The 135,643-nt window shown below is 43.0% G+C and overlaps 3 protein-coding genes across 4 annotated transcripts; 2 read left to right on the top strand and 1 right to left on the bottom strand.

Annotated features, from left to right (window-relative positions):
* The first annotated feature begins 4,596 nt into the window (after window positions 1-4,596).
* On the top strand, window positions 4,597-24,961 carry DDX18 (DEAD-box helicase 18). Its single transcript, XM_077320282.1, has 14 exons — window positions 4,597-4,813; window positions 6,625-6,813; window positions 7,509-7,655; window positions 8,398-8,533; window positions 9,511-9,611; window positions 9,712-9,911; window positions 10,003-10,117; window positions 11,182-11,321; window positions 12,149-12,310; window positions 19,532-19,684; window positions 20,257-20,370; window positions 21,538-21,594; window positions 23,499-23,676; window positions 24,303-24,961. Exons 1-14 carry the CDS (start codon window positions 4,684-4,686, stop codon window positions 24,446-24,448), a joined length of 1,968 nt encoding a protein of 655 aa, XP_077176397.1. The 5' UTR covers window positions 4,597-4,683; the 3' UTR covers window positions 24,449-24,961.
* Window positions 24,962-39,963: 15,002 nt separating this feature from the next.
* Window positions 39,964-51,388, top strand: LOC143829425 (5-hydroxytryptamine receptor 5B-like). Its single transcript, XM_077320285.1, has 2 exons — window positions 39,964-40,798; window positions 49,005-51,388. Exons 1-2 carry the CDS (start codon window positions 40,088-40,090, stop codon window positions 49,335-49,337), a joined length of 1,044 nt encoding a protein of 347 aa, XP_077176400.1. The 5' UTR covers window positions 39,964-40,087; the 3' UTR covers window positions 49,338-51,388.
* A 155-nt stretch (window positions 51,389-51,543) lies between these two features.
* CCDC93 (CCC complex scaffolding subunit CCDC93) lies at window positions 51,544-101,681 on the bottom strand. Of its 2 annotated transcripts, XM_077320283.1 has the most exons (24): window positions 101,344-101,681; window positions 96,470-96,583; window positions 92,325-92,419; window positions 91,599-91,710; window positions 88,354-88,452; window positions 86,279-86,335; window positions 83,643-83,743; window positions 81,129-81,146; window positions 77,961-77,997; window positions 75,939-76,031; window positions 74,901-74,951; window positions 73,486-73,572; window positions 69,802-69,918; window positions 64,185-64,247; window positions 63,136-63,209; window positions 62,202-62,283; window positions 60,431-60,502; window positions 59,488-59,559; window positions 59,106-59,214; window positions 55,141-55,223; window positions 53,605-53,642; window positions 53,304-53,388; window positions 52,389-52,502; window positions 51,544-51,887 (listed from the first exon to the last, which is right to left on the bottom strand). In XM_077320283.1, the coding sequence occupies exons 1-24, from the start codon at window positions 101,383-101,385 to the stop codon at window positions 51,834-51,836; spliced, it is 1,869 nt and encodes a 622-aa protein (XP_077176398.1). In that variant the 5' UTR covers window positions 101,386-101,681; the 3' UTR covers window positions 51,544-51,833. The 2 variants fall into 2 exon arrangements, with proteins under 2 accessions (XP_077176398.1, XP_077176399.1); XM_077320284.1 differs by lacking the exon at window positions 81,129-81,146 and having other exon boundaries at window positions 101,344-101,675.
* Window positions 101,682-135,643: the final 33,962 nt, after the last annotated feature.

The raw sequence follows: 135,643 nt of genomic DNA on the forward strand, positions 1-135,643 counted from the left end.
TCAACATGCTTTGTCTTCTTGCATGCATGGTCACTGCATCAACACAAGAACACACACACACACACACTCTTGGGTGATTTGATTACCATGGGAACTGAGGGATTGGGGGGTGCAATTTTTAATTTTTTCTTTATTTCGGTTGTGTTACAGTACATGCATGTTATTGCTTCCACACTCACTTTTATCTCTCTTGCCATTTCTCCAGTTCCGTGGGGCAGGCATGTTGGTGAGTGTGTCCCTCCAGTGCATCTGGACGCATTGATTTTTCGCACCTGTTCACCTGGTGGGCTTCTTTATTTTGATTGCATTATGGCACAAGTGCGTTATTGTGCATGCTCAGCCCAAAATAAAGGGAGGAGGTAGGATGGGAGGCAGAACTACTCACTCTCCCAGCAGAACTGCAAAACACATGCTGCAAATGGTGTCCTGACCAGTGACAGGAGAAAATCACAGATGCAGAATAGCAGGCACAAATTCAGAGTCTGACTTTACCATCAGATGAGGTGAGAATGCGCCAGCAAATCTCAACTGTAGAATCAGTCTCACAGTCAAAAGCATATACCAGGGGTAGTAAAACTGCGGCCCTCCAGATGTCCATGGACTACAATTCTCATGAGCCCCTGCCAGCAAATGCTGGCAGGGGCTCATGGGAATTGTAGTCCATGGACATCTGGAGGGATGCAGTTTGACTACCCCTGGCATATACGTGGATTCAGTGCATGAATGCAGACTAAACATTGTTCATCCTGATATTAAGCATATTACTATAGCTAGAGACCCAGCTTGGTGTAATGACTAAGGAGTCAGATCAGGATTTTGGGATCCATGGCTGCAAATTGCCATTCTGTGAAGTTCACAAGGTGATATTGCGACAGTCACTCTCTCCCCATGTACCCTGTTTCACAGAGTTTTTTGTAAGGAAGGAATAACTATGTATGCCACTCTGAGGTCCCTGGGGTAACTATGGGATAAAAATATGCTAAACAAAGACCATTTTAATTATTTATTTATTTTCATTTTTATTAACTGGCACTCCAGGACCCTGCTGGCTTGTGGCAGTTTATAATGAAATTTTAAAACCCACATAAAATACATAACAATACAATGTAATACAATACATTGTCCACGTGTGCACAAATTTCAGTTTTAAAATCCACTGGCTCATAGAAATCTGTGGACCTTACACCCACATCTTTATATCCTTACAAACAAAATCTCAGCACTACTCTTATCAATCCATGAGTTAGCACAAATGCCTACACCATTTGGGTTTTTTTGGGGGGTTGGGTTTTTTAAAGTGCCAGAATTAAGTTTTGAAGAACTCAACTTGGCAAAGAGGATTTTTTTCCTGCACACTGTGCTAGATTCAGCAGCAAGGAAGAAATATTAAGTTGCTAGCAGAACTATGGAATCCTGAGGCATTGTCGGTAAAGGTAGCTATCTTTTCTGGGGTGTCAGTGAAAACTGACAGCATGCCTACGCAGATAAGATTACAGGCAATGACAGAAGGCACTTTGGGGCTAGCTAGCAGCATCTCTCTCAAACCTGGTGGTTTCAAACACTGTAGTTACCACAAGAATTTTAATGAGGTAAGATTCAGAGTACCTTTATTGGCATAAAATGAGGTAAGTAAACGGATAAGCGTCAACTCAAAGAAGGGTTGGCTTTTATACCCTGCTTTTCACTACCAGAAGGCGTCTCAAAGCAGCTTACAATCACTTTTGGTTCCTCTCCCCACAACAGACACCCTGTGAGGTAGGTGGGGCTGAGAGAGCCCTGACTGGACTGCTCAGTCAGTACAGCTCTAACAGGATTATGACTAGGCCAAGATCACCCAGCTGGCTGCATGTGGAGGACTGGGGAATCAAACCTGACTCACCAGATTAGAAACTGCTACTCTTAATCACTACACCAAGGGGTAGGAAATACCTGGTTCCAAAGGTGACTTTTAACAAGGCCTTTTGTACTTTCTGGTTAAGTAGTATGAGCTTACTGTTTCCAGGGCAAAGTCTGCACTTACTTTCTTTATTCCATTGTCAATCCTGTTGAGTTCAGATTGCTTTGAACCCCCCCCCCCCCATTGAAACAGGAAAGTCTTCTGCATGTGGTTAGGGAGGCTCAGAAGGTGGGGGGGAGCCAAGCCTCTTTCTTTCTTTTCTTGAAGGGGGGGGAGAGGAGCCAGGCAGGGAGCCTCTTTCTTTTCTTGGAGGGGTGGGGGAGAGGATCGAAAAAGGCAGAGGAGGGAGGAAAAATCCAGGACCGACAGAAGTTGAGAGAAATTAGGGGCTTTTCCTTTAAGGCAAGCGTGTCACATGACCAGGTGTGGCCTATCAGAGGTTCTCTACAGCTTTCTTTCCCAAATGAATATTGAGGATTTTCAGCACTCTGAGATATGACACAATAAAGGCAGAGTCACTCCGAATCAATCCTTCTTGCTGCAGAAGGAAAATTTAAATCGCCCAAAATCCAAACAGAAATCGCATTCTGTGTAGAGGGCAGGGACTGAATCGATCTGGGGCTGGAATAAAAGCTCCGTGCAGTTTACACCTAGGTCCTTCTTTCCAGGGCTGTCATGATACAGTCAGTGTTAAACAAAGTCCATACCTAGAGTTTCAAGCTTACAAGAAAAATTGCCATCTTCCAGGTGGAACCTGGAGATCTCCCAATATTACCAATGTTCTCCAGATGAGGAGGCTGAAATCAGTTCCCAGTTCATAATTTGTGAATCAAATCACAAATACTGAGGACAGTATGAAAGCTCTGAATCCCACATTAAGGTTTGGACCACCATAAATCATTCACCTCAACATTCAGGGGTGCCCTTTGGATAATCGTACAGGCAGACACTGGGGGCAGGTGGCACCTGAGAACAATATTTCAGAAAATAAGAAGTATAACTCTCACATCTTTATTAAACTGTTCTGGGTCAAAACACCTCTTGAATGCATGTGTCTGTAACGTATCCCACTGTTTTTTGTTTTGTTGGGTTTTTTGGCATTCTTATACAAAGCCTGTTCCAGCCTGATCTGGGCTGTTCCAGCTTTCACACTCTATAACAGTGGTTCCCAACATTTTTTTGTTTGCTGCTTCCTTGGCTCCCAGGCTACATCCTAGATTCCCCCCCCACACACACACACACATATGAATACACACCTCTTTCCTGGTGTTAGGTCTACTGCAAGTTCTCTTGGCCTTCCAAGGTCAGCAGCTCTCCAGGGTCTCAGACAGAGGTCTTTCATACCACCTACTGCATGGTGACCTAAAAGGTTAGTGAGACAAGTTTACACTTGGCAAGATTGTTACTGAGATAGAAATAGGAGCATTCTATTTTTCCTGTACTTGGGATGAGCTACCATTTATGGCAATAGTTAGCCAAACTTTGAGGTCTCCAAGTTCAACTTCCATCTTGCTACACAGTCCCTGCACAGGCCAGCCACAGAGAACTCTTCCATAGTAAAGCTCTGGTAGAGGGTGCCCGCCCACCTGTCTGCACATGTGTGAATTTTCCCACCAGTCAGTCACATGACCTGGGGTGGAGCACCCTCCCTCTTCAGTTCCCTTTTCACCGCCACAACTTGTGGACGTCTTCAGACTTGCTCCAGCTTGTTTATGTTTTCTCTTTGCAATCAGTTTTTCTCTGGGCTTTGGCCCACTTATTTGAGCTCCTTATGGCCATAAAGGCAATTTTCAAAAAATGTGGCCATTATGGCATGAAGATGACCACGACTGATGAACATGACCATTGCCTTCAGTGTTTGGGAGAAGGGCACGTTGTAGGCACATGTAATGTTTGCCAACAATTCACCCCCAAATCCCACTCTGATAAGAGTTTCCAGGCTAAAAGCAGCATTGTGAGAGAAGGCACTTTCAATTAGCCCCCCCTTCAGCCTCAGTGCCTACACAGTTGAAATCGACTCCCAGGACCCCTCCAGTTCCAAGATCAGGCCCTCCCTCTGTCCGCTCGATGGCCTCAGTGCCATTACAGAGTAAGCCTCATAAGTGACATGCTTTGTCAGTGTCTGAGGTTCAGCACTCGCCCTCAGGCCACCACGTCAGGCCACGCGGCTGCCGGGGGCTACCTTGCCTAGTGCCCGCTGTATTTATTTTACATCGGGCTTGATCACCAGTTTTAGATATTGTTTGAACTGAATAGGTTAAACTAGCAGTTTTTTAATGTATACATAAAGGCGGAGTAGAATGTGTCTGCTAGCATAAGAGTGCCAGGCACCCTTCTGGTTTAATTTTACTGCCACAAACGAACAGGTCGCCCCTGGTGGAATTATGGAGACCCAACCGTGGCCTGCTCAGCGCTGATCCACAACTCTACTCCGCGCGCCAAGCCGGCTCTTCTTATGTCTGCGCATGACAACTTCGGCCCACGCAATCCACCCCCCCCCCCCCCCGCTTCCTCTGCATTCTTTTCCATTCCTTGGCCACAAGCAGGCGCGGGCGTGGCTGAGGAGCCAACCGGAAGAGCCCTTCCCTTCAGCCGGCTCCAGAGCTGTTTCCTCCCATCCTCAAGAGGGCGCTGCAACTGAGCCGTCGCCCGCGGGAGGAGGCGGGGAAGGCAGATCCGGGTCGGGCCGCTTCCGCTTCCGTTCCTTCCTCCGGTTGCCCTGTGGCCTTCCTCCTTCCGCGCACGTGTGCCTGAGCGGTGGCGCTGCGGACTGACCGGGAGCGGCGATGGCGGCGACAGGCGGGAGTCTTCCGATGCGGCTGCTGCGCAAGAAGATCCACAAGCGCAACCTCAAGCTGCGTCGGCGCCATTTGGCTCTGCAAGCCGCGGCCGGGGCAGAGGCCGCCGGGAAAGCAGGTGCGGGGGTGGCGAGGGGCTCCGGGGAGGGAGGGAAGGAGCGAGCAGCGCGTTCTTCGGGAGCCCGTGCCCCAGGGACTCCGTGCGCTGAGAAAAGGATGCCCTTGTTCATGCGTGCGCAGTGCTGGTCTTAGCTATAAAAGGTGTTCTCCAAAACATCTCCCAAAAGGAGCGGGGGGCGAAGGGTATTACGAATAAATACACCATTGTAAGGGTTGCGTTGAGTACGCCTTCAGATTCTTCTTGCAGTGAATGGGAAATGAAACCTCCCTCTTTGCATGCTAATAAAAAGAGATGACAGCGGGCAGTCAGCTGTGTGCCCCTCCATCCATTCCGAGGTTGTGGCAGATGTCTACTCCTGGTCATCCTTCTAAAAGCCTTGGCTGGCCCGCATCCTTGGTAGTTTTTGAAGTCTTCCTTCCTCCTTTGTGGTACTTGGCACGTGCTGTGAATAGCCCAAAGAAAGAGAAGCTGTTAAGAAGCTAGAATGCAGAGGAAAAGAACTTGTGCTGAAAATTTCCCATTGTACTTTGTTTTTAGTTTTGAAAGAGCAGGCACCAGTTATTAAAAACTATGATGTTTGAAAGCAGATGAGTTAGGGCAGAAGCTTGTGTGGGTGGTGAGAGTAGGGCTGGCTGAATCCCGACAGCCGTGTGGCAGTGAGGTGGCCTGGATTCAAAGGAGGCAGGGTGAACATGAGGAGGTAGCCTGAATAAGTAGAAAGATGTAGCTCCTTGGAAGCCCTACATTAGCTTGTGTCACAGCATCTTCATATTGTCTTCAGAGAGTCATTCATATTACTGCGTTTTTAAGCATAATTCATTCTCAACTTTATATGTCCACCTTGTTGTTAGGTGCGAAGTCGTGTCCGACCCATCTATAGGATAGAAAAGATTTGAGGCGGGGGGGGGGGTGCTGGTTAAATCTTAGTGCGCATACTTAAAACTACAACTGATGTTGAACTTTGCATCAAAACTTTTGTGTACATTTCACAGTGTAGACGGGAGAAAAACAGAAAAACCATTCCTTGATGCTTACATCTGCAGTAAAGGCAGTGCTTTTTCCACATACGACTGGGTAGAAGTAGTTGTGTACGAAATAATGTTCTTGTATTTGTTTCTGTGGTAACTTACAAAACCATCCTCAGTAAAGGAAAATGGCGTGCATTAAATGTTCCAAATGCAATACTAAATCACTGTGCATACATGGATCATTTTCCTTCATAGAATACTGAGCATTTGAGGTGAAGATTGGGTTGTTCCAAGTATATCTGTAGCATTGGATAAGCAAGGGATACACATAAAGCCCTAATGTGCCACAAGAAGGGAGTGGCAGAGAATACAGCTACTGTGAAATGCCATATGAATGGTACGATGTCCAGTTGCACGTTCAGCTTAAGGGTAATCCTGCTTGCCTTGTAGGCACACTGGTGCCCTAGGAGCCAGTGTGTAGTCATTAGAGTGCTGGACCGGAAGACCAGATTCCAATACCCACACTACCATGGACGTTTGCTGAGTGGCTGTGGGCTAGTCACATACTCTCAATGTAAACTAGAGCAGGAGTAGTCAACCTGTGGTCCTCTAGATGTTCATGGACTACAGTTCACATGAGCCCCTGCCAGCAAATGCAAAAGGATTGTTGCAAGATAAAATGGAGTAGAGTAGAACAATGTAAACTGCTTTTGTCTTCTCATTAGGAGAAAGATGGGATATAAGTGAAAGTAATAAAAACTGCATATATAGAAAGTGATCTGGTCCTTTGAATCTATGCTTCTTTTCTCCTTATGGATTTGTCACTGTCTGATTTATTAGGAGCAGTAACTGCAGACATCTCAGAAGATGGTTCCAGCATCCCAGAGCCAGCAGTGGAAGAACATAAAGCAAAGGATGTAGAGCAGGCTGGCACAGTGCTCCATGCTGAAGAAGCCGGAGACACAAAGCCTCCTGAATTGAAGAAGAAGAAGAAAAAGAAAAGGAAAATTGTGATTGATACAGAAAATGGTAATAAGTATATTGCCTACTTTTGAAGGGGGTATTTTCTTCAAATGTTGAAGAAGGGGGTAATTGTTCACATTCTGCTGCTACAGTGATGCTTAAAGAGTTTAGGGTATATGCAGGAGGATGCTTAATTTTGATGAACATCTGCACATAGTTCTACATGGCATAGAATAAATGTTCATGAGCTACATTAGGTGAACATTTGAGCCTTTGAGAACATTTGAGAGACAGTTTGGTGTAGTGGTTAGGAGTGCGGACTTCTAATCTGGCATGCCGGCTTCTATTCTGCTCTCCCCTACATGCAGCCACCTGGTTGACCTTGGGCTCGCCACGGCACTGATAAAACTGTTCTGACTGAGCAGGAATATCAGGGCTCTCTCAGCCTCACCCACCCCACAGGGTTTCTGTTGTGGGGAGAGGAATGGGAAGGCAACTGTAAGCCGCTTTGAGCCTCCTTCGGGTAGAGAAAAGCGACATATAAGAACCAACTCTTCTTCTTTTTCAGCACTGTAACTGAAATTACTGCCATCATCCCAGTTCTCTGGAGGGGCTATAGCTGTCCACCTGTTTAAAATGTTTACTATATGGGAACGAGGTGCATTTCACTTGAATCTAGGAACTGCAGCAGTCAATATGGAGGTATGTCAAATATTTTACTGATCTAACTAAATTAATTTCTCTTTGCTATATGTGTCTAGAAACCAAAAAAGCAAAACTGGAAGAGAATGCTGAAGTAGAAAATGGGGTCTGCGATGCAGAGCCCAAAGAAGGAAACATGGAAAGTCCCGATGAGGAGGAAATGGATGAGAATGCTGGTGAATCAGGCTTACCTTTTGGACTAACAGGCAAGGTTTTTTTTTACATATCGTTAGAGTACACTGAGTTTTTCCCTTTAAAACAAGTGAATTTTGATTATTTTTGGATTTTTAGCGCATGTCTGAGGAAATGGCACTAAATTTGGTTAGGATTTCTTTCCAGACACACCTGAACAAGGTTGGACTGTAAAGCTCATATTGAAACCTGGCTCATCTTGGGAATCAAATTATCCTTTGTGTACTTCAAACACACTAATTTGTACATGACAATTTACCGCATGGTAAAAATCTTTACTATCAGTTGTTAACAGTGGTTTGATTTCTATGGTTTAAAGGTCAGTAGAAATCTGTAATCCCCTCTTTTCATTGAGAAAATTTATATGTGGTAGCCAGAAAATTACATTTCAGTGGCTAGTTTTGAAGCTTGTTTATGTACTCTGCTGGCTGCTTAGGAGCCTTTTAATCTATGAGTATGTTCCACTTAGCTATGACAATGTTCAGATAACACAGTCTCATGGGTCTCTTCCATGGAAGCAACACCACTTGGGACAGTAAGTACTGGTACGCATCTGTGATAATTTGTGATTAAGCTGCTTCTTCCCTTATATGGCCTGACCTGTCAGATTTGGTCTTAAAAGATCAGATGGTCTGGATTTAGCCACTTATGTTCCGATTTTATTTTTTTATTTTTATTTTTTTATCTGATTTCTATACCGCCCTGTTTTTGACAGACCTCTTTTAAGGAAAACGCACTAATAGTTTCTCTCCTCAGGTGCTTTTGAAGATACATCATTTGCTTCTCTTGCTGGGCTTGTCAGTGAGAACACTTTGAAAGGAATAGCTGACATGGCTTTCACACACATGACAGAAATTCAGCATAAGAGTATTAAAGCACTTCTAGAGGGCAGGTAAGATTACAATTTCAGACGTGTGCCGTTTGAGTTCTTAGCTTTTCTCTGCTGATGGAAGACCGCAGACGGAAGGAGCAGATGACACTCCTTGGAGAAAGGCCCCCCAAAAGGCTGCCTCCCAAGTTGCCGCCCACCTAATCTCAGAAGGCAAGGGCACCTGAAGCAGGGCCTCTGCAGATAACCATAGGATTTATAAGGAAAGACTAAGGTCTTTCAGGTACATTAGTCACAAACCATATAGCGTTTCGAAGCTTGAGACTAGCAGGTTGAATTGTGGCCAGAAAAGAAAAAGAAAGCCAGTGTAGTTGGGGGCAGGACTGGAGTGATATGTTCATACAACCCATTCAAGTCAACTTGTGCCTTTTGAGGAAAAAAATTATCTTAACAAAGAACAGTTGCGGACATGTGTTTTGCATTGTTATAGTTTGTACCTGTGTTACAGTTTAATATTAATATTATTACTGTTGTATGAAAGTTGTAATGAAAACTAAGTTCTATGTACCATTTCTCCATTTTATGTAAACTACCCTCAGGGGAGGGCGGTATATAAATACAATTAAATAAATTTCTGAGTTACGCATGAGCAGTATATAACATGAGGCATGAAGGAGGCAGAATTAGGAAGTTGCCCTCCATCATGTCTGACCTATTTATGGACTTTGCTGTAGCCTGGGAGTTCCTTCCTGCTGCCAATAAGAATTTAGGGGGCAGGTTCAAAGTTTTACTGTCCACCGCCAGGTGAGAGCCCTCCTTCTGGCTGGTAGCAACCACTGCTGAGTCCTTCAGAGAGAGGGAGAACAAATACCTGCTAAGTGTCTCTCGTTGGCCAACAATTTACCAGCTTTTGAGTTCTGTGTAAGCCACTTTTGATCACTTTTGATTGCTGGCATCAGTATATTCACAAAGTTGGCCTTCCTTGCTTGCAGTCTTTTCCATCTACCTTCTCCCACTCTAATCCCATTTTCCAATTGCAGAGATATTCTGGCAGCTGCAAAAACTGGCAGTGGGAAAACCCTTGCATTTCTTATTCCGGCAATAGAACTCATCTACAAGTTGAAATTCATGCCTAGAAATGGTAAGGTTTTCTTGGGGGGTTTGCCTGGAAGTTTCAAAAGAGGATGGGGTAACCGTTTGGCTTTGCTTTTAATGTATGTCTTCCCCTCCCTACCTCTCAGGAACGGGAGTCATCATCCTTTCACCTACCCGTGAGCTTGCCATGCAAACCTACGGGGTTCTCAAAGAACTGATGACTTACCATGTCCACACCTATGGCTTGGTAATGGGAGGCAGCAACAGATCGGCAGAAGCACAGAAACTCGGAAACGGCATAAACATCATTGTGGCAACGCCGGGCAGACTTCTTGACCACATGCAGGTGGGGAGAGTAATGCCAAGCAGAACATCCAGCTTTACTCCATGTGTGCTTTCGTGACTGGCAGCGCTTTTCTCCATTCCGTGTCTTGCAGAATACTCCAGGATTTATGTATAAGAACTTGCAGTGTCTCGTCATCGATGAGGCTGATAGGATTTTAGAGGTGGGCTTTGAGGAAGAAATGAAGCAGATCATAAAACTTCTGCCTAGTAAGTCATCTCTTTTGATTTTTTTTATTCAGTCAAACTTGAAGTGATGGTGGGAGCTGCAGGGCCCTGTGTACTTCAGCTATTCTAACTCCTGTTCATGGCTTGGGTTGTGAGTCATTTATTTGAAGCGCAGTGGGCATAACACTGAATTACTTTGAGCTGGATAAGGGCAGACACCTTTTAAAAGACCTGCCAGAACTCAATCTGATAGGAAATTATTTGACGGTTAAATGCAAAGAAAGTTTTTTGCTTGTTTGTTCGTTTAAATATTTGCTTCCCGCTGTCTCTGAAGAGGCCCAAATTGTCATAAGAACAGATTCATTATGAATTAACCAACCAACAAAAATAAAACAAAAAACTGGGTTTCAGTGTATGGCTGATTTGAAGGTGCTGGCTGCATCCTACCGGCTCAGAGCCAGAGGTGACCTTTGATTCCTGCTCACTGGCCACGGCCATGCTTTTAGTTGCAAGGAAATGAAAACAAAGCTGAGATATTGTGCAGCTGGCAAGTTCAGCAGCCTCCTTATCCTGTTATAAAAGCCCTTAGCCTTGCTGACCACTTAACACTTGCAGGCATATGGTGCTTCTGAAAACAGCAGCTTGTGAACTCCTGGTGTGAGCTTGGTGTAGTGGTTAGGAGTGCGGAGTTCTAATGTAGCGAGCTGGGTTAGATTCCTCACTCCCCCACATGTGGTCAGCTGGGTGACCTTTTTCTTGCCACAGCACTGAGAAAGCTGTTCTGACCAAGCAGTAATATCAGGGCTTTCTCAGCCTCACCCACTTCACAGGGTGTCTGTTGTGGGGAGAGGAAAGGGAATGTGATTGTAAGCCGCTTTGAGACTCCTTCAGGTAGAGAAAAGCGGCATATAAGACCCAACTCTTCTTGATTCTGTGACTCCAGTGGTTTTTGCTCTGGGGAAATGCACAACTGCTTGCAGAATGACATTGTAAAGTCTTGCCCATCTATTACAATTCCTGGGTGTTTCTGAAGAATGCGTTACTTTTTTCATACTTGCTAGCTGACCGCCTTCAATTGAGGCTGCTCATAATTACTTCTCTCTCAGAACGTAGGCAGACCATGCTGTTCTCTGCCACACAAACCCGGAAGGTTGAAGACCTAGCAAAGATATCTCTTAAGAAGGAGCCATTGTACGTTGGAGTGGACGATAATAAAGAGGTGGCCACTGTAGATGGCCTCGAGCAGGTAACTGTTGAGCAGAAAGGCATCCACTGCTTAGTTCAGGTCATGCTAACACCTAACAATTCTGTTCCTCTGCTGCTTTTGGGTTCCATTTCTCTGCCCCTGGTATCCTCATACCCAGACTTGGATCAGCTTTACAGATATGCATTTTTCATTGTGCTCCTCTTTTCCGTTTGGATTGTCATTTTCAAATATTCATGAGTCCTTTCCCCAAAATAACTGTAGCATTGACTCTGACCTGATTACACATGAATTGCACTGACCTGGCTGTTGCTAAAAATTGCTTTGTTATGGCAGAGGCTTAATGTTTCTGTGTAAATGCATGAATGGTTTAGTATCTTCACATGGAATGTTCCCCTGGCAAGTACAAGAGGTTTTTCAGATTAAAAAAAAAATCATATATTTCTATTAGAGAAAAAAAATTAAATGTGCAAATGCTTGTTATAATCCTAGTTTGTAATGTACTAAATAATGTACGAAATTTTAGAAACATTATACTAACCTAACATGTAAATCCCAGTTTTCTTTAAATTTTCACGTAATTTGATATATCCTGGATGGAGCTGTAAAAGATATGTCTTGTTTGTAGATATTTACCTAAGTTTTTGAAAATATTGGAAATATGTTCTTTAATTTATGATTAATTTAGAAGATTTTTTAGCTCCTAGTGAAAATTGTAGAATGTTTGAAGTTTAAAAAAAACAAACAAACAAACAAACTTCCAGTAGCCCATTCTTTTATCTACATTTAATTGAACGTTTTAGAGTAATCTAAAAATAAAAGTATTCAGGAATTTGTGTGAATAACTTCAACTTTCAAACAATGTTTAGGGTTACGTAGTCTGTCCTTCAGAAAAGAGGTTTCTACTGCTGTTCACATTCCTCAAGAAGAACCGGAAGAAGAAGCTGATGGTTTTCTTTTCTTCGTGTATGTCTGTGAAGTACCATTATGAACTTCTGAACTACATTGACCTGCCAGTCCTGGCCATTCATGTAAGTGTGTGGTTTGTGCTCATAACCTGCTTTGAAAGTCGCCAATCCAACCCCAAATCTATCTAAATACTTTTAGCTGTGACTGCTAGAACATGAGAGAAGCCATGTTGAATCAGGGTGATGGCCCTTCCAGTCCAACACTCTGTATCACATGGTGGCCAAAACCCAAGTACCGTCAGGAGGTCCACTAGCGGAGACAGAATTCCAAAAGCCTTCCCACTGTTGCTTCCCAAGGACCAAGTATACAGGCATCACTGCTTCAAACTGTTCTATTTGTACTTTTTAACTAATAGCCACTGATAAACCCCTGTTATCCAGTCCCCTCTTGAAGTTGTCTGTACCTGTACCCGTCACCACTTCTTGCAGCAGTGAATTCCATGTGTTAATTATTCTTTGGGTGAAGAAGTACTTCATTTCATCGTTTCTACTAAGCTTAATGCTCATTACTTCTATTAAGTGCCCATAAGTTCTTGCATTGTGAGAAAAGAAGACATGCTTCTTTTTCTACCTTCTCTATCCCATGCATAATTTTGTAAGCCACTTATGTCATCCCTCTATCATCAGTTCTTCAAGCTAAAGAGCCCTGACTTCTTTCATTGTTCTTCACAGGGAAAGTATTCCATCCCCTTGATTATTTTAGTTGCCCTTTTTGGACTTTTCCCATCATTATATCCCTTTTGAGGTGTGTTGGCCAGAACGGTGTGCAATATTCCCAGTGAGGCTGCGCCATAGATTTATACAGGGCATTACAATACTGGCTGATTGGTTTTCAATCTCTTCCTAATAATCCCTAGCATAGCATTTGTTTCTTCTATTGCAGTTGCACATTGAGTTGACATTTTCAGTGAGTTAATCTGCCACAACTCCACGTTCTCTCTTGAGAGGAAGAGGACAATCTGATATGCTTGGGTTCGTCTTCCCACAATTATCGGAGGCAGGAAATTGATTGCATTTTTCATCTTTTGGGGAGGAGGACCCCATCCTTAGTCTTTTCCCTGCCTCTTCTTGAGATGAAAGAGCAGTGGATTTAAAGAGCTCCTAAGATTTTCCTTCAAGGAGCTCCATTGGTTGCATTTTGTTTTTCCATATGTGCTCCTTTTCCTTTGTTTAAAAAACAAGCAAACTTTCCTTGTTGTTCTGGCCTCATCTTCCTTGAGTCTGTTTGCCTTTTGCCCATTGCTTCAGTCATGTTGATGTCTGCAGCTATGGTCTCTGACCATCAGACCTCCAGAGTTGGAGAGAGCCATAGCATGAATCGCTTGGCTTGAATCATAAGGCAGTAGGTTTGATTGTTGGTGCCAAAACCATGCCCTCTACTGATAAGCCTGTATTGGATCATGAGGCCTGATCAATTTAGCCTTCTCTGAACATCGGAGGGATGTCAAAGAGAGTGAGGAGAACCTCTTATTTATTCCATCAACCTCCCAGAACTGGCTAGAACAACAGAGAAAGAAAAAAAAAGAGCTTTACCCTCTCAGAAAAGATGGTGTGAGATGTCCTTTGCCCTGCCTCCAGTCAAACACCTTCAAAAACTAACAGCTTCAAAGCCTCTAGGCTAGAGAAGTGCCAGGGCTCCTCTTGGCCAACAAAGGCTGTCTGCAAAAGCACCTTCCTCATTAGGAGCAAATTTTCAAATTTCTTAGGATTCTGTTACAGATCTAAATAAAGAGGAATTCCAGTTGTCTAAGGACGAAATATCTTTTTTCTCACAAGGAGCTTTCCGATCTCTTACATAAAGCATTAAAATATATGGCTTGTTGCAAGCTTGCTTCTCAAAGGACTCCATATCCATCCTTAACCTTAACAAGCTCTATGAGATCACCCTCACAAGAGCAAGCACTCATGGACATTTAGGACACTACTCAGTGCCTCTCCAGTAATGGCTTTCAAATCACCCTCCAGAAGAGCCAGCTAACACCTTCCTGTCATCACACATTTGGGGCCAGTATTCAATACAGAAAAAAAGTGTTTCTTCCATTAAACAGACCAGTGAAGATACTCAGGTTGTAGGCGTTTGCTCTGTGAAATCAGTGAACTTGATGATCCTGGCATGTCTGTTAGATTACATGATTGCAGCTATCGAGACAGTCCCTTGGGCCCGGGAACATTCTTTGTTACTTTAGTGAACTCTATTACCATATCAGAGGCTCACAGCCTTCCAATAGCACATCAGAATCAGCATCAGTCAGCATCTCAGGATGACCTCCTTTGATGGGTAACCAAGAAACACTTGTAAGCAAACCCTTCCAAGTGACCAGAGACCTACAGAAATCAAATAAATACAGATCACAGCAGATACCAGCTTATGGGTTGAGGAGCCCATTATGACTGGACTACGTCCGGAAGACCCAGTCCTTTTAAGAAGATTCTGTCAGCATCAGTCTTTGGGTATGATGTGCAATTCGCCTGGCACTTCTCCACTTTCAAGACCATCTATTTCACTTGAACATATATGAATATATGGACAGGTAACACAAGGCACACATGAACTGCCAGGAGGGCACCAAAGCCAAGAAGCTACAGCAGGAGTCAATTATCCTCATGTCCTGGACAGAACATCTGGCCTCTTTCAGAGCAGAACAAATCAGTAGAATAGCAGATGTTCAAGCAGATTGACTCAGCCATACCAGACTGGACCAAGGGGAGTGGTCCCTCAACCAGGAAACATTCCAGTCCTTGGTTCTACATTTCAGCCCTAGATTTCTTTGCCTCCTTCACCAATGCTAAGACACCCAGATTATTCTCAAGACACTGGTGTCAATCAGCACAATGAATCTAAGACATCCATCAGAAATGGCATATAAATCTTCCATAAAGTCACAGTGTGCACATTCCCAAAGTCACCACACCTTTTCACAACTCACAAAAGAAATATTTGCTGTCCTTCTGCCCAAAGCTGTTTTATGCTATGGAGAAGAATTGGCACTTGTTTGACTTTTGCACAGCACTTCACATTCATATCAGAAGGACCAAGCCATTTGAGAAGTGAGATTCCCTTTTTGTGGCATTTTATTCAGCAGTCAAGAGGAAAGGGACTTCTAAAGCGACATTAAACAGGTGCCTAAAGAACTGCATCTTGTTGGCATATGAATCCCAGGCCTTTAAGTCCCAGAGGGGATCATACCTCATTCAACAAGAAGTGCTTCTATGTCAGCGGTGTTCAACACAAATGCATCTGTTGCAGATATCTGCAAGGCTTCAGTGTCTCTAGATGGAAGGTGGGCTTCTTCCCCTGGAGATGGAAAGTTCAATAAATGTCCTGCGCCTGCATATCAGAGTGCCCTTCTCAACCTCAAATATGGTGTGTCCAGTGTTCTGATTTCTCTTCTGGCCAGTTTTCATCACTTTGGATCCCATCAGCACTTGCCTACATTGAACCTCATTTGCCACATCAGATGAGCTTAAATGTTAAGAAAAATGGGGAAAAGTCTGCTACTAGAGAGTCCCAGGCCATGAACAATAGTATCCATTTGCCGCAACGATGCCCATTTGCCCAGCCTTGACAGATCCATCTGGAGCACCTCATAGTCCTCTCTGATTCTTACCACTCTGAACGTCTTCATATCCTCAGACTTAGCCCCTTCACTGCCTACTCCCTACTCCAAATTATTGATGAACATGTTAAAAAGCTTTAGGTGTGAGGTGTGAGTTTGCATTTGTAGGTTCATCAGCTAGTGGCTGATTTTGCCAAAGATCAAACAGTGGACTTGCTTTATCACAAGGCATAACCATTTTCAGAAGAAGGCTCTGTAGTCGACTAAATGTGCATATGTGAATCAGCTCTAATTCATCACCAGGAAATAGTTGACCTCCATCATGAAATGTGGATTGTAAACTGGGACATATTTAGGTTTTCTGTTGTACTTAATCGCAGAAAATGGATTGTGTCCGAATCCTTCAGCCTTCTAAAATGTTACTTCCCAGATGGTCATTTCTGAAGAAAGTCAATTAAATGTTTAATAATCGGTTGAAACTATTTCTTGATAGGGTTAATATGATCTTCGATAGTAGATTATATGATTTAGCTGTGGCATGCTACCTTAGCTGAGGCGGTCATTCTTCAGGGTTCTTGTCCTTCAGAGTCCAGCATTTATGGGAGCAAAAATAGATGCATATGCACACAGTGGCCTCCTAATGCATATGCACACAGTGGCCTCCTAATTCTCTTGCTGTATTGCACCTGGTTAAGCCTGTATATGCAATATTTCCATGCAATAGTACATACAAGGTTAAGCCTGTACATGCAATAGTTGCAACTAGTATCTGTTTTCTTATTGTCTGTGCATGTTACCTTATTACTTGGATCAAAACATTCCTGTGCAGCAGTGGAAGACACTGCTGTGAGAGGACACTGAGGAGGTGTTGGTGAACTTCCCTGGCTCCCACTCCAACTCTGGAAAGCCTTTTTTAGGAGCTATGGGGAGTATTCAGCAGTTTCTCTGTGTCTGTAGAAGTGCTTTCTGCTCATGCATGGAATGTTTGGGATCCAGATTATACTTGGTTGTTTTTTCTAGTTCAAGCATGTAAACCTATTCTTAGGGGGAGGGGAATCTTTCTGTGATGTGAAACATTGCAGGTTCTTTTTTCTAACTGATCTGAAGCTTTTATCATTCACATTGTGCCTTGTCACTGTCAGTAAACATTAACCCCATTGACCAGTCAATTTAGCAATCATGTTTTCATTAGGCAAACACCCAGACTTAGGCAAGGAATAATGCTCAGCTTCTGGAATCCCAAGGCCAGTGTTGATCTAGTAGCACAGAGCCCCTTTTTGCCAGGCAGTGTGTGGCAGAACAATTATCAAGGGACTAATTTTTTGAAAATGCAGCCAGGTGTCGAGTTGACTTTGAGGCTTGAATAATACATGCTGCTTTGAAGTATATTGCAAATTGCAGGTGCCTTTTTATGGAGGCTGGGGGTGCATAACAAGAATGTCAGCAACTCAGCAAGATTTCAGCAGTGGAGCCATAAATTAACCTTTAAATGCCATCAGGGAAGCCTTTCCCTTAAATCTGTCTTCAAAATGCTTTTGTGAGGAACAGGGTTCTGTCAGCAAGGTTGAAGCTGTTTGTTAGAATGATGTTTGCTGTCAGTTAACCATCTTAACTGGATCTGGGTCGGTGCACTGAAGTTGTTTTCCCAATTTCCATGGCGAACAAAAGATGGACTACCCTTTGCTTTTGCATATATCAACAGGAAAAGCAGCACTGATCGGATAGAATATGTAAGCAAACTGAAAAGGGGGGGGGGGACATTTAAGCATATTGCAGAAATTGGACTTTTATTGAAACTTGGGTCCTGGAAGCTGAACTCTCAACAAAAGCCCTTACCCTTGAGTATCATTTTGTGTGTATAGCTTGAGAAATGCAAATATCAGGACTTTCTGACAATATCCTGCCTCTGAATCTTCTTGAATATTTTCTCAACCAGGGTTTCATGAAACTGTATGATTGCTTGATGGCCCTAGAAGTGTTAACAGAATAGGTGGGAGTTAATTAATTTATTATTTATATACTAGTATCAAAGCCAATTTTAAACATGGATTTTGAAAGGGGCGGCAGGAAGGAGGGCATGAGAGGGTGGTCGCAGCTCCCTTTGGCCTGTAAAGCGGGCAGCGTTGCCGCGGGAGGCTCCTTTTGGCCTGGCAAGCACTCTCTCCGTGGCAAGAGCGCTTCCCGGGCTGAAGGGAGTGAGAAGTTCCCCCACCCCGGCGGCAGCGACAGGGCTTTGTGACCCGTGGGGAGGCTCCAAACCCCCCCCCAGCTCCCCCCCAGCAGGAGTTTACCTGCGGGCCGCAAAGTCCTGTCGCTGCCTCTCTCCTCGTGGGCGACAATGGAGACCGCAGCCACAAGGTTTTTAGCAGGCAAGGAGGGAGGGTGGGAGCTGCTGAGGGAGGGCCAATCAGAGTGGACCTGGACCTCCCCAAATAAGGGAGCGAAATAGTGTTAAGGATTTTTTAAATTGTTAAGCATTTATTGGGTGATGTGACCTTGTATAATCACATTGACCTGTGCATCTCCCCCTCCCAAAATGGCCAGTGATGGGCCTGGAGGGGGTGGAGAGGGGCCCTGGGTGGGCATGTGCACAGCTATGCCTTCCTACCATATTCTCAAAAGGGTTTATCAAAGCCTAAAGAATGTTTCAGGGTACTCCCAATGGTAAAACAGTTGAGAAAGCTGTGTTATGGTAACAGATTGTTTTACAGCAGCCACTTTGTCAGGCGTGTTTGTAGAAACATCTGGAACATGGATTTTCTTTCTGTGATGCTGGGACTCTGTTCTACATCTGGCTGTATTCAGAGTTGATCATCACAAGTGGTGTGTGAGTACAGTCAGACTGATGGATTCACCATAGATCCCTAACTTCAGGTCAATTTGTGAGGAGAAAGAAATGTTGGATTAGGCCTTAAGTATGGTACGTATTTTCCCCCATTCTTTAGAAAGTAAACAGGAGAATATTGCAGGGCCATCTTTTATAATTCAAATGAAACAGTGGTGACGGATATTGATCAGTCATGAGCAGCTGCCACTTGTGTTTCCTGCTTCCCTTTCACTAGGCTGGTGTTTTCTGAAGTTCTTATTTTGAGCACTTCTGTAGTGGCTGAAGAGAGCTGGGAAATTCCCGACTGAACTCCTGCTTCAGCAGTAAGCTGAACAGGGCTTATTCCTGTCAAAGTATTGCTAGGGTTGTATGTAGAACTAGCCTGAGGTCAGATGTTCCTCAGACCATGGGCAAGTCACTTTGACCAAACTCTTGCAAGGATTAATGAGGCCCACACAAAGTATTTTAGAATGCTAACTAGGGTTATTTGGTTACACACTTCCTTCTTTCCCTATAGCTTCGTAGAGACATCAGTTATGCTTGCTTTCACACACATGCATCAGTTTTATTTTGGCTTTGTTCTGTAAGCTACGTAAGTAGTTAAAATTGCAGGTTGTTTAGGAGTTTGCTAGATAATTGCCTGTTCCCTGGCTAAGGGAATGTTTGTAGCTCACTGGCCAGGCACACGTTTTGCACACAGCAGGTCTCAGGGTCAGTCCCTGGCATCTCCAGTTGAAGTGTCTTGGGTTTTCTTAGCCTGAAGCCCCAGAGCAGAAAATACTGACCTAAGGGGATAATAATGTACAATTTGGTTACAAGGTAGCTTCATATGATCCCATCTGTGAACAGAATCTAGTGGTCTATTGGTTACCTTAATCTTGCACATTTGTTTTCTCCTAGGGCAAGCAGAAACAGACCAAGCGTACAACCACTTTTTTCCAGTTCTGCAATGCGGACTCTGGGATCCTGCTGTGCACAGATGTTGCTGCCCGTGGGCTGGATATTCCTGAGGTTGACTGGATAGTTCAGTATGACCCACCAGATGACCCAAAGGTAGTTATGTTTTCTTGAAGTATGGCTTCAGGTAGTATATTCTTGATACCAGTGTGTTTGTGTGTGTTTCCATTGGTCCTGGATCTCCCCAGTCGTAACGATGAAACTACACTCGCGCTCTCATATGGTTTTGCATGTTTGTTACCGGCTTGCAGAATGGCTGGCCGTAGCATAGCAGCAGCATGACATCTGAGATATCACCACCTTTGAAGCTACCTGCCTCTTGGAACGGCATTACAGCTAGTGACTGACCCGTTTAAAACATGTGAGGCTAGCTACAACTTTATAATGGTGGCTCAGATAAGCCATGTAAATAAGCTATAGGGAATGGAGCAGCCATTGGATTTTCTGAAGTCTCTCTGCTGTTAAACGGGAGGCGGGTTGGTTAATATTTGGGTTGCCAAAGGTTTAAATCCATTCTTTGTGCAACGGTTCTGCTTGGGGACTAGGAAGTTTTAAGTGAGCATGCTTGTGTGTACGTATACAATATATGCATATGAATCCCTTTGCAATGCTAAGATTTTCACTTTAAAAATACCCGTTTTCATAGACATAATTGTTTCTTTCCAAAGGAATACATTCATCGTGTTGGTAGAACTGCCCGTGGAATCAACGGGAGAGGGCACGCTCTGCTTATTTTACGACCTGAAGAACTGGGTTTCCTGCGCTACCTAAAGCAAGCTAGGGTATGTCAGTGTAGAGCGCTCCATTTGAGTAGTTGTAATGATTAATCAGCTGTTTTGGTGTTCCACTTGTCTAATTGCCCGGAGAACATTGAGTGAAACCAACTTAGTAGCAGTGCAAAGCGGCTGGCACAAATGAAATTGCATGCATGGGATATACTTTCAACCATTGGACCGTGAAATCTCAAGGAATGCAGCGAATGAAACACTATGTGCTTTGGTGGAAATCTTGGTACTAATTTTGTATGGGTTGGTTTGAGATTCGCCGTGGTTATGCCAGCACTGGCGCTATTAGCTTCTCATTCCCACAGTATGGGAAATGACCGTTAAACTCTTGTAGGAGGGAAGGGAAATAAAAGTGGTAATGGCACATAGGAGAGCTTTAGCAGGATTACTGCACGTATTTTGTGGGGGGAGGGTTTAGGGGCATTTCTACAAGCTGTTTCCTAACTTGACTCTCACAGAAATTGTTTGTGGGAAGGGTGCAAAGATGGAAAGTTCCGTGACGCATTTGGAGAGAAATCCACCACAGCAATGGTCCCATGACAGGCTTAACATGGGAAATGTCCTTCCTTACTTGAAGGTGCTTCGAAAAAGTAGTTGCAGCACTGCCTGTGTTGTATGTCTGAAAATACCAGTAACTTATCTGAAACAGAGGATTCAGTCCAAGCTCTGGCTTTTGCTTCTAAGCTGAATTGTGAACATGACGTTGGCTCGGATTGATGGGACTGAGGGAATAATTTTACTCCAGAGATGACATGGGACTGGGCATAGTTGTGGTCTGGCTTCTAACTACTTTTTTGTTTCTTTCCATCTTAGTACACAAATCTCATTAGCCAGTGGCAACTAATGGAGGATGTGACAAAGGTTTATAATATTATGCTTGAGATAGAGAACAGTTTCTCCTCAGACTAAAAGACTAAAAAAATCAGTTGCTAAGGGAGATCAACAGAGGCAGGGTTTGGTCTTGGTTCCCTGCTTGCAAGCTTATGGGAGGTTTCTGTTGGGCCACTGTGGGAAACAGCATGTTGCATTATGTGGGTGATTGGTCTGATCCAGCATAGTGATTCTTGTGTTATTGAATGTTTTAAATTATTACTGCCTGTTGGTATTTTCAGCATCTAAAGTAATTCCCCATTCTCTATCTGTTTCTAAAAATAATTCTTTTAGGTACCATTAAATGAATTTGAATTTTCTTGGTCCAAAATTTCAGACATCCAGTCTCAGGTAAAGCTAGATGTTGTACTGCTAGCATTCTTTACTGATTGTATATGTGTTATGTGCTCCGGTTGCCACAAGCCCTCATACCCCTAAGAGCTGATCTCAAAGCCTGGTCCATCTTCTGAGGGGGCTTTTCAGGATGCTTCCATCAGAAGCAGGGGAGCAGAAAAGCCACTATGAGTAGCAGCAGTGTGCTATTCAGAATCTGAGCTGTGGTCTCCTACCCTGTACCCTCCACGTCACATTGGATTTTAGCTCTAGGCTGCAGCTCCTTCTGGGTTGGATGGTCTCCTCTGAAAGCAAGAGAAAGGGAAAGAAATGATCCTCAGAAAGGAACTGGCTTATAAGCATGTATATTGACTACGGTTTTGGCTTTAACCTTTAATGCCCTAAGTGGTCTGGGACCATTGTATCTGTGTGACCGCTTCTCCCATTACATCCCCAAGAGCACTCAGATGCAGTGATCAGAATCTGCTCAGAAATCAACCTGGCCTTGACCAGGGCCTGGTGGAACACTCTTCCTGGTGAGCTCAGGGCCTTGCAGGATCTTAAGCAGTTCCACAGGGCTTGTAAAATGGAGTTGTTCTGCCAAGCTGATGGTTGAAACCTGGGATACCTCTGATTTCAGCTGGCCTGATTTCCTGCCTGATTTCCATCCAGATCCCATCAAGTCACAGATAACATGCATACTGACCTCCTGTCTCCCCAGAAAGGAGGCAGAATTGGGCAAATCATATTGCAATTGTATTTAATTATGAATTTTACCATTTTTGTAACTTATTTTATAATTAACTTAATGTTGAGGTCTTAAATGTTTAATTGTATGTCTATTTTTTGTAACCTGCCCTGAGCCCCTGGGAAGGGTGGGCTAAAAGTTTGAAAGTAAAATAAATATTCAGCATAGCATGTCAGATAAATATTGTGTGTACATCCTTGCTCTCTCATTAGCATGACATAACTAGTGCCTGTTAAGAACATTCATTATTTCTGTATGTGTTAATATAATTTCATTGTTGGTGGAGGAGACTTTCAGTCCTGATATTTTAAGTGATTATACCCCATATTTTCTTTGAGCTGAGGCTAAACCAATAGCTCAGCACTGTGTCTTACATGCATGGCTTCTCCAGTCTAACTCCCCCAAAATGAAAGAGTCAAGAGGAGGTTGACATGATCTGACCTGCTTGCAGAAGGTTCAAGTCTGGGAGAAAAGGGCAGGTTGGATTTTAAAAGTCGTCCATGATCTTGTTTGTGGGCCATCTAGTGAGCATTCTGCAGAACTTATTCTTTATTATTTTGACTTACTGCCCGCCACTCCCATAACTGGCTTGTGGCGGTTACAGTTGTCCCATGTTAAAAGCCCCACTAAAACAATTCTGGACATTCATCCATATACAAACAGACTCCTAAAACATTTAACCATGGCGGTCTACAACCCACGACCCCCCCCCCATCTAGTACAGGAGGAGGAGGAGGGTGTGCAGATCACATAGCGAGTGCTTATGCTCTTAACCCTCGCCACACCGGCCTCAACCATAGACCTGGCAGAAGAGCTCCATTTTTGCAGGCCCTGCAGAATGCTGAAAGCTCCCGCAGGGCCCGCAGCCACTTGGGGGTGGGCCTGTGCTGTATCTTAATAGTCAGGAAGATACATTTCCTATCTAAAGCTTAGGAAAGAGTTTCTTATACCTTTTTACACTAATGAAGAAGTGCCAAATAAACTCAATCTTATGTCCATTAAACTCTCTTTAAAATATATATATTTATATATACGTTGTCAAATACATAAGTGTTCACACATTCACAGTTGAATTGCTTGAGTCTTGCAAATAATGTCAGTTGCCTTATTTTTTCAATTGTTCCTTCATTGCTTATCCTTCAATGCATCTCATGACTTTTTTTTTTTTTGGCAGTTGGAGAAGTTGATAGAGAAAAACTACTTCCTTCATAAGTCTGCCCAAGAAGCCTACAAAGCCTATGTAAGAGCCTATGATTCCCATTCACTCAAGCAGATCTACAGTGTCAATAACTTGGATCTGAACAAGGTTGCCTTGTCTTTTGGCTTCAAGGTCCCGCCGTTTGTAGATCTCAGTATCCTTTTATTGCAAGGTATTAACACCTGTCTCTTGTAACAAATAGGTAAGAGTGAATTGCTTGTTAACAGGTAGACTTAATTTTTTGTAGAATTAAGAAATACCTCCTTCAGTTGCCCAATGGCACGCAAGCTGAAATTTCAGCATCCCTAGTGCCTAGGTGGTTCAACATCCCTTATGTAACTGGAATGGAAGTAAACAATTCATACTGACCATGACATGAGGTGACTACTGCAGGTAGGTAATGCCAGGCTAAATATTTAGGCTTTCTTGTATTTTTCTGTCATTGTGCAGAATTGTAAATACTGTTTCTGCATTCAGTGCACTTTAATGGAATGGTTGTATGGCCTTTGGAACCAACCATCGGTTTCAAATCTAACATATCAGTGATCTTACTCGGCATCTCAGTTTAACACTGCAAGAAAATAAATAGAAAGCTCAGACCACAAGCCAAGTATCTAGAGAAGCTTCCTTCATTCGTGCCAAAGTTACAAGTTTATTCTGAGAAATGTTTTGTGTTTTGTAACTTCTTTTTTAACCTCTGAACTGTCCCCTGTCCTTAACATTCCAGCACTTAGGTAGCAAATGTTTGTGAATGTACATTCCTTAACACACCATTTTCAGATGTCAACAGCAGCCATGGGAGAAGACTACAGAAAAGAGGTGGTGGTGGAGGTTTTGGCTATCAGAAGTCAAAGAATGTTCAGAAATGCAGAATCTTCAAGCAGATTAACAAGAAGAAAACAGACAACAGACAATTTTGTCGCTGATGCACATAATCAGTATTCTTTGAAAGGGTTTTCAGAAGAGAATTTCTTCATGGCAAAGAATTATCCCACTAAAGAGGAGTGAGGAGAGGAATCCTTTATTTGGAATGTATCTCCTACGAACTCTTAATGTAAGCGAGTGAACGAAGATCTTTGCAGCATCTTTGGAAATGCAACTATATATAACCATTACACACAACAGTATAGTTCTTTTTAGTAAAAGAATTTTCTTTTTATGCTTAAAAAAACCTTTCTCTTTATTCATATTTCACTATGTTTGTGTGCTTTCAGAGCTTGTTAGAGAGGAGCTTGCTTGGTCTAAGGCCTGTGTAAGGTAATACCTAGAAAATCTTAAAAGGATTTTGGAGCTATTACCTTATGAAATGGGCTGAGTAGTTCAGACTGAAAGATCAAATCTAATGGTCCCATGGTGATGTAATAGAAGTGAGTTCTTTTTATAGCAGTCATTTCCCACCATGGTACCCATTTCTTTAATGAAGCAAAGAACAAATCCTAGTTTTTTCTGTATTTCATTGGATTAGGAGGTGCTTCAGAATAGCCCCATAGGGAACACCATAAATGGCTAGCTCCATCATAGGAGGGTGCTGGGCCTAGCATCTTCCTACATTCAATGGAATCTTCCAGCTTTCTTTGAGTGGTCTCTCCTGTCAAAATTCCAGTTGTGTCTAGAGGTTCAAGATTTTGGAGCTGGAGCTGGAGCATCACCTCTTTACCAGGGGGTCTGGCCAACATATAATTTCCTCTGCCATCCTTTGAGAAGCTTCAAAGCCTACTGTGAATGCAAATCATTCTGGATATATACCTAGTTTGTCACTGTCACTTATATGAATTCCCCCTTTGCCACTGCAGTAGCCTCACCAGAAGCACCGGCACCAGCTGATTGGGCTATAATAACATTCAAAGGCAGACTTCCTGCTAATGAGGTACTTATACACAAAGTACTGTGGGGCAAACAAGGAGAGCTTGGAAGGTGTCCTAATTGCAAATTCTGTACTCTTACTTGGCGTATCATTTTCTACAAGGTCAGATAAGGGAATGAGAATAGAGTATTGCACTGCATGCCTGCACCCAGATCTAGTCGGAGGAAGGCAGTCATTCCTTTTAATTAAATCTGCAGATACAGCCAAAGTCTTGTAATAGATAACCTCTGGAGACTTGAAACTTTATATATTTGCCTGTTGAATAGTTCTGTTTCAGAAAGCCAAAGAAACGAAAGGAGATTTTGCCACTTTACATTTGGAACGAACCAGTGCAGGGTAATTGGTGGAAAATGCAAATCTGAGCACAGATCAAGTGTGAAAAAATATTGGAACAGCCAAGGAAAGGGAGAGTGCTTTAATGTTACAGGCAGAGATCCAAGAGGACTGTTTGGACTCTTACAAGAGTTTATGGTTAATCCAATATACATTTCTTGCCTTGAATTCATACAGATGGGGAGCTTCACTAACAGAATGAGTATTTTTTCCACCTCCTCTTCTTCACTTTTATACACAAATCAAGGATCACTCCTCTTTTCTAAAAGCTACTTCACTTTGGGGCTTGAACAAGGATTCTCCTCAATCTTCTCTCTCTCTCTCTCTCTCTCTCTCTCTCTCTCTCTCAGCCACCTTCCCAGTCCAAGTTTCCAAGGCCATAACCCTTGACAGTCCACCACACCTATCTTCTAGGGTGGTTGTACAAATAACCTGGTGAGCAACGCAAGCTGTTTTGGGTATCCATGGTCAAGTAAACTAATAGTATTCCCGTTTATAAAACAGGCCCTGAAAGAATGATGTTGCAAAGATTACTGCTTCCTTGTGGATGCACAAAAAACAAATGCAATCTTGCACAGTTATTAATTGCTCACCTGCTTTTGCATAGGATGTACAGAATTGGTTCCATGTGCACAAGGGGGGTTAAAACACTTCTCCCCCACCCCTAAAAAGTCTCCTTGATTTCATCCCAAAATGCTCCTGAAATGGGAACTGGCAATGCAAGGGGGGGGGGGGTTATATGGTATGACTGGCAAAGGGGAAAAACATCCCCTGAGCTAGCTAGGCCTCATGGACTGAAACAGTTATTTGGAGTCCAGCCATTATCTACACTAGCTGACAAGTAGCATGGTGGCTTAGCCTTCCTGGCTCTTAGTATTACAGGAAGCTGTAAAAGACTGCCATAAAAATGAACTGGAAGCCTTAAGGTTTCCTGAGCACTTTCCCTGTGATCAATCTTTCAGATATTTAATAGACCTCAGCCATCACACAGTCAAGGCTTGTCTCATAAAGATGACTGATGCCTTAAGGACTAATGCTGTGTTTCTTGAGGAATTGCCTCCCACTCAGAGAACCTTGATGAGGAAATTGGACTTTGTAAGCCGGTTAAAGAGAGGCAATCAAAACGATTGTGTGGCGGGGGTGTTAAAAAACAATCCCAATGTAGGCCCATCAAGGAGAAGCCTGTTGCTCCGCTGCCACTCCAAAATGGAACAATGAATAAGCTGGGCATGTCTTCGAATACTGTCACAGTGCCATGCTGCTTGGTGCAAGGATGAGGTTAAACAGTGAAATGTTATCAAATGCTACCATGATAAACTGGTCTAGCAGGTGGAAATTGGAGGGATTATTGATGATGCAGTTAAGTGCATAAGATAGGCCTTCCTTTGCTTTTTCCTCATAGAAACTGGGAAGGCGAAGAAAGAATAGAGACCAGTTAGGATTAACTTTGCAATAGCCTCACAGCGGAATGGTTTGGGATGGGCACAAACCAGCTCATGAACAAAGGTTCATGAATCTGGACTGGTTCATGGTTCGCAAAGATGCACTGGCAACTGGCAACTTCATTGCCCCCCCCCCCTGTCAGGAGCACAGATCGGGGGTGGATGAGATGCACCAGGCCAAGTACTCCCCCATGTGAGTGCAGGAAGAGGTGGGACAACCTGCCACGACTAAAACTCCAGCCTGCAACCCGGCATGAAACCTCCAGTGCGTAAACAGTCAAAGTGAAGCTTGTGATGTGCCTGAACTTCCCATGAGCTTTCAAGCTGTTCATTGCAGTCATTCAATTGGATGCATTTCCAGAAAGACAGCCTTTGCTCAATTAAAATATTTACAAAACTTCAAAGCAAAGGGGGTGGAATTCTCCAGCCTTGGAAACACCAGTAAGGATCCTACAAAGCTTAACAGGCACAACTGGTGGACAATACTAGTTCCTATTCTGCTCTATGGGATCAGAACACTATATATACCATCAGTTCAGTTCTGCAGCTTCTGTTGACAGAGAGGCAGGGAATTTGTTAAAAGCAGAGCACATTAATTTATTCCTGGTGGTGAATTCCTTGCCCCTGCTGGGGTTTGGGTGGTAGGTGAACTCGAGTTTTCTGAGCTCATGCCAAGCAGAGGGGCTTAGCTACTGAGTGCCTTGGCTAGGGACCCACATTTTAGCCCCTCCTGATTTGCGTACCTTTACCAAGGTTTGCTCCTTAGAAGGCCAGATCCTGAAGATGAAACTCAAATACTTTGGCCACCTCATGAGAAGGAAGGACTCCTTGGAGAAGAGCCTAATGCTGGGAGCGATCGAGGGCAAAAGAAGAAGGGGACGACAGAGAATGAGGTGGCTGGATGGAGTCACTGAAGCAGTAGGTGCAAACTTAAATGGACTCCGGGGAATGGTAGAGGACAGGAAGGCCTGAAGGATCATTGTCCATGGGGTCGCGATGGGTCGGACACGACTTTGCACCTAACAACAACAACAACACTAAAATGTAGAACTTTTCATTTGTCCCCATTGAACTTCATTTTATTCAGTTTAGCCCACTACTCAAGCCTATCAAGATCATCCTGGATTCTAATTCTGTCTTTGGTTGTGTTTGCTACCCCTCCCAGTTTAGTATCATCAGCAAATTTAATAAGTATTCCCTCTAAGCCCTCATCCAAATCATTTATACATATGTTGAACAACTCAGGCCCCAGGACAGATCCCTGGGGAACTCCACTTGTCACTGTTCTCCAAGAGGATTCTGAACCTATTAACAAGTACCTTTTGGATATGATCTGTCAACCAGTTATTGATCCACCTGACAGAATTAGGATCCATACCACATTTTACAAGTTAGCCATGGAAGATGTCAGGTGGCCAGGCTGCTGCCCACCTGTTCCGTCAGGCATCTCTGTATCACAGCAACAATGTTTTCTCCCGTGTGGTCTGCATCCATCCCTACGCATGAAGTAGAACAACTTTGTAGGCAAGTGTCAGAACTGTCCCCTTCTGGAACCTGGGGAGTGCCCTGATAGTCCTGCCAGCTGCTCCAGGAGTCTGCTGTGAAGTGTATGGTTCTGTCCTGTGCTCTGGAGAGCTTAGCCTCCACCATCTCTACCACAGCCAGCAAAAGGCTACATCTTCCATGAGAGAAGGATTGGCTACCCAAAGGAATCATCTTGTCAACAAGGCGAGTGGCTGCTTCTTGGGCCCTCCACTTAGCCCTGTAGACTTCGTGGAGAGGGGGCTGCCTTGATGTTGCACCCAAGGCATACCAAGTGCAGGGAGTCTTTTGCAGGGGTTTCCTGCTCATCCTCCACTTCTCCCTGCTGTAAGACATGGCACTCATCCTCCTATTGGCCACCACTCTTTCCTCCAGCAGCAACCTAGTTGAGCGCATCCTTTGCAGGTGCCTGCAGGAAATGAAGAAGGACAAGTATTGGAGGCTTGTGCCCTTCCATCCATGGGTGTGGCACCCCTAGTATTCAGCTATACAGGGATTGCTGAAGAGGAGGCAGAAATGTTTCCAAACCTGGTAAGAAACGGGGCCTGGGACTGGAGAAGGTGGGAGGCACTGCTGCTTTCTGGCAGACTAGCTGGGAGGGTGTACTCAAGGGAAGTGAAGCAACAGGGAGTTGGGATGTAAAAGGGGAGGATGCTCTCCCCCTTCCCCCAATCACTGCTGTCGGAGTCCTCCTCTCCAAAGAGTGTTAGCAACCACTGGTGTCTCTGGCTGGTGCGTACAACCCTTTTGTTTCTGAGACATTCCCCAGGAACAAAGCAGGGAAAGGAGGTGTTGTAGTGTGCATGAGTCAAACGATCTGTAGTGTGCATGAGTCAAAAGGATATGAGGAATATCCTACAGGGTGCATTGGAGTAGACATGTATTTAGTATCTCTAGAATAGGAAATTCCTGACATTTTAAAATTATCTCCTCATTGGCTCCTTTGGAGACTTCCTGCTCCTTTGAGCACACTTTCCTTCTTGCTAGCCCCCAGAACAGACTGAATGCAGAACAGGAGGGTTAGTTAGGTCCCTCTCCTCTTTCTATACAAAGTTTGTTTCTCTTCATAAGAAAACTACTTTATTCTTTAAGCAACTTAGTGCTTTGCACTGGTTTGCATAATTCATAGAATCACAGAGTTGAAAGGGACCTCCAGAGTCTAATCTGCCAACAGGAGGCTACCTTGTGATGTTCTTCTAGGTCCAGGCTTTGGTGGGCTGGGTGGATGGGTTTGGTGCCTGTGGTACACAGGAGATGGAGTTCTTTTCCTCACGACAAGCATCCATTTTTACCCTCATGGCACGGAGAGGTGTTCACACTCAGGAAATATGGGAGGGTATAACTGTGGGAGACTAGGGTTTTTTTTGGGGGGGGGAGGGGAGGTCTGTAAATGGAATCCCAGAAATATAATCCATATCCAATTTGGAGAGATTGTAGAAGGGCAAACAGCAGGATGAAGTTCCCTGTGCACTTGCTGTGTGTAGCTTGCAGTGGATGCATTCTATATACTTTTGAATCTCTGCCTGAAATTTTCCCCAATAACACTTTCCTAGGAGCATCTTCTTTGAGGGGGATAACTTGAACCCCCTACATCCAATCCCCAGGGGCATCAGGGGGAGTTTATGAGTTTGATGCCTCTAGTTGGCATAGGGTTCATTCTATACACTGTCATTTCCCCAGAAAGCACTTTGCTAGAGGCACCTTTTTTGGGGGTGGGGGGAATAGCTCGGACCCTGTAAATACAACCCCCCCCCTTAAAATCATGGGGGGGGGGCAGGTGGAAGCAAGTGTGCTGGAGATTCCTGGTGAGTTTCATACCTCTGAAATATGGTGGAGAGCCTCCTGCATCACAAACTCCATAAACCAAACCAGTTTGTGATAGTTTGCATTTTGCGAACTGGGCAGGCCATGAACTAAAAGCCAAACTACTATAGCTGTACTTAGGCAAAAACAACCTTTTTCACTTTCTTATGTTCTTCTGAAATCACTCCTACTTAAGAGCCACAACCTTTGAAATTTCAGTAAACTGATTCCCCAGTCTGCATCATATTCATAGTTTTGGTTGATAGGAAGGACAGCAAAATCCTAATGTGACAAATTGAAGATGCATTATTTCCTTCAGAAAACACTAGGAAAGAATGTGCAGGGAGGAGTGGGGGGGTAGAATGAAACATCTAGGAGGATCATGAAAGAGGAAAGTAGAACCAGTAGTCCTTTCCTGAGTGAAATAGCTCTTAGGAAAGGGGTGTACAGGATCCCTATCATGTTAAAGATGTTAAATTGGAGCCCATGTGCATATTCCTGCCTCCCCAGACTTTAACATTCTGTTAACGAAGCTTCTGTCTTTTTATTTAAGTAATGACAGCAGCATTATCTCTCTCAACAGTTACAAACACCTGTTTGTAGAACAAAACAGCTGCATTTGTTCAATAGACAGTTTGTCACAAAAATGTAGCTGTTTTGTTCTACAAACAGGTTATAGTTATACAAAACTTCCCTCATTCCTGTTGCCTTTTCATCTGCCCAATTTTAACACTGATACTTTCCTGACATTTTGACATAAACATTTCCCTTTGAGAGTGAAATAAAAGTTTATGGGTTATGAATTCATATCAGCTCCATGAGTGTTGTATTCAGACATATACCAATGAAGGGTTTAAAATTCTTCCACAACCTAGGCTGGTCAGAATAAACTTATATGCATGTTAATATCTGTGCACTAGAGAGAGAGAGAGAGAAGTGAAAGGGGGGAGCATCATAACTAGGTTCAAGAATTATGTTATTTTTATATTATATTACCTTTTAGCCTGGCATAGCAATTCTGTGAAGGAGTTTGTTCCTTTCTTGCTTTCTTGGGTTCTGTGGCCTCTTGAAGGAAATCAAACTACACACAGAGAAGAGTGCATGCCCTCAAAAAATTTTGGGTCCCAAGTGGCCCGTGTCTTCCATAGCATTTATGTTCAGATCTAGGCACAATGATGTTTGATATGTACACTGATTTACCCTGGAACAAGGAATCATTTCAGGAAGCACAAAATTAGCACCAATCTATTCCACTTTCCTAATCTGAGCAGTATCAGGCTTATGTCAGCTTGGAATTGTGTGGAAGCAATAAAGGCTGTGGGTTACTCTTATGCCTTCTCTGTAAATACACGAAAACTGTAGCAAGGCACACCAATAGGAATGAACAAAACAATTTGGAACGTACAAGTGAATTCATTAGACATTATGTTACTATGACAAAATTTGTTTAAAAAACTTAGCTTGTTTTTCCATAGGTTGCTATCCCAGCTAAATCCTAATCAAAGAGAGCCAGCTTTGTGTAGTGGTTGGTGTAGCGCCAATTTCTAATCTGGCAAGCTGGGTTTGATTCCCCATTTCCACATGCAGCCAGCTGGGTGACCTTGGGCTGTCCACAGCACTGATAAAGCCGTTCTGATTGAGCAGTAATATCAGGGCTCTCTCAGCCTCACCTACCTCACAGGGTGTCAGTTGTGGGGAGAAGAAAGTGAAGGGGATTATAAGCCATTTTGAGACTCCTTCTGTTAGAGAAAAGCAGCATATAAGAACCAACATTTATTCTTAATTCAGAAGATCTGTAAATTATTAGTAAAAAGAAGACAACAGATTCATAGGGAAGATACAGATTCTTAAAGCTGAAATGCAGAGGTATATATCCAGGTTGACTAATTGCATGCTTTTATCACAGCATGATCTAAAGTATTTTCTCAGAAGTTTCAGCTTCTTTCACTAATTGATATGTGAGGGTTTTGCTTTCGCACAAAAAGGTGAAAGGTGAGCCAGCAAGAATGACAACTGATCTCTCCAGTTTGTAAACTAAGTGGTAAATACCAGTGTTTCAGATTACCTTTTTTCACACCAATATAACTTTTAATCAGTTTAGTTGATATGGGAAAGAGCTCATGATTTTGACCTTAATCTTTCTAATACAGCACATAATTTTAATGCCTGATATTTCCCTCGCTTTGACCCTTCTGCCATGTGCTCAGTCTCTGTTACAAACTAAAATAAGAGTTCTGCAAGAAGACGCCAGTTTTTCAAGTATTTGGGCATTGATGCTATTAGTATCAAAGCTTTTCTCTTTATCCTGGGAAGCATGGGTTCCAGAGGGAATGCTTATGTTCTGCACACACTGAACCTCCTTGCATTTTTTGCCTTGTAACCAAAGAAATGATAAAAGGCAATGAAAAAAGCAGATGATATCAGTTACCAAGGCACTACGCTTCTAAGAGGAGACAGGAAATTGAAGTGAGGTTATACCACAGAGATTATGGCTTCAGAAGCCATGAAGAAAAAGTACATTCAAGACACAATCCTACCATAATAAATACAGTACTTTATGAGGTGGTAATTGCACATGTAATGACGGGGAATGCTTAAGCAAAAAAACAACCCTAACCATTGTTGTGTAGAAGCAAGGACTACCTGCTTTGTATTTCCCCTCTATTTTCATCTAGTAGAGCAATTGCTTTCCCATTACTTATAATTTATGAAAATCTGAAGGCTCTTTACTTTTTCATCTAAACCTATCTTTTCTTTTTCAGAACTGCAGTATTGCTCTAGAGGTAAGGGGTTACCATAGCAACATGTAGAATAATTATCAAATATGATAAAGGCAACTTTCTCAAAAATGTTGGAACAAGAGAGCCAGTTGGTATAGTGGTTAAGGAGCAGCAACCACTAATCTAGAGAACCGGGTTTTGATTCCCCATTTTTACAACTGCAGCCAGCTGGGCCAGTCACAGTTCTCTCAGAGTGTCTCTGCCTCACCTATCTGTTTTGGAGAGAGAAAGGGTAAGCGACTGTAAGCCACTTTGAGACTCCTTCAGGTAGTAAAAAGCTGGGTACAAAAAAACCCAGCTCTTCTTTATGAGGGGGAAATAACAGTAATTTAAGGAGAGATGGCCTCTCATACAGAAAACCAGTCCGATGAGAAGGGGGAGAAAGAGAACATGGCAATTCCCCTATAAAGACAATTACTTCATCCCATTCATATCTAGCCTGCTAAATGCAAAGAACTAACACTCTCTGCTAGGCCACCTTTAACCTTCTCCATGTACTACTGCTGATACATTCTCAAGAGACGCTGCTGTTATATCCCATAAATACTTTTTGATTAAAAGATGAAAAAATGAAAATTAACATACACTGTAACCATGTAGCTTAGAGGAAAATACCAAATAAAAACAGATAGCACACATTTACCCGAAGTGCAAAAAACATTTTGCCAATCAAGGGAGATCCTGGACTATCCAGAATAAACCACTAGTAACACCAGGAAATCTTCTGTGATGGTCACTTATCCCTTCAACAGAACCCAGGACATTTACGCTCCTGTCAAAAGCATTGATTATTGATGATGTACATGTTCTTTCCGACTATCTGCCTGTTTCTTGGAGGTTAACCAACGGTCAATGAAAATGGACCCTCTGTGCCCTCACTGCAGGTAAAAGACTGGAAAGATCAATGCCCACCGCCAGTAAATCAATGGGCTGAGGATCTTAGATCTCTATCAAAAAGGAAATTTGTTTAAAAGTTCCTGTCAAAATCAGCACAGAAGGACTGGAGAGCTGAACGGGGAGCCAGAACTTCTGTATACAAAAGAGCTATACGGATTCTGTAATGCATGTACATGAGGCACATGTTTTAACAAGCCTTTATTCCTGAGGCTTCACAGAATTCTTTAATCAGGAAACAAGTGATAGCTACCAAAATAATAAATAGAAAATATTCATTTAAGGGATTTCTCTGTAATACTTTGTGAAATTGTGGCACCGCTATAATGATTATGGCCTGCTTCAAACAAACAGCAAACAAAATTGGAAAATTTTGTTCGGGATGTTCCATTAAAAACTGTAGCTGTGATTTAATGTTCTTTCCTATATAAAGATCTTTGAATGAAAAAGAAATAAAAAAAGAAAAGGGTCATGGCTCAGTGGCAAAGCATCTGTTTTTCATGCAGGTCCCAGGTTAGGTTCCTAGAATCTCTCTGTAAAGATTAAGTGACATAAAAAATCTCTACTTGTGTTCCTGCAGAGCCACTGGCAGTCAGACTAAATACTGACTCAGACAGACCAATTCTTCTAATTCATTTTGAGGCAGTTTCATGTGGCATCTTGATGTAGTGGTTAGGAGCACTGACTTCTAATCTGGTGAACCGTATTTGATTCCCTGCTCCTCCTCCACATGGGGAACAGTCTTTCGACTAAACTTCCCCGTACCTGTGAGCCAGAGGCCATATATATATTATTTAAATTCTGCCAAGAAGAATTGATCCTATTGAAGGACTTCACTAGCAAACATTAAGTTGAAAAACAACCACTGATGAAAACTCACTTGAAAACGGTTTTAATCTGGAGGCCGTTTTGGTTGTTCTATTAAAAGAAGAGATGAGACACTTTTAGTTACATTTATTGTGAAAGTGTTTATTATAGCCTAGGGTAGGTTCTTTCTTCTGTTATTATCCTCCTCCACATGCAGCCAGCTGGGTGACCTTGGGCTCAGCACAGCACTGATAAAGCTGTTCTGACCGAGCAGTGATATCAGGACTCTCTCAGCCTCACCCACCTCACAGGGCGAGGAAAGGGAAGGCAAATATAAGCCGTTTTGAGACTCCTTTGGGTAGAGAAAAGCGGCATATAAGAACCAACTCTTCTTCTTCATCATCATCTTTGACTGGGTTACTTACCTTGCTTGGTCTTATAGAACTGAGGACAAAGGGAAAAGTGAAAGCCCAGCAGAAGAGCTGTGGTTTAGCTGTAGAGCTTTGTGTGCATATAACCCTCAATTTAATCCCTAGCAACTCCCGTTAAGGATAAATTGGGTGATATTAAGGACCTCTCCTGTAGACCATGGAGAGGTACAAATCTGTATTAGGCAGCTTCTGGTATTCTAGCCCTCTTCCTGACATACCTACAGCCAGTAAATTGTGCAGTCTAGTCACAGATTTGCCACTACTATTTGTACAAATTAGGCCAATGAATGTTAGTGAGTTGGAAAGATCTTGATGCAATTCTCATCCTAGATATGAACTCACCAGATTGTTTTAGGCAAAACTGCTTCAGCTCTTCCCTCATAATACTGCTTCCCTCATAATAAGTTATCTGCCCATCACTGTCTGGATTTAAGACAGACAGAGTGAAGCAGAAACTGAGGAATGACTCAGCAGATATATGTGACATGGATGTTTTTTCAATCACTTCACCTGTAAACTCTTTCAAAGTGCTATTTAGATTGGCTTAGAAGGAAGGATTTGATTCCATATAAGTACAGGATCTCCTCTTTGTAGGCTATTCTGTTGTCTTCCAGGGACCCAACTATATGTCACGCTGTCCTGGCCATTGTACCTGAATTTGCCACATGGCTCTTATATCAGATATGTGTTGTAAGTTCCATGTGGGGACTGCAGTAGCCAGACAGAGACCACGAGGTGCAGGAAGAGGAGACTTTACCCTTTTCTTCTGTGCCTTTTTCCTGACCTGAAAAAGCCCCCAAAGGTCACTGCTCCACTGGAGAAGCCTACATGTGCTTTATTAGGTCAAGCAGTGGCTCACTGGGGCCATTTCAGGTCAGGAAACTGGTGTGTGTGAGGTAAAGGGGGGATGGTTTTCTTAAGCTTCCCCTCCCTACAATATTTTTATTATTGCAATCCAAGATCAGCTGCTGAGAATATCAACAAATAATATACACTGAATCTATAAAATATTCTGAACAGAAAATGAACAATAGTAATAAAATTAATAAAATATTAGGTCATGTTCTTCTCCCTTGTTGAGCATGCCTGGGTACAGTATCTTGCTACCTTAAGGGTAGTTTTATTAAAATGGTCAACAAGGAGAAACATAAAAATCATTTGTTTTACCTGAATTTTTGGACAGACCTAGAATAATGTACATGTTCTGAATGTCTTGGTAAAATTGTCTATATAAGAGAAAATGTTCAATTGTTTCTACCATTCCAGATTGACACGGGCAGAGACATTTTACATATGGAAATATGTGTATGTCTCCCTTCAAGAAGGGCAGATGGGAGAACATTAAAACTAACCAGAGTGAAAGCTCTGCAGTGTTTGGGGAATTGTGATGTACAAAGGTAATTCGATGGAACAGAATTTTTGTGACACTTCCCTGCTGCTGGAGCAGAAAGGCCCTGTGATCTGTCGACCTGAAGAGCAGACCCCTCCCTACACATTGCAGGCCTAATCTGAATTGCCCCCCTATGTGGGAGACTTGCAGTATATGTGCTCCAAAGACCTTTTGGCAAAATGGGACATGATACAAGGACTATATAATGTGGAGCTAGGGTACATCTGCCAGGCACAGAGGCAAATACAATGACATTTCATACAATGACAGCTAGGTAGGTAGTGCTGCAGAGTTGGAAAATTTAAAAGAAATAACAGCCTTGCTTCTCCTCACCAGCAGCAATGCATTTCCTTCGAATTCTGCACTGCGCACATGGCTTACCACAACACGTCAAACAGGAGAAAGATGTTTGTTTTATAATTCACATTTTCAAGCACAGAAATAGCTTGCTTTGCTAACAGAAAGTCCCTGGTTCATTTTTTGGCTCCTTAAAATAAATGATCTCAGGTAACAGGTACTGGGGAAAAAATCTTTATTTACCTCAAACGTTGGAGAGCAGAATGTCATTTGGTTAGGGTTGCCAACCTCCAGGTGGTAGCTGGAGAGTTCCTGCTATTATAACTGATCTCCGGGTGACAGAGATCTGTTCACCTGGAGAAAATGACCCCTTTGAAAAGTAGACTCTCTGGCATTAAAGCCCCAAGGCATTGAAGGCCTTCACCTCCCCAAATCCCACCCTCCTCATGTTCCACCCCCCAAAATCTCCAGGTATTTCCCAATCCAGAGCTGGCAACCCTATTTTTTTGTATCTGTGTAATTCATACACAGGTAGCCAGAAAAAGGCAAATGTTTTGTTTGCACATGCTGGTAAAGTGTCAGGTAGTACTGCTGGTGGTGGATAAATATAACTCCAGCAATGTGTAACATTTTTCATGCTGTTTTACTCTATGTATGATGTTAAGATTATCTGAGAATAGAGCAGGGGCCACTGTCAGAGTGACAGGGGAGACGTAGTTGTGATTTCCTGCACTGTGCAGGGGAGAGGACTAGATGATCCTTGAGCTCTCTTCTAGCTCTGTGTTTCTATATCTATGTTTAAATGCTTAAGGATATGATGATAGTAAAAGATGAGAGATCATGTGTGCACATCGGAAGAAGGAGTAAGAGTTGGTTTTTATATACCGCTTTTCTCTACCAGAGGGAGTCTCAAAGCAACGTACAATCACCTTCACTTTTCTCTCCCAACAGAAACCCTGTGAGGTAGGTGGGGCTGAGAGAGCTCTGACAAGACTGCTCTGTGAGAACAGCTTTATCAGTGCTGTGGCGAGCCCAAGGTCACACAGCCGGCTGCATGTGGAGGACTGGGGAATCAAACTTGGCTCATCAGATTAGAAGCTGCCACCCTTAACCACTACACCAAGCTGGCTTTAGCAAGTATATCAGCAGTCATGTAGTAAAATAAATTCAGACCTTATATTGAAAAACTAAAACAGGGTCTCTGTTTGCAAACTGAACCCCCAACATAATTTAACTACAGTATACTTATAAGGGACCAGGACTGTGTCTTCTTCACACCAGATTTTTTTTAAAAGATTGGAAACTGTTACTAAATTCAGATTGCAGCACTAGTTTCTACTCACATCTCCACTAGTAGCCAAGTATTTCATGATTAATTCTGATCCAAGTTACGAGAAATAAGAAAATGTGGAAATAAAAGGCACTATGGAGTGATAATGAATGAAGTGTTACTAGTTAGGATAACCATGAGTCCTTGACTCTTACATAGTCTATTATCACAGGTCTCCAACCTCTTTGAGCCTGTGGGCACCTCTGGAATTCTGACACAGGGTTAGTGGCATAACTACAAAATGGCTGCCACAGAAAGTGGAGCCAATCTTAATATGACTGCCACAGAAGGAGAAGCCAAGCACACACTCAGAGGAAGTTCAGGTGTAAGTGTAGTAATATAAAGAATATATACTGAGGTGGGGGGGCAGGCAGGGGAGAGTGCACAGCCAATGGTCACCAAAGGCAAAGCAGAAGTCATGCTAGGCTACAGCCCTCTCTGGCCCCAGCCACTTTCTGAAAATACTTGCTGGGCACCAGGTAGGTTTGCCAGCCTCAAGGAGTTCAGAGTGGTACACAGGGTTCTAGCTGCTCTCCAGTTTGTCATCACAACAATCCTATAAAATAGGTTAGGGTGAAAGAGAGGGATTGGCCCAAAGTCACCATACAAAGTTAATGGCAGAATTGAGATTTTATTCCACACTTTTCAAATCCTGCAGTGTAATCCTCAACAGAGGTCCAGTCTTCAAACCCACTGATTCCAATGGTTTTAGGAGAACATAACTCTGTTTAGGTTTGCACTACTGCGCTGCATAGTGATTTTTTTCTTCCTTTCAAAAGAGGTTTTTACTTTTGAGTCAAAAGCTCACCCAAGATCAACGGCTGGTAGATCTAAAAGTTTGATCAAGTATGCATGGTGTGGAAGAAGTCAGCACCTTTAGATTTACAGTAATATGTCAATTGTCATAGTCAGGTATTTGACTGGGCGATGGTGTTCTGCAATGTGAGAGCTAGCCAAGCTATTAGGAATTGCAGGTGTATCTTTGCAGGATTCTCCATGTTCCAAACAACACTGTCTTTGCTCAATGCCCAGAATGTCCGAGTGTGGTTATCATTCCTGAACATTAGCATGGGTGTGTCTGTGTATGGCAGAGGATTTAGGACAGACGCGCGGGGGGGGGAGGGGGCGGAATCGCTTGATTTTCATCTCCAATTCTCGCCTTTATTTTTTCTTCTTCGGTGTGAAATCCAGTCGACGCAGTTTTCCTACCCGGGCATCTCTGTGCCCGCACAAGTTGCTTCTGCACCGGAGCACGGCCACACCAACACCGACCAGCGGGTCCAGTACTAGCCACAAGGAAACACTCAACTCCTGCAGCGCTTCGTCTCTTTCTCCGGCAGTGAGCGTTGAACAAACGGCAAGGCGGCGCGAAGAGGCGGACGGGAGCCCGCGCAGACACGCGGCAAGCGAACCAGGGCCGCCCCAAGGCGAGCGCACAAGCGCACGTGGCGACGGAGGGCGCGACTTCCCGAGGCCAGATCGGGCCGAGCAAAGTTTGGGGGCCGCTCGCGAGGCAGCGGTCTCCGTGGGCCCGCCCCGTGGAAGCGAGGCTCCCCCGCAAGTCATTGGCTGCCGCCGCCGCCCCCCGGGTTGGACGGCGGCGCGGCCAGAGCTTGAAGCGCGCGCGGGCTGGGGAAGCGCCTGGTCGCGCCATGCCTGTGAACGGCTCGTCCTCGGGCCCGGCGGCGGGCAACCGCACCTCCTCGTCGGGCGGCGAGCCCTTGTCTTTCTTCAGCCTGCTGGTGCTGAGCTTGCTGGCGCTGCTGACGGCGGCCACCTTCGTGTGGAACCTGCTGGTGCTGGCGACCATCCTGCGGGTGAAGGCTTTCCACCGGGTGCCCCACAACCTGGTGGCCTCCACGGCCGTGGCCGACGTGCTGGTGGCGGCGCTGGTGATGCCGCTGAGCCTGGCCAAGGAGCTGTCGGCCGGGCGGCGCTGGCGCCTGGGCCGCGAGCTGTGCCGCGTGTGGGTGGCCTGCGATGTGCTCTGCTGCACGGCCAGCATCTGGAGCGTCACCGCCATCGCCCTCGACCGCTACTGGTCCATCACGCGGCACCTGGAGTACACCCTCCGCACCCGCCGCCGCGCCTCCAACGTCATGATCGGCCTGGCCTGGGCGCTGTCGGCGCTCATCTCCCTGGCGCCGCTGCTGGGCTGGGGCGAGACCTACTACAGCGCCGAGCAGGAGCGCTGCCAGGTCAGCCAGGAGCCCTCCTACACCGTCTTCTCCACCTGCGGCGCCTTCTACCTGCCCCTCTGCGTCGTGCTCTTCGTCTACTGGAAGATCTACAAGGCGGCCAAGTTTCGCATCGGCGGCCGGAGCAGGAGGAACGCCGTCTTGCCCCTCCCGGAACTGGGCCAGGTAACCCGCGGGGTGGGTGCCAGGGGGAGGCTCCCCACTGAGTTGCGGCTCAGGGACTGGAGGCCCTGATCCACAAGGCCCCTCGGATGTGCAGGTGTGGTTGCTGGGAGGGCCAAATGAGGGAGCCCTCCAAGGTGAGGAACAGTTGGACAAAGTTTGATTGGAGCCAGGCTTAGCCCAGCAACTGCGGCTCTTAGACATGTGGTGTAATAATGCGGAGTGCTTGAAAAAAAATCTCTGCCTGGGACAGCCGCTGCCAGTCCGAGCAGACAATACTGACCTTGTTAGACCAATGGTCCAACTAGTGCTGGACAGCTTTAGGTCTTCACATGTAGGCTGTTTTCCCCAAATGCCCTTTATCCAGGGCTTCAGTTGAATCAAAGCCTAGACCAGAAATGTTTTCAATGTCCCAGAATAGAGTGATCCTCAGCATGCACACAGGACATTTTACTCTGTTGTCAGGTCCCCCAACTTGCTCCTGTGAAGTTTCCAGGCAGTGTTTTCTACAGACACCATTCCCGTTAGAAACGCAGAATGTTGAGGCACAGATAGCTGGGAGGAAGCCAGAGACACAGGGAATTGGACAGGCAGCATGACTTAATTTTGTAAAATAGAAGGTGTGGAACTGTTTGGAACTTGTACCTTTTGAATGCGGGAACCCTCACCTCTCATCCCAGAGCTGTGTTGGCTGAATGAAATGACTCCATGATGGGGTTTATTGATTCACATATTCTTGGTATGACTGAGATCCTAGGATTTGGTATCTTCTTTTAGAAATAAGCTGGAAAGAAAACAGGTCTGAATATCTGGAATAAAGACAGAACAATCAGCCAATATTTAGGGTAGCTGGATAGCTGCAGGGTGAAGGGAGGAGGCTTAAACAGAAAGACAGTAGAAATGCAGACACTAGAACGCTGGTGTGACAGGGTGAATGCAAAGCCCTCCTTCCCCTGAGCTTTTTGAGCTTTTATTTTTGGAAGCTACCCAAAATAAAGTAAAATATAATGATTTTCCAACTTTTTTTTTGTTTTGCCACAAAAAGTCAAGTACACCATGTTTTTTTCTCCTTTTGCTAATCTTATGGTAAGCTACTTTGAGATCTCTTGTCCATTTGATGGCCAAGAGTTCAGAATAAATAAACAGTACACATTTTGACTGTGTAGCCTATTATACCTTTCCCCCTTCTGCATTCTGTTTGCAGCCTGCTTGACCTTGGCCTGAATTGCTGTGTCAAATGCAGGTGTTTGTGTGAGCTGGTCTGGAAGACTGATCATTTTGATGTAAAGAAAAGAACCTTTCAGTTATATTGTAAGGTCCACAGCTGGACTGATTCACTAGCAGATATGTAAATCTTCTCATAAGAATATGGAACTGAGGAATAATGAGACAGTGGTGTACAGGAGTAATTTGATAAGTCACCAGAAACATAACAGCCTTGCTGGATCAGGACTGAGGCCATTTAATTCAGTCTCTTGTCTTCATCTGCGGCTATTAGATGCCCCCTGCAAGAAAACAAGCGGAGATTCAACCCCTTTGGTGTGTCGCCTCTTCTAAGTACTATGAAGATATCGTGGCTAATAGCTTCTGCTAGACTTACCTGTGCCACCCTTTCTTATAATGGCCACAGTCACAGTGATGAAGAGCGTCATCCCAAGGACACTTTTTTGGAAGTGAGCACCATTCACAGGCCTGAGTAGACCCACTTAGGAAGCTATGAGAAACTGTCAATGATAGTAATTGATCTGTTTCTTGTCATCTCAGTAAAGGATGCACATATTCCAATGGACCCGCTTTGCACAGAGGTGCATAACTTGTGAGTCTGTGTGGCAGATTACAGGTTTTTAAATCATTATTGCACATTCTGTGCATCTGCCTCATATCTCAGATTGACTTGTTTCTTATCACATTGTCATACACTTTTCTCAGCTTCCTGCTCTTGGTCCCTTACATTCCTGAAATTTCAGTCTTCAGAATGTCTTTGTGCCTCTCCTGCTGTTTGTTTTGACCTGCAGTAGACAAAGCAGAATGTGCTTCTCCATGCCTTCCTGACTCTGCCTACTTTGGATGGCTCCAAACAGGTCCCTTCAGCTGCATGCTGCAGCCATGGAGAAAACTGACCTTGTGACTTTTCCTCATCCTTACACCATTGGTCCATTCTAATGCCTGTATAATGCAGGAAATACTTTGTGTCTTGCAGGAGGGGTGTTATGCAGATTACGAAACCAGGCTTGCAAAAGGTAGTGTTCAGTTCTGTCTCCTGTACAAGAAATGCTTGGCTGTCCTCAAAGGAATGATAAACTCTAAAGCTGAAGTTGGGTGCTCACAACGCCTTGCAACTAGTTGGATTTCATTGAGAGAAGAAAGAATCAGAGACTGAATGCTGCTCCCTAGAGACCTTTTTATCAACGTAAGAGCCTTGCTGCATCAGAGCCAATTTATTCTCAATTCCTTTCTCAATAATCTAACATAGAGTGTGCCTTTTTCACTGCTGTAGCAGACTGGGTTGACACTTCCATGGAGTTATCTAGTACAACCCCCAAATATTTCCCCCTCCCAGTCTTGGCAAGTTCAGACGTCTATCCTCGAAGCTGGGATTCCCCACCCCCCAGACACTCACCTTGTGTATCACTTTACATTTACCAGCGTTGACCTTTATTTGCCACATCGTCACCTCCTCACACCATTTGTGGAGGTTGTCTTGGAGCTCTTCACAATCAGCCTTGGTTTTCACCATCTTGAATTTCTTTTTTTGTCATTTCCAAACTTGGCTATTACACTTGCCCTAGTTCCAGATTATATATGAAATTAAATCAAATAGTTCCAGCCCCAATACCGATCCTTGTGGCATCACAGTGCTTATTTCCCTCCATGGTGAGACATGCCTCCTGATTCCTCCTCTATGCTTCCTGTCATTTAATCAGTTTTTAATCTGTAAGTGCACCTGTCCTTTGACTGCTAAGTTTGCTCAGGAGTCTTTGATGAGGTACCTTGGCAAAAGCCTTTTGAAAGTACTAGTATATAGTGACTACTGAGTCACCATTGTCTACATGCTTGTTCACTTTCTCAGAGAACTTGTAAACGTGAATGACCTGTTGACATCTCACAGAGGTGCCTGTAAGATCAGAACTCAAGATTATGGCCTGAGAACCCTCCCATCTAGTCTTCTTAAACACTGTAATATCAAGTCTGATGATGAAGAGCTTTGGTGAGTTGGAAAGTTTGCACAGGGTTATCTCCTCATCTGCTTGGTTGAGTAAATGGTATTGCATGGATTTTGAACCCAGTGGGATATGCATGTTCAGCCTTTTGGTAACAACTACACCACACAGCCGTAAAAATTTTGTTCTAATAGTTCCATTTCTTCTTGTTTCACTAGCATAATTATTTTCAGGTTTAAAATTGTTTTATTGGTAAGAAAAGGGTGTGACAGTGTATGGATACAAATGCAAAAAAACTTCAGTAAAGTGCATCTAATACTAAGATACAGATATACTTGTTAGTTAAAAAGTTACTAAAGTTTTGTTATCAAATTAATATTTCTTAAATTAAAATTTCCCTAATTTTCACTGATGAAACTTTTACAAAACAATAGCCATTGCCTGTTTACAGAAGTTTACAGAAATGTGGTCATTATTTACAATGGAAACAAAAGATTCATAAGGCATCTGAGAATGTAGCAAGTTTTTCAGATAGGTGATAGAAGTGCATTTGATTTAAAAACTCTTCATAAAATATTACTCTGTAAAGAGAAAAAAAATGAAAAGAACAGTAGTTTACCAAAAGGTGAAATGCATAAAAGGGAATGAACTAATTAAAACAGGGACGGAATAATTTCATTGCTCATCAATGTAATGGTTGTGCCTTGGAACTGGCTATGTTGAGCTCTGTGCAGACTAGTCCTGAGTGAATTTTTTACCCTTTGTGAAAAATAGGTGGTAGTGTAAGGGCATCTGACAAAGGTGAGCTTTGACTCAGGAAAGCTCACGTAACAGCATAATTCTTACACTTTAGGATACCATGAGATTCTTTATTCTTTTGTGCCAGGCAGCTGCTGTTCTAGAGTTCAACTAAAAATAATTTAATAAACACTGCTAATATATACTCCTTGTTGCTGATAAGCTAAATAATTTTCAGTTTCCATTCAAATACACAATTATTGTGCTGTAATTTAATCTACTTTATTGGCATGGTCGATTCATCAAGGCAATTTGAATCATCAAGGAATAAAGACTGACAGATCATTGATTTAAATCAATATTTTCCATTACTTAGATTTTTGCTGATTGAATGCTAATTAGCATAACCTAATCTAGTAAATATCTAATCTAGCATGTACTATTGGTCACTATAGGAACATACAGCTTTTAAATCAAATAATGCCTCTATACAGCTTCAGAGGGCACATTGCAAGTTGATTCAGTATTTAATTTGACCATTTTCTATAATAGTAAAAACCTTTGACTATACATTGATTATTTTCAGAGAATTCATGACACCAGACCAGGTAGGCAGGTAGGTGTTTTCTAACTCTGGAAACACTAAGCAGAATCTCAGCATGGCAGAGCTGTCCCCCCAAGTCCCCTCTCTGCTGTTTTGTATTTTATAATTTACAGCCATGTCAGATTTTTGTAGTCAGGTGTTGCTTGAAATGAGCAGTCTTTCCAGGTTTTTTTTTTCTTTTGTCTTCTCTTCTCTTTTGTCTTACAATACCTGCAATACTCACACCATAAATTAAATAATCTCAGCATGAAGCAATAATAGTTATTGAGTAAATCAGGTATATAAAGTCACCCATTTGTGGGCAGCTGTGGTGGGGGCATGTCAGATCACGGTCCACACTATCAAGCCACAGTTGTACATAAGCTATTGCATTGTGTTGTATCTCTAAATGACAGCCTTCACCCATTTGCTTATTCCTTGGAGCATCACTTCTGTAGTACGAAGAGCCAATTCTGCTCCTTTCATTGATGTAACAGGTATTTCAATGAGGCCCGGGGGGCATCCATTTAGAAATATCTACTTCCACTGTAGAAGACTGTTGCTTTAGAATTGTCCAACATTATATGATATGACCTATACCCCATGGCATGTTTTATGGTTGTACCATTCATTGCAGTAATTCTGTTGTGGTTTCCAGTTTCTTCCCAAAATTCTGTAAGGTATCCAGGTACTACAACTTTGGGACTTCAGATTATATACTGTATACTTATGGGCAAAGATATTTTGCTTGAAGTTCTTTTCTAATGTTTTACTTGATCCATTAAGTAACCATGCAGGTGAAGGATGAGTGGATTCCATTCTGTTTGCAAACGAGACTGTGGCTTGCAGTCTTTTATTTGCTTCTGTATACTTTCTCTGCATACTTTTTGTTTGTACATTCAAAAGTCATGACTTCTGTCTTGTGAAGACAGCATGGATCATTGTGACGCATTATACTTGCCTTTTTGCTCACAATTAGACCCCCTGAGTCAGAAGAGGTTTCTCCTTAAGATCAAAAGAGCGGTTGCGTACACTTTGGATGTCTCATAAGATCCCATGCAATTCTGTGCAAGGTCACAAATTGTAAACGCAGTAGTTAGGAAAACCTGCAGCTAAAGCACTGGAAGGCAGATGCTCGAAGTCAAATTTATCTGCAGAAAGTTTCTGGCATATTATTTGTTGAGGAAAGAGGCTTGGACAAGGTCCTGGTAGAAAGAAAAGAAAAAGATGATGCCCTCCATTTCTTCTGGTAAAGAAAAGAACTCAAAAGGGAAACCCACATGGAATTTTAGCACCTTGGCCAGGCGAGGCTGGCAGTCCCCTGGGCTGTCTAGCCACAGTGATCAATGCAACAGTCACCTCTAGGCTGAATTTTTGTAACTCGTTCTATCCAGGCCTACCCTTGTCCTTGATCTGAAAACTCCTGCTGGTGCAGAATGCAGCTGCTAGGGTCCTCACCTTGGAAGGCCCATATCCAGCCGGCGCTGAGGCCTGGCATTATTTGCCAGTTCTGGCTCGGATCAGATTTAAGGTTTTGGTGTTAACCTTTAAGGCCATTCACAGCTTGGACTCTGCCTATCTGAGGATCCACTTGTCTCCTTATACTCTCCTCCCACAGTGCACTTTGCTCTGCTGGTGCTAATCTACTGGAGGTCCCTGGTCCCAAAGAAGCCCTCCTGGCCTAGATCCGGCCCGGGCCTTTTTGGTCCTGACCCAAACCTGGTGGAATGAATTCCCAAGGGAGCTGAGCACCGTAACAGAGCTGTCAGAGTTTCGCAGGGCCTGCAAAACAGAGCTCTTCCACCAGATCTTTGATTGAGTTCAGAGCCATGAACACCGGGGGACCCTCCTCAGGCTATGCAGTAACACTCAGCATACCCCAACCCTGGGAGATGGATGGTTGCAGGGATGGGGGAGGGATTATACCGCCAATCTTATTTTATCCTTTTTAAAACTATGTTTTGTTGTTTTATTATGGGAAGGGATTTTATGGGGTTTTTATATTGTACCCTGCCACGAGTCTTCAGAGAAGACAGTGGGCTAAAAATCAATCAAGACCGCTAGTAGGGCGTTAAATCTCCTCAAACCACAGGGAGGTCATGGGTTGAGACCAAACACTCTAAAAAGGCAGGTAGCAGTCCTCACGGTAACCCTGGGACACAGGGGACTGAGTAATATTTCTACCAGTAAATGTCAGGTTTTTGAAAGAAACACTAATTCTCATCTTATATGTGGAACTGGTGCTGTACTGTAAATTGAGCACTGTACCTTCTATCTTAAGAGCCTCTTGTGGCACAGGGTGGTAAGGCAGCAGAAATGCTGTCTGAAGCTGTCTGCCCATGAGGCTGGGAGTTCAATCCCAGCAGCCGGCTCAAGGTTGACTCAGCCTTCCATCCTTCCGAGGTCAGTAAAATGAGTACCCAGCTTGCTGGGGGGTAAACGGTAATGACTGGGGAAGGCACTGGCAAACCACCCCGTATTGAGTCTGCCATGAAAATGCTAGAGGGCGTCACCCCAAGGGTCAGACATGACCCGGTGCTTGCACAGGGGATACCTTTACCTTCTATCTTGGCAGTTCCATCCCAATCTTCCTTTTACACTGCTCCCGAGGCTCTGGTGACAGGGGAAGTGAACTGACAGATGAGGGCTGAGGAGCCATTGTAGTGGTAACTGGCTATGGATCTATATCCGGCTCCCAGAAACCGCCTCCTCTTGCAATGTCTTCTCAGAGACTGCCTCCTTCTGCAGTGCAGGGTTTGGATCTGCTCTGCCAATTGCCTCTTCCTCAGAGGAGTCCTCTGAACCACATTGCTGGAGCTGGCTAGTCTATGACATGCAACATGGCTGCACCTCTAGACTGATACAAATGTGGGGTAAGGTATAATCACCCCATAGAGCTTGAAATTTTCATATCCTCTTCTAAATGAAGATTATTAAAGTAACTGAAGTAGCTACTTGCATTTGAGTTCACTGCCATATATTTTTTTTAAATTCTATAAACATAGTATGTTGTATCACTTAATTATCTCACTGTAATCTAGGGAAGCTGCATTGATTCTCTGTGTTGGGGAAAACAAACTTTGGTCAGGGGGATAGTATTTCTGAGTCAGGATATGAAACAGTTTTTTATCTCTAACTTTTTGCCCAGTTCAATCACTATCTATAATGAAAATCACATTATTGTCTGTAGAAACCCGTTTCCGTGTACTTAAATGTGTTACAGACTGCAAGGAGAAAATATTCTGCAAATTTTGCCTTGTTGCTGATCTGAGCTCTATACCAACTGCTATTCTTGAATGTTCTTCAGCAGAAAAGGATACCATTAAGGGAGTGTACATGAAAAGCCCTCTTGCGGAATCAGACAGGAAGCTATTTTATACTGAATCGGACCCTTGGTCCATCTAAGTCCATATTGTCTGTGACTGGCTGTGGCTCTCAGGCAAAGGTGTTTCACATTACCTCCTACCTGATCTTTTAAACTGGAGATGTTGGGAACACTGCTTTTGGATCCGTCTAGGTGTATGGGTGGTGCATTAGTATAATCTGAAATATTTGTAGTACGCAAGATTGGCCATGGCAATTCCCCCATCTTTATTTATATAACTTCCCATCTCTCCCAGGCAAGTCTTTACAGGTTCAAGTCAGGAATTTGAGTTCATCCACAGAATTTCAGTTGTCTTAAAAAAACCCTTAAACAGTAAAAATTCCTTTTTGCTTTTGTGTTGAGGTGAAAGAAGCTTCTCATCAGCCCCAGATGGTGTTTACAGCTCGTCACGCGACTGTCACTTTCCAGACAGATGGAGAAACATGGAGGGAACAGAAAGAGAAGAAAGCAGCTATGATGGTTGGCATTTTAATTGGCGTGTTTGTACTTTGTTGGATTCCCTTCTTTGTCACGGAACTAATAAGCCCCCTCTGTTCTTGCACCATTGCACCTGTCTGGAAAAGCATCTTTCTCTGGCTTGGCTACTCAAATTCTTTCTTCAATCCTCTCATATATACAGCTTTTAACAAAAATTACAACAATGCATTCAAGAACCTTTTTGTGAAACCCAGATAAAGCACTGTCAGAAAGGAGAATGCTCACATTTTGTATTATACCATCCTGATTTAGCTCACACATTTTGCATCGAGTGAAATGCACAAGAGAATATGGCCCATGTGCTGGAATTAAGCAATAATAAAGACCACTACAGAGGCAGCACAGAGATGCAGCTCATTAGAATCTTCCACTGTCAAACAGAGGCAGCGATCTGGACCATGGCCTCTATCTCCAGCATTTGTAAAAGAATAAATTTTGGGTCCGGTGGCACCTGTAAGACCAACAGTTTTATTCAAGTTGTAAGAGCCTCTTGTGGCGCAGAGTGGTAAGGCAGCAGACATGCAGCCTGAAAGCTCTGCCCATGAGGCTGGGAGTTTGATCCCAGCAGCCGGCTCAATGTTGACTCAGCCTTCCATCCTTCCAAGGTCAGTAAAATGAGTACCCAGCTTGCTGGGGGGGGGGGGGTAAACGGTCATGACTGGGGAAGGCACTGGCAAGGCCACCCTGTATTGAGTCTGCCATGAAAATGCTGGAGGGCGTCACCCCAAGGGTCAGACATGACCCAGTGCTTGCACAGGGGATACCTTTACCTTTAAGTTTTCATGTGCATAGCACACTTCATCAGACAGTGAAATCATATGAAAGCTTATAACTTGAATAAAACTGTGTGGGTCTTAAAGGTGCCACTGGACTCAATATTTATTCTGCTGCTTCAGACCAACAGGCGACCTACCGGAAAGTATTATGTAAGGCTGAAAAAAATCTGTCACATGTAAAAGCCTTTGCAGTGTTATATACATGTTAGCAAAGGGAGGACTATATTAGCAGTTTTGCCATTAATTTGCTAGGATGCTGCTATCATGAGTAGGAGTTTTGTTTTCAGTACATCAGAAATACTGTAGAACACCAAACATTCTAAGGTAAGTAAGAGTGTCATATACAAATAAAAAACAATTTTAAAATAAAACCAGAGTTCTTGCTTCATGCTGGCAGGTTATTGTTTAGATAAAAGTTTTCCTCAGGATTTTTGAAGAGTATGGGTTTGAAGGTGCTGAGCGATAGAAAATATCTGGCTTGGAACAGTCTGATGAACTTATGATTCGACCAGTACAATGTTCAAGATCGCTTGTTCCCCGTTTATAATAAGGAAGTTCTAACATGTGTTCACTTTACAAATGAAATCAGTATCTGGATAAATGGGTTTAATAAACACGTTCAGCTATATTTGCACTAAATATAAATGAGAATAATTCCGCACTTTAAAAAAAGCAGTGATTATATCTTAGAAGTTACAGTGAACACTCTTGCCCACGGATCCACCTTTTCTAAAATCCACTGATATTCAGTCATTTGACTCTGTACACAACTTGCACAAGGTCCAGTGAAAAAAACTTGGGTGACTTATTCTTTTTTAAAGTGTTTGTAAACCATGGCATAAACGTCTTTCTGTGGCATTGTAAATAGAGGCTGTGGTTTAGAGGTAACTTTAAACTGTTACTGGGTTTGCTCACAGATTCCGGGTGCAGAGATGGACAGAAAAATTCAGATTTAGCCACAGAAGGTAAACAGTTGCTTGGCATCTATCTGAAAGGACCACACCTATAATGGCACTTAGCTCCTTCCCACTATGCTGACCTGAAAAAGCTCCTCTTAATGTGCTGTAATGTGCATGGCTGAAGTGTGCAGCAGGGATACCTTTCCTCCTGGAAGGCACTGTTTTATTTGGCATTAGAGTGGAATATGACCATTTTCTTTCTTTAACAGTGAAATAGTGGATAAAAGCTGATTATTGCTGTTTATACACAGTATAGCTGCTATCATGATTTCTTCACTGCTTATTTCAGTTGTGAAGGCAGATGGATTTCGCCAAGGTATTTGCATTCCCTAAATTATTGCAGACATATAGAGGGCAAGAACTTTTTTCCAGGCTCATGCTCACAGATGAGTTATTTCCAAAATGAATAGAGAAATAATTTACATTCAGAAGAAATACCTGATTATGCAGTTTGTGCTGCAGTAGTTTCTATGCAGATATAGGCTCCTGCCCTATAATACTACTGGGAATTCGTCAAACCACCATTCCTGTTTTAATCACAGCTAGCCACCAGCTTCAGATTTTTATCAGCAGTGCATTTTATATTATCTAAACATGCTTAGCTTGTTATGAAATAGAGGGAAAAATGTTCTTCATCAAGGTAACATTAGTCACATAAATTCAGTACTCTTGTTTACTGCTTGTCTGTTTATTCTTCCTTGGTTAAAACAGTATACAATTTTGTAATGCATGTAGATTTTTCTTGAAATGCTGACTAGTGCAAAGATAGATCAAAATAAGAAAGAATGCCATTCTTAAGTCTTTGTAATCTTTCTGCATAAGAAACAAACAAGGCAATATTCCCTTTTGCTCTATTGTATTACATCTTTACAGGTTAATTGTATAATTTTAGCCACCATTGGTCAAAAAGACAAAACATGCAGCATACAGATCACATAAATGTCACTGGCAGGAGTTCTTCAAGACATGTTGACTTTCAATTTGGACAAAAGCATTTCATTTCTGCGGCATTCCTGCGGATACAAACAGATGGGGAGTTTTCATCATTAAACAAAGAGACATCTAGGGTAAACAGTATGAGAACAATCAGCTGCTTCTCTCCCCACAAATTGTTTGAGAATGTCATAACTAGAAAATAAAACAAAAGCAAACGGCCGATAGACTGTTTAGATTGCCCAGTTCACTGGGGCATATGCTGCAAAACAAGTGGAATTAGATCTCACCTTAAAAATAAAGTGAATATCTGAAAAGGAGCCCTATCTATTTTTTCTTCAACTTCAATTACAACAGTTCAGTCTGTTGCAATTCAACAACACACAACAATTTAAAGTCCTCCCAAACCATGTTATTGTGCATGGCAAATCACTAGTAATTCAACCCTGTAAAGTACATCAATATTATCATCCACATACTGCAAATGGGGACTGAAAATGAGTCAGGATAGCCTAAAACTCACCAAGACTGTGGTTGAGTTGAACTAACATCCTAACATACTACTCTAGTTAACCTTTTACCTCTTTAAATTCTTTCACTGTTTTGAAGTAAAGTCTTTGTTTCTCTAGCAGCTCCAGGTATTCATCATTTAACTGGTCTCGTCTCATTTTGTTTTCTTGTTTCTTCTTCTCCATCTGTTAATAATGATGGTAAAGGACTTAAGGTACCATGTAGTGTAGGACATCTAAACAAGGTCTTCTGGACACTAAGTAGCATCTTTTGAAAAATTGCCACAGATAGAAGAAATATGGAAGTACCAGCTTCTGCTGTGTTAAGGGGATGAGGCTCAGTTGTGTGTAAAGCTAGCTTGTTCTTCGAATATAAGCACTCCTGCCCCAATTTTTCTTTTGGCCAGGATATGCCAGGACAACTTATTTTCAAATGGAACATACACTTTAATATAGCAGGCTCAAGAGACAGCAAGAACAGATTTGTAGGAGTCTTAACAGACACTTCAAGGTAGCAAGTGGCTCTCACATTTCTTTGTTTGTAATGTGCTGTCAACTGAAGCAGCAATTAATTATAGCTCAAGATTTACTTTAAGCAAGAGGCAAATTTGTGTTTGGATACAATACTCTGGGCAGAGCAGAAACAAGCATCCCTCAATAGGGTCGCTGCCATGTTTGCTGTTAATGTCTGGGAAGACCTTGTGGAGAATCCAAACGACACTGCCAACCCACCACACCCCAGAGTTTATTGTGCACTCATGTGTTTCCAAATTATTTTTGATTATTTAAATTGTTTTTGTTTGTTACATCATTGCAGTCAGCCTGTCAAATTGCACTACTGGAATTCTTAAGGCTATTGTCCCTTTAAATATTGCTACAAGAGATGCAATGGAAAAATATACCTGTTGTTCAGTTAATTTGCACTGCCTAACTAGTACCAAAGTTTCCAAAAAATACCAAGATTCTGCAGAGGGAAAATAATCTGACCTTCATTCGATTCTGCTTAATTCCTTCTACAATCTGTTCCATCTGCCGCAAAAACTGCTCCCGAGCACTGGAAGATGCCATGGCTCTGAAAAATAAATGGGCAGCAACTGGACAGGCTAGGTAATGTTGCACTCTCTATGCTATAGGCTGCATGGATGAATTTCAAAATGTATCCTGCAAAGAAGGCTGGACCTTCCAACGGCATTTTACCTTCACAGAGGACATGAAGCGGTTACATAGTGCTACAGACAAATCAGTACTTAAGAATTTTTTTTCTTGAAGGAAAAGGAGGACTACTTACTGTTGGAAATTGTCATGAATTGAATTCAGCAAGTTAACCTGGTGAAGACAAAATGATGGCAAAGCGTTCATGTCAGAAGTTTCCTTAAAATCTAGGGAATGCAAGATTGTATACATTTCTCATCACTAGACTGTTTTGCACTTGACAACTGGCCACTGAATGTGAAAAGTTCTGTGTGTGAAACCATACTGGGTTATGGGAAACTTGGTCTTGTGATGTCAGATCTCTTGACAGCTTGTTCACACATGAATATTCTCTCTTGCTGGTGCTTTCAGTTACCATCCGACCATTATGTGTCTGTAAGAGATGCACTCCCTAACACCACCTGCATATTCACAGCATTGTGCAAAATGGGCGGGCAAGTATTTTGGCACCATTCACATAAGAAGTCAAGACATTCGGAACATCCTTTTGAAACCGACTCAGAGAAGTACTGTGTAGCTCTACTTGTGAAGCACTGGCTAAATTTATAAATAAATGATTTGCATCCTATTCAATTATGTACCCGTTAAATTCTTTTTCCTTTGCCATAGAATGCATGTGTATGTTTGGATCATTATAATTATTAAGAGGTGTTCTCTCATTTAGTGCAGTGCCTTGGAACAAATCAAGGTAACGGCAATAAAAATTCCAAATTAATGGGAGTGCTCCTTATATGTAGCCTTGCCATTTGCACACTTCAGGTGGGAAATCCCCTGCTGGTCCTGTCCCTCCCATTTGCACATGTGCCCAAGTTGGCAGGAGAAATGACACAGCATGACACGCTGACATAACATCTGGATTTTTGCCTGGACACAATGTCAATGCATCAGGTGACATCATGTACAACCCGCGCCCTGCCCCCAAAGCTCATGCACCACCACTTAATTCTGTAAGGACGAATTCACAGGGCTTTCATAACTTCTCAACAAAAGGAAAAAAACCATGCATATGCAAGAGGACTACAATTACAAAAATAATTGTTCTCTCACCAAATAACATGCTCATGTTTATAGCTGGCATTGTTCTCATCCCATGTAGCAAGAGGGATACATAATTACACCCACAAAAACTCACGTATGGAGAGAAACTATGGTCTCCAAGCTAAATTGTCACCTGACTAATCTATGGCACATGAGAGTTTTGTTCTTCAAAGACCTTGCAAGCATGTGAGGTAGCTGCAGAGTCCCAGGAACTTTAGTGCAGGGGTAGTCAACCTGTGGTCCTCCAGATGTCCATGGACTTCAAATCCCATGAGCCCCTGCCAGCAAATGCATTGTAGTCCATGATGAATTGTAGTCCATGAACATCTGGAGGACCACAGGTTGACTACCCCTGCTCTAGTGGGTTCACTGCTGCTGACACCAACATTAACATCCTTCACCTGCATGTTATAGCCACAAGAGCTAAAGCCAATGTTTAAAAAAAACATGCTACAAAGCTAGTACTAAAAGAAAAAGCACATATTCTCAAATTACAAAACAAGAAAACAAGATGTCATAAAGCAAGTTACGTGAGAACGATGCACATTTTGGCCAGACAAAACCTGCAGCTTACCTCTTTTTCTAAATACACCTTCTTGTCATCCAGTGTGTTATACAGAGTAAAGAACTGCTTGGTTTCTTTGTGGGTTGCAGATACTGCAAACAAAAAGTCTTAATAAAACTACAAGAGAACAAATCATGATAAAGAGGACCAAATGAGCTTTGAACATGATTAATACAAACCTCTCTAACTACACTTAGTTGAATAAAGTGGGTTTTTTCAGGATGTCTAGCTAAAATTAAAATATTGGGAGATCTAGCGATGGATCTCGCTGTAAGTAAAATCTAGCTAGGGTGAAGGGTTAAGCCCCAGGCTCTACTGCCACTCTGCCACTCAAATTTACAGCCATGCATTATATGTTCTTTTAATGCAAATTGTGTGAGTTTTAAGGGTGCCTTTGGATCCCTAATTAGGGCAGAATCAGCACGATTCTATTGAGTCCAAATTGAGTCCATATGAATGTATGAGCACGGAATGTATCCCACTGGTCCATTTTGCTCAACAGTATCAATTCCAGCAGGTCTCCAGGATATCAGGAAGAAAAGGTCTTCCCCAGCTCCAGCACACACAAGCACCTTCAAACTGAAGACGTCCAGGAAATGAATTTAGGAAATTTGGCTTGCAAAACATGTTCTGCCAGAGAGCAGCAGCCCCAAACACACTCCAAGTACTCTCGGCTAACCTACAAGAGCCGGGCAATATATCTTTAATGCAAGACCAACATGCTGTGAATTGTGGTTCACATAATTTTACTGGAAATGACAGAATCTCTGCTTGTAAAGCAAAAGTGGTTATTCTAAGTGATTTGCAATGGTCGTTTAGCTTAGATCAAACAGACAAAAAAGTAAAGCTCTCCTAAATCATCTGTTCATTACATTAAACGCTGCTGAGGTGGTAAGACAATGACAGTCACTCTATCTAAGGAAGATAATGCAGTTCTTGACACACAACCCTCTTTATAGCCATTAAGAATACTCAGCAGTCTAAACAGTAGAGCATGATCTATTTGCTTTGGCTGCTAATAAAGCATCTCCGTGTAATTCTGTGAACACAAAAATGGCATGGTTTTATTTCCAAATCCAAAACATGTTTACCTTATATGTTTAACACTTTTGATCCTCTTAATATTTGGGCAACAGCCTCTTGGGCAGAGACTGTCTGGGGCCTGTCTGTACTGTGCTTCCAGCCCTGGGAGACAATCAGACGGCCCCCTCAGACCTACTCCTCAAAAACCCAGTGACGCCAGTGGCCACTGGACTTCGCCAGGAACAGAGATGAGTGTGAGGGGGTTGCCTGGCATGGCCCGCCCACGCCTGCGGAGAAGGAGCCCACCAACTGGGTGGCTGGGGCTTGCCCGAAGGGAACGCATGGCGGCTGCCGCTGCTGCTGCTGTGTTATAGAAGAGTACAGCGCGGACTGTGCTGGCTGGCCTGCTCTACCGGGATGAGGAGAAGAGCCAGCACCCAGCTGCCCCAGGAGGGATGAGCAGGAGCACGGCGTCTCCCGGGATCGGCTCGCGCCCGCCTCCCTACCACTTCACTCATTACTTCTCACTGTGTGGCCTAGACACTCACAGCAGCCTGGAGCCCAATGAGCTCCCAGGAGAGCAAGCTGAGATGAAGGCGGGAAGGCAGGCAGACCAGTCTTGCACCGCCCACCCGCCTTCCCTGGTTGCTCTTTCCCCCTCCCCCCAGCAACACCTCCTGCCATTTGGACCTGCTTCCTAGTGCTTGGCCTTAGAGCACCTGGCATGTGCTTTGCCCCCCTTATATAGCCCTGCCCCTTGCACTACCTCTGTGCCTGCCTAGTTGCTCACAGCGGTGGGAGGCCGTCGCTGGTTCTGGCCCCTTTGGACTTGGCCTGGCTGCTAAGCCTGCACAGCCAATCGGCAAGGTTCCCTGGTCATGACGCAGATCTGCACCTTTATGCTTGGTGCTTTGCTGCTCCCTCCCTGCCCCAGCTGTGGCTCCAGCCCCAGTGAACAGACCGGTTGCTGCTGAAGGGAAGGAAGGAAAACTCCCCCTTTACTTTGCTGCTTTCCACTCCCCTTTTTGCTAAAGTTGCTACATGCCCAGTGGGCCTCCCCGTTTCAGTGGACCATGCAGGGACGAATAACAAGCCTTGCCATGCTTTCTCTTTCCTTTTGCCATCGGAGGGGAGGGAAGGGGGCTGCTGTGGCCCACTGAAGCCTCAGAGGCTTTGGCGGCCTGCCCCAGACTTCTACCAACCGGGGGGGGGGAGGGCACTAGCTCCTTGCCACCCCCTCCCTCCCTTCCTATTTTTCCATTTCCTCCCTCCCTTCTTCCCTTCCTCCCTCCTTTCCCCCTTCCCTGACTACCTTCCTTCACTCCTTTTCAACGGGCTTTCATTCTAGAATCATAGAATCATAGAGTTGGAAGGGGCCATACAGGCCATCTAGTCCAACCCCCTGCTCAACGCAGGATCAGCCCAAAGCATCCTAAAGCATCCAAGAAAAGTGTGTATCGAACCTTTGCTTGAAGACTGCCAGTGAGGGGGAGCTCACCACCTCCTTAGGCAGCCTATTCCACTGCTGAACTACTCTGACTATGACAAACTTTTTCCTGATATCTAGCCTATATCGTTGTACTTGAAGTTTAAACCCATTACTGCGTGTCCTCTCCTCTGCAGCCAGCAGAAACAGCATCCTGCCCTCCTCCAAGTGACAACCTTTCAAATACTTAAAGAGGGCTATCATGTCCCCTCTCAACCTCCTTTTCTCCAGGCTGAACATTCCCAAGTCCCTCAACCTATCTTCATAGGGCTTGGTCCCTTGGCCCCAGATCATCTTCGTCGCTCTCCTCTGTACCCTTTCAATTTTATCGACGTCCTTCTTGAAGTGAGGCCTCGAGAACTGCACACAGTACTCCAGGTGTGGTCTGACCAGTGCCGTATACAATGGGACTATGACATCTTGTGATTTTGATATGATGCCTCTGTTGATACAGCCCAAAATGGCATTCGCCTTTTTTACCGCTGCATCACACTGCCTGCTCATGTTTAGTTTACAATCCACAAGTACCCCAAGGTCTCGTTCACACACAGTGCTACCTAGAAGCGTATCCCCCATCCAGTAGGCATGCTTTTCATTTTTCTGACCCAGATGCAGAACTTTACACTTATCTTTATTAAATTGCATCTTGTTCTCATTTGCCCATTTTTCCATTGTGTTCAGATCTCGTTGAACTCTGTCTCTATCTTCCGGAGTATTTGCCAGTCCTCCCAATTTGGTGTCATCTGCAAACTTGATGAGTAGTCCCTCCACCCCCTCATCCAGATCATTAACAAATATGTTAAAAAGTACCGGGCCGAGCACCGAGCCCTGAGATACCCCGGTACTCACCTCCCTCCAGTCTGATGAAACACCCTTGACAACAACTCTTTGAGTGCGGTTCTCTAACCAATTCCCTATCCACCTAACTATCTGAAAATCCAGATTCTAGTTAGTAATAAAATCCCACCAATTATAGCAACAGTAATGAAAGCAATTTGTTCAAAAAATGTTGCCACTACATAATTGCCCCCCCCCAAATACACCCCTCTAGGATCTGAATGAGAACTTGGGTTCTGTCCAACAGTGCAATGGGGGAGCCATGAGAGCTGCAACAGAAGGCTATATGGAAAATGAAAATGGACAGAAATCAGTACAGCATAATAGTATAATCTTGAAGAGTTATACACACCCATCTGTGGGAGACGATATATTGAGGAGGGTGCAGCACTGTTCATGGTGACACTAGAAGAGGTCTAAGAGAGGCAAGCATCAAATCTCCAGCCTCAGGAGACTTTTTAAAGGCTTTCTGAAAATCCTTACAAGTAGGGGCACATGATGCGAATGTCAAAAACCCATCAATACAACAATATTAGCAAGGCTCTGGTTATGCTCTGTGGGTTTATAGCACAATCACTCATTTCCACTGCTTAGCTGTGAGGAATATACTTCTGTTTGATATACATACCCTGACCGTAAAGTTCAATAAATCTCTTCTGGTACTGGGTTAATTCAGCTCTGCTGGGTACCTCATCAATTTTGCGTTGTAAAATGGCAATTTCTCTATTTCGCCGGGCCTGAGGGAAGTTTTAAAAAAGAAAACTAGATTTCTTTTAACAGACTGACATTCAGGAGCAACCTGACAGTAGACTCAAAACCTCTTCCCTCCCCTCCCACACAAGCGTTCAGCTCTCTATTGCAGAAGGTAACATTTTCATATGATTACCTGGAGAATGGCATTTACGCTCCAAATAGTTCATCACAAACACTGGCACATCAGAAATCCAACTGACAGAGCAGGTCTACTTTTACAACACATATTTCCAATGAGTTATGTTTGGAAAACTTACCAGAAGAAGTCGAATCTTCTGTAGTTTCTCTCTCTCCATTTTGTATTGCTGGTCTATAATTTTAGTAGGTTCCTAACAGGTGAAAGAAAAACAATTCTTAATGTATTTTAAGCAAAAAACAATTATCATGATAATGAGAAATCAAATTTTGATTAATGCATACACGAGATTTAGTACCTAGCTCTGGGTATTTGACTACAGCTAATTAAGTTAAAACAATATAACAAAATGTCATACAATGAAACACGTCAAAGTTAATAAGTGAAGCCAACAAAGATCCATATGTTAGAGCACGGGAAAACATCACAGTATTTGCTTGGTGCTTATAAAAGGATAATATAAGTGCCAGGAAAATTTTAGTGGAGTGGGGGTTCCATAACCAAGGAAAAATTATAAGACCCCCCCTCTCTGTGGTACTAGTTCCTGCCTACAGGATGCCTACAGGATATGGAAGACTGCATCAGTAGATTATTTTGACAGAAGGGCAAGCTCATACTGGGAGTAAGCTATGTCTAGGATACCTTGGTTCCAAGCCATCTAGGGCTTTAGTGTTCAGTAGTATGAAATACATGTACAAACACATAAATTACAAAAACTACATCCTGTGTGATTCAGTGCTTGCCTCCCTAAAATAAGTAGGACCATCCACCAGAAAAGAAAGGTTCTCACCCATGACCCCAGGTATTTTACAAGCAAATGTACTGTAAACAAGACATCATCTATTCAGAATGGATGTGGCATGTGGGTAGTTTGTACCTGTGCCAATATCCAAATGGTCCTTATGTGAGAAGCAGCCCTTAATGCACACACAGAATACAATTAAGTTAGTGGGACACTCTGAAATGGAACAAGGGGTGAATGCATGTTTTAAAATTCCAATTAATAAGGGGAGAAAGATTTTACAATCTTGCTTAATCCAAATGCTCTAATCTCAGCCATGTACCTTCTCTTCTCCATTTTCAGCTGCTTCTGCTTTCAAACTTTCAATGTTTTGCTGGAGGCGTGCCATCTCTTCCTTTAAAGAACAAGAAAATAATATATATATTTTAAAAAGCGTCGCTTTTCATCAGCATGCCTTGTTGCTCTTTATGGAAACAGAAGTCAGAGCCTTATCCCTTTAATAAATTATGCATTAGAAAGAAGCCCAAGACATTGGCAAGGGGGGGGGGGGGACATAACCTCCAATAACAAATTGTGACATTCTGTGCTTAGGGCAGCAGAGGCGAAGAAGATTCTTCATTATGTTAAGTAGCATGCCCTTATTGCCAAAGGCCTCATACTGGGGGAATCTATTTCTTATGCAAATGAATGTGGAACAGAGGCTGAAGGAAGAGCATCAAGTTCTGAAATGCCTGGAAAAATAAATACTGACATCGACACACAGCAGCCAAAAGCCAAACAACACATTTGCACAACCTTCAGTTCATTCCATAAGGTGCTTTGGGGGAAGTCATGCTTGGGTTCATTGCTCTCGAAGTTTAGAATAAAAACTAATACAGTAGGCACCCCCAGTCCCCAAATGTTAATTACAGGGGTTGAAAATTTACTGTGTATTTTTGCTTTGTTCACAGTGAGACATTTCCTGTTTCTCCTCCTGCCTCTAATGTCCTTTCAGAGAAAGATAATTATCATATTTGATATTCATCACGTTTTCAAGGTGCCTAGCATGCCATCTGCACAACAGGAACCCACTAATTAAGATTTAAGCCCGATGTACACATTACCTTGGCAACTCAGTGCTTGGGGCATCGCACTGCACTGATAACAGAGGAACGTGTCAGTCATTGCATGGTTAGCAGACTTCTGCATCAGGCCATTGCCATGGGAACTAACCATGTGGCATATGCGGCCCATGTAGATTTTAATATTATTTATATCCCACATTATGACTGACCACCATGTTTTCAAAGTGGGTTGCATTTGCTACTGTGAGAACATATTTTTCCTCCAGCTATCCTGTTACCGTGATCTGTATGTATGGACTCTATGGACTGGCACTAGCTCTCCAGGCTTTCAAATCATTAGTGCCCAGTCCTTTTAACTGTAGGTACCAGGAATCAAACTTGAAACCTTTTGCACAGAAAGCAGATGCCCTACCACTGAGGTATGGCCCTTTTCTAAGGAAGTTAGGGCTGGATCCAATGCAACAGTTCCATAGGTGGAACAGTCTTCTACCTGCAATTTCACCTCCCTTGGCTTTCCATCTACCATAGCCTGAAATGCCACCTGAAATCCTGTTCTTCTAGGTGCCAGCAGGACCTGAGAAAGTCACAATGCATCAATGGAAGTCCTTGGCCTGTGGAAATTATGTCCAGGATCCAATGAGCTTCAGAGCTAAGTGGGAATTTCATACTCAGTCGCCCTGTCCCTAGTCCAAGACTACCCCGGCACAGTATGAGTTGCATCCCATGTAAATTCCATGCATGGAAGCACAACTTCTTATTCCAAAACAGCCCAAATGGTCCCCAAAATGCTGTTCCTGTGGAACAGGAGACCTCTGGGAGTATTGGGGTGGGAGGGAGTTTGGAGAGAAGCACCTTCTCTTGCTCATGCAAATCTTTTGGATGGGATCCAATTCAATGTCTTACCAGCATATCTGTGGAACATATGTTCATATGAGAGTCTGTACTATGAATCAGTAAGCACAGGAGTCTTTGTGGCTAAAAGAAAACAGAGTGTGCAGGGACCACAAGGAATAACTTTTGAAAACTTACCCTACAATGTGATCGGAATTCTTGTTCTTGGCCTTTGAGGCTCTCATTCATTGCCACCAATGCTCGAAGCTTCTGCAGTACACTAATAAAAATATTATTTTAGGGTCTTAGGCACTGTTGTTCTAAGAAAAAAAAAAAGACAACTTTGGGGAAGCTAACATTTATTTTAAACAAACTACCTAGAAGCTGAACGCAAAGCATAGGATGGCAACGGAGCTGAATAACATGAGAATTTAGAACTTCATGAAGGGCTCTTGGTCCTTTGCTTGGCTAGAGAGTGCCCAGTATATATATATATATATATATATATATATGTATTTAAAGGGCAGCAATAAAGGAATACACGTGAACTAGCTTGATATCAGATGTCTTTGGCCCTAATCTCATTTTAAGCCACTACATCACTGTCTGGCCTCAGGCAAGACATTATTACCAATTCCTTTCTAATTTGTATCTGTCTTTGAGGCTTAGGATCCTGCTCAACAGGAGAAGTGCAATATTATTTGCAATGCTAAATATTCAATAATCATTAGAGACACACACTGTGAAATCCTATAGGTTTGAACCCATTCCACAGCCAGTCAGCTAAATTTGAATTCATTTTTACTTTGCTTGCGTCATTTACCGTCTACTTTCCTCAATGAGACTCAAGACACATTACACAGCATAAGCCAACCGTGAAATAATATAGCCTCACGTTTTAAACGAGGGACTGAGAAACAATCAACCGGTACGACTGTACTGTGTCAAAAGTAAATGTGAAAACACAGCCCGTACTCTCTTTGCCCAAGCATTTAAAAGTTCTCCTGTAACTTTGCCACCTCATAAGCACTATACGCTAGAACACAAGTGAACTCATGGCATTATCAAACTTTACTGAAATACCCAATTCATACACAGTTAGAGGGAGATGGGGCAGGGGAAGAACACATACTTAGAATCTGCTTGGGATTCCACTGCTTCCAAGGCTGCCACCTCCTTGCCCAATTTTTCAGTATAATTCTTAACCTAAAAAGTTGGAATTTGCAACACTGGGTAAGACACTGATTGGCTGAGTTTCTCCCTCAGTAAAGATTATACAACAAACTGAAAATAAACCCCCTCAGGTTTCTCAGGCTCAGTTTACTTGGACCCAATCCTTCCGTAAGTGGAGTTAGTTTGAGGAAGGAATCCTTGCCACCTTCCCCCAGCCTCTGCAATGGCTGTGTGTCTCTGTGTTTGTGTGGGATGGGAATTCTCCCTTTTTGCTTCAAGACAGAATCCTACCCTGTCTTAGATGCTGGGTACGCTGAAGAAAGCAAAACAACTGATTCCAACAACCCAGGAAACTTCTACAGTTTAAAATGAGGTATCACATGCTAAATTATTAAAAGAACTGTGAGACTCCCATTCCTTCAAAAACAAGTATTTCCTCTAATTTAGATGTAGAATTGACTAGAAATACAAAAGGACTCAAATCCTAATGCCAAAAAGAAACACAACTAACAGGACAATTGTATGCAGTTTCTCTAGTCTAAGATCACTGAAATCAATGGGACTTCAGAATAAACAAGGCCAGGATAGAGCTGCCTGTCACATTTAATAGGAGGCCGGAGAAAAATATCAGAACCTAAACTTTAGGATTATGAAATCATCTTTTTAAATGGAAAAATGTGTTGAATTTGGGATGTTCAATTAACTAGGTAGATCAAGGAATAATCTGCAACAAGCACAAATTACTAAAAAGGCATATGAGAAAAGAACGCAGTTGTAGAGGTTCTACAAATTTGTGAAACTATGAAAACAGCAATAATGTCTTTGGGGTTGGTCTTAATAAAGGATATTATACAACTTCTTTCTTTTTTTTACTGTAAATAATATATACCTATAGGCTGAACAAGGTTACTTTTACTAGTCATGTACGTGGTGGGCATGATCACACCATTTTAAAATTGGCCCAATTAATTTTTTCCAAGAGACAGAGGATAGTTTAAGACAGATTACCTCATTCAGCGTCTTCTTTGCCTCATTACAACCTGCTTGTAGGTCAACACATTTAGCTTGCAACTGTTAATCAAGAGACATTAAAAAAAGCAAGTCCGATTGTTACATATACAGTTGGATCTTCAATCAGAATATGCAATGTTTCTGGTTAATAACAATTATGAACATAAGAAATTGCACACAGGCCTTTACCTAACTACACATTCCAAAAACTGAAGGGCACAACTTTTCTTAAGAGCGTGTGATAATTTCTACTAATATTTCCCACTTCTGTATCCTATGGGTTTTGTTTTTTTCCTATAGATCAGGGGTAGTCAAACTGCGGCCCTCCAGATGTCCATGGACTACAATTCCCAGAAGCCCCTGCCAGCAAATGCTGGCAGGGGCTTCTGGGAATTGTAGTCCATGGACATCTGGAGGGCCGCAGTTTGACTACCCCTGCTATAGATGTTCAAGAAAAGCACAGGAGGACAAAGCAGATGTTTAGTGAATGGGGGGGGGGTGGAGGCTAAAATTTCAATCACATATTATTTATCATCTTGTTTGATCTAGCGAGACCATAGCTTTATACCATATTTCTCTAATATCTTAACCAACCACATATATGCTTGTGGAAATCACCCCTACATGCTAAGATGTCACACACATAATACTAAATGTGGTGATGGTTTGGCCCCAACTAGCAGTAATACTTCTGGATTTCTCTGCAGGCAAATTAGATGTTCTATCATTGACCTACAGCAGTTCTCGACATGGAAGACAGAGCAATAATTATTCTGTAGGAACATAGTATAGTATGTTGCACTGGGCCTAGTGTACTCATTATTTATCAAATAAAACAATCCAAAAAAACAGAATCGTGTTTCAAAGAAAAACATATTTTGTGCTATTGTGGTGGTTTAATTTACTTCATACCTCACTTTTCTCTCCAGCGGGGACAACAAAGTAGCTTGCAACATTTAATCCTTCTCCACTTTATTCTCACAACAACCCTTTTGAGGTAGGTTAGTCTTCAAATGTATGACATTCTATGGCAGAGAAGGGGTAGGGACCTAGACATCCCAGATCCTAGTCTGACACTAGCCACTATACCACATTGCCTTAGAGTGTGTGGGTGATAAAAGTAGACTTCCAATTATCAATCAGAAGAATTCAGCACTTCTGTTTCAAATTAGACTTTTTATTCATTGTGTGCATAGAAGGAAACACAGAGAGCATGTTCACATATGCAAAAGAGATAAAAGATGTTGGCCTAATGAAACAAAAATCAGAATAACACGATGAAGCATAATGTGCAATACTGATCCTCAAAGAAGGATTGATTCTGGCAAATTATATTCTGCTGTGCTTCAAGAAATACAAACAAAAAAAATAGCAGATGGGACATGACAGACGGTGAGGAAGCTGTGAAACCGCATTGATTTTGACAGGCAAAACAATTATTTCAGCAATGGCCAACTGAGATCTAATGCAACATTTATAGAAACTGTAGTGAGAAGTCATATGAGGCCTCTTTGAGTATTTGGGGGGGGGGGACCAGTACACTTTGAACATGTTTCTACAAATTAGAAAATTCTATGCGGATGTAAGGAATTTATCTTGTGAATGGACTAGTAGAATGAAAACATAACCTTCCATAGTGTGTGTGCATAAATATGTTCAATGGTTTTCATTATAGGTGTTTGACAGCTAGTAAGGTTCTTTTTGGGGGAAATCAATGCTGAAGATTTGTTGTTCATATGAACAAAAAGCAAATGGCCCTAGGCACTCAGAAAGGAAAACCCTATAGCTACACACATATGGAGTACACACTTGTCTATTTTTCATAAAGAAGTTAATATTCAGTGATATAAACTGCTCAGGAGGATTCTAGAAACACTGTTTACTATATGCATTGTCGTACTCTTACTGCTTTCTAATTTCTGTACATCAGGTTTTACACAGTTTGAACTGCAGTGTTTTGCCTCCAACTTTGTGAACCAATCTTATTACACTATCTATATGTCTTGCACTGTTGCTATTCCTTTAAAATCTGCTATTCCTTTAAAATCTAAAAAAATGCTATTCCTTTAAAACCTTTAAAATCTTTATAATTACAATCTGCCTAGAGTCTCGATAAAAAAAGGCAGACCACAAATCATCATAATCACTAAACATAATAAAGCTCAAGTTGACAACTCACTCCCTACCTAATTGGCCCTCCCTAGGGTTATGCCACCAATAGAAAGACAGCCAATGAGGGCCAATCAGTTCAAATTGCACTCTGCCAATGAGGGCTAATCACTAAACATAATAAAGCTCAACTTGACAACTCACTCCCTACCTGATCGGCCTTCTCTGGGGGTGTGTTGCTAATAGGGGGAGAGCAGTCTTTCAATGAGCACAAATCAGTTCAAATTGCACTCTGTCAATAAGAGCCAATCAGCTCAAATTTCATAAAAACAACTAATTTCCCCCTGGAAATACCCCCCCCCCATAGTTTAGCCCCAATCAGGAGGGAGACCTCGACCAGGAAGGACTAATAAGGGACCAACTCTCTGCCTCCAATTTCTTGGCAATTTCCAAAGTTTGCTGAGTGGAAGAGGAGGCAGCCTCAGAGCATGCCATGCTGCCAGTAAGTTGCCCTGGCCTCTTTCAACTCAGAGGACATTTTTTATACTTCAATTTTTACCCCGATTTTTACCCAATCTTGGCAAATGTTGTCTTGTGGTGGCTTACAGTATAAAATTAAAAAATCACAATATACTCATAATCCCTCTTAAAACATTAAAACAATAGCAATAATTTCAGTATCAAAATATTGAAAATATCAAGATGGCAGTGTAACTTCTCTAATAAATCCAAACCCCAACTCAGCCAAGGCCAATAATGTGGCCCTAAATGATGTAGCATGAGGATTCTGTTCATCAATGCTTAACAAAGAGCACTCAGCATAGGGCAGGACCCACAATTCGCAACTCTGGTCACCCCCCCCTTCCGGCCTCGACCAAATGCCTGGCAAAAGAGCATCTGGACAGGAGCTGTCATTACAGGGAATCCCCAAGTCCCACCTGGCATTCCAGATCCTCCCTGGGGCACAGTGCTACAGAGTCCTTCCCACCCAAACAGCCCTTTCCTCCAGGGGAACTGATCTCTACAGTCTGGAGAGGAGCTTTCATTCTGGAGGCTGGCATCCCTAAACAATGGCAGGGATACTAGCCTCTAGCTGGGACCTGGATATCCTGCTTCCGGGGTTTCTCAAAGCCTGAAAAATATTTCAGGAGTTTCTCAATGGTAAAAAAAGTTGAGAAAAACTGGCAAAGAGGCAGTAATAGGGAAACCCACTGTATGTTCTTCACTAAGTGATGTTTTCATGTTTGATTGTAACATAAAGCTGTTTCTGATTTACTTTGATGTTGAACTGAACTGATGTTGAACTGTTGAGTCTGAATGTACAGACTCAAAGGATTTTTAGTTCTTCATGCAAATTTTCCTATCAATTAAATATTTTCATTGAAGGAAGAAACTATGACAAGTTTATGAATCATTTGATGATGTTTATTGTTATTAGCAATTACTGCCACACTGCATTTATTTTTGTTTCCCACCTGGAGCTTGGCATCCTTGTACCTTCACGGGATCCAAAGCCAGAGAATCTCCCCACTCAAGTATCCCTTTTCTCCAGGTGGACTGATCTTTGTGGCCTGGAAATAACCTGCAATTCCTGCAGATTCCCAGGTCCCAACTGGAGATTGGCATCCTGAAACCTCTTTGAGGCCCAGTGCCACAGAGTCCCCCCCCCCCCCCCAAGCAAGCCCTTTCTTCTGCAGGAGCCTGGAGACAAGTTGTCATTGCAGAGTCCCCCCTCCAAAGCAGCCATTTTCCCCAGGGGAGCTGATCTCTATTGTCTGCAGGTGACCTCCAAGCCCAGGAAATTTCCAGACCATACCTCGAGGTTAGTGACCCCTGGGTCCGGAACGTTCCTTGAGGTTTGGAGGTAGGGCTTGAAGCATCCAGGGATGGGCAGGAGCTTTTGCCATTTAGCCAGCCCCCAGGAAAGCCACAATGGAGGTGTGCATGCTAGCACCCGTTTCCCTGGGCACAATGGGCTTTGCCTCTAGTATAAAGTAAATAAATTCTCATGGTTCCGAGAGTCTACTTGTTCTGCCTTCTACATCATCTCTGCATGAAAGCGGTGAGGTTCCATACATATATAAATTCATGATTTAAAAATAGAGATAGATTCTTCTGTTTCTTCAAATGCCCATACTGCTCATGTTCCCCTCTCTCTGCTCAATGGAAATTTGGTTCATTTGATGTGCTTGCTTAAGTATAAATTCATTTCAGAATCATATAAAGGAGTGTGGCAGGCAGAAATCCAACAGAATTTTTTCTAGGCAGTACCCATAGAACTGTTTCCTGTTGAAATCTTTTAGAAGCACAATGCCTCTGTCAGGAAAATCCAGCACATGTTTCCATGCTATTATTTTCTTGCTTTAATGTTACTGCTCTGTAAACTCTAGCCACATCCATGAAAGCAAGACTGTAGATGTGTGACTGACTACCATCAGAGTAACAGAATTAATACATTCCCTGCAAGGACCAGAGATGAGAGGCCATTGGCATTGTGCTACCACACGGTTAACTGCTGATGTACTACTGGACAAAGCACAAGCACTGCAATAATCTGGGGGGAGGGGAGAGAAAATTTGAATACTAGCAAGCTATCTTGCTATCAGCCCTGGGAGGGTGGTGTATAAATAATAACAATAACAACAACAACAATAATATCATCATCATCATCTGTTAAATAAACCAGAACTGAATTATAAATTACACCATAACAATGCAAAAACTGCAAATCAAGCCAGCCAGCCAGCCATTCAAAGTAGACTCCCCCTCCTCACAACAACTTTCCAGGAGCACCAAGGAAAAAATATCCAAACGGGTAACATCTTTAAATTGTTAAAAGTATCAACTCCAGGCCTATACAAGCTACAAAGCAGGCCACCAGACGGGCTGCCAAGTGTTCAACAACCTCCTTCCCCAAGGCCGGCTGCAAAACAAAATGCCTAGTAGGCCACTCTCAGAGTTGATGGTTTTTCTCTGGCTTTGTGGATCTGGTCTTTGTGGGCAATGCCAGTATGGTCTTCAGCCAGTCTGACAACAGGGCAAGTGCAAGTAAGACTGTAACCCTCATTAGTTCTTTAGTCAGTATAAAACAGGCTGTCAGAAAACACAATTTCCTTTAGAAAGCTCCCTCTTCGAAGCAGCCCATCAGGCCTACCTGAGTCACCTTGACAGCGGCATCTGCCCTCTTCAACTCACAGAGAGCCAAGGAGCAAGAGGAAATGTGAGCATTTGTATATACAATTCACGCTACTGGGAGTGCCATTGTGGAATTTAAACAGGAGGGGGAAAAATCAGGAAACTCTTCCTAGCCACACACACATCCACAACTGTACCATCATCTTCAAATTCAATGCACGGAAAGCCTTTTAGTGCGTCTTTTCTTGCCACCTCTTTCCCCCATTTCTTTCGCTTCTGAAGCTATCTGCTAAAATTCCCCATAAGTACAGAGTGGCGAACTGGTTAAGCTACACTTAAATAAATAGAGAAGTAATATTCAAAGGCATACCTCTTCCAGTAGTTTTGTCTTCTGCAATATCTGCTTGTTTAGTGATGCCAGCTTCCTTCTGTGCTGCTGGACAGCTCCAAGTCTTTCTGGACGTTCCTCTGCAGAAAGCTCTGATTGCTGGGGTGGGGGTGGGGGAGCAAGAAAGGCACACGAAAAATGGATTACTGTTCAAATCCTTTTGTGATTCATAAAGGCATAAATGGCTCTAGCCTTCATATAGGGTTGTTTTCACCAAGTTAAGATTGCTTTTGAAAACAATTATGTACAAATGATAAGCATATTATTACTAAGAAGATGTATAAAATGTTATTGAAATTTGAGACAGCAGGAATCTGTGAAAGAACGCATGGTAAAAATGGGCAAAAAGGTTTGGGCCGAGATATACAAACGGAACAAAGGAAAAAGAGGTTATCAAAAGTGGACATTTTCCCCATCTTTGTAAGGAGGCAAACAAAAAAGTGGATCCAAAAACATACTTTAATCCAGAAGATACTTACAACTGATATACAAATGAAACCAGAAATATTCCTTTTAGGATTAATGGGAAAAGAATTTGAAAAAAAATTCTGTAAATGATTATAGCAGTGAGGCTGTTATTTGCTCAAAAATGGAAAAGCATCTGACAAATGATTAAGATGGCAGAATCAGCTGAAATGGCCAAACTAAGTGCTTTAATTAAACAAAGGACAACTCAAATATTTGTAGATATTTGGAACCCTTTTATGGACTTTCTGTATGATATGAACAAAAATGAAACAATGGTTCATGGATTTGAGGACTAAGAGGGGAAAATATGAAAAAGAGTGGCTTTACAATCCTTTCAGAGATGGCCAAACTGTGGCTCTCCAGATGTCCATGGATACAACTCCCATGAGCACATACTGGCAGGGGATCATGGGAAATGTACTCCATGGACATCTGGAGAGCCACAGTTTGGCCACCCCATATACTATCAGAGTGTAACAGACAACAACTAGATTTAGAACTGTCATAGATAAAATCAGAAGCCTCTTCATTTCTTTGTTCTTTTTAATTTTTTTACTTATTTGGTAATTTGTATTTTTCCTTTTTCTTATCTATGTTGCATCTTAAATATAAGTGTTATAAAGAAAAGAAAAGAAAAAAAGAAGCCAGGAATCCTGAATTCCATTCCCAGCAAGAGAGAAAGAGTAATGCTTGCCTGTGGGCATGGCAACAAGCCACAGTTGTGCACTGTCTGTATCTGAAATATTTATAAGCACACCTTTCTCCTGAGCTTCTTCAGATTCTTGCCTTAACTGGAGCTTGTTGTGATGTATGAATGCAGCCAAAAGATTCTATGTAAGTAAAGCATCTTTGCTGTTCCTTAGAATTCTACGGTTTCTACTTAGTACATTGTTTTTAAAATTGGGAGTGGTTTCAGATTGGGAGTGGTTTCAAGCAAGACACTTCAGTGCATTCAAGCCCCTCCCCCAAAGATTGCAGCCGTTTCAACAAAAATGAGAACTGTGCACCCCTCTCTCTTACACTTACACACAAACGAAGAAACACTGTGCATCGTTGGATGGCAAAACCAAGAGATAATTATTCAACTTAATTCCCCAATATAGATAGCAGCCTTGTTCTCAAATACATAATGAAGTTACTCACACATGCCCTGACCTGAATAGCCCAGGGTAGCCCAATATCGTCAGATCTCAGAAGCTTAAATAGTCTTGGTCTGGGTTAGTATTCGGATAGGAAACCATCAAGGAATTCCAGGGTTGCTATGCAGAGACAGGCAGTGGCAAATCACCTCTGAACATCTCTTGCCTTGAAACCTCCAGTCAATTGAGACTTGACAGCAAAACACACACACACAAATCAAGTTCACTTGAAATTGCTATTTAATTGTAGTCTGAGTGGACAACCACCGGAGCCATGAAATGGCAAAAAAACAAAACAAAACAAAAAATCAAAAAAACTGTCACTACCTCAGAGGATGAAAATAAGCTTTATAGCACGTTCCCCCAGAAATTCTAACTTAAGTGGCACATTTAAACTTTCACCCCATTCATAAGCAGTTTATCATTCGGGGGGGGGGGGAAAGAACAACCTTTGCAACTAAACATTCTTTTAAGAAACATTCTGAAGCGCAGAACTTGGAAATTATGCTGTTCAACCACTGCAGTTTCATTCCCTCACTGATGGCTGTACATGTGTCAGCCAGGAAAATAGGTTTCCACACCGAGGCCAATTCCACACAGGCAGAAAAGGCTGGGAGGGCACTCAAATGGAAGCAGGGCTAATCCCCGCTTCCACGTGATTTCACTTCCACGGCCTGGTGTGTGTTAGGCTGCCGTTGTCCGGCTTAAAGGGAATGTGGATATTTTCTGCGTTCCCTTAAGTGCTCTGGGGGTCAATGGGGCCTAGCCCAGAGGAGGCCTGTGTGGAAAGGAAGCACATCCTATGGAGGCCCATAGGGAGCAAAAAATGCCCCACTCCATTCCATGGTGCTTCATAGAGCCACAAGGCCAAATGGGGCTTTTTTCTTTTTTTTTTAGGAAGGTGGAATTGCTTTCTTCCATTATCCCACCTTCCTGCAACAACCCCCCCCAACCGCCCCCCGTGCAGTGGAACCTTTCCCCCGTGGCTGCATCCCTTACGTGGACACATTTCAGTGGCGGATTGGGTCTGCTGCTGAAATTTGTTCCCCACAAGGATGCAGAAAGCGGTGGACTAGCTGCTCCGCCTCAACAGAAAAGCGGCGCCCTGGAATGTAGCCACTGGTGTGAAATTAGCCCACAAGAACCACCAGCCTGCATAGTTTCTAGATTCATTCAGGGGAGAAAACTTAATGGTGGTTGTTTACATTTGTATGCAAAGGCATCTTTTAGAATGTGGGTGCAAAGATAGACATCTTCCTTCTAGATATGAATGAGCAAAAAGCCTCACAGTGAACTCATCAACCCAGCCTGACAGTTTCTAGCTGTGAAACTACACACAGCATTGGCAGACCCATTTATAGACACAAGTCTGTCCCAATCATGTTGGAAGCAGGTGGATGGCAGTCTAAATTCTAATAGGAGCATGCAGGCTAGGTGTCTGTCAAATCCTTGTTCTACCCACTGTTTTTTGCCTTGCAGCTTATTGTTTTTTCTCCTTCCAAGCTGAGCGAACGTCTAGTATCAGAATCCAGCAAGGAGAAAATACTTAGAGATAGAATGGGAGGAGGTATTTGGACTAGGAAAACTGAACTCTCCCCTGTCCCATGAGCATGGTTATCACCTCTTACCCATCCAACTTTGCGCATGAATGGAGCAGGCATGTGTTTAAAGGCATCAGTCTCCCACCACTAGCTATCGTTCTGTCATCATTTAGGTGCTTCACTAGGGCCAGACGAGAAGCCGAATCCATGTATTTGTTTACTGTGATCCTTTTGAACAGGCTGGAAATTCAATATCACGTTCTATGATGTCAAGTGCTGCTTTTATGTACCTCATTCAAATTACATACGCGCACAAATCCAACTGACTCCAAGTGTCAAGTGCGCCCTCAAAAAGATACTTGTGAGAACTGAGACCACACTGACAGCACCATTCATGTGTAAAGTGGGTGTTTTTAAAAAATAGAACAAAGGGACTTATAGCCCTCAGATGGGGTGGGGGAGGTCGATGGCCAATGGCTCAAGTATCATTTACTACAACCACCAGATAGATAACCTACCTTTTCAGCATATTCTGACACGATCTGCTTGATCTCATCAGACTGAAGGCCAACGATCTGGCCTATGGTGCTTGCAGTCAGTCGGCTCTACAAGAATAACACAGGTCTCATGAAGGTATTGGCAGCTATAAGCAGACAATTCTTTGGAACTCAAAGCTGCCTTTGCCAAACAAGGATCAATTGCCAGCACCGCCTGACATCTATGAAAGTGGAGTGGCTATAAAGAGGCACAGGACTAAACCATGGTTTAAATGGTAGTTAACCCTTTTGCCAACTAGAACTGGAAGAAACAATTTTTGCTGTGCACCACCTTTGCAATGCATACATGGAAATGGCTAAGTTAAATTATGGCATCGAGAAGATTCTGCTTCCCTTCTTACTACTGAACATCTGTGAAATTTGTTACCTAGTTAATGGAAGGGTGGCACATGCAGATCAATGAGTGAAGGGTACAAAGGGGAGGACGTTCATGAGATCTCCGACTGTGATGTGATATGGAGGCGCTGAGGCTACATGCTTACATGGAAGGAATATGTATTTGCTAACTGCTGAGGAATTTATGTGTTGGCAGAAAGTGAACCCCGCTGGGGGCCCTATGTGAGCGGCTCTTGGAGTGTTTGAAATTTTTCAGTCCTTAAGCACTTATACCGTTTTAAGCCTTTTAGAAGGGTATAACTCTTCTTAGGATTTCACAAACACAAAAACCTTTACTATCGCAAAAAAGCCCTCCTGATCAGACCAGGGGAGCATCTAATCCATTCTCCTGAGCCAAACAGTGGTCAACAGGTCACCTTCCCCTGATGTTGCCTTCTAGCATTAGTGTTATGTGAACAAGCAGCTTTGTGTAAACAATAGTAGGCCTTTTTAGAGACCCAATGGATAACTCAGAGCTTCAAGCCTAGTCTTTTTGATTGTGTTATTTTATACTGTTGTCTAGGGCTCAAGCAGCCTCACCCCATCCTGGTTAACCCTAATTTGGCTGTGACAGCTTTCAAGTCAATCTGCAATGACCTAGCTTAATAATACAAACCTTGGATCTAGAATAATGTTACTGCAGTCACAAGGACTTCTGCCTGTGCAGTGTCTTTTTCTGCCTTCTTCCTGATGTAGCAGCCTAAAATCCCCACCCCATTCCCTTTTCCTGGGTGAGAAGTCATGCTCTGCAGACAAAAGTCCGAGTGCTGAAATGTTAGAGCACATCTAGTCTGCTGAGAATGACTGGACAATGATGTTCATGACTTTTACTTCTGAGTAATACGTCAGGGATCACACCTATTCTAACCCCCACAAAGAAACTTTCTGATATCAGAGGTCTCCATGAGTCACATGACCCTTCAAAAACCAGTATGCAGTTTGGTGTATGGTATTTAAAAATTTAAAGAAAACTATTGACTGACTAAATCAAGGCCACTCACCTCTTCTGTTCCCATTGCAGACATTTCGGTCATCAATGTTTTAATGCGAAGCTGATGAAAAATGACAAACTTTTAAAAACTGGCCTTTAATCATGAAGTTGGCATTTGTTAGACTGGATTGCTTTTGAGACAATCTGGGAAGGCTAGCCAAGTAAGAACAGGCTAAGTACGTTTTCATCAGATTCTAAATCCAATCCAAGGCAGAAGTTCTGCATCAAACTGAATTCAAATCTAAACTGACCAAGCAATCTTAACTCAGCCTGGTATCTCATTTACTTTCCCATGCCATAGTAACCATTCCCAGAAACTGAGCCAACAGGGGCATTTGAAAGAGTTGTGGTATGGGCTTCTCCCTCAGGGGACCCATGTCTGTTTATGCTATTCCGGCAGGAAAGGAAGGAGCCACGCTACAGGAAGGCTGTGCATATACGGTATCAGAGGCGGCCATGCTCAAGCAGCTGTGACCCAAGGCAGACCCCAGTGCCACTGCCTAATGAGCTGCCTCTGTCCATCATCTCCTTTGGGAAGAAGGTAAAAACCAACATGCTTGCCATCCTGCTGCACATTCTCTCCCACCCTTTCCATGGGGGATGGGAGGACAGCCTGGGCCAGGGCTAGCCTTTATTTTTTCCAGTCCTTCCTGAGCATATAAACAAAACTACCCACAAGCTACAGCCCAGAGGGTGAGAAAGCAGCTGCTGCTCACCACAGTGAAGAAACAGCTTTGGCTTTATTTTTTATTACTGTTATTTGATTTATAAACTGCTCCTCTCTACATGTGGGCTCAAGGCAATTTACATCAATAGATAAAAATCATTCATAAACAGATTAAAACATTCTAAAAATTGAAAACTACCAGACAAAGCCCCATTTCCCACCCCAGCTATCTTTAGTTTGACCTGCAGGAATTGGCTGTAGGTCAGATGCCCAGCCTCAAAGAAGGGGGGGGGGTAAAGAAACCCTGAGGAGAGAAAGGAGGCCCCCATGATCTTAGACCACCAAGGCCGTCAAATAGCAGTATATTACACTTCAGTGCACCTCTTCTACAGCTTGAAGATCATCTTCACTGTAGGCATCATTCTTCCCTGTTGATGCAAGTCCTGTAGGAAGTACCATTTTCTTGTCTTCAGCCTGTTTAACAAACATGCAGACCAGAATACGATCAGGCTTAGATGCAAAACGGAAGAGAAGCATTGATGTGGCCATCAACACAACGGTTTTTCTCAACATGAACTTTGTCCTGTTCTCTTCTGAGAATACCGGTCTAACAAATTGACTGAGCAAGGATGCAGCAATGGCCACCGGTGCGGCTTTAAAAGGGGATGAGACAGATTCATGGAGGATAAGTGTACCAGTGGCTACTAGCTATGGTGACTAACTTCCACGTTCAGAGTCACTAATCAGAGGCAATATCAGGGGAAGACCTTGGCCTCAATGCCCAGCTCCTGGACGTCCAGAGGAACTAGTTGGCCCCTGTGTGAGGACGCTGGACTAGGTGGGCCATTGGTCTGATTTTCCTCACATACAACAGCAGTGACATCTGGCTCTGCCATCGTTCACCACCTCTGAATTGCTTAAGATGACTGATTTTATTGAACTATCTATATCCTGCCTTTACCCTTGGCTTTTCTATCAGGCTGAACTTGACCTACCTTTCTGACTATAGCACTTCTGCTGCATGTGCTGTTTTGAGATGCAGTGAATTAGTCTATATATGGCCAATTAAAAAGAAATGCCTGAGTTAATAACTCAGTCCGAAGAAAGCTTTAAATGTTAAGAAGGCAGGCGGCAGCATTCATTTATGGATCCAATGAGTATTTGTGGACTTTTGGAAGAGGCACGAGGATAAACAGAGGATGTTCATGAGACATTTCAGAAGGGTCAGACATAGTGGCTGTAGAAGAGGCAAGTCCCCGGTCTATACGATATGACCATACTTTAAAGATGTATTGAAGGGGCATTTGTGTGGCTTGAAACAATATTTCTATAGAATAACTCTAGAGTTCTTTCCACAAATATCACAATATCTGTACATTCTAGAGATGTTGCCTATAAAAGATAATGCCCATCTTATTTTTATCTGGGCAGAATAATATTGAAAGAATAAAAGCCATTATTATCAAATATATTCCTTTCAATTACTTAACCTTTAAACGGTGCAATGCTCTTTATTCTTGGGTGCTGGTTTAACTGATAATTGAAGTTCATTTCTTCAAACAGGATAGCCCAAAGGGGAAAATGTCTTAATGGTCATTTACCATACTGGTCATTCATAAACTAAATTCTGCAAATGATTTATAAGGCCAGAACAACATTGAGATAAGAAAATGCCAAAAGGTCCTTTGCAGAAAGAACTATAACATATTAAAAATTCAAATACTAAATTGGTTCTGAATTGAGAGCATTCTGACTGACCCCAAGAAATCTAAATGTTACAGAGCATGAGTAAGCATAACAGTAGCTCTCTTTTCCACAGCACATCCAATTCCGACATGTGGGAACTCGGGGGAAAAAATCTCCTTTGTGATTAGTGTAATGCTAGAAAGTGTGGTGATGTGCAAAAAACCCAGTGAAACAATAGAAACATGTATTATGATAAGGCTTAAGAACTCCTGTATTACATCTCCTTCCCCCCGTGTCCCCATAGCACTGTTTGTTGTATGTAAAGGTAAAGGTAAAGGTATCCCCTGTGCAAGCACCGGGTCATGTCTGACCCTTGGGGTGATGCCCTCTAGCGTTTTCATGGCAGACTCAATACGTGGTGGTTTGCCATTCCCTTCCCCAGTCATTACCGTTTACCCCCCAGCAAGCTTGGGTACTCATTTTACCGACCTCGGAAGGATGGAAGGCTGAGTCAACCTTGAGCCGGCTGCTGGGATCGAACTCCCAGCCTCATGGGCAGAGCTTTCAGACTGCATGTCTGCTGCCTTACCACTCTGCGCTACAAGAGACTCTTGTTGTATGTACATTTACTTATATTAATAATCCACCTTTCTCACTCAGATTCTCCCCTGGAAGATATTATTTGCACTAGATTGTTTCTTGATCAAAGAATCTCACCTTCTCAATTTTTCCTTGTCTGCTAAATCCATACCTCCTAGAAAGGGAAGAGGGAAGGGGAAACCAAAGTAAGGTTATGCAGCTGATTTCACTACAACTTCATATATGTTTAGTACATGCACAAACCACAGCAGCTATTAGAAGAAACAAGCAGAAAAAGAAGCAGTCACAGGTCAACTAGACACTCAGAAAAAGCACACCATATTTTCTAAGATGACTGGATTCCATTGTCTATGGCACACCTTTTAAGAACAGCTTCTCACAGTGGTTTCCCAAACTTTGCTGTGCAGTGAGGCACCAAGAAGCCAGAAAGGTGTTATGTGTTTCTGTGCTGCAAAATAGGGCCCTGATGAAACCTGATCAAATCTTGACCCACTAAAAGGGGTGTTTTTTTTTAACATCACACTCAAGTGCTCTGCTCTTGTTGCCAGCCTGAAAATGAGCTGCACTTCCATTCCACAAGTGTTATGCTTTTGCCTGCCAACACACCACAATCGCCTCTACTCCCTTATTTGCTCTTTCTATACTTCCCCTTTCCACTTGAGTTCCAGGTTAAACATCTCCTTCTGCTGCCGATTGATGCCATCTTTGGACAGTTGAGACTCAATATGCCATAAAGATTTCCCAAACAGAGTTGATTGTCTATAGCGACGTTACCATAAGATGAAAATCTGCCTCATACCGTTTTCTCAGCCAGTTTTATGCTGTTCCATCTTTGTTCTGTGCTTTACTTTGCATACTACGCAGCAAATGACACTGACTGAATACCTCCAGCTGGGGTGGAGAAAAGATCAAATTAGGCAGAGGCAGAAATCACTACTGAGCCTGGCTCACTCTACCGAGGGAAAGGAACCAGCAGTAGTCTTTAGCTTCTGTCACTGTACTTATCTGCCTGAGGTCTGGCCAGGAAGCATGAGAAGCAATGGCTGGTCTGGCACAATCAGCCACAGATGCAGATCCATATTCTGGCACAACCAGATGCCTGATAGCAAGCCATGCTTCTGGCTGAGATTGTCCCTGGCAGGGCATTCAATCAGTTGGGACGCATCCTGTTGCCTAACAGTAGACACCTACTTTGCCCCCTGTTGCCAGGGGTCCACTGACGCTCAGACAAAACTGGGGGTGGAGATTCAGTGTACTGTGATGACTTCCCTAATTAAGCACCATGGCTTTTCATCACAGAATCCAGAAGTGTAGTCCTGAGCCCTGATCTAGCCAATAATAACAATAACAAGCACCATCAAGGAGCAACCAACTTATGACAACTCTTAATGGGTCTCTGTGTAGCCACCCGAGTCTTCCTTGGTGGTGTCTTTTCCAAGCAGTAAGCCAACCCTGCTTAGCTTCCAAACTTTGCCAAGATCAGGCTAGTCGGGGCTATTCAATACCAACTGCAAATTACACCAACTGTTCCCAGTATTAGTTTTTGCAAGACAGTGGGCCTTCTTTCTGAGCACACGGATCAGGTTGTTAAGTTGCTCTTTTAGGACAGGGAAAATGCAGCATTCTAGATGAAAGTGTTTATCTGCCAAAAGCAAATTGGGTAGGATTCTGTGTCCCCTTCAAGTCTCCCTCTACCATTAAAATCTAATCTACTGCTCCATTTAATGCTATTTATAAGCAATCATAAAATACAGAACAATTCATCTTTGCAGGAAAAAAGCTATGGAAGGAAGCATGGAAGTCTAACCGAAAGATAAAAATGGACATTAATTAGAACAGAGTAGTAAAATGTGCTCACATATATACAGACACACAGCTGGTAAGTAACGACTTTAAAAAATATTGAAATATATTTGAGGACAAATATTGTATTAGAAAGAGCTTTTCAGTTGTAGTCGTATGGACAGATGGGCAAATAAGTGAGATGAACTAATTCATGGCTGAGATCAACTATTAGCGTTACAAGTCAAGTCATTACTTCCAAGGGAACTAATATAGCAGAAGATAATCTGCCCCTTAATTCTGTCATTTTCTGAGAGGATCCAGCAAACCACAAATGGATTAGATGGATCATAGTTGGCTTCCACATCTTCTTTTAGTTTCTGCCCTTCCCCAAAATTGCTCTAGAAGGCAGAATGACCCCTCAGGAATGGTGTGCCAAAGGCTGAAGCGTGAAAGTAAAAGCAGCATGAACAAGAAAAAAAATGGTTTTTAACTCCCTTTTCACTATTCAAAGGAGACAGAAAGCAACTTACAATTTTCCCTTTCCCTTCCCCTGCCTACAACAGGCACACTGTTAGGTAGGTGAGGCTGAGAAGTATTAGGTAAGTGAGAGGGGGGGGGGTTAAAACAATCTGAGAAATAGTGATAACAATGGTTAATAGAATGCCATAGGAAGACAAGTCATGCCAGATGTATATTTGGATCTAAGCACGGATATATGCTTCAGTGTCTGCATTCTGATCCATACTTGCTTCCTAGTCTCCCTCCCTTCGTATACACTAAAGCAGCGGTCCCCAACCTTTTTATCACTGGGGACCACTCAACGCCTTTTACTGAGGCCCGGTGGGGGGGGGGTAGTTTACTCCTCTACTCTCAACCACTGCCCTAGCACTCTCTGATCGCTATGGTAATGTTTAAACATCCCTTCAAAATAAGATACAGACACGCCACAGCAATGAAGTGTGTTGAAAAGGGCTGGGGGGGTTGAAGTAAAGGGCCGGGGGGGGGGGAGAAGGCGTCCTTCGGGGACCACCTCCAATTAGTCGAAGGACCACATGTGGTCCGCAGCCCACAGGTTGGGGATCGCTACACTAAAGCATTCATGCTGTATTTTCTTTTTGGAATTCTCATTAAGAACATCTAACAGACAGTTTTTACATACAATAAACTCCATGCAAGGTCTCATTTTTTTGTGATATCTATGCCTAGTTTGGATCTCGACTTAGAAAAATCCTTCTCTACAAATATGGCACATAAGAAGCAGTTTGGGTGACAGCAGCTGTAAACAAGCACTGTAGAAATCTGAAGAGAGTGTAGGTGGCCTTTATAGACATCATGTCTACACCCACAGCAGCTTTTGCACTCAAAATCTCAAACATCATGAAAACTCAGCACAGCACTACTAAATACCAAGCATGAAGAAAGGTTAGCAAGGAAGATTCCAAGGCAAGTGTGAGATCAACGCAGAATTGAAATGCACATACACCAACACCCAATACTCACAAGAAATTATCAGTGAAACTAAGAGGAGAGATAACCAACACAAGATGAACAGAATGAAAATATGTTTAAGAGGATGGGGGGGGGGGAATCTGCTAAAATAAACCCAAGTATTTCTCCAGGAAAGCTTGGAAGTAAACAGCCTTTGACATAGTATTGAGATACCTTCCAGTTGGCACAAAGAAAGACGGGATTAAGAAGAATGCAGCACAAATGTACTGCAACTGATTGCCTTTTTATCTTGGATAAACCTTAAGGCATTCATCCACATCTCCTGCCTAGCATCACAAAGTGCCAAGTACAGCTACCATTTTGAGCAAAGATACTATGATCACTGCGCATGACGCTCCGAAACAATCTAGTTACATATACAGTGGCCAACTGAGCATGACAGCTTAGACTTATCTCGATTATGTAGCAAGGGCAGAAATCCCCTCATCAGCTAAGTGTATGGGGCACAATTATGTGATTGCATGGATGTACCTGCTGATGGGGTCAAATGGTAAACCCACATTTTTTTCTCCTTATTTTGTGAGAAATGAACTGCAAATGACGGGATACAACCTGCTGGCAACTAAACTGGAAAAGGGCTCAGTGCAGGTTATGATGGGGGTTGCTGTGGAAAAGCCCCATTGCTCATCTGGTCATGGCAACAGTACTGTCAAAAGGCACCTTGTTGGGAGGGGGGGGGGCTCAGAGCCAACTGGGAATGAAGTAATAAGACTGTGCATTTCCCAAGACCTGTCTGCTGTTTCTACTTGGGCCATGTTAAGAAAATTTTTAGGAAAGTTTCCACTTTAATGCAGGACATTAGATTGGACATAGCTGAAAAAAACTTGCAATGCTCGTAATGTAAACGAAGTTGTTACTAATCATCCACATTTATAACACTTATAATGCTCCAATATAGTGTTTTAAATAACCTTCTGGGAACCCTTCCCATGCTGGCTTTGTCTGCTGAAGTTAATTCTATGGTCTGTTATAAAACCCCTGAGAACTGCAGATGGTTTCAGGAGTGTGTGCTTGCCAGGCTTTGGGACTACCTATCAACCTGCAGGAAAGGAATGTGTAACCTAGGAAGGAATTCCTGAAGGAATCTCAAAGCAACTTACAATCACATTCTCTTCCTCTCTCCACAATGGACACCCTGTGAGATGGGTGGGGCTGAGAGAGTTCTGAGAGAACTGTGACTGGCCTAAGGTCACTCAGCTGCCTGCATGTGGAGGAGTGGGGAATCAGTTCTCCAGATTGGAGGCCATTGCTCTTAACCATTAGATCAAGCTGCACGTATCTAAAAGTCTCCAGTGGCTGCACTAGAGTGAGGAAGCAAGGGCAAGGAAGGAAGCAAGCAGAATTCAGACAAACTCACTATTGCTGATCTTCTCACTGAGATCCAAAAAAACATGTTTAATGTGACATGTGTTGGTACCCAGTAATCCAATCCAAAACAGCACCCGCATGGCTCTTTCAGCTGGTGAGAATGGTATGGGAGAGAAGCCTGAAGCCCCTCCTCCTCCTCCCTCATAATGTTTGTAGCTGACTGTAGCAACCCAAAACTTTCCAAGCAAGTCATACCAACATCATGCGTGACAATAAATCAGGTCAAGCATCCGCATCTTGACTCATGTCACACTTAACATGAATTTTATTTAATTTACTTATTTATTTTTGTATTCATATACTGCCTCATTTCACTTTGATTTGCAGCAGTTCACAATAAAATGATAAAAACCAGTATAACCCCATTAAAACCCATTAAATTAGCATTAACACTAAGCATTAAAAGATGGTGAACAGAGTTCAACCCCCACCCTCTCCCTCTGTCCAACTATAGGGGGCCAGAGCTCTTCCTCATTGGGAGTGAGGATCCAGATGTACCAATGTGGAGGGATCCACTGATGGAAACTCCGAGACTCACCCTGGCCTCAACCACACGCCTGGTGAAAAAGCTCCGTTTTACAGGCCCTGACAATTCCAACAGGGCCCATAGCTCTTCAGGGAGCTCATTCCATCCAGTTGGGGCCAGGGCCAAAAAGGCCCTGGTCCTGGTCGAGGCCAGGTAAATGTCCCAGGGGCCCGGGACAGCCAGCAGATTCCTACCCATGTAGCGTCCTGAGGGAGACATAAGGAGATCAGCAGTCCCACAGATAAGTAGGGCTTGATCCGGAAACAGACTGGTAACCAATGAAGTTGATGAAGAACCAGCTGAATATGGGCCCTCCAAGATGTCCTAGTCTGGACCCTAGCAGCCGCATTTTGGACCAGCTGTAATTTCCAGGCCAAAGCCAAGGATAGGCCCAAGTTACAGAAGTTTAACCCGGAAGTGACTGTTGCATGGCTAAGTGTTCAGAGGACTGGTAGGGGGCTAGTAGCCATGTTTGGCGCAGATGAAAAAATGCCACCAGGGCTACCTTAGTGACCTGAGCCTCCATTGAAAGGATCTTCAACCATATCTGAAAAGTCACATATACTATGACACAGTCTGAAAGTCCTTGAGCTGACAGAATGCATTTATACCTGCCGTATTCCAGAAGTGTGGCATGAACTTTGGACTCCTCATCTAGTAACTTTTCGGCGGCTGACTGTCGCCTATATTTCCTTTGTGGCTTGTATACTGCCTGCAAGAGAAATTGAGCAGTGTTTTACATCTCAGATTGTACAGTAATCCAGTGATGAATTCTTCCACTGAAATGTCCTAGTTTTGAAAATTGTTAAGGTTTGGGGGCTCTTAACAATTCACTCCAAGGCTTCCCCGGGGGGGGGGGGGGAGCCTTAGGTGAGAAGACACCAGATGTTGGCAATAAAGACATTAAGGAAATCCAATGCATTAGAACACACGTTTAGAGTCCAGGGTGCCAGTTGATTTTAATCCATCACCGCCTGAGTTGTCTGGCCATCTCTACTATTATTTTACATATACATTTTCCTATTTAAAACATGATTGCCTAGAAACGTACAATTTATTCTTGAATGTATCCGAAAGGCATCTAAAGACAGTGAGGAAAAAATGTTGATAATTTTTAATATCCCTGCATAATTAAACAGATGAGATGTAATTTCAAGTCACTGAAGTTAAGAGTTCGTTAATTCTATTCTCGCTTTTGATTGAATCATTATGCTTAATTACTATTCACATAATTAGGGCTGCTTTAGCCTGCCATATTAAAAGAGAGAAAGGAAAATGAATTTCATCGTAATTACAGGAAAGCGTAGGGAAAGGAGAAAAAGTGTTTCTAGCTTATTTTTTAACAATCAAACAACAGACATCTCGGAGTGCTTAAGAAGAGAGTGTCCCCCCAAGCCCACCACCAGGACCCCTCTCACAATTCATTTCCTGCCTCCAACATGTACCTCCCACCTAACTATGCATCCTTCCCCCTGCCTGTTCATGATCACAGACAGCGGCATGTCCTTTCCTCAATGCCACAGGAAGGTTCATGGAGAGGGGAGAGCCGTCACCATCACCAAACTCTTCTCTGGAAGTTCCAGGAAGCCCAGGTAGGTAGGAGCACAAGAGATGGAATCCTTGCAAGTGGGTGGATGAAGGGCATGCAGGGAGGTGACATACAGATGTGTGGGCAGGGGGAGTGGTTGGCATTACCAGAAGCCCTGGGCCTGGCAGATGCCCCATCTCAGAGAATGCTGACAATAGACCTGGAACGTATCTTCTTTAGCTTACTTGTGCCACCTGAAGTATAGAAGACTCCTATGGATAGCAAATGGGCAAAACTGTCTGGACTCTATCCAGAAGAGAGGTCCATTCATGGTTGGTGCAACCCTAGGCAGGCAGCAGCATGCTGGTTTTGTTCCCAGTGGATGCAAATCAGCATGGAGCTCCTGAGGGATGCCACTTGCCTGGACTCTGGCACATTCTTCCAAAGACTGGCTTTAAAAAAGGCAAGGGATGCATACAATAAAGTGGGTGGAGGAAAACAAAACAGGGGGAAGGTATTACTATATATATCCTATATATATATATATAGGACATATATATAGGACATATACATATATAGGACATCCAGATAGGTTTTTAAATATGCATTTTCCAGTCCTATACAAGAACACACATACACACTTTCCAAAATTCGTGATCTCTGCCAAATGTTATTTGTAAGTCCTTGAACCTCTTTCGATGACATCCCATCCTCTATTCCAGACACAATGACAAAAGCAGTTTACGCTCTCAAAGGTACAATGACAAACGAGATCACTGTTTCCACAATCTGGTTTCTCTACCCCATTGACTCTGCTAAAGGAAGAGACGTCACGAGCTTTTAAACAGTGTTTTGATCAACGTTGGCAGCATCACAAGCGGGAAATCTTTGTAAAAATACCGCTGATCAGTTGAGAGGCAATAGAATATATTCAAATTTGATGCCCCTGCATTCACAGCAGCATAATGTTCTTTTTAATGTCGTGTTTCAAACTGACATTGCTTCTTACAAAGAGGCAATGGGAAGAATGCACAGAGCCAGTATGTTTTCTTTTTAAACGCTAGCAGGATCTCAATCCAGGGATGAGACACCTGGAATTAATTGTAAAAATGCAGCCTTCCATAGTTCTGAAACTCTGCCACAGTAAGCCTTTCTCAGTCAAGAAAGGAGCAGGCTAAGACTGCAGGGGTGTCAAAAGACCCACTTGTAGAAACTGTGGCTTTTTAACCTGCTAAAATGTTAAATAATTTCAGGCTTTAAATTTCACAGCAGAGACATTCCTTACAACACCGCATAACTGTTTATCCCACCTTTCCTCCAATGAATTCGGGGCAGTGTAGGTGGTGCTCCCTGCTGGCATTATGTCCTCATAACAACCCTGCAGCTCAGATTATGCTGAGTGACCCAAGATCACCCAGGGAACTTTGTGGCTGATCGGGGATTTGAACTTGTTTTCTCCAGTCGTTGCCTGACATTCTAACCACTAAACTATGATGACTCTTGGCCATCAGTGATTCTGCATATTTGAGATGCCTATATTTCTAAGAATCTATGACTCAAAATTAAGATACTACACAGTATCAGACACCCCACTTTAGGCTAACTCAGGAGAAACTACGCTCTCTGTAAGATCACACTGCATTTCTATTCCAAAGCTGATTCAGTTTTCTAACATTCTATAGATCCCCCCCAAACTCCCAGAGAGTATGTGACACTTACAGATATCTCACCAACTGCTTTGATGGACTTCTCTTTTCTTTGCATAAATTCATCATCCTGAAAAGCAATTTATTGAGTTAAACGTTTAAGAACTTTAAAGCTGTGTCAACTATCAACTGGCCATTCAAACAACGGCTGTTACCATATAGCCACATATCAGAACTGATTTGATCCACCAGTAAAAGAAGAATTTCAGACTACTGCATCATCTGAAGCCTCCACGCTATCACTTGAAGCAGATAAGCATCAATGGTAGCATTTCTGCTTCACCTACTGAATGTTTGCAGTTCAATCCCTGGCATTTTCGGTTGAAAGGACAAGGTGGTGTATAAGACCTCTACCTAAGACCCTGAAGAACTACTGCAAGTTTGAGTAGACAATACTGACCTTGACAGAATAAGGGTATGACTCAATATAAAGCAGCTTTGTGTGATTTATTAATAGGGATTATGATTCATCTATCTTGCTTAGAATTCTATTGCTCTTCCCATCCCAAGATTCATCCTAAAGATATTCTGTCAAATTCACCAACTTTGAACAAAACCACATTAATAGGAAGGAAAAACCCCACCTTCTCCCTTCTCTGTCTATCTAGGGATGAGATCAGGGCCTTGCAGGATTTAAGACAGCTCCACAGGGTCTGTGAAACAGAGCTCTTTCACTAGTCCTGTGGTTGAGGCCTACAGAATAACATCAATAGACCGGCCTCCCTAGATAAGCAACAACATCTGCATGCCATCCATAGAATCATAGAGTTGGAAGGGATCTCCTGGGTCATCTAGTCCAGGTCCCTGCACTATGCAGGACACTCACAACCTTACCTCTCATCCATTGTAACCTGCCACCCCATTAACCCTTCACAGAATCAGCCTCTCCATCAGAGAGACATTACAGCCCTTTACTCCCCCTTCCTCCCATCGGAGACAAGACAGCGAGCACCCTGGTTTTAAAATCTAAATGTTAATATTTAATTTTTTCAATACCTATTTTATTGGATGAATACGTTGTTAGATGCTCTCAGCCCACAGGGAAGGTCGACATAAAAATGTGAAAAATTAAAAAAACAGGAAGATGTTCCCCACCCCTTTCCTGAGGAGAACACTTCTGTAATTATGAGTCTTCTGGAGAGGGTGCACTCTACTCCTGGGCTCCCATAAAATTTTCTTTTGTCTCCACACTTTAGGGACACGGAGCCTGTATTGTGGGCCTGCAATAATGTCTGGTCGAGTGAAATATCATCCAGTAGATGTCAGTAAACAAAACCTTCATTACCATAACTAGGCAAAAAAATACTCCACTGGAAAGGGCTGTACAGCCAATCAAGTCCAACTCCCTGCTCAATGCAAGATCAGCTTAAAAGCACCCCTGATAAATGTTTGTCCAGCTGCTGCCTGAAGACTGCCAGCTCAATTTCATTCATGCAATTACTTTAGATTTGAACTCCGTTTTTAAAATCTGAATGACGGGCACATGACGTTCTTGCAAACAAGGTAGTGCAGATAATTAAAGCACCTTTTAATTACAGGGAACAATTATATGAAGGCTTTCCTGCCAGACACATAACTGCTTCTGCACTAGAAAACAGTGTGCAAAATATTTTTAAGAATGAGAGATGGTTGATGCTTCCATAAGTTTCACATGAGTTTATGTGGTGCCACTGCACAGGCATAACAAGTTGAAGTCTTGATAATAATACCTGTAGTGAAAAGAAGTCTTATAGGTTAAAACATGATCCCCATCTAAGTCAGCATACTAGACAAGAGAAATGCCTAAAGCACCTCCAGTAATAGTGCCTCAGATCATCCCATGAATCACTTGGATGCATGGCAAACTCATTTCCCCTTCCGATATACAGAACTGGACATTTAATACTTACGGAGTTGCATTGAGTTACTCCACTATAATTTTCTGCTCCAATACCACCCCATAAAATTCGGTCCACACACTTATGTCCTAAAACCTATGAGCCAAATCACCTGATGCTAACCTGCATCAATCCAATTCCATTCACGGAGGGTGAAGATGATCAATCTCCTCTAGAATTCTGAATTACAAAAATATGGTTTGATGTTTACCTCCGGAAGACTGTGGGTCTTCTGAAACTGCGATATGGAAAATGAGCGAATATAATCTCCCATTTCTTCCCGGGTCTCTATTGCACGTTTCACCAGCCACTGAGAACCACAAAGGGGAAAACGGTGGGTGGATAGGTGGGTGGGAGAAATATTGACATTAAAATAGCTATTTGGCTTTCAACACAGGCATAAACAGGAATTAGATGTGTCAACGAAAAATGCAATTTCAAACAAGAAACATGAACAATCTGTATAAAAATGTACAGTGAAACAAGCAGCAATAATATATTCTGGGGTACGGCATGTCAAGGACACTGAGGTGTAGGGAACCACAGATTTCTGATCAGCCATAAAGTTCCATGGATGACATCTGACCAGGCACAATCAGGTTTAACCTACTTCACAGAGCTGCTGTGAGAATAAAATAAAATCTTATTGTGGCATCCTGGGCTTCTTGAAGGAAGGGCGGCATACAACTGTAAGTCTGACTGTGGTGCCACCTTTTAAAAATTAGATACATTCCTTCCCTTACACACACCACACTCAGAATGGTGCATCCTGAATTTGTCTATATTGTTTCTCTCTCCTGTTACTTCCTCCAGTTCCCCAACTGGCTTTCCCTCAGCCTCTCTGCTTGGTGGAATGCGTACATGCAGTCAGCTCCAGCCTCTCTGCTCCCTCCCCCTTCAGTAAAGCAATTCATCCTCAAAATTTCATTGAAATGTGAGAGGGCGCTGCAGCTTTAACCTGCTGCATGTGCTTCCCTTTAGCCCCTGCAAAGGGAAGCTGGTGCCTATGAGGGCAACAGTTACCTGTAAAGAGCCACACTCATAAAGTTGCTCAGAGCCTATCAAGCCTTGCCACAGCCAATTTCCAACTTCTCTACTGACGGTAGTAGAGCCTTGCTTGGGATTCCAGAGTGCACCCCTGACTCAACTGGATTTTCTCTCCATTCCTCCCAGTCCCTTGACCTATGAAAGGTGGTCTGACTGTCGAAGGAGAACATCGTCTAATGTTCAGTAGCTCTTCATGATGGTTGTTTGCCTCTTAGAAACACGTCCTTTTGGGAATCTGTTACAGAGCTACCAAAGTCAATGGTGTCTGTCCTCCCCTGACTGCAGTTTTCCTACATTCCACTTTGCTCCTGCAGCCCTTTACAACCACTCAAAATACCTTTCCCAGAACTGAAAAACCAGTATGGAAGAACAGCCACACTGATTGTAATGAGTAGAACTGCTTCTCCTTCCTCTTCCATATTCATATCACCACTGTGGCAAGGGGTCAATTTCATCCCCTGACCCTTTTCTCTCTATCCCAGGGGTAGTCAAACTGAGGCCCTCCAGATGTCCATGGACTACAATTCCCAGGAGCCCCCTGCCAGCTTTCGCTGGCAGGGGCTCCTGGGAATTGTAGTCCATGGACATCTGGAGGGCCGCAGTTTGACTACCCCTGCTCTATCCCATTGACTTGTACAGCTGTTCCTTCACAACCCCAGAGATTATCTTTTTGCAGGTTGGAACGAAAACATCCAGGCATGCATGGCTGGATCCACATCACTGCTATTATTTTATTCTTTCCTCCTATTCATGCAGCTCCATCGGCATTTTTTGGTTTGGGGCTACTGGACTTGAACAAAATTCAGCTTTCCCAAAAAATCCCAAATTGTTTTGGGTCCAATATACGCAAGAAGAAAAATGCCAATAAATATTCTTTTTTTAAAAAAAGCCAGCCCAACGAGGAGGCTGGCTTGGCTTCTCGTGCAGCACAGCTTAAAGCAAGTTGCAGGAGAAGCTACCCCCAGGATCTGTGCACTGCAGGGAGGTCAGCTACTGTCACAGGCAGGCCTGAGAGGATCAAGTGAGAGGGCGGGAGCTGAGAACTCTGTGCCACCTTGGCTGGGGCTGGCTTCTCTTCAGTAGAGCCGAATAGATTCAAATAAAAATAGGGGCAAAAACAGCTTTTATTCAGGCTCAGTTATACCAGTAGCTGATCAGATTCCTTAATCTGTTTCCAATTTAAATAGTACCCCCCAAATACCAGTAATGTATTTTTCAGATATTTCTTTGGCTCAGTTTAAACCAAATGAATATCCTTAATACCTTAGAGCAGTAGTCCCCAACCTTTTTATCACCGGGGACCGGTCAACGCTTGGCAATTTTACTGAGGCCCGGGGGGGGGGGGGAGTCTTTTGCCAAGGGATGTTGCCGTCGCCTGAGCCCCTGCTCCGCTTGCTTTCCCGCCGGCGCCCCTGACTTCCCACCACCTGCTGGGGAGCACTGCCAGCAGCAGCTGCGCAGTGCCACGCCGAGGGGGAGCCCCAGCCATGGTGGACCCCGGAGAGCACCAAAGGTGAGCCAACGGCAGAGTGGCAGAGCAGCCCCCGAGGCAGCAGCCGGGGAGGAGGATAAGGAGGAGCCGCGGCCCGATACTGACTGATCTATGGACCGGTCCCGGTCCCCAGACTAGGGATTGGGGACAGCTGCCTTAGAGAGTTCATAGGTGTTACTTATTTACAATTAATGTTCGTTAAGAATAAACCAAGTTGGCTGTATCAAAAGGCCAAACCAGATGATACTGTGCCCCTGAGTCCACATAATTTTACTTTCAAAATGCAATGGGAGCTCAATCCTGCAGGGGACTATGGCATGGGTTAGGATTGGGAGGATCCAAAAAAGCTGGGCAGCAGTCAGGTAAGCACCTTCCTCACGTCTGCTGTCGCTGGTGAAGCAAGAAGACAACATGGGGCTTCTCTTCTGGGCCAAGAGCCCAGCAGTTTCCCTTGCCAAAATTGATCAAGCCCAAAAGCTGGGGAGAACTGAAAGTGCCGCAGAAACAGGGCAGAAGCCCTGGTGAGGGTGGGGATTACCTGGTTGCTCCCTGGCCAAGAAGAATCAGGCCCCTAGACTATTTTTAAAGGAGCAACTTCCAGCCTTAAAAAGACAGCATGCTCTTGTGGCAAATGCAGGGATGCTGTATTAGCTGGTTTGGCCCTAAAACCTCATCTGTAAGTGGACCCTGGAACTTTCACAAGTCCCTCTTTTCTCGCCCATGATGTAACTGGCACAGGTTCCCCAAGTAGCTTTCCTGAGAACATGTCTTCCTTCCCTAAAACTACTGTGCCGTAGAATGAAACAAGGGCATATCCTTTCTTAACCTCCCACTCCAAAGCAAGCACATAAAGAGAAATTATGAATGTGAACAATAGGATACGTATTCTGCAATAGTACTTAACTCAAAGCTCATACCTGCACAACAGGAAAGATGTGAATGAAATCCAGTCCCTGTATTTGATGAGGCTCCAAGCGATGAGGGCACTTCATTTTGGGCAAGACAGAGACAATTTTCTCAGTTAAGGCACTGAAAAAGTAGAAGTGTGAAACAGTAAAAAAGGAAAGAGCTTCTCCAGTATTTAGAAGCCTGAAAGTGCCCTCTAGTGGCTTACATCCAATACCAAAATTATGGAAAGCGAGAGAGAAGAAAACCGGGCCAAGTTGAAGAAACGTCTATAATTAAAACTTATTTGCAGTTCTGGACTCACATCTTACCTTGCTTACCTTCAGCCAGGTGGCTGTATACAGGTTTACAAAAGGGATAAGAATTGCAAAAAGATAAGAAGATTGAGCAAGGAGGGGGTGCGCTTGGGTTTTATTTCCAAATAAAACATTTCTGGTTGAGGTCTAGGACTAAACAATGCTGTAACATTCTTGAAGTAAAGCAAGTCTGCAGTCAATTCTAAGTAATTCTAATGAGTAATAGGCTTAGAAGGGTGTAACTCAGCATAGCATGATATTGTAAGAGTTTGAAACAGAAAATGAAACTTAATTGATCTTGAATGAGAATTCTTAAAGCATGAGGTTTCTAAAACTTAGGGGATCTCTTGCGCAAACTTCATTTGCAAACATGATTTGTGCTGAACATCTCATGCAATTCGTGGGAAGGGAAACTAGGCTGGTTCTCAGTTTTCAACTTACATTTTCTGACCAATGGTTGAGTTTTCCTGGAACAATAAGTCGACATCAATGTCAAAGTTGCACGTTGTGATACACCACGTCATGCCACCTACCACCTGAAACAAGATCCAAGGGCACTGAATCACTGCCAGTTGCTTCAGGGAAGAATACACAAATCATCCAGAAGTCTTTTAAAGCATTCTTTTAAAGCAAACCAAAGTTTCATTTTTGCAAGACCATTACACTAACATTGGGGGAGGGTGGGGGCATGCAAAACAAATTATACCTACAGCTACTTTTATACTTATTTCATGTGGGGATATTAATAGGGGAAAGCAATTTTTGTCACTTTAAAAAAACTTTCTATAGTCACCCTTCTGCATCCCAAAGCATCTCCTTTTTCTCTCCCTTTATTTCTCATCACCCCATACCATACTGTCTTCCATCTACATTCATAATATACAAATGCCCCTACTGCTGTCACCACTCTGATTTTGTTTTCTCCATCTACTGATCTCTCTGCACTTTCTACTCCCCTCAAGAGTACTCTGCATCTTGAATTATTTTTCTTCTTCAGTCATTTTGAATGACTCCCTCCCACCCTTATTGTCAACCTTGGTGAGAAGGGGCAGAGGTAACATTACACATGGCTTCCACTCTCCCAGAGAATGATACATACTAAGGATACAAGCAGGCCACAGTTATGTTCCAGTTTTTTTTTATCCCCTGTCCCTCATTCCTAAATCCACAGAGCAAGGGCAATACAAAATATGGCAGGCATTCTTCCAACCCCACTCACTTTCTGCATGAGGTTGAGTAGATCTTAGACCTTTCCACAATAGGATTTTGACCTCACCCAAGGTTTCAGATAGTTAGGGAAGTACATCATGTTCTAACACAATGCAAGTATGTAGTTTTAAATTTCTAAATGTCCCTTAAGGAGGAAGTTAAGGTATTCCCAGTGCTGTTTGTGCTCAAAAAGACACATGGAAACTGTAAGACAAATCTGCCGCCTTAAGTTCTCTGAGCAATACAGACATTTTATTTATTTATTATATTTGTATACCACCCGCCCCTGAGGGTGGTTCCCCTAGAATATAACCGAAGAATACATTAAACTGACTGAATGTAATAAAGGTAACAACAGTAATAACAATGAACAGAGAGAAACATTCTAACAGCGAATAATCTAACAGGCCCATAGCTGGTCAGATGTGTCGCATGGGTTCAAGGGAGGGGGGGTTGGAGCTCAGTAGGTGTTGTTTAGTTTTGAAAAATATAGACGCACTGGGAAACCAATATGGCAATAAAATATCCAAATTGGACTTATAGAGTCTTCTCTCTTCAGTAATTCTTTTATTCTTATTATCTCACACAAGTCCCGGCGCGTTTCACCTTACAGCTTTTTCAAGGGACGGTTTTTATATTTAAGGACCAACTTCAACTTATTAAGGAATCTCTTGATAGAGTATAAGGTCATGCTCACAATACCTAAACTTAGCTTGTGGCACTTCAGATGCTGACGGGACTTGTGTGAAATAATATGAATAAAAGAAGTACTGAAGAGAGAAGACTCTATATAAGTCCAATTTGTCCAGTACAGTTGTTGGAGGGTGGACCGGATGAGGGACCTCAATGGTGCTGCTGTGAGGACTCTGGCCGCCGCATTCTGGACCAATTGCAGATTCTGGATCAAAGTTAAGGGTAGGCCTGCGTAGAGCAATTTGCAGAAGTCTAGCCTAGAGGTGACTGTCATGTGGCTCACTGTGGCTAGATGTTGCAGGGCTAAGTAGGGCACTAGTAATTTGGCTTGGCAAAGGTGGTAGAAGGCCAGCTGCACTACTCTGGTAACATGGCTTCCATGGAAAGGGAAGAATCCAGGATCACGGCCAGGTTCCTGGCAGAGTGAGCCACTGATAGTTGCACTCTGTCAAGGTTGTACAGACGCGCTTCCTCACATGGTCCCTTCCTGCCCAGCCACAGGACCTCTGTCTTTGAAGGATTGAGCTTCAGATGACTCTGCTTGAGCCACCTCGTCACTGCTTCCAGGCAGCAGGCTAATGCTTCTGGGGGAGAATCAGGGCTGTCATCCATCAGGAGGAAAAGCTAGGTATTGTCCGCATATTGGTGACAACCCAGCCTGAACTTCCATACCAATTGAGCAAGAGGATATATGAAGATGTTAAATAGGATTGGAGAGAGGACCGCTCCTTGTGGGACTCTGCATGTGAGTTGGTGGTGGCTTGAAGAACTCTCTCCTAGTGCTACCCTCTGTCTGCAACCCTGGAGAAAGGAGATCAGCCATTGAAGAGCTGGCATTCCCTTCGTTCCTTTTTACTTGTTCATTTCCCCCCATCCCCCTCCAACAAAAAGACTGAAACAGTAGTTCTATCCAGTCTTTTAAATGTGTATTCCAGGTCATTACTTTTGTAATGAGGTGAAGGCTTTGGAGAACAAGTCGTATGAGGAAAGGTTTAGGGAGCTTGGTTTGTTTAGCCTGGAGAGAACCATCTTCAAATACTTGAAGGGCTGTCATGTAGAAGGTGGAGCAAAGTTGTTTTCTGTTCTCAAAGAAGGTCGGACCAAAATCAATGTGTTAAAATTATTTCAAAAGGATTTTCAGTTTGATATCTGGAAGAAGTCCCTGACAGTAAGTGCAGTTCCTCAGTGGAACAGGCTTCCTCGGGAGGTGATGGGTTCTCCTACTTTGGAAGTTTTTAAGCAGAGGTTCAATAATCATCTGACTGAAATGCTGATTCTGTGAACTTAGGCAGATTGTGAGTGGATGGGCAGGAAGGGATGTGTCAGTGTTTGTCTCTTGTGGCTCTTCCTTGCATGCCCAGGAAATTGGTGATCTCCACTCAGGGACAGTAGGTGAATTTCCTCCAGGCCAGGCTGGGTTCTGGAGATTTTTTGGGAAGGAGGTGTGAAATTGGGCATGAAATTGCAGTCACTGCAGGTAGGCAGGTAGTTGTGCATTTCCTGCATTCTGCAGCGGGTTGGCCTAGATGACCCTAGAGGTCCCTTCCAACTGTATAATTTTATGATTCTATGAAATGTGACAAAAACATTTATGTACCTCTAGTCCCATATTGAATGTCATCATTATGACCTGCAGAGGAAAATAATGGCATCGAAAGAGCAGGAGAGAGTGCAACTGCCTGAAGCCCAAATTGAAAATAAGCAGGAAATGTCACACTCTACATCAGTTGCTCACATGATTCATATCTTAAGAAGGTCTTAATTTTCCTCTCACTTGAAAATGTCTTCATCTTACAATCATCTAAAGTTACAGTGCCAAGAACACTGGGGACACCTGACTTGGGGATAGATGGTGGCTTACAGTGGGGCAGATGCTGCCTGCAGGTTGCAGGTTGCTCCTCCCTACAATATGCATGGTTTGCTGACAAAGGAAAGGCAAGCTCTCACATATAAGCCCATCCCCAGGTGATTGTGTATCATCAAGTGGACATAAACAAATTCATGATGGTTTCATTAGCACTAAGAGCATTCTAGTAGCTCCAAAGGGCCTCTACATCACTTCTTTTAGGTATCTGTGTGAACTGTTCTACTTTCTACTGCAGTCCCTTTAAAGTCCAATTGTCAGCTGAGTTGATGGGAAGCAGAGCACTCCCCACAGGGTCAGCTTTGGAATGGGTTCTCCTGCACCCTTGTTTAAATGAGTCAACAGGGGAAGCCACCTATAAGATCAACTGAGCTGGCAGAAAGCAGAGTACTCCCTGCCAGGTCAACGTTGGGCTGGCTTCCCCTACAACCTCATTTAAATGGGCCTGCTGGAGAAGCCAGCCCAAAGATTAGCTGAGCTTGCATTTGTTTGTCCATCTGTCTTCTGCAGTCCCTTTAAATACCCCATTTAAAGGGAATGTAGTAGAAAGCCTGAAAAACAGCTGACGGGGGAGCAATCTCCTGTACCTGTTTTTTGCAGCTACTTTTTTAAAAAAGTACTTTTTTCCTTCTTGGCCGCCCCCCCCCCCAAAAAAAAAGAGTTCCAGATTCTACCCCCACTCACCCCTAATATGGATTCAAATACAATACCAGTATTGGGATATTAATTTTTCAAAAATCCTGAATTTTCTCAGGTCCGATAGACCTGAGAAATATCTGAAACCCACTGCACATTAATGATAACAAACTTAGGCTCTTACCTTATCAAAAGGCGACAGCCCTTTAATTCTTGCTCTGAAGTATCCAGCTGCCACTAATAGTTCCAGAATTTCAATTAACTTAATATTTTGCTCTTCATCTTCTCTTGTTTCAACCTACAAAATGTAATGCTATTATTCTGAACCTTTCCTAATAAGCATGTCCAACAGTAATACTACAGAAATGTTTTTCTCGTGGCACATGTATAAACTACATGATAGTGAACACCATTCATTCTTTTAATTGCATGTATAACAAACATAGTGTGAAAGAATATTACCTCAGTATATATGAATTATTCATGGATGGCACATTGAGGTCCCCCCCCCCACACACATCAATTGATATGCTGAAATCTCTCTGCATTTTCAGCTAACATATGAATTTATGGAGAATCTGCTGTTGAAGACCTTTATCATTATGTTTTGGATTGCCCACTATACTTGGAGCCAAGAACCAAATATATTGAGAGATATTTGAGTGGCCAGAACTTCCCTGCGAATTTGGACAAAATAGTCTTTTTATTATCGGATACCAACCCCCTAATTAGTTATAATGTTTCACTATTTGCATTAGCAGCAAGGAAAATTCGAGCCAAACTTATGCCACCAGAGAGCTAGAAACCTGAATTCTTATTGTCTTTTATTATCTATGGACTACCGCATGTATTGTTCTAATTCTTTTACTGTTTTTATATCAACTGATATGATATTGATCGCATTGTAATGGCCTATGGCTAGAAACAATAAAGTCTTATGTATGTAACATAGAATGGAAGATGAAGGAAACAACTGTTTCTTACCTGGAGGAGTAGTACATACAGAAAATTATTCAATTAATAAAGAAAAATAGAACTTAATTCCCAAAAATATAGTAATAACACCAACAAACTATTCCTCCATTTAGTTTTACCCTTGATTTTCCAAACGTGCTGTGACAGAAGCAGTAATGTACCTTTTAATTAGTATGGTGCTAGCCAAAACTAATTATAAATTTTGATATTTTTCCTATGATCTGAATCTTGATACAAAGTAAGCTTGGGGATCACACCAAGTTCTCAGTTTCTAGCAGCATATTTTTGTCATTTAATAATCTTCCTGCAACTATGTAGAACTTTTATGCTAGCCAGAACTAATGCTCTACCTTCTGCCATGTTATATGGGAGATTTCAACAAATCTCATTTTCAGCTAAGAAGAAGAAGAGTTGGTTCTTATATGCTGCTTTTCTCTACCCGAAGCAGCTTACAATTGCCTTCCCTTCCCTCTCCCCACAACAGACACCCTGTGAGGTAGGTGGTACTGAAAGAGCCCTGATATTACTGCTCGGTCAGAACAGCTTTATCAGTGCTGTGACGAGCCCAAGGTCACCCAGCTGGCTGCATGTGGGGGATGAGGAATCAAACTCAGCTCGCCAGATTAGAAGTCCGCACTCCTAACCACTACACCAAGCTGTGGACAACGCTGCATAGAATCAATTGCACTTTTTTTCACTGTCCATTTTATTTTACTATTGGAGCTAAATTTCTTAACCCGCTGCTTTGTAAAAGAGAACAGCAATCAGATGAATTTAAGATTCAGTTTCTTTAGACATCCCAGAATCCTGTTTTAATTTAATCAGTTACAAAGTTTTTACAACTTGCAATGAGGTGCTGTGAACACATTTTCTCTCACCCTAAAGTATGATATCTGCTTTCATCAACTTTGTCCATATTGCAGTAGGACCTTCTGTATATTGTTCCTTTATATTGTACCTCTTTTATATATGCCAATAAAGGGTTAGTTGTCATTGTTAATACCAGATCTTTAGCTTGATCTGAAAACATCTTAACTATTAGTGGCTCTTATATTTTTTAAAGAGCCATGTAGGTGGCCTTGTCCGAGCCCGGACAAGCCACCCTGTCCGGGTTGTGTCCTGATTGGGCCGGCCCCAGGAGCCGAGCGCGGGCCAATCCACCACGCCAATGACAGGCCCTCCGGTGAGGATGGCATGGGGCCGGGGAAGCTGCGGACTCGCCGGGGGGGGGGGGGATGAAGGAGCCGGGAATAGCTTCTCCGCGGCCTGCCAAGCATACCCGCCACCTCGAAGAGTGCTTGGTGGCCTGCGGTGAAGCTGCAGAGTCGCCGGGAGGGGGTAGGGGGCCGAGGATCGCTTCGGGCATGCCATAGGGAAGCGGCAGCAGCAGGGGGGGGGAGGACCCTTTCAAAGCCCGTTCTTATGAACAGGCTTTGAAGCTAGTATGGCTATAAAACAATGCCCCTCTGCTTGGACATTACATCATTTTTTAAATTTCAAAAGACTCATTTTCTCAGTGTTTCAACTTCCTCATTCCACTAATAGTCTATTTCACAAATCTCAAAACAATGTGTGTACATTTGTATATTTTAATACGAAAAATAGAAATTTGTCTCTTTAAGACACCCTCCCTCAGCTGTGAGTAGGTTCCATAGGGAGCTCCCATGCCATGCACATGCAAGGTATACACAGTCAAAAGGCATACCATTTTCCAGTCCATAGTGAAACAAATATGTACCTGCCAATTTTTCATTAACAGTTTTGAAAAGAAACCCAGGATCAGTAAACAAAGTGCTGACTTGCAGTATAGAGATTTAGATTCACATTTTTTCTTATATATTTATTTCATTTATACTTTATATTTAAAAGCTGTTAACATTTATCAGGTGATATGACCAAATATGGTCATGTTGACCCTAATGGCCAATGATAGACCAGGAGGTGGGAAGGGAAGGGGTCCACAGGTGAGTGTGTACACAGCTATGCTTCCCAACTATATTCTGCATGATCGTGCCACTTCTGAGGTTTCTCAATGGTTAAAAAAGTTAGGAAAGGCTGCTCTAAGCACTACACCAAAATTTCTGTGTTTAACCATGGATTCAGGTGGCAGTTAGGAACTCCCAGTCTCCAGTCTGTAAAATGAAAATGACTGTAAAGGTAAAGGTAAAGGTATTCCCTGTGCAAGCACCGAGTCATGTCTGACCCTTGGGGTGACGCCCTCCAGCGTTTTCATGGCAGACTCAATACGGGGTGGTTTGCCAGTGCCTTCCCCAGTCGAAAATGACTGTACTCTGCCTCAAAGCATTTGTATGGTTGAAAGTAGCCAAGAACAGTAATGTTACCCACTCACCAAAGATTTCCTCATCAATTTAACAATTTTCTTACATGTAACCCATGATGCCACTGAATTTATAAAGGTTTAACTAATTTTAGGATTACATTATAACTTTATAACTATAATGTAACTTTATAATCTAATCCTAAAATTAGTTAAATCTTTCTAAATAGCTTTCCTATTTATTTATGTATTGTATTTATATACCGCCCTCCCTGAAGACTCAGGGCGGTTTACATGAAACAAGAAACAATACAGGTAACTCCATTTGTAGTAATAACAAGGTGATAAGAACAATAACATAAATGACAACAATAACATTAAAGAACGGTGGAAACTGCAAAGAGCATCAGTTCAACTCATACTGAGGCTGAGTGGGTTGGACAAAAAGTTATCTAATGTTAGGATTACACTGTATCTTAACTTTATAATGTAATCCTAACATTAGATAACCTTTCTAAATTCACTGAAGTCATGGGTGTAACTCTGTTTAAGATTGCACTAAAAAAATATTGCAATACTGCCATCTTGAGAAGACTGAATATAAAATGATTACCTAACTCATTAACAGCCAAGCTAATGTTGAATAAATACATATTTTAGGATGATTCTTTTTCTTCATTTGAAAAAAGAGTATAAAGCAACCTGGAATGTAGGAAAATTTATATCTATTGCATGTTGGAAGTAACATGCTTGGAACATGCAAGAACAATGTGTTTGTATTTGCAAGGATTAGCAATTTCACTTTATTTGCATTGTGTTGTCATGCTTTACAACATAAAACATATTCTGACCCAGCAATTTTCTAGAAGAAATATTCAGTTATTCATAGAAAAGTATAAAATATGAACTGGAAATAAACCATTAGAAAAGGTTCTTCTCCCTGATTCTCTATTCCCCCCCCTCCAAAAAAAAAAAAAAAAAAAAAACCTAAGACAGCATCTACCGAAACAGAAAATGGCAACTCAGACCACTAGTAACAAATGAGTATTTCTGCCTTCAAGACTCCTAAGTATATAACATTTTGTCTTGTGCTGTACTCAGAATACACGTAGTTTTATAGAAAAAACAAATAACAAATCTAGCCATAATCTTTACAAGAATGGAGACTCCCTGCAATGCAGCATTCTAAGCACAAAATGTGGTGTCTAACTATTATAACTGTTGTTGCTGTTATTATTGGAGATATGGCCTGAAAGAGAGAAAAGCATTGACTAGCTCTCTAAGAAGCTAGTAACGGAGGAGCCAACATTTAACCTAGGTTCAGTTCAGGCACGCCCATTCCATAACTGAGGCCGGTACAAGCAATGAATGTATACCCGAGCATGTACAGAGTGCCTTTTACTTAACCACGAGGAACCGGTTCTCCATCATACACACTACATCGGGAAGCCCCTACAGTTCTCCTTTTCAGAAGGCAAAGGGAAGCTCAGAAGATAAACTTCTCCACAGAAGCCATATTAACCCAGCTCCAGAGGTATTGCCGTTTAGAACTTCTCCCTACAGGGGTGGCCAGACTGTAGCTCTCCAGATGCCCATAGACTACAATTACCATGAGCCCCTGACAACACCATGGGCATCCAGAGAGCCACAGTTTGGCCACCCCACCAAGTAATGCCTCCCCCCCCCCCCTTCATCATCATTCTAGACATAAGCGTCGAGGAGGGCGCGCGCCTGCATGAAACGCTTTAGTAGCAACCAGGGAAAGGCAACACCCTAATGCAAAACCATTGCCCATCCCCCCTCACCTCTTGGGGAGGCTGGTGCTCCGGTCCCTTCGGGGCCCCCATGCCTACGCTGCTTCTTCTTAGCAGTTCAGTCACTCCCGCTCGCTGTAGCGCAACAACCACCAAAAATCGCTCCAGGGAGAAAAAAACCCGGGGCGTCGCGGTGTCCTTACGCGAAAACCACGACCTCCCCCCTTTCCGCGCATTGGTTTGTCCTCGGTTTCATGGCGCTTCGCCGCGCGTGGGCTGTACCATCCTCTCGAACGGGAGAGGGTCGGGATTGATTACACGCTGCTCATGTGACTGCTGAGAACGGAAGAAGCGAAAGGGGCGGTGTTTGGACTTCGCTCCTGGCTGCGGGGCCCGGGCCGGGCTGGACGGCGATTGGGCTTTCCGCGAGAGGGGAACGGCGGCCCCTAAATGACTTGCCGGGGGGACGCTGAGCGTGTCCAAGAGAGCAAATAAGGTTTCCGTGACCAGCGAGGCCAGACGAGCGTGCAGGTCGCAGAACGCTTCTTGCCGCGTTATCCTGACGCCCTGTTTGATCATTAGTTGAGAGCGGGGAGAGACGCCTGATTCGCCGGGCAAAGTCTTGTTCCCGGAACTGCAGTTGCTAATATAGGCTGATGTGGGTACAGAAACAGAAGTCCTAATATTTAGGACTAATATTTATATTTTCTAATAATAAGCTATATTTATTAACAGCTTGCCACCGTGATGGCTGTTTTACTTTGAAGTAAATCCCGTAATGACTGGGGAAGGCACTGGCAAACCACCCCGTATTGAGTCAGACATGACCCAGTGCTTGCACAAGGAATACCTTTACCTTTTAAAATCCCTTTAGGTCTACCTAACATTGTCTCCTAAAACTGACAGTTCCAAGATACAGCAGTCGTATACATGCTTCCTTGGAAGTGAAGTAGGTTGAATATACTGTAATTTTTAGAGTAAGCATGCATAGGATCATGATGCAGTCCTAAAAGTATTTCCCTAGGAGTAAGCCCATTAAGGAGGTGGAGGATTTCCTCCAGGCCACACTGGATTCTGGAGATTTTTGGTGGGAGGGGGGGGTCATTTGGGCATGAAATTGAGGTCACTGAAGGTAGGCAGGTAGATGTGAGTTCCTGCATGGTGCAGGGGGTTGGACTAGATGACTCTGGAGGTACCTTCCGACTGATTCTATGATTCCGAACAGACCTGTGTTTAACTGAGTGCTCACATGCCTCTCCAATGTTCTTTAGAGCAGAATCACACATTGCAAAGTCCTTGTGCCTTTGGGTGGACACCATGAGGATTTACAGTCAGCTGTGGGCTGGGTGTTCTGTGAATCCAGTTTTAAGGGGAACTGCTAGTTCACATCTGATCAAAAGGATTTGTAGTGGCCATGCAGAAGACACAAGGACTTAATGCCATGTGCCTCAGCCCACAGAGGTAAATCGCCTGCCACCCCAGGTTTCAAATAAAGGATATGTACTTATGAACATAAGTACTTGTTTCATCATCTTAGAGAGGAGTGACAAGTGGAGTGCCTCAGGGATCTGTCCTTGCATGGAGGAGGTGCTTATTAACTTTGCAGATGGTACTTAACTGGGAGGGGTAGCAAACACACCAGAAGACAGAGCCAGGATACAGGATGATCTTGACAGGCTGGAAAACTGGGCTAAAATGAAAGTTAATAGTGAAAAGTGTAAAATTCTGCATTTAGGTAGGAAAAATCACATGCATCAATATAGGATGGGTGATACTTGTCTTGGCAGTAGTATGTGTGAAAAGGATCTGGGGTTTTTAGTAGACCATACACTGAACATGAGTCAGCAGTGTGACTCGGTAGCTAAAAAGGCAAATGGGATTTTGGGTTGTATTAAAAGAAGTATAGTGTCCAGATCACATGAGGTGATGTTACACTTTAGCCTGCTTTGGTTAGACCTCACTTGTAGTACTGTGTTCAGTTTTGGGCACCACAACTGACGAAAGATGTAGAGAAATGAGCTGGTGAGTGGTTTGGCAACCAAGTCATATGAAGAAACGTTGAGGGAGCTTGGTCTGTTTAGCCTGGATGACTAAGAGGTGATATGATAACGGTAGGTAAATTCCCTCCAGGCCAGGCTGGATTCTGGAGATTTTTGCTGGGGGAGAGATCACTTGGGCATGAAATTGGGATCACTGTGGGTAGGCAGGTAGTTGTGAGTTCCTGCATTGTGCAGGGGGTTGGACTAGATGACCCTGGTGGTCCCTCCCAACAGCACCTCATGTTGCCTTCTGCTTTCCCTGCTGTAGTTGTCACCTCTAAAGTGTGGTTTGTTAGATACCAAAGAGCATCTACGTGGTAGCTTTTGTGCACTTTCCTCTAGCAGTTGCCATTTTTCCTGCACACATTGCCCCCCCCCACACACACCATTGTTGGAGGGCATTTTGAAGGCCTTTTTAAAAATGCTTGTTGCTATTGCATAACAACAATTTGTTGCCAGAAGATCCAGAGATTTATTTTCTCTCTCTTTAAATGAAAGCTGGGTGTTCAAAAGTACTATCAGGCTTTGGGAATAGATCATTATGATGCTGTTATCTTACAGTGTAATAGTAATGACGTTTTGTTTGTTTTAAAGCCCACAAATAGCCCTGCAGTGATGCAGCAAGGGAAGTGGCAGCTGTGAGGTGCTGACAAATGAAAGATGGTACTACATGGACAGGACCTGTGAAAATGTGCTGGGAAGTGGAATTTGCAGGACTGTGTTGGGTAGCTTGGTTCTTAATTACACCAAATGTACCATTGAAATCAATAATGCTCAAGACCAAGTGCAGTATGGAAGTATAAGCAAAAAGGAAATCTTGTTATATCTTTACTGATGGATTTATCAAGGCGTAAGCTTTCATGGATTTGAGAGCTCTTAAACAGATGCACAAAGTGAATCCTCAGGCAAAACCTATAAATACACGTGTGGATATATTCAAATGAGTAGCCATGTTGGTCTGAAGTAGCACAATAAAATCAGAGTGGATAAAGAGTGTCTTCTCCCAAGCTTCTCCGGGTAGCACATGTTATTCGCCCTTCTTCCATGTTGTCCTCTTGGCAGACCTATGGGGTAAATCAGGCTGAGAGAATGGCAATGCAATCCTAAACAGCGTTCTAAATCTACTCGTCTAAATCCACTCAAATGATTAGGCCCAATTATTAAATTGGCCCCATGATGTCTTGGAATGGCTCAACACTTGACTTGCAACTGGATATGTGAAGTACCTTAACAGAAGTTCATTATGTTTTAAGCAGTAGGAAAAATCTTTTGTGGGATGATGTGTCTTCAGATAATGACCTAAAGGTTCTAGGCAAGCAATCCTAAAGACCCGACCACGCTGGTGTCCCAGGTTCTCTGCTTTAGCTTGAAGATGCCAACCATATTCCCCCAATAGAAAAACCACTCCACTTTTTCTACCATCTCTTCTACAACTTTATTTATTTGTTGGTTGGTTTCTTAGCTGCCTTTCTTCCTCAAGGCAGCTCACAATATTAATAGAACAGATTACATAAGAACATAAAATCATAATTTAGCGCTGCTTTAATCAAATAAAATAAATAAAACCAACTTCAACTCCCTTCTAAAAACTGAAAGTGAGGAGGTGGGTGTACCTTCCCGGGGATGTTAAGACTCTCTCAACTTTGTGAACTGAACTGAAATTTGCTGGCCCATGCCACCTCTGCTTAGCTATACCAGTGCCAGTACCAGTACCCAGCATATCCAATGCCTTCTGTTCATAATATTAGCAAAGTCTTGTTACTATACTAATTCTTAAATACATTATGTCCCCAGGTTGGATAGGGATGAGAAGGTCTTGAGAAGGTCTTAAGACCCGGAAGTGAAAATAAAGGGGTTTGGGACACAGAAAAACGAGGTGAAGGAAGACAGTAATGACTGAGAAATGTGTGGAAAAAATGAAGAGAATGTGTGCAAAAGAAGGTTGTTTTATCTTGCTGCAACAACTTAAGTATGACTGCTTTGCAAGGTCTGGTTGAGCTTCGTGTAAGGAAAGGACAAGAGAAAGGTTGGACTATTGGATTTAATGACCTTCAGGCTAGTAATTACTGTAGCAGCGATTAGCATGTTGGCATGGTTGTACAACCTGTTAAGCAAGTTTGGAGAAAGGGAAGTCTAACTGATCCTGGAATGCTTTTTGCTATGCTCAGACTTCCTTGTGCCCCTAGTGGCTACAGCCAGTACTGCTACTGGGTACCAGGGGCACACAAAATCCCTCCCCTCTGCCCCGGACAGCAGCCCATGGCCAGACTTGCAATAAGCAACCTTGTTTAGAGACAGGCTGAAAAACTGAGAATGGTTACTGCATGATTTGGTCATATGAACTACTGTTTTCATAACAAAACAAAATCAGAATCAAGTGGCACCTTTAAGACCAACAAAGATTTATTTTAGGCGTGAGCTTTCGAGTGCAAGCACTCTTCCTCAGACTGTTTTCATGTCACTGTTCATTATTTTCTTATATTTGTAACGCTATCTATTTTTCTTTCCTACATTACTGGCTATCTAATGTCTGTTTTGACACTCAAAAATATAACTGCAAACAGTTTTTTTTTTAAATAATGGGACTGGAGGAAAAAAGAGTTGCATTATCCAAGTTGGTATCAGGCATTAAAATATCATAACAGCATGTAGAGATCTAGACTCCAGTATATCTCTTCTTCAAAGGAAAGGAAATCGACTGAAATCTATACACAAGAGTTCATTACAAGCTGGAGACAGATTTTTTCCCCCAAGGGCTCAGATGCATTTTAAAACTTAGTTATAAACAGATTTGCACCGCTCTAGCATTCCGTATTTGTGCATCATATTTTCTGTTGCTCATTTCATAAGATTATTTCTAACTATAAAAAGCCAGACTCAACACACAGTATCTGCAAATCAAGCCATGTTCTTTCTGCTTCGTGGCTCAGCGCTTGCTATCAGCACCTGTAATTCTGATTTGAAAATCAGCAGTAATACAGCAATTTCCTTGTTGTGGCATGAAGAAGGCATAGCAGACTATCTCCTGCTCTTCTGCAGCAATGCTGGCTTGCTTTCACTTCTGTAATAATTATTTGTCAGGAAGCCAAGGAGGCAGCAGGAACTGCTGTACAGCCAGTATCTTGCATTTGGCAGTGGTTGATACCTGATACTTCAAAGCAAATCAGATGAGCAATATTGCAGACAAAATACCATAAATCCTTATTTGTATATGGATTTACCTTTGAGGATGGAACTTTAGCTGTTGTAGGTAAAAAGCACAATCAGTGGTTCTTGCTGCAAGCATAACAAACACATTTGGGAGCACTAGAACCCAATGCAAACTTAAATGGACTCTGGGGAATGGTAGAGGACAGGAAGGCCTGGAGGATCATTGTCCATGGGGTCGCGATGGGTCGGACACAACTTCGCACATAACAACAACAAAGAACCCAAGCACATAATGATCTATTGATCTGACCTGAGTAAAACCTTAACCAGGAGGTTTTAAAAGTTTTAACTCAGCCCACCTTCATGCAAATAGATCTGGCAGGAGGAACAGATATTTGGAGGACTTTAGACTAGAAAGGCTTCAGGAGAATATCCAGGAAGAATATCCATGAAAAGCTGCTCTGACCTGGCCAGACCTGGTCAGTGAGTGGGGGAAAGAGTTGATAGGATACAGAGTAGCAAGGAGAAGGGTCTCTTTTGTGCTGCATTAATCAGAGCAGACAGACATGAGGACTGGAGTTGGTGGCCAGTACCACGTGCAGGACTGGGCAACCAGAGGAAACTGCAATGGAAACTCTATAGAAATCTATAACATTCTAAGCTAAGGAGCCTGTCCTATATTTTAGCATCTGATAGAATAGAGAGAGCAACGGGGGAATTTCATTTTACCTATTTCATTTGAAACCCTCCAGTCTGCTGCTGTGCTAAAAGTATGCTTGTGAACATTTTCTCTTTAATAATTTCTTTAATAATCTCTTTAATAAATACTTTATCATTTTTATGCTGGTAGTGGTTCTCTGTACCACATAGACTTTCACCATCCTGAACATGCTATTTGAAAAGGAGCATGCTATTTGAAAAGCTGGCTTGTTTGTCTCTCTCCAATTGCTACCCTCTGTCCATGACCCTGGAGAAATGAGATCATCCATTGGAGGCCAACATGTTCAATTCCTGGAATTGATGGTGTGGGGAGTGCTCTGAAGGAGAAATCCTCATGGATTAGAATGGCCACCCTTCCCCTCAGTCTGCGACTGATGGAGAATGGAGAACCTCCATAGGAAAAATAGGAAATTCTTTCCTTTCAGTTCTTGGCCCCATTTAAAAAATCTGTACTCTGGGATCAGGTTCAGAATTATAAATACTGCCTCTGAACATGGAGGTTCCGTTTACCCACCATGACCAATAGGGAAAAAGGTTGTCTCCACATTCCTGTAGTAGACAAACTGTACCCTAATGTGTGCAAAAGCCTCACAAGCGCACTCATGGCATAGTGTGGGAGAGTGGGAACTAAGCATGCTGGCCTCACTTGCTGCTGCCATGAGACTGCCGGGTTATCTCCAGTGGTGACTGCACTGAGGAAGTGGCTGTGTGAACTCTCCATCCCTCTGGCTACCAATGCTGGTTTTGGAACATCACTGATTAGAGAGAGGAAAGAGTTAGTGTGGTGATTTCCTTTTTGTGGTTGCCCCTATAGATGGCCAAGCAATCTCACAGGCAGGGCCACACTTGCTCCTTGTTTCCCTCCCCACACGTTCAGTGAATGCATAAGGCTGTTATTTTTTTTATTTTTTTTATTTTTTTATTTTTTTATTTGTTTGCTTGTTATATTTATTTATCGCCCTCCCCGGAGTCTCAGGGTGGTTTACATAGAACATAAGAACAATACATGAAACAGTCCATGACATATGAATAACCATACAATATTAATAACTAATAGTTGTAACAATATAACAGTGTAACAATATAACAGTATAAACAATGCCACAGTGCAAACTGGTCCAGAGCACTCTAGTGGAGTTCTGAGAGGGAGGGGGGGAGCAGGGGCCTTTCAGTCACTGTTGGTTATGCCTTGTCTCAACCAAATGCCTGGCGGAAGAGCTCCTTTTTGCAGGCCCTGCGGAACTGTTTAAGCTCCATCAGGGCCCTGATCTCCTCTGGGAGCTCATTCCACCAGGTGGGGGCCAGGACAGAGAATGCTCTGGCCCTGGTTCAGGCCAGGCTGACTTCTTTAGAGCCAGGGACCATTAGCCAGTTGGTAGTGGTAGAGCACAGAGCTCTTTTGGGGACATAGGCAGGGAGGCGGTCCCTCAGGTACACTAGGCCCTGACCGCATATGGCCTTGAAGGTAATTACCAGAACCTTTAATCTGATTTTGTGTACAGGGCTAGAAAGTCTGATTTTCCCTCTGACATACGCTGCTGGTGGTCACTGCTGGAGAAGCAGGCCAGGCTAGGTTGCCCAGTCAGAGGTCAGCCCAGTCAGAAAACAAACTGACCCTTGTTTTAGGCAGTGAAGTTACTACTTTCCATGTATAATTTTATCACCCTCCATTGTGTCTCCCTATAGCTGTCATACAGGCCATTGTATTTTTCATTGGACTGCAGTAAATCTTTGAATCTTTAAGGGACCACAAGACACTTTTTGGGTTGCAATAAACAAACTCCTACAAGAATGCTGTCTCTAGTAATGCTTGGCATAAAACTTGCTTTTTCCACTTCAGTTTTGTATTTAATCATCATGCTGCCGCAGGAAACCAAAGGTCTCTTGACTGGCCAGAAATCTGTGTATATGTGGAGCAGTTTGTTTCATTTTTTTTTTTGCCTTTTGTGTGCATAATTTTACACATTTTGGACCTTACGTGGTATGTTAGTACCTACTTATCAAATTCTATGTTGAACAAATTGGTGTTACCTGCAGACTTTGCCCCTTTGCAGCTAGCTCCCAGTTCCGGATCAATTAAGAACAAATTAAACCACGCTGGTTCCAATACAGAGCCCAAGAAACCCCACCATTTCCTTCCTTCCATTGTGAGAATGGGCCCTGCATGTATTGCTACCATTTCCTTCTCATTGTTTTACCAGTTATTGTTCCATTAGACTGCCTGTCCTCTTAACTTATTTCTGCTCTGTAGTGCACTAATCTATTTGGAGGTTCTTACAACACCACCAGTGTCTCCAACCAGGAAAAGTACTTGCCAAGCTAGTTGCCAACTTTAAGGCCACTGCTCTAGTCTTATTTGTTCATTGGATGTATAGAGGAATAAACCTGGATAATTGTGTCTGTATCTAGCATACAAAGTAAGTGAGCAGATCCAAAGAGGAATGGGCAGTTAAGTTCCACCTCCCTGCAGATTCTCAAGTGAGCAGACAACTGTGGTTTTCTCTAACATATACAGAGCTAGAAATCCTTGTAAAGGAAGCATACTGGACTTGGTGGTACACTGCACAGTCAACAGGCCAGCCCAGTTAGAAAGTAGATTGAAGGCCTTGATTCAATAAGTAATTTGGGGGGAGCACATCTTGGCTCCATTTTGTCTGGAACTTCATGAGCTGCAGATTCTTCATACAATAAACAACAGAGCCAAGGAAAGGAGGAGTATCCCTCCCTCCCGCCCCCAATGGGATCAGGTGTTCATGCTACATGTATGTTTGATAGAAAGGTAACTTCTAAGGTTGCCCTTTCTGTTTACGGTCTCAGTTCTTGCCTCTTTAATAATAATATGGCACAAAATATTAAGGCAGCAAAGCTTTTCTCGTGGTCTTTACTTCTTGCCAGTTTCCCCAGCCAAATATCTCTGGGCTGCAGACAGTTACCGAAACACAGAGGCAGAGCCAATTAAAAAGATGGCAACCCAGGATGCTTTAAGGCAGCTCCCCTTTCCCCCATTGAGAAACATATATTCTAGCCCACAAATTATATTCACAATCAAAAGTTAAAATAAATTTTTCATTACCTTTGGGTGTTCCCTTTGCAGTTTACACAGTGATTTTCCTTGAACAAGCAACAGATGGCGCTGAAGTTAAGCAAATGAATGATCCTTTCAGAAAAACAGATGAAATTTGTCTGCCTGTGTGGACCAAGACTGGTTTCTGGTGAATATTCATAGTAAATGTGTTTGCATTTGGAAGTAAAACTAATAGTGTCTCGTGATCATGCATTTGGGGTTGGAGGTGATTTATGTCTGATTCATTCTTTTTATAGTAGTGCATAAAAGTCCTTCCATTCATTCATGTTGATTTACATTTTCTAACCATATTCCTATACTGCAGACACTTTATTCATGCTTCTTATCATGTTAAATAAAACATTGTAGATGCTTAGGCGGGGGTTAGGGGCCTAGACAATTTGTGGGATGAGTGGGAATCAGATCAGAATCTAGTCCAGTCTTTTGTCAATTAGCTGCCCTAATTCTCTGGGAACTTTCCAAAAAGTGGATTGCACTTCCCATGTTTGATAAGGTCCAGCTGAGCTGATCCTTACTGATTCAGTCAAGAGTTTGGGGATTGTACCAGACCCAGTAATATTGCCAGAGAAGCATGCTAATTCAGCAGGGAGTGGGGGGAGCTTTAATCCATCGTAATTTAGCCCAGAGGATGACTCCCTACCTCGAGCCAGCCCATCTGGGCATGTGGATCCATGCCATGGTAGCCTCATGGCTAAACTATTGTACATGGATTTGCCCTTAAAGACAACACAGAAGCTTCTGCTTCAACTCATGTCAGGTCCTAGACCAGGGGTAGTCAAACTGCGGCCCTCCAGATGTCCATGGACTACAATTCCCAGAAGCCCCTGCCAGTAAATGCTGGCAGGGGCTTCTGGGAATTGTAGTCCATGGACATCTGGAGGGCCGCAGTTTGACTACCCCTGCCCTAAACAAAGCATACACTTCCCACCTATTGGGCTGTTGCTCTGGTTGATTGCCATTTACTTCCCAAGAGTTCAAGCTGTTGGTTAATACTGACGAAACCCTTCCTGGCCTACTACGACCCACTTATCTCCAAGACCTCCTCTCTCAATATATTCCACTGAAATTTGTCCCTCTGAGACAAGCCACCCTTCGAAAGGGCATAAACAACAGCAGCACATTCTACAGTTCTCTCTGTGGTGGATCCCATCTTGTTTGAATGGCCTGTCTGGTGCAGTAAGAGAGGCTCCTATACTTTTCTTTTCAGGAGGACATCAGCATAGATGGAACATGGAAGACCACAGCAAGGCAATATCTGTAGAGGTGATAAAATTCTACTTTTATTGCCTTTGAATGAGCCTCTTGTGGCGCAGAGTGGTAAGGCAGCCATCTGAAAGCTGTGCCCATGAGGCTGGGAGTTCAATCCCAGCAGCCGGCTCAAGGTTGACTCAGCCTTCCATCCTTCCGAGGTCGGTAAAATGAGTACCCAGCTTGCTGGGGGGTAAACGGTAATGACTGGGGAAGGCACTGGCAAACCACCCTGTATTGAGTCTGCCATGAAAACGCTAGAGGGCGTCACCCCAAGGGTCAGACATGACTCGGTGCTTGCACAGGGGATACCTTTACCTTTATTGCCTTTGAAATTGTTAGGCAGCCTACTTTCCCTCCCTCTTTATACTTCAGCGAGTACTGGGTGTACTTACACTGTATTTAGATTCAAACGGGTAGCTGTGTTGGTCTGAAGCAGCAGAACAAATTTAGAGTCCAGTGGCACCTTTATGACCAACAAAGTTTTATTCAAGGTATGAGCTTTCATGTGCACAGCACACTTCCTCAAACACAATGTATCTGAGGAATTCAACTAAGCAAGGAGTTGCCTGCAAGACTGGATGTTGTACGCAACACTGGAACCATCTTTAGCAAAGACAAGGCTTCATATTCTTCATTTTTCTCACTCACAAAGCAGGAAACTTGTGCAGAATTCTCTGCTGTGGGACTGGATATCTAAAATGGACCATAAGTTGCCCTCAGTTGCATATAAGTGCTAAATTGCACACCAATAGTTTCAAGGTTTTGTTTTTTTTAAGAACCTGACAGGGATTGTAGAATATAGAGGGCCTTCTCCCTCTTGCAGTGAATTTGGAAAAGCCCCTTCATGGCAGAGGTGAACCTGATGAGAATCCCCCCCCCCTGCAGAAAAGGTGATGAATACTCCCTAACCATCTAAAACTGTAATATAATTAACAAGGTCAACCATCAGCTAGATATGTCAATGTTTATTCCAAAAGTATCATGATGATTATTCCTGTATTCAGAACAAACATTGATGGATGATTCTGGTTAGCTCAGTCTCATATCTTGGAAGCTAAGCAGGGTCAGCCCTGGTTAGCACATGGATGGAAAACCACCAAGGAATTTCAGAGTTGCTATGTGGAGAAAGGCAGTGGAAAGCAACCTCTGAATTGCCTTGAACACTCTACAGAGGTTGCCCTTTTCATCACCACCTCATAGAAGATTATAACTTTGTATACCTTGAGCCTGTATCTATATTATTATTGCTCCTCCATCTGTGCAGAGAGGTTGAAAGTGCCCCTTCACTAGAAAACTGACAAGGGGTTCCTCAAAGACTGATCTAGCAGAGAAGAATAGGAGAGGGGGCAACAGTGAAGCTAGAGGCAAGATAATTGCCTACTACATTTCCAGACTAGGAAAGACAATAACACTACTACAGTTCAAAACGGGAACCTTTGTGGTAGAAATTCTGAACAAGGCCACTAAATAGCATTTAATTCATGGGGTAAAGGGATAATCTGGAGGTGAGGTCTGTCAGGGGCAAGTTAAACAGGAATCAATCAGCACCATAAAGACTAGCAAAATGCATTCCAGCAAAAGCTTGGTGAGGCAGAATTTACTTCATCAAATGCATAGTGTTCATCCATAGTGGCTATAGAGCTATACTTCAAGCTACCAGCAATGGAAGGGGGAGGGGAGATGCTTCAAAGAGAGGGCAGCGTAAAACAACAGCCCAGAAGAAATCAATCCACTGAGAGTGGGTGATGACCAACTCACAATCTGAATTCTCAGGAAAAATTGAGTGATACTATAACTCAAAAGTTAGCGTGAAAGCACCATGACTCAGGACACAGAGTAAACAGGGCAATCCTATGGGATCAGTGTCTTTAGATAGGGTTATTTGTAATTGGTTCAGTGTTTTTGTGGGAAGGGGTATTCCCCACAGCAGCCACAGGTTTTCCCAGTCCTGCCCACACAGCAGCCATATCCCCTGTCTCCTGTATTTACAGCTGCCATTTCTTCCAACCTTTGTTGTGTTTTTTAACTTGACCACTGACTTATGTTATATGATGATTATAATCATTTGTGCATCAGGTTCTCTGAATCCCTATTTCCTTAATCTCTGCCCCCTTTCACTGGGGAGTTGAAGGAGAAAGGGGTATTTCTGCAGTGAAAGAGGTTAGAGGCTTACATTGTTTCACAGAGAGTATCCAAGTAAGATTCTTTCCCCCTCAGATTAGGTTTTCCCTTTTAACTGACCCACTAGACACACGAGAACAGATAACTTGTCATCATTTTTTTAAAAAAGATTCTTATGCAGGGGGAAAAGAGAAATAGAAAGTGGAGCTTTATTTTCCCTTGGAATGCAGTTTATAATATTGATTTGGCAGCCTGTTTAATTTCAACACCATGTCCTGCATCAAATAGAAGAATCCTAAAACACATAGGAGCTGCTATTTCTGAACAAACGACTGGTCTTTTGCATGCAGGTTTCTGATTACATCCTGACTAGTATATGAGCCTCAAGAAGAAATTACCTCCTTCCCCCCACCCCACCCCCGGCCTATCCACAGTGCACTTAGTCAATGATGCACAGTTGTACCAGAGATATTTGCCAGATACACCAGAGATGTAACACCCAGAGCATATCCATAAACCCATTAAGATTAAAGGCGGTGGGAGGGGGATCTCAATGAGTGCCCTCCAACACTCAAGTAGGAAGAATGGCATATATATTTACACAGCCAATTGGGCCTTATTGTGCATTCCTGCACAGATATCTTTGAAATGGATGGAAGTTGTTCAGCAACGGTGGTTGGTGCATTGCTCTTGGAACAAGCCAGGATCGCTTCATGATTTCATTACCCATATCACAGCACGCCTAACTACATATTTTCTTTTCAAGTCTCTATCTCTATGGATCATATTTTGAACATGCTTTTAATCTTGTGGTTATATTGTAATCTTCATTTTTTAAATAAAAAATATATGTGCACAACACACCACTACCCATATTCATAATAAGCCACGCATGCAGTTTCCATCACTTGCGAGAGAGCCAAGCTTCTTAATCTGTCAATCAGTTCATGCCACACACACACACACACAAAATGCATGAAGCATCAATTGCTTCTTAGGTTATTTACTGTGACTTATGTATCTGCCAATAAATCTCAAGTACAGGTCAAAAAATATGTAGCTCAAGTCAATCCATAAATGTAGCTGAAAAGCTTCACTAACTACCTCATATCGCCCAAAGTGGAGGCTTGCTGTGTTCTGTCGTAGGTGAAAGGGAGCAAACCTAAAGCCAATACATTATTTTTTGCAATGCTGAGCTGACCACCAATAAGGCCACTCTGCAGAGGGGGCAATTTCAGTTAAAAACAACAACACAGCTCTCTCAACACGAGTCCTAGGTTCATTGTATAAAACCTCACAGATCTACCACTCTATTCTGCATGGGTTAGACCTTATTTGGAATATTGTGTTCAGTTCCGGACGCCACAATTCAAGAAGGACATTGACAAGGTGGAATGTGTTTGGGGAAGGGTGACTAGGAAGGTTGTGGGATTGGACTCTATGCCTTATGAGGAAATGTTGAGAGAGTTGGATACGTGTAGCTTGGAGATGAAGAGAGGAAGGGGTGATATGAAGGTGTATTTAATGATGTAAAAGGTAGACATGTTGAAGTGGGGACAAATTGTTTACTGGGGTGGGGGTTAAGGTTTGGGGATATATGGGATGTCAGTTGTTTTCTGTTTCATATTGTCACAGCTTGGTGGATTGGGCATTGGGACAGATCTCTTTTGGGAGGGGCAGTGCCTGGATGCCTCCCTCACCCATTCTGGGGGTCCCCAGAAGGAGCCTTGAGGGGGGTGTGAGGAGCCATATAGCTGTAAGCCCAGGTAAGGGCTGCCAACTGACTTACACCATCGGGTGGTGAGGGGACAATATAGAGGCTGATGCCCACATGCGTCTCATTATCTTGCCACTCCATGGCTATTCCCCAGCAGGTGGGCTGGGGGTGGTGGGTTGGGTCCTCTGATATCAGGATCCATCCCCATGCTTTGCCATTGCCCCTCTTGGTTGTACATAATAAACAAGCTGTGTATTTCTTGTTAGCACAAAATGGTTGTGTGGGTGCTTATACTTCATTTCCTCACCCTCCGTGCCTCCTTGGCACCACAAGCATCACTGGAACCCTTACACCAAATGGTGTGAGATGGGCAGAACTGAGTTAAACTGAGATGATGAGGACTGAAGTTCTTGAGATTATTGATCTAGTAACCAGTATGTGTAACGTGTTGCTAAAAACAGTCCTCCACTCCAGAGGACTGGAAAGTGAAAAATGTCATATTGATTTTTTAAAAGTGATAGGAGGGGCCTGAATGAGCCTGAAAGAGATCATGGGGTTGAAGTGGACAGCTCAAGGAAAATGTTGATGCAGTGTGCAGTTACAGTTTAAAAGGCAAACTGCACACTATGGATTATTAGGGAAGAGAAAATAAAATGGCTAACAGCCTGTGTGGAATTCTGAGTACTGTGTCTTTAAAAACAACTTTTAAAAAGGGTAGGAAAAGGCAACCAAAATAATTAAAGAGGTTTGGGGGGCATTGTTGTTGTTGTTGTCTTTATTATTTCAAAAGGAGAGAACAAAGGTATTTGGGACTTTTCAGTTTAGAAGAGTTTAACTGGGGGTACATGGCAGATTGCTAGAATTATGAATTGGATAAAGAAAGCAGATCATCTTTCCCTCCTCCTCTTATAATACTAGTACTCAGGGGCATCCAATGAAATTAAGGCGGGCTCAGGACAGGCCAATGGAAATGCTTATTTAATCAACAAGTGAGTGCATTCTGATTTTTCACTACCAGTGGAGGTAATGATAGGTGCATGATAAGAGAAATAACTTTGTAGAGAAAGAGAGAGTCCTACTTTCTGTTCCGTTCATTTTGCCTGTTCGGGAGGCAAGCAGGGAGGAAATGCGCTCAAAGGAGCAGGAAGTCTCCAATGAGCCAATCAGGACACAGAGGAGAATATTTGAAAAACATCAGGAAGTTCCTAGCCTAACTATGCTAAATACACTTCTCCTCTGATGCCCCCTGCTGGATATCCTTCATATGTTTTTGAATCATACATACTACAGATATTGCATATGCCAGCATTTAAAAGGCGATATGACAGATTCATGGATGGTAGGCCCATCAGTGGCCATGGTGTCCAGGGGGGTGGCAATGTCTGCATCAGGAGAAGGTTTTGGCTTCTATGTCCCATTTGATGGCTCTCCAGGGCATCTGGTTGGCTGCTAATTGAAGCAGGTTATTGGAGTAGATGGATCACTGGTATAATCCAGCTGTGCTCTTCATGTTTTCTTTTTTGTCATCTCTAGTTCTGTTCAGGCGAGAATAAGCAGGGTGCAGCCTGTGGTTGTACCAAACTTGGAACAAGGGTATGATTGCTCAAATACTAGAAGACTCAGCTGGGCAGTCTTCTCTGGAAACCACACTAAGGGGCATGGGAGAATATGACTAATAAGCAGGACAGCTGACTTCAATTCATGAATCCTAGTTTAGTTCATATATTTAGTTTTCATTGTAAAGCAGGGGGCAAGAGCCAACTTACATGCCACAATAATATCTTAACCTTTACAGTTCTATAGTGTATCTTTATTTTTGTGGCAGGTGCTGTAAGGTTATAGAGCGATCCTATGCACAATTATTCCCCTCTACACCTGTTTTTTCCACAGCATTGCATTGGGACAGTTGTAAAAGGGAAGAAATCCCTGCCTTCTGGGAACTGGTGAGGGGGGAAAAGAAAGGTTGAGAGACACTCAAAAAGTGTATGGACCACTTTCATTCCATCTACAAAGTGGAATTGTCTATAAACCAAGGCCAGAAGCCAAGACAGATATTTATGTGGATAATTTCAATCCTATCCTCTCCAAAACAGATGTGTTTGTGTCATCTTACAGAAAATAGAGAACCACATCATCACTGGCTGCATATTACATCATGTTTAAAAATAATATACACAAAAAAATAATAGACCAAAGATCTGGGTGATATGTGGTAACTTAGGATATTTGGCATCTGCTGAATTTTATGGTGAAGGTGCTTCATTACTGAGATGCCACCACAGAAGAAGACCATGGCAGCATGTGGAGAAAGGCTTCAAGATGATCACCACAGTAACTGGGCAGGTTCACCCAGGAGCAGGTACAATATGTAGAAGAAGAAGAGAAGAGTTGGTTCTTATATGCTGCTTTTCTCTACCCGAAGAAGGCTCAAAGCAGCTTACAGTCGCCTTCCCATTCCTCTCTCCACAACAGACACCCTGTGAGGTGGGTGAGGCTGAGAGAGCCCTGGTATCACTGCTCAGAACAGTTTTATCAGTGCCGTGACGAGCCCAAGGTCACCCAGCTGGCTGCATGTGGGGAAGCGCAGAATCGAACCCGGAGCGCCAGATTAGAAGTCCGCACTCCTAACCACTACACCAAACTGGCTCTGTAATGGACTTTGTCACACTTCTATATATATATATTTCAACTGGATTCTCATTCTGTAACCACTCATGTCAGCAGTGTCTCACTGAAGATAGTGTCATGATTCCGACACAAGTGGCACAACCCCCCCCCCCCCGCCGCATGCACCCTGCTTCAGAGGTTTGTGACCTTAAGACTTCAGATTGGTAATGCAGTTTTGCTAAATACATTTCTTAAAGTACACTGGGCACGTGAAGAAAGTAAAAGAAAAAAAATAGAAGAATACTGAACATTCTGCTGGGAACTTTATAGAAAATACTGAATTAACTTACAGTACATTTGTTAAACATGAATAGCTCTAATAATGACATTTCATTTAACAATGCCCTTTGTCTTTTCAGTTCATCAGTTACCTATTTCAGTAATGAACTGCAGTCATACCATTCTGATTTCCTCCTAATGTAAAGGCTGAGATCACTTCACCGCCAGTGGAGCATGATGCTATTATTCAGTTTGTGGTTTGGGGAGGGGGTCGAGGAAGCTATAGAATATAGCATGGTTCTAATTGGCTAACAGATACCGACATCTGGAAGTGCTGAGGGCAGCTGGTAATTCTGTTTCGCTTCTGATGGGATGAAATAAAGTAAGCAAAGGAGAAGGAATTGCTGGGGGGAGGGGGGAATCTGTGTATATAATCATGAGCTGTGAATTTGTCATTCATTGTTGGGGGGGGGGACAAAAGAGAATCTAGTCTCATCTCTTACCTTTCATATCCATTGACCTTCCAGAACAAGCTTGGTGCCAATGGGAAAAGCCTGAGCTGTAGTCAGTAATTACAACATCAAGGTTTAACAAATCTCAAAACAAGCTAACTGGACCTTGAATGGAACCATCAGGACACAAGGGTTTGTAGGCCAAGCCCCACTCCACTTACTGTAAACAACAGACTACCTGTCTACACAATATGATCCATGTCTCTCAGACATATGGATCATAACCCTAAGGAAACCTAAGCCTACATGACATTTGCTGGCTTCTTTTTTGTTTCTTACATTTCCAAGGTGAGTGCTGTTTGAAAACGCAAGGCTTTCTTGTCATTTTTTTCTAGCCAGAGCTGTCTCAGAATGTATTATAATTAGCCAAAATAATGGTGCATGTTTTCTTTTTACTTCTGAGTAAACCAGATCCCTACAATTCAATGCACTCTTTGGAAAAATAATAACACTCCCACCCCCACCCCCACCCCCCGGCTGAGTGCTGCTGCATCTATAGATCTCTCTCAATTACCCACAGTAAATTTAGGCATTGTACAAGAGCAAATTTTACAGTCCATGAAGAGATGAAGTGAAATCTAGATGAAATTCATTGTGACAGGTTTTCCGTTAGTGCCCTGATGTGTCTGTATTACAGAAGATAGACATTCTATTAGCATGGAAGCTCCCATAATGGACTGTGAATCATTTCAGGTAATAGAGATGCCAAGTGGAATGACTGAAAAAGCACTATTGAATTCCATTAGAGGTCTTTGTTTTTTAAATCAGTCATTTCTTTGTGAATAGCCAACTATATACTTCTTGACCCTATCAGGGAGTAATAATTGTGAACTAATATCACAAAACATTAATCTGAGTTACTGTTCAATTAAAGCTTCCTTCTCAAGGTTTATTTCTGTAGTGCCAGATATGAAAGGGTGTGTGATGAGTATTATATGCATGCATGCATGCATACATACATACATACATACATACATACATGGCATGCTACTGGAGAATACCATCTTGCAATTATATTTATGCTTTTCCAATGTTCATTCATTTCATTAGGCATAAAAAGATTAGTTGGGTTTCTATAAAAAAAAACATATTGTCAGACAGGAGCAACTACAATCATCCAATTTATAAAGGTAAGTAGTTTTATAAGAAATATCACGGATAGTCCTTCCCAGATATACTTAATTATTAGCAAAATCAATAAATAACACCCTGTCTTGGAAGCCAAACAGTGCCACCTTATCTATCAATCACATATGATTTATCCAGCTTCATAATTGCTTGGATAATTAGTACAGGATTTAGGTTCATTTGCTATGCCAAACCCCTTGGGAATGGTTGAATAATTACCAGTTGTGGAGACAATCAAGTTATGAATTATTCTTTCCCATACAGGAACATGGCTTGGGGACTCTGCAGTGTGTCATTCTTCATTCACTACCCTTAATACAAATAGGAGTTTCTGCAGCATACCATATCAAGTGCCCTTCATATTCAAGAAGAAGAAAAAATGCCCTAAGAGAGCCAGGCAGGTAAATACATATTTAAGATGATGTACAAAACCAGTCAGAGAATTAGAGCAAAACTAGAGATCATGTAGCTGCTTTAAGATTATAGAGCAATCCTACGCAGAGTTATCCCAGTTTAAGTCAGGTCTGTGTTTCCCCCCACCTGACTCTCCTACTGAGACAGTCAAATAGCAGCTAATAGGAACTAAGTTATCAATCGCCACAAGAGTCCAGTTCAGATGAGAACCATTGGGTGCAGAGAGGCCACAGGATTTGGATGCCACAAAGTCATCTTTACTACCCAGTCCTGATGGCTGAGGAACCGGTCAAAACAATGTGTGCATGGGGGCGTCTTCTGATTTTATTCTTTAAAAAAGAGCATCATCTGAATGCACGTAAGATTTCCTTGCTTACCAGGTGCAGTGTTCCCCTCCATATAAATGTGACTTTGAGACCCTGAAGTTGTAGGCTCTGCATTCCTTGGGGCCACCATATCCTATTGCAAGAGAATATAACAAACTAGAGGCAAAGCCTATTGTACCCTGGAATCCAACGGGAGCTAGCATGCATTCCTGTGCTGGGACCTTTCTGGATGCTGCCCCTCCTCTCCCTGCTTAATACTGAGATCCAGCATGGTGTAGTGGTTAAAGACTGGCAGACTCTAATCTTGAGAGCAGGGTTTGATTCCGCACTCCTCCATGTGCAGGGAGCTGGATTGCCAACTTCCAGGTAGGGGTAAGGAGATCCTCAAGAATTACAACTGATCTCCAAGCATCAGTTCCCCTGGAGAAAGCAGCTACTTTAGAGGGTGACAAGCCCTCCCATGCACCTCCTTCACTGTTCTCTGGAGGCAGGAAGGGTTGCGGAGAGCACTCCCCTACCTGGGCGAAGAGTGAAGCCACAGCAGGACATCAGGCCTTGTCATGGTACAGCAGCCCCTTCCCTCCTTCCCTTCACCCCCCAGCCATACATCCTGTCACTCTCAGGGGGCTGGGATAGCAGGGAACAAAGCTTCAGCAGTCCTTGCTTTGATTGAGCAGGCCCTTGTCTCCCTCCCCCATCCCCTATCTCAGGCAGGAGAGTGCAGAGACCACACTCACCATGGCAGGGCTGGCAACCAGCCTGGCCTGCTTCCCTCCACCCCACTCCCCAGTTTTCGGCGGGTGCAAAGGCTGAGCTTGCCAATGCAGGGCTGGCGAGCAAGCCTGCTCTCCTCCTCCCACCCTCCCCACTCTCAGGCCCAGTTTACCTTTGAGAAGCAGGTCAGTAAAGCACACTGGCTGTTATTTTGGCAGGGAGGAGGAGAAGGGGGATGGGGCAGGGAAGATCAGCAATTAGTCCTCAGTGGGGGAGTGGCCACTCCCTACTGGGGGCATATCCCTAGTGAGTGCCAACCGGATAGGGTGTGCGTTGTCTGCATACCACCCACCAATGATTATGGCTAAAGATTCTGTCTGAGGAATGGGAGCATCCTGTAATCCACTCTGAGCTCCTTGGAGAAAGGGCAAGACAAAAATACAACATGGATAGATTTGCCCCACCTACCAGTCACTACCAATATCCATTACTGCTGGGGCCCTTATTAGTGTAAACTACTTTGTGCCATTTCAGCTATGAGCTTCTACGGATCTCGGATGATCAGACTTTCATTTCTCCAGGGCTTTACTGATAAAGAAGATAAGTACAGTGATTGAGGGGTGGGGAGAGTAAGGAATACAAAGATCTTTTCTATTGGAGACTACAATGTAATTGATGTTTTGCTTTCTTTTTCTTTTCTTAAATTCAAAACATGGGCTTTAAAAAGAAGAGGGACTACATCTACTGAAAGCCACTATCTATTTTCCAATAAAAGATGAGAAATATCATGGTTCTGTACTAGAGGTATCCGCGCCTGCGTCTTGAGAATGAGACTTCCCATACCATTGTCATGACAGGTGTAAGATTAACTTTGTTAGGTGTTGAACCACTCATGCAAACTAAATTAAATTAATGGAACAAATTTCTATCATAATTAAGATAAAAATTCATGTCAGCTGTAACCTTGCTGTACACTAATTATGTACAAATGATTTATCATCTGTTTCGCCCAGAATATTAATCCTCACCTCATTGATAACTCCAGCCACTGTTAAGAGATGAGAGTTGATTAACAATGACAGATTGGGCAACCACGCTGCCGAGTGCCTGAACAACCAGGGGAGCCAATCGGATTCAAATGGCACTTCTTATTTAGAAATCCATCCCCATGGAAACAGATGCATCCTTAATGAGGGGAATGGAGATGATTTCAATAATGATGGATATGGGAACAGTGGGCACAGCCAATCAATAACAATTAACCACTTAGCCTGCTCAAACTATGGTTCTGTAAAGCAGGTTATATACACATTAGTCGAACCCCAGTTCAAGATGTGTTTTATATAACGTCTTTATGCTTTGCCACTAATGTTATTTACTTTCATAACCGGGGGAGGTAGTGCATAGATTACGCATGCTAACAGCTAATTTTTTTTCTAACTGTTTCACAAAGAATATAAAGAAAGGCTGGAAATTCATGGAAGGGATCAGATGTAACACCAACAAGTAATAGTAACCTCAACCATATTGTGAAATATATTCACATAAATTTTACAAATCTTCAAGACGATGTTGGTCCAATCACACATGGAATCTCTTGCTTATTCGTTACTACTTTTAGCATGACCCTCATGTATACATAAATGATCTTGAGGGGGAAATTTCTTTAGGTTGTGCCTTTCTTTGCTTTTCTCCTGTTTCTCCTGATGCCCTCAAACTCTGAGTAGGATGGAAGATGTGACCAAGCTATTTAGGTTCCTTAGAAAAAATATGTGAAGATGCTGATGAAGCGAGTCCTACATCTAACAAATTGTTTCATAAGTACAGTAGAACTTTGGCCTGAGGGAAAAGACAACAATACAAAGGTGATCCTACCATAATAAATTTTTTTGATACACTTGTCCTCTTTCTTCTCAAGCAACAACAACATAAAGCAGTGGCAACAAAATGTCCTGAAGAAAATGTCTGTCCCTTAAGAAAAGGCCCCAAAATCATAGTGCCCAGGATGGGTGTGAGAGACTTCGATTTCTAAATGTCTAAAATCATGGAATTAAAGTTTCTTTATTGAGAAAATGCAGACATCTATGTTTGAAGGCATAGTCAGGACTGAGAAGGAACAATATAGAGTATTTCCCCCCTCCCTTGGGAACTTGAATAAAGCACAATTCAAAGGAGTTAAAACATATAGACCATTTATGCATTGGAGGTTTCATGCCGGGCTGCAGGCTGGAGTTTTAGTCATGGCAGGTTGCCCCACCTCTTCCTGCACCCACACGGGGGAGCATTTGGCCCGGTGCCCCTCATCTACCCCCTATTTGGGCTCCTGCATGTGAGCTGGGGCAGTGAAGTTCCCGGTGCACAAACGGTCATAAATAACCAATTGGTGATCAAGGAACAGGAAGGTCTGGAAACATCAGGTCACTAAAGAAAGGGAGGGGAAGGAATGTGGCAGGAGGGTAAGGAAATCGACCTTGGGTTATCAAGCAAAAGTATCTGTGTTACATCAGGGCCAAGAGGCTAGAATAGATCAACACCCTAACAAGCAACAGAATAAAACAGAATGAAATCATGGCAGAAATACCTGGGGATTCTGACAATGGGCCAATCCAGTTGGTGACCCTGCTATCTTCTAGGAGTGCCAGCATTTCAAATCTGACCCTATCCAACCATTTACCAATCAGATCTTTGTAAAAGAACTTCAGCTCAATTATAGTACATAGCAATAGGATTTCTTATATTCCCCCCCCCCCAACCATCCCCTGCACAGTGATCCTACTTGGTTATAAGCCTCTTTCTTTCATTAGTAAACCATTTTTGTTTGATTTTGATCCTACCTTCTCTCCATGAGGCTTGCTTACTTTCCATTTATGAACAGTTTCTTCAAAGTCCTAGATATTTGCACTCTCTGCAAGGAAAGATGTGAGTTGGATACTCCAGTGCTTGAAATTGCAATGATTTAAGGAAGGACCCTGATAAATGTTGAATGTTGACTACAGCACATAAGCCAGAGATGTTTTACAGTGCAATCCCATGCAGACCTGTCTACCAGGCCTTAATAAGATCCTTTGGAGTACAAATTATTCAAGCATGTTTATGTCACCCAGCACAGTCTGATAAATAAAAGTTTGCTCTGTTCTCTTCCCAGTGATAGTCCCACAATCGATTTCACCTTCCATTAGTCTTCATTTCATTAAATACCATTGTAAACAGAAAAGGGAAACAAGGTCTTCATACTTACCCAAGAAATGCCACTTCTTTCTCAGCAGTTTGAGCAATTTCAGGGCTAATTGGCATTGAATGTGCAAAAGCAGATAATTAGAAGAATCAAATGTAGAAAGGATTAGGATAGAGTGTATGCAGAGCAAGTCAAGTATTTGATTCTCCAATTTAAATTTGGATCTAATATCAACTTTAAATACGAAAAAGGACCATAAGATTTATCATCCTCTTCCCCCTAGGGAAAACACATCTGCTCGGAACCTAATCAGCCACACTGTATCTCCAATGTTCTACACAAATGCTAATGGGGGAACGTTTATGTGGCAGAACAAAAATGGATCATAAACACTACAAGTCAGATGTGGCAACTAAAAATTGCCTTCTACGTTATCATGAAGATTCAGTGCCTGTGCTATGCAATCTTGATTATTCCTCCTCATGAATAAAAATTAGGAGAGGGAGGCAGTCTCAAAAGGAAAGCACATATGCATGTGCCTGTCTCGCGCGCACACACAGAGAATAGTCTTTTCACTTGTAGTGTAATAGACTTTTTATGCAACACACCATTTACTAATTCCAATACAATCCTTTATTAGGGAAATATTATGAACATGTTGGTTTACACAGAGTCAGACAATGAGTGCAGTCCTAAGCAGTTATACCATTTTATATCCACAGAAGCATTAGAAAGGTGTAACTCTGCCTAGGCTCCCACTCAAAGGGGGACTGTCCCGTTTGGGGAAAGAATTTCTGAGCCCAGCCTTTGAGCCTTCTACAAAATTATTTTAAAGTTAAGATAACCAAACCAGCAACTTCTGTGTGCAAAGGATGTACATTATTATTGTTATTAATTTGATTTGTTAACTGCCACTCTCAGGCGAGCTGACTCGAGACATGCATATGAACTACATAAAATTTAGCTCCATCGAGTCCCAAATTCCTCACCCTCCAGCCCCGTTATCTCCTTCATTGGCTAGTTTTAAGTAAGCATGGGCTATACAGGAACTTTTTCTGGAATAGACAAATCTCTGGCCACGACCAAGAGCATAATTATAGCTAGACAAATGGTAGAGTGAATAGAGCATTGGGCTAGATTCTGGGAGGCCTAGGCTTGAATCCCCTCTTTGCCACTGAAGTTGGCTGGGTGACCTTGGGCCAGTCACAGGATTGTTGCAAGGATGAAACGGAATACAGTAGAATGATGCATATCTGTTTGGGACCTCTTGAGAAGAAACACAGTAAATAAATAAAAATAAACAAATATCTTGTGGTTGACATCTGTGCACCTTTTGGTAGTATCCAGCTATGTCGTGAAGTGCATCTCACCACATATCAGAAACTATAATGCATTCATTCATTCCATGTTCCACCTTTCCAAATAGTTTGAAACTGTATCCAATAAAATGCCACAAAAGAAACAATAAGAATACAACCATAAAAATAGCATGGTAGCAAATAGCATTTAAAAAAGCATAAACAGTACAAAAAGCATAATGTTAGATATACTTTTGGGGATGCCAACATCCAGGTAGGACCTGGGGAGCCCCTAGAATTACAGCTTATATCCAGACTACAGAGATAAGTTCCTCAGGAGAAAAAAGCTGCTTTGGAGGGTGAGCTCTATGATGGTGTATCCCACTGAGATCTCTGTTCTCCATAGGTTCCATTCCCAAATCTCGAGGTGCTTCCTAGCTTAGCTCTGGCAGTCCTACCTTCCATCCCCTGGGGGTGTCCAGAAGGGACCTGGCAATCCTGTATACTTTGAAAGTACAAGACATAACTTAAAACAGAGCTCAACAGCCAAAACTCAAACAAACATCAAAGAGAAACATGTATTAAAACTGAGCCAGAAGCAAAGAGATTAGCCCTAAACCCAACAATTCACAAGGCTCAGGTAAACAACAAAAAAGTGTTATGCTAAGGTTAGAAATTAATACCTTGAGCAGCAGGCAGAAGCTTAGATGGAAAGTGTTCCACTGGCAAACTACTGAAACAGCAAAGGAAATTGTGATGTGGTCAAATTGGTCCCAGTACACTGCCAAGTAGGACAGCAGACTGGCTTTGTCTGTGACCTATTTACCCCAGAGGCCAAAGCCAATGAAGCCAACGAAGCCCACTTTTCAATTGAACTCAGTCACTCTTGCATTAAGAGCCACTTAATTTGTGAACCTTAACTGGAGATAAAGTTTCCCAGCTATGAAACACTTCAACTTCTGATTTCTATCCATCAAGTTGCTTCTATCTATCAAGCTTTGCCTGATCAAGGTATGACATCAGGTCTTGGGATTTCTGATTTTGTTACTGAGAAATCAGTTGGCAGCCCTCATGGCTACCTGATAAGGCAAATCCCCCCCCCCCCCATATTTATCACAGAGTTGAGTTATTGACTTGTTTCTGTCATTGCTTAAACTTTGCATCAGTTTGGAATATGAAATGAGCCTGCACATTTTCCTGCAGTTCTCTTATCCTTTTACAAACCCTTCCTCCCAGAGATAATTGTACAAGTAAGACAATGTATACATACATTATACTGAATATATACGGCAACCTTTTACAACATTCAAGCTATTCTTTTCTTATGGCATCCCTGGTAAGCACCCATTGTTATACAGCTATCTCTAAATGAGGAAATTAGCACACTGACGGTTATATTTAATGAGCATTTGAAGACAGGGTCAGAAGTGTGTGTATATAAATAGACTGATAGATATAGATATATAGAGATAGATATACACATTCCCCCCTCCCCGCTAGCCTAATGAGGAAAGTGATAGACACCAAAACACTTCACAGCTGAGTAATTTCCCAGGCATCAACAACTGCGGTGTTCAGAGTACCACACACTGCAGAATTGGCAGAAAGCTATACAATAAACATGGCTTGAGTATGTTGACCAGAATAAGTTATCACTAGGATAAAGATCTTGGGGCAAATTCTCCTCAGCAATAATAAACCAAAGGAGTCTATTTAAGGCATCCTTAGCAGTGTATTCAATTAACATTAAATGGGGGGGGGGAGATTTCAGGGCAGGGTGGCAGAAGTGATCAGCTGCAGTTCTGCTAGACCACCCACTCAAAGGAGGAGGGGGGAATCAGACTTGCAAGGACCCTGTCCCCTTCCTGTCTGCAAGCCAATTGCGAAATAAATCTGCTTCTCGGGAGCATTCATGCAGCTTCCAAATACAGGAAAGAAACAAGCAGTAAGTGACATATCTGTGATGGAAGGGAAGGACGATATGATCCTGCTTACATGTTTAAAACATTGGAAACACCGTTCTTTTTGCAGGGGACTGGGGGGGGGGCTAAATATCAGAGTGTCAGCTTGGGGTCCGAGGTTCAGTCCCAGTATGACCCCAGAGAAAAGGTTCCGGTAGTAAGGGATTTGAAAGATCTCTGCCTGAGGTACTGAAGAGCTACTGCCGAACTGACCTTGATCGACAGACAGAAGGGTGTAACTCTGTCTAGGGTGGCACTGTGAAATCATGCTGACTTGATAGAAGGTTGTTTTTGCACCCATTGTGAGCTTTTTGCTGAGAGTTTTTGTTTTGGTAATCAGCAGCAGATCTATTGCTATAGAGTGAGCACTTTAGTGCACTATAATAGTATATTTACTGCCAATAAAAGGCATGGCCAGTAAAAGCCTGCCAGCACTGTGTGTGGTGGGAAGAGCTGCCATTAGTAAGAGCCTTGTGAGCTGTGCTGCCAGACTCAGTGGGGAAGAAGAAATGGAAGCAAGTGTGGGACTGAAGCAGAGTGAGACACAGGTGTAAACTGCACGGGGCTTTTATTCCAACCCCAGATCGATTCAGTCCCTGCCCTCTACACAGAATGCGATTTCCGTTTGGATTTGGGGCGATTTTAATTTTCCTTCTGCAGCAAGAAGGATTGATCCGGAGTCACCCTACCTTTATTGTGCCATATCTCAGACTGCTTTTAATCCTGAATATATTCAGAAAATTGCATTGTTTTGAATCTGGGCGTGGTAGAGGACCCGTGATTGGTTACAGGTAGTCATGTGACAAGCCTGCCTTAAAGGAGAAGTCTTTAAATTCTCTCAACTTCTATCGGCCTTGGATTTTTTTGTGTGCCTTCTTCGTCCCCCCCCCCCTTCAAGAAAAGAAAAGATTTTTTCCTCCCTTCTCTGACTTCTTGGAGAGGGTGGGTAATAGTCATGAATGCAGAAAGAAGAGGGCACGGTGGGGGCAGATAAAGAAGGGTCAATGGGGTGCAAAGAGACCTATGGGGGGAGAGGGAAGTGTTACAGAGGTAGCGGTGTAGATATGTGATACAAAGAGAGACAAAATAGAAAGCACAGGTTGAAGACAGCACAGGAAATTTTCCAGAGAAAAGGAATCAGAGGTCTGCTGTGGTGCACAGAGATCAGTGAGATTCCTCTGTGTGGCTAGAAAAGGGTTACACTTTTAAAAAAATAACAGAGGAAAATGATTACTAAAACTCTTTAGTTAAGATATAAAGGAGGCTGACTTTCAGGTGTGTATCTCTAGGCTAGAGTGCTGGACAAAGAGCAGGAGATGTCCAGGTTCAATCCCCTCTTGGCTCTGAACTCACCAGAAGATCTTAGACTGGTGGTTGAAGTTCAGTAGTGGCCAAACTTTGGCTCTCCATATATTCACGGACTACAATTACCATGAGCCATGAGCGCCTGCCAATTGGGCCATTCCTGCTGTAGACTGTGCAGTCTATGTAACTGTGTTATTCTATGTAAGTACCCTATGATATTCTATGAAAACCACCCAGAGCTGTATGGAAGGGGCGGCATTAAAAATCTAAATAAATAAACAAACAAACAAACAAATAAACTAGTGGTTAAGAGCAGCAGCTTCCAATCTGGAGAGATGGGTTTGATTCCCCACTCCTCCACATGCAGCCAACTGGGTGATCTTGGGCGAGTCACAGTCCTGTTTGAGCTGTTCTCAGAGAGCCATTCCCTCAGAGCTCTCTCAGTCCTACCTACCTTACATGGTTCTGTTGTGGGGAGAGGAAGGGTAGGCAATTGTAAGTGAGAAAACAGGTATAAAAACCAACTCTTCTTCTTTCTTCTTATCTCAGTGCAAATCCCTTTATGACCTCCATGTGTTGTTTTTCTAGGTGAAGAATGGCAGTGCTGGTGCTACATATTCTTAGGATGGAAATGGATAGGGAAAGACATAACCTCTGCTGTTCTAGTAAAGTCTAATCGTTCTTTGTGTGTGTGTATTTTTTTAATGAATGAGCAGAATCAATACAAATGTGCCCTTGCCTCTTATGTGAATTAACATAAGGTCTTTGAAAATCCCTATTTGATGTCTATGCCAGGAACAGAATATATTTAATATATGCAAGAGTGACATCTTTTAGAGGTTTCTTTCACTTCATTCAAATTACTAATCATTTAGATCCTATCTGGAAGCCTGCCCTCCCTCGCTCCCCGTGCATGTTTAACCTAATTAACTCTAAATGAGGGGAAAATGCTATTCGCATAAAAAAATGTTAACCTATAAATTATCCAGCTCTCCCTATTGCAGCTTGAGACACCTTCTTTTAGAAAAGCTAAAAAATGTAGTCCGGCATGGTTGGCACGCCCAGTGCAGCCAGTGTCTCAACAGTCCTCTGCACAGTCCTGTCTGCACAGAAGGCACTTCCTTGTGTCCATGGGGCGGGGGGGGGGGGGGGGGGGTTCCCAAAATTGGAAAGTAGGAATCTCATAGGATCATAGAGAGAGCACTGAACATATTCTCTAATGGCACTGGGAGCCTGGATGGAAGCACTGATCAGCTGATGGGTATAACTCCAGATTAATGTAAACCACAGTGCTTTTCAGGCAGTCTGTGTGAGTACACTTAATAAGCAGGGTGGGATTGGGAACTATGTAGGACTCTCTTGACCAATTCTAACCCAGGCCTATGTACAAGCATAAGGCTGTATGGGGGTTGCCAACCTCCAGCTGGCAGCTGGAGATCTCCTGGGATTACAACTGAGATGAGTGGCAGAGATTAGTCCCCCTGAAGAAAGTGGCTGCTTTGAAAAGTATACTCTATGGCAGCCTGTCTCAAGTTTTTTACCACTGAGAAACCACTGAAACATTCTTCAGGCTTTGAGAAACCCTAGACGTGGTGCAATCTGGTTGGGAAGCCTAGCTGTGTACATGCCCACTCAGGGCCCCTCTCCACCTCCTACAGGACTATCATTGGCCATTTGGGGAGGGGTGGGTAGGCTGACATGACCATATATGGTCATATCACCGGAATAAATGTTTAACAAGTTTAAAAAATATATTTAAAAATTAATTTACACACCCCAATTGGGAAACCTTCCCAGGGCCATCAAAACTCACCAAGGTTTCATGAAATCCTGGTTGAGCAATCCTGCTCTATGAGATTATACCCTTTGAAGTGTCTCCCCTCTCCAAATCCTGCTCTCCTCAGCCTCCCCCCAAAAAACAACAACAACAACAACAAATAATCCAGATATTTCCCAACCAGGAGCTGGCAAGCCTAGGCTATATCCACAAAGCAGTGGAAACCCTATAATTCTGCTCCCCTTGCCAACATACAGAGACATATTAATCTGTCCACACAGAAGATATTAAATGGCAGATGTTTAACACTTGGGCTGAATTCTGGGTAACACTGATCGTGCCAACCCATCTCTGAAATAAACGGTATAACTTTCAGGTATATTTTTCCAGTCAGAACAGAACACCCAATGTTTGTTTTAGAAATAATGCATGGCTCTAATCCACTCTCTGTCTTCTTCACTGTAGATTTGATTGTGTGGATTGTGGATTCTTTTAAGCTCCAGACTGATGGCCTTCTTGTAAACAACATATATACCATTGCGTTTTGGTACTACGTGTAAGCCGATTTGTCCCATGATAAATTATTCTGGAAGGCTATTTACTTTTAGGAAAGCAAAATATCACCTATATAGAAATATTGCGACATTCGTTTCAGTCATTTAATAACCCAATTAAGTGGTTATGGATAATTGTTCAGCTACAACATCAGCCAATCAACATTCTTAATTACTAAACCACAGGACATTTCTGTGCACGTGGCTATACTAAAGCTTTGTTTTCCACCCCAGCCCTCCCACATAGGCAGGCATGTCTCATGACAGACATATCACATCTGTCACATCATATACCAGGGCCATGGATTTTAGAACTCATTCTGGAGGTATACAAGGAAACGAAAAGGAATGGGTATTCAATAATGTAATTGTTTTCCTCTAGGAATCTGGCCAGTTTACTACAGTCACTAATAGTGCCTTCCTAACCAGAATTAGGTTATGCTAAAATGATTGACTACAGTGCTTTAGAAGGATAGAAGTGTCTTTGGATGGCCCCATAAGACCTAGGTAGGACATTCCGCACAAGGACCAATGTTGCCAATTTCTTTCACAAAGCGGAAACGCTATTTTAAATAGTGGAATCTTGTCGTTATGCATACCTTCATTTGTAGTGGAATCCAGTAGCGTTTCATTCGTTCCCCACAGGTTTCCGGTCTCACAGGAATCACTAGAAAGGAAGCAATCTTTTTCTGTGCTTGTTCCCGCCCCTGGCCATCAATCAAATGGAACAGCCAATGGGCGGTTGTTATCATGCTCCCGAAAAGCCCCTTTCCCATTAAGCACAGGTTTAAAAAACACACACAAACGTTGCAATGAATATGCGTTGAATCATTGCAACGGAGAGACCCATCTAGCTGCCATGTGAGCTGGCGATTCATCGTTACCACGCTCCCCCAAGTGGAAAAAAAAATCCCCCCCCCCGCACGGGCACGGTTTTTCGTCGAAATTAAAGGGAACTGGCGAACAGGGAGCTGTGTTGTGGTTGGGGACTTAGGGGAGCTTTAAAGCACTTCTGTAGGGATTGTAGCCGGAGAAGCCTCGCCGGATGAATGAAGCCTCATTGGTTCATTGCTTTCCCCGCTCTGAGGGGGAAAAAATGGTGATCGCTTCGCCAGAAGTTCGGAGGAGAGAGCCAGGGGGTGGAACTTTGTTGCAACCGCTACACTGAGAATGCACATGTCTTTTTCACAAGTGTTACAGGTTGTTGGCAAGAGTGTAGCGATTTTCTGAGGGTGAATCCACTTTTCCCGATTCCCCGGAAATCGCTACAACGAAGCAATTTTGGCGCTACTGTTGCAGGAGTGTTGCAGATTGCTCACGACGTCAAGCGGAACGTAGTTTTAGTGGCAAAAACAAAATGTAAGACTAGTGCTATATTAAAGTTGTGCGGAATGGTCCACAGTGTTTGCTTAGCTGAATAAATCCCACCCAACAGATAAACTGAAGAAGAGAGATTGGACAGGAACATGCCTGCAGCACAGAGAGGAAAGCGAGCCTTATGTCAATGGCAGAAGCTAATTTTTATACTTATTTAAAACATTTGTAACTCATTTACAAAGGAAGCCAACAAGACCCAAATAAGAAACAATGAGAAACACAAAAAATTGGTATATATACGGTAAAGACATGTATCAATTATATACTAGTTCAAATCAAATTATAAATAAATAAAATGTCACAGAATCATAGAGATGGAAGGGGACATACAGGCCATCTAGTCCAGCCCGCTGCTCAATGCAGCATCAGCATCCAGGATAAGTATCTGTCTAGCCACTGCTTGAGGACTGACAGTAAGGGGGAACTCATAGCCTCCTTAGGCAGCTGAGTACACCACTGAACTACTCTGAATTCCCCCCACCCCTGTTATCTACCTGGTACTGTTCTTCATGTAGTTTAAACCCATTACTGCAGATTCTATCCCTTGCTTCTAACAGGAATCTTTCCATGCCCTCCTCTAAGTGACAATCTTTCAGATACTTAAGGACAGTGATTGTGTTTCCACTCAACCATCTCTTCTCCAGTCTGAACATTCTAAAGCGCCTCATTGTTTCAAGGGGCTTGGTCCCCAGGCTCTGGATCATCCTCAACGGTCTCCTCTGAACCATCGCAATTTTGTCCATGTCCTTTTTGAAGAGAGGTCTCCAGAACTCCAGGTATGGTCTGACCAATGCTTTATACAGTGGGACTATGATGTGTTGTGATTTTGATGTGATGCCTCTGTTGATACAGTAAAGGTAAAGGTATCCCCTGTGCAAACACTGAATCATGTCTGACCCTTGGGGTAACACCCTCTAGTGTTTTCTTGGCAGACTCAATACGGGGTGGTTTGCCATTCCCTTCCCCAGTCATTACCATTTAAACCCCCCCCCCCCCGCAAGCTGGGTACTCATTTTACCAACCTCGGAAGGATGGAAGGCTGAGTCAACCTTGAGCCAACTGCTGGGATTGAACTCCCAGCCTCATGGTCAGAGCTTCAAACAACATGTCGGCTGCCTTACCACCCTGTACCACAAGAGGCTCTTGCTGATACATTACAAGACTATATTTGCCTTCTTGTAAGCCGCATCACACTGTCTGTTCATGTTTGGCTTACAGCCCTCAAGTACTCCAAGATCTCGTTCATACACAGTGCTTTCCAAAAGTGTGTCTCCCATCCAATATTCATGGTTCATGTCAGACTCTGCACTTATCATGTGTCCCCTAAAAAAACTTGGGGGTCACTGCATGGTGGGAGATCCTGAGATGGAACTGATATGGTTTGAAATCAACTCTACCCAAGGTAGTAGGGATCTGAAATGAGGTAATCCATTAAACATGACTTTGGGCAGTCCTTATACATAATAGCCTTTTAAAATGTAACCTTGATCAATGGACTATACTGGCTTTCATATGCCAGGATGACGTTGTACAGCTCTGCTGGTTGAATGTGGGCAAAATAACATGCTATATTTTTTACAGAGACATTTCCATCTACAGTTGCATTGGCTGCATATAACAGTGTGGGAACTTTAGCTGGCCCAGTTTCTTTGGTCTACTTCTTGATATGTGTGCGTTGCAGATACCATATTACATCAGCGTTCCAGCACCACTGGTCCTGTGTTATCTTCCAGGTGCAATTCAAACTGCTGAAATTTACTTTTAAATCTCTAGGTATACAGCAGCCATCTTACATGTGCATTATTGCTATACATAATAAGTTTCAATAATGGGATAAATAGCATTTGTACAGAGCCAGGGGACTTAAATTGGGGAGGGGGAATTAAGCACCCTTTCCCTGTGTGCCACAGTCCCAGTCGGAATCAGGCCTTGCACACCAAGGAGGCACTGAACTTCTCTTCCAGGTTCTGTTATGAACTTTCAGATCAGCCAAGAGTGCCCTTCTGACTCTGCAAACTCTGCTGTAAGCTTCTATCACCAGAGCATTATGATGGGAGCAATACAATAGTTTTAAAAATAGTTGTAGATGCTACAAGAATGAGATGAGGGGTTATGTTTTGAATGCAGAATCCAATCCCCAGTATTAATGTAAAAAGATCTCAAGCATTTGGTACCTTTTTCTGGCTGAAACCCTGGAGACCCATCACCAGTCAACTGAGCTAGATGGACCATTTATTTTGCCCGACTGATGCCTCTTATCAAACAGGTCTAGTAGGAATTTGAAGCTTCACACACAAAAAAAACCGTGTGTAATCCCTTTACCAGAGATGACGGTGGGGGTCAGTGTGTCTCCATGAGCAACTCTGCCTACGTCTCAGCACCTTCTGCTCCATGAAAAACATTTTTAAAACTCTTGGTGGCAGCCCACAACTGCAAGACTTCTTTCTCTTGCCGTTCACCAAGGACCCTATATGTCTATTTACCAGAAGTGCAATCTCTTGAAATCTGAGGCTTAGTAAGTATAGAGTAGTTTGATTCAGGATACTGTATATTTGCTGTTTCCATGACCATTTTAACTTATTGGTTTTGTTACAGGTTGGTTTTGCGTTGTTACCTGCCATATAGTAATAGGATAGAAATCCAATTCACTAAATAAGTAATCATTTTGTAGTGCTGGTCATTTGCAGTTGTGACGACTATTATTATTGTGCCTATTCCTAGGAAGCTGATAGGTCTTTTTCGGAGACGACAGACTCTAGCAGTTTGATAAATACATAACAAGTTGAAAAGGAGTTTCCTGGGACGCTGTGTGTTATTCATCAGGTCTCAGATTTTTCTCTC

This window comes from Paroedura picta, chromosome 2 (genome assembly GCF_049243985.1).
Source record: "Paroedura picta isolate Pp20150507F chromosome 2, Ppicta_v3.0, whole genome shotgun sequence".
Classification (NCBI taxonomy): Eukaryota; Metazoa; Chordata; class Lepidosauria; order Squamata; family Gekkonidae; genus Paroedura; species Paroedura picta.

Bases quoted from the DNA above. Each gene is read 5' to 3' on its own strand.
- DDX18 (XM_077320282.1), top strand. From the start codon at position 4,684: ATGGCGGCGACAGGCGGGAGTCTTCCGATGCGGCTGCTGCGCAAGAAG. The intron at 7,656-8,397 runs GCAAGGTTTTTT...TTCTCTCCTCAG, and splicing joins CTTACCTTTTGGACTAACAG to GTGCTTTTGAAGATACATCA. The intron at 20,371-21,537 runs GTATGTCAGTGT...TAATTCTTTTAG, and splicing joins GCTACCTAAAGCAAGCTAGG to GTACCATTAAATGAATTTGA.
- LOC143829425 (XM_077320285.1), top strand. From the start codon at position 40,088: ATGCCTGTGAACGGCTCGTCCTCGGGCCCGGCGGCGGGCAACCGCACC. The intron at 40,799-49,004 runs GTAACCCGCGGG...TTTTGTGTTGAG, and splicing joins CCCTCCCGGAACTGGGCCAG to GTGAAAGAAGCTTCTCATCA.
- CCDC93 (XM_077320283.1), bottom strand. From the start codon at position 101,385: ATGGGGGCCCCGAAGGGACCGGAGCACCAGCCTCCCCAAGAG. The intron at 88,453-91,598 runs GTATGAGCTTTG...TGTGGTTCTCAG, and splicing joins ACATCTTTCCTGTTGTGCAG to TGGCTGGTGAAACGTGCAAT. The intron at 83,744-86,278 runs GTAAGTGTCACA...TTTCTCTTGCAG, and splicing joins AAGCAGTTGGTGAGATATCT to GCAGTATACAAGCCACAAAG.